Raw genomic sequence first — 118,596 nt, 5'->3', positions numbered from 1 at the left:
AAGCCGCTGCTCCTTGGTGTGTTCTAGTCTTAACAGATTCAACGTCATACAGATATCATGTACCAGGTACCATTCTAGCTGCTAGAGTTAAAGCAAAAGGACAAAGTTCCAGACCATAATGGAGCACGGCTTCTGTTACTGCTGCCTGCTCCAGGGTTCCTGACCCATGCGTCAGTACCTCCTGGCAGAAACAGCCTAGGACAGGCCTATGGCATGTCTGGATCCCTGTGAGAGTTCACACGAAGCATAGCACACCCTGCGGGAATCACAGAGGAGGCTGCTGTTGGATACAAGAGATGTATAGGTCATGGAGTTCCTCCTCATTAATTCTGCAATGTGGCTGGGGTGGACAAGAGTTTTCTGAAGGCAACAGCACAACGTCAACCCCCTCAGGCGTGAGTTGAGTCGCAAATGCTGCTGGCAGACATCCTCCCTGGATTGCAGGTGTCACTTCAGCAGTGGGGCTGCCTCGGTATGGACATGATACATGTTCTTCAAGTTTTTACATAGTGAACTTCTGAATCTATTTACTTTTGTAGTGCAGGTCCCACACACATTGAGAGTTTTGCCTTTAGGGATATGTCAACTCTTGAGAATCTTGGCCAAAATTCAGAAGGCATGGTCCTTGGTCATCTCAGCGTTTGCAGGCCCCACACTGAATTATCTTAACAGATGTCATTCTGGAGGTTGGACTGGGGAGCAAGAAGTAGCACACCTTGTTAGGATCACATTTTCTTAGATTGGAAGTACATGTATGAAAATACAGGGACCTTCATGTCACAGAGATATATGTGCATCCATGTTCATAGCAGCACAATTTGTAAAAGCTAATCGTGGAAACAACCAAAATGCCTATCAACTGCAGAGTGGTTGAAAATTGTGGTATTTTTATACAATGGAATACTACTCAGCTATAAAAAAGGATGATCTTGAGACCTTTATAAGTAAATGGAGGCAACTTGAGAATATCCTCATTAGTAAATTAATGGTAAATTAGTAAATATCACATTGTCTCTCTAGTGTAAAAAATAATAACTGACAGAATAATAGGATCCAAAAAGTATCATAGATATTGTAAAAGTGAAAGGGAAGGAAAGTGCTCTAAAAGATATAACGGTATGTATAGTGTGTAAGATAGATGACCATATTACTGAATTTCTGTTGGATCATTGAACAGAAGAGTTTGCACGGTCAATGTTTGAGTGTCCAGTCACTTTTTGTGCTTTGATTTTGTGACTATGGCAACTATTTTTAAGATGACAATGTGTAATGTAGCAACTAGCGATTTTATGATGTTAATTTTTTTGAATTTTGTATTCTATCTTTTTCTGTTTTTCAAATTTTCTTTCTTTGAAAAAAAAAGATAACAATACGCAATATAACAACCATTGTTAAATTTCTTTCATTCTGTTTTTTTTTCCTTTATTCTGTTTTGAAAACCTATATGTTATTGTTTTGAGTTTGTTTTTGTTTTGTTTTGTTTTGGGTTATTATTTTGAGTTTGGTTTTGTTTATCTCTTTTGCTTTTTGTTTTTCTTTTCTGACTTCTTTTTTTTTTAAAATAAAAAAATGAAAAGAAAATATAGGGACCTCGCATCCCAAGATAAGTACTGGTTTCAAGGGTGGGTTAGGTCTTGCAGGAAAGACTGGATTAGTTCCTGAGAGAATGGATTTTTGCACAAGGGAGCATCCGGGCACTTGGGTCTCTCATGATCTTTTTGGACCCATGACCTCTCCCTTTTTCCATTCCCTTTCTCTCTTTCTCCCTTCTTCCCTCTACCGCACATGCTCCTGCTATGGGATACTATCTGCTATGAGCCCTCACCAGAAAGTGATGCTGGAACCATGGTTTTGGGCCTTGAGAACTGCGAATAAAATTAGCCAGGCTCACATCCTTCCTTCAGCACACATGTGACCTTGGGCAAGTAACTTTACGTTTTGAGCCTCAGTCACCTCATCTCCTAAAAGAACGATAGCATGAGTTTCTGTTTCAGAGCCCTCCTGAGTTTTGCATTACTTAGTCTATGTAGTGTGCTTAGAGCAGTAACAAAAATTGACTGCCGATCAATTTTCCCATTGCTGAGACAAAGTGTCTGATGCTGCAGATTCAAGGAGAAGAGGTTTAATTTGGTTCACTTGTTCAGAGGCTTTAGGTTGTGGTGGGTTGGATCCAAGGCAATGCATCAAGGAGAACAGTGTGGTCAGAGCCAAGCCTCTCAGTGAGGTGGCCAGGACGCAGCAGGCATAGGAAGAGCACCAGGGAGAGATGTACTCCCAAAAAGCCAGCCCCCAGTGACTCACCCCTACCAGCACATTCAGTGGTGAGCACCAGTGAGTGAGTCCACTGACAAGTACAGTGCCCCCAAGACTCAATGCCCCCTTGGCAGTCTGTCTTTCCAGTCCGCTGACAGTTTAGCTCACCCGAAACACTGATGCAGATGCAAAGTTCTCAATGAACAGAAAGCATTGTTTTTGTTTCTCCTTTCCCCTTAGTCACCAGTGCTTGTGGAGATTCTGAAACCATTTTTAATGAGTATTTACTTGCTCTCATTGCTTGCCTTCTTTTAGGCTTATTTGTTCTCATAGCTCACACAATCTTTAGTAATCCTACCAGCAAGATTTGATGGATAGTAAATCTCTAAGCCCTGCTGTGTATCAGGGGACGTTCACTTCACATACATTCACACACTCTCAGCTGAAAGTTTTCTTTGAGCCCTCTGACGACATTGATGCATATGGTGAATTGAGACTCAGTGTCTTTCCCAGTCTCCTAAAGCAGTGCCCTGTCAGAGTTGAAAGTCTATTTCCTGGTAGCCCAGTACTAAGAAGTTCTGGGTGTAAATTAACACAAGAAATGGTGCCCGTCTTCCTGCTTCCCTGGTTTCTTCTGCTGTCCATTGCAGTTCTACAGCCTTCGTGTTTGCCTGCTGCAGTGCTTCTGTTCTAGTCTCCACTACATGAATGTCAAAGGTTGTGCTAGTGGCCGCAGCTTTCTGCCCCTGCATCCGAGCCACAGGAGTGTGTTGTGGAAGCTGATGACTCCAGTGTGGAGTTCCTGATTTCCTTACCACCTTGACTTAGTGCAAATGCTTTCTTCATGGTTGGGGCAGTGCTTTTGTGGAATGCTGGGTGTGTTTGCAGGACCAGCCTCACCCTCACTCCTTCAGTGCTGGAAATCATTCACCAAGCACTTGGTCTGTGCCTGAGTCTAACTTGTGTATAAAACATGTACAGCACGCAGTTGCTGCTCTAGATGTTGGAGGAGGGGAGGATGAAAAGGACAAATGCTAGGGTCAAATGGAGCTGTCCTTGTACATGGGAGGAAAGGACCTACTGAACTACTCTGGGACATTCATTTACACATTTAGCAGGATAAAGGCACGTGACACCCCTTTGCCTAGCCACTCATTGTATGGATTGCCTTGGGGCTTGGTGCTCTGAGCTGGAGATGCTCCTTTGCCAGAAGTGCTCATTGTTCTCCTGCCGGCCCCTTAGGTGACATCAGTCTTCTGCTTCAGCTGCTCCCTGCAAAGCGGTTTCTGTATCCTGCAGCTAAACTCCTATTGCTGCCTTGTCTTTCGTCACTCATTATTTGGACAGTGTTTGCTGCGTAACTGGTTGTTATTCATTTGTGGAGTGCCTTGCTTTTCCTCTCCAGTGGGTATTAGGTTATTCACTTTGTCCTGAATGTTCCTCAGGTTCATAGAAATGTGTCCAGCAGTACATTTTGTGTACTTACATATTCATATTACTCACCACCTGGATTGTTTGTCACATAGCATCTGGACTCACAATGAGCACAGGGCAGCCTGGGGATTGAGAGACTTGAATACGACTCCGTTTCAACCCATGGCTCGGGCAGGCCACTTGTTTTGAAGAGCCCCCCCCAGGTAGGCAGGTCAAGGTGCCCTGGTTCGCAGTCTTTGGCAGACAACATATTTCTGCCTCCTACATCCCCACAGAATGCCTCGGTCAGCTCCCCACCACACACAGTGCCTGCCTGGGCTTGCTGACTCCCTGGCTTGTCAGACCCGTTTCCATCCCAGCCTCCAAGTGTTGCACAGCATCAGGTCCCCTTGCTGCCCTGCATGCCCACTGCTTCTGGCCCTGATGCTTTCCTGGTGCGAGTGGCTAGTGTTTTTAAGTTCCTTTACCCATCACTAGCATGTGTTTGGAAAAGTGGGTGGGGATGGAGTGGCTCAGGGTGGTGCAGAGCGAGTCCAAGCTGACATCTGACATCCATCGTGACCTGAATAAGTCATTTCCCAACAGTCAGTGATAAAAGGCATGTCTCATTCCTTTGTGAAAAAAATCCGTATAATTAGAAGGGGAAGTAGAAATGGTCAATAGAAGTATGAAAGTATTTCATTCTGATTATGGATGCAAAATAAACCATTTTAAGGTGTCAAATTGAGAGTTTTATAAGCCTGATTAAATACAGGCAAAGGGGAGGGAAGGGAAGGTCCCAGTTCTCTGTTCTAGGAGACTGGATTGAACTTTCAATAAAGTGGAGATGATGAATGCGGAAAAGTTATAGGAAAGCAACTTAAACTAAACATTATGTTGGTCTTGAAAAGGGAGAAATGCATCCAGCTTGAGCCAACCAAAGGTAAGTCACGAAATTTTAAACATCTACTTTGACTCAGAACTGTCTCCATATATCGGAAACTCTCATTGCTGACTGAGGCGACTAGAGTAACTTGGTCTCACAGAGCTGGAGGTTATCAAGGGCACACACTGTGCCTACCCTTGGCCCAGTTCTAGGAATGTGCATGTAGGATCTGGTCATGAGTATTCTACAACATCTTTCACTGCACCATCCATCAAAGAAACATTAACCCAAACCCAGCTTCCAAAACCTTCCCAGATTCTCCAAACAACAACAAGGGTAAATAACCACAAAACAGTGGGAAATGCCCGAGGACACCTTCCTTCATACAAGGGAGCAGTAGGCAGCTTTGGATGCAGAGAAATACTTAATGACTTGGAAAGATGAACACTGGAGCTCATCCTTCCAGCCCAATTGCCTGGCCCTCCAGCAGGAGGAGCAGATTTCAGATTTCTAAGCAGTGTTTCTCTGCTTTGTTTGTCTCCACACACACACACACACACACACACACACACACACACACACACACACACACACGGGCGCGCGCGTGGCCATGTAAGATAGATACTGATTCACACAGCAGAAATTTAGCCAAAACCCAGAGGCTTCCCTTAGCCCCAGTGTGGGGTAGAAATGGATGTGACTTGGCATGTTTTGGCTCTTACTACCACAGAAACTGCCCACTTCCTGCTCTCTTGCTGTCTCCTGACTCAGTTGTTTAGATTCAACCCATCTCTGGAGGTGGGGTGGACAGGAGGAGGTAGGTGGCCCATCTTGGCACTGTCCTAGCTCCTCCCAGTGGGGAGCTGCATTGGAGAAGTTCCCAGACCTTCTCCACGGAGCCGAGATTTCCTATCCATCTCCTGGATTGAACAAGAAAGGACAGGGTCATCTTCTGCCTTTGCCACTGCACCATCCTTCCAGTCCAATTGCCTGGTCCTCCAGGGCAGAGGAATTCCTAAAAGAGCTTCTGCTCAGGGATGTGTTTCAGACTATGCTGCCACCCTCGGCTTCACTGTGATGTGGACCAAGGGATCGATGAGTGTGGGTCTCTGCTGAGAGTAGCAGCCCAATGCTCCCAGCACAGTGCGTGGCACACACTGCACCCTCCCAGGAGGTTCACAATGATCCTCCTGCCTCAGCCTCCCAGGTGCTGGGATTATAGGCATGCACCAGCGAGTCGGGTTCCTTCACTTAGCTATTTCCCCACTTCAACAAGGCTGCTCCAAGTGAGGCCTGGTGACAAATGTTTGGCACATTTCATACATTGAACTTCCATGAGCACCCATAGGGTCTTTCCTAATGTCAAGGGGTTGTGTGTGGCAAATGAGAGCTCTGCAGAAGTAAAAGAGCTGGGCTCAGGGTCTCCTGCCTGAGTGTTTTCCTTCACCACTGCATGCCTACACCTCCTGGAGCTGGTCCTCTTGTCCCCATACCTGTGAACCTGTCCTTTGTGCTCTGCTGGACAAGATGATCTCAGTGGAGACGGGGCCATCAGGGATTGGACAGGGTGATGCTGAGGAGTCTAGCAAAGCTCAGGAACCTGGGTGTGTCCCTCCAGTGGTGGAAGATGCCACACAGCACCCACAGCAGCGCTGCTGGGAGGGTTGTATTTCTCAGGATGCTGGGGGATTCTTCGGCGACAGACAATGGAGTACAATCAGGGCATCTAACCCCAGGCTGTGCTCTTCAGTGTGAGCATAATGCTGTGTGCCCGGGATACCTCCCTCCTGGGGCCCTGCAAGCCTTCCTTCCACCTGCTCAGCTTTCCCCTCCCCAGCGCTGCCCTCAGCCTCCTGGCCTGCACCCCACCCCCACCCCAGCCTCTACCTCTGCTCCCAGCCTCCTGCTCAACCCTGTTCCCCAGCTTTCAGCCCTCTTGCCAGCCATCAGCTCCCCTCAGCCCTTGGTCTCTGGCTTCTCTGAGGAGCCAGTAGAAATTTGGGTCTAAGGTAGGGGAGGGAAGTGGGCTTCCAGGTTCCTGGCCTGGTGGGTGGCTGGTCTCCTCCAAGTGTTCCCAGCAACCTGCCCACAGGGAGGCAGTGGTGACTTTATCACCTGCTGCTCCAGAGGTGACTCTGGGCTGCACACAAAGTGACCTGCAGGAAGGCAGATTCATTTCCCTTTATCCTCAAGGTTCACCTGCACTGAGTGCTTTCAATACTCAGCTCTTAGATGGACAAACAGACTTGCTTCAGGTTTGACCAAGGACGGGAACAGGAGCAACTCCCCTGTCCTGGGTCAGGCTCTGCTGCTGCCTGCTTAGGTGGGGGCAGGGATCCTACAAGTGGGGACCAGACAGGGCTTCTGAGCAGGTTGCCTGCATGCCAATGCCAGGCTCTCAGAGGTCCCTCAGCTCAAGGGCCCAGAGCGTGACTCCTCCCTCCCCTGAAGTTCCGCCGTCACACCCAGCAGAAAAAGGAGGCCTCCAGTCAGAATTGCAGTGTATTGAACTCAAGGACTTTTTTTTTTTCAGTTGGGGAGACAAGATGTGACAACACCAGAAATAAGACAAGGTTCTGAAAGGCAGTGGTGGCCAGTGCAGAATTAATCACACAGTAATGGAGTCATCAAGGCCGTGTCTACATCTGTAGAAGTTGTATCGCCTGGAACAGACTGCAAATAAATAAAGTGCATCGAGGCCCCATCACACAGCAAGGGGCCCACGGGGAGAGAAAGCAGAGCCAGAGGGGAGGCTGAGAAGCAGTTTGCCGACTACTCAAGGCCAGGCCAGTGCCAGGAACACAAGGCTGAAGCCTACTCCCTGACCTCTCCTTGAGGACCTCTTTGGACACAGACAACCAGAGGCCACGGAAGGGCTCTGGGCAGGTGTGGAGCCTCCAGCATTGGCCGCTGAGGGTGGGGTCTGGAAGCTGCATGCCGCTTCCTGCCTCTAAGGCCCAGGCCAGCCTCTGGCACAGGGGGTGCTGGGAACCTGAAGTGGCTACTCCTGCTCATCAGCTCCCCTCTCTCAAAAACATCTGCATGCCCACGCTGCTCCCATGTGCACACACATGTGCTCCCATGTGCACACATATCCACATGCACACACCCAAATGTGCACGCTCAGGGAAGGCACCTCCTTTTTCCTTCAGGTTGGCCCAAGAAGAGGCTAGAGCTGGTACTCCTGTCACTCAGGGTGGGAGCTGCGTTGGAAAGGGCCACATCTGGGTAGCAGACCCTAGCAGGCTCCAGCTCCTGCTTTCTCCTTCTCCAGCCCTGTGTGGCTCCTGCCTCTCATATGTGGCTCCCAGAGAGCACCTGTGCCTGGGGGACAGAGGCTGAAAGATCACCACAGGGGGTTCTGGGGAGACAGGAGTGGGGAAGGAGAGAGAACAACAGGATCTGTTGCAACAGGACCTGGGGAGATGTGGCACAGGGAAGAAAGTCATCAGGTCCAGGCTATGGCAAACCTCAGGGAGCAAGTGACTGCTGCCTTCCAGTTTTTGTATTTAGCGTGAGGCAGACCAAGGTCTTCATCCAGGACCTAAGCTCCAATGGGAAGCTGAGGGGAGATGGTAGGAGGCTGGGCCACTTTGTCCCTGGGCAGCCAGATTGCTGCAGGTTTCATTGCCAGGAACTGAGGAGTGCGTGGGCCTCAGGCTCCCACTGCCAAGGGAGCTGAATGGATAGGAATGCGAAAGGGTGCTCCTTGGGCGGCTCCTGGACAATTCAGTCTCCTCTCGAAGCACCTGGCTCCTCTGGGACCCCAGTTCCTCTCCAGGCCCAATCCCATCCATGGGGATGTGATTTATCCCATGTGATCCTAGGGATGGGGGTATAAATCTGGGGCCAGAGATGGAGTCATGCCATGGGTCTCAGCCCTATCTGAGCCCAGGTTTATCTCGTTACCATCCTGGTCACTTCAAGTCCCCAGAGCCACATGGCCACCATCATTCACACTCTACCACCAAACTAGGCGGCTTGTGTCACACAACTGCAGAGGGGCCTCTGGACAAGCTCAGGTAGGGTAGGGAGGGTAGGTTCTGTGGGGAGGACTTGGCTCCCCTGTAAGTCCTGGGACAAGTACCACCTCTTGTCCTCTTCAGTTTGCTGTTCTGTATTTCTGGTGACCTCTGATTTCTATTCAAGGAAAGCCAGATCCCCTGATTCTCTACCCCTGTGCCCCTCTCTCTTGGTACCCTGGAGCTCTGTGCTCCCTCCCTTCACTGTCTGGTCTGGAAGAAGCCTACAGAAGGCCTAGGCAAGTTCCAGTGCAGGGGCCAGCTCACCTTCCATCCCCTCCTGTCTATGTGACAAGATCCAATCACAGCCCCTTCCGGGAGCCCAATTTGGCTCATTAGGTGGGAGAATGTACCTCCCTCACAGTGTTGCTAGGAGATTTCCTGGCCCAGTGCACCCCACTCCTCTGAGCCTGGCCCATGTGGGTTCTCTGTCAGAAAGGCCTCTCCTGGGCAAGTCCTTCACTCTGCTGCTCCCCAGGCAGCTGTTGGACCAGCAATGTCACTCCTGATAAGTTCAAAGAAGCAGGAAACCATCCATAAATACCAGGGTCTGAAAAACAAAGAAAGAGGAGACTTTAGAGCTGCCGGATAACCAAGAACGGTCTTGTCCTCCTTGTGGCCTCCTCTGCAACCTTCCCCAACTGTCTGGGCAATACTGCCGGCTCAGAGGCCTCCTCCCACTGGCTCAAATCCTCTGGGTGTACAGTGAGCTCCCTGGACTGTCCATGGCTAGAGAACGGGCTTCTGTGTGCCTGGGAGGGCAGTGGTAGCCCCTAAAGGGACCTTGGGCTGACAGGGCCAAGGAGCAAGCCCAGGGGTAGGGAACAGCCAGTAACAACTTTTCCACTCTTTTCTGGCTCCAAGTTGTACTCAGGTGTGGCTACTGGTACAAGGGGTACAACAGGTGCAGGAGAGGCCAGTCCCCTGTCCTCAAATGCAAGGCAGGAGACAGGTTGGGGAAGGGCTGTGGACAGCTGTAGTGAGGTCCAGGGACCTCAGGACTGAGCAGCAGATGCCAACAGGGTTCAGCTGCAAAGAGAAGCAGTATTCTCCATCTGGCCTCAGAGGAACAGGGGAAGGGTGGGCACCTCTATTCTCCCCAGTCCTTCCCTGGAGTTTTTTGGCCTGTTCTTCCTTATTGCCAAGGGTTCAGGTGACATCACCCAGACCTCTGAGTAAGAGGGTGTGACTGGCAGACGGGGCTCTTGTTTCTCTGTTGGCCATGGCCTGACCCTCTGCGATGCCCATGGTGGACTCACAACAGGGGAGCAGAGAGGTGCCTGCCTATGTCTTCCGAAGCTCAGCTGGGAAGCTTTTGGGGCTGCTCTCTTGGACTTAAGTTCCTATTTCTCCCAAATTATCAGGCAGCCTCAAGGTCTAGAGGTCAAGTCAGCGGACATCGCCCAGCTCTCATTCGAAACTGTGGCCTCCTACCTTTCAGTGCAGGGCCTGGAAAATTAAGCTGCTGCAGCAGAACTCGTCCTTCCCGGTTACCTCCTTCGGCCGCTGTGAGGCAACAAGTCAGTTGGACCCGAACAATTTTCGCGAGCCCACCAGCAAGGAGTCTTTGCGTGGGTTCCTGCAGGCGGCGCGGGTGGAGTACGAGCCTGGATGTTGAGGCTGCGTAGCCGTCGCCCCACCGGGGAGGTCCAGGGCAAAGGCCTCGGGCTGTGCCGCCTCCGTCCCCCGCCGCTTACTGGTGTCCAGGGCGGCCCCGCCGTCCTTCCTGCAGCATCCCGGCCCTTTGCGGTGGGGCAGGCGAGTCTCCCTCCCGCCGGCCCGGCCGCCGCAGCCACCGCCACCGCCAGCGCCACCGTCGCGGCGCTCACTCGATCCGCACCTGCAGACGCACGTTGAGCATCACCGAGGCCACCACGTAGAAGTAGGGGAAGTTGGAGCGCAGCCGCCAGGCCAGGTCGAAGAAGGTGAGCAGCGTGCGCGTGAGTCCTTTGCAGAAGGCGCCATAGGAGCCGCGCACCGCCGCCGAGCGCGACAGTCGCACCGCCAGGCCCGACAGGGCCGCCGCCGCCGCCGCCGCCGCCGACAGAGCCGCGGACGCCGCCATAAACCCCGATCGCCGCCGGCCCCCAGACCGGGCGACCCGCAGGCGCGGGAGCCTAGAAGACGCGGGACGCGTGTCCCCGAGCGCCCCCAGCCGCCCGGAGCCCCGCCCGCCGGCTCCCCGCCCCCGCCCCCGGCCCCGCTCCCACCCCCGCAGAGCTCCTGCCTCTGCAGCAGCCACCGCCTTTGCTCCGTCTCCCGCCCTGGACCGGCGGCGGGGCGGTCAGTACAGCGCCCCCTCAGCCTCCACTGGCGACTGCCCGCAGTCTAGCCCCGCCCCCTTCCGGGAGCCGCCTAGCTCCCGGGTCCTGACAATATCCCCGCCCACTGCCCCTAGCCACGCCCATGCCGCTTCAGCCAAGGGGAGGATTCTGCGGCAAGAGCCCTGCTCAAAAGGTCCGGCCCCAGGGGATAGCCCTGGCTCCACCCCTGGCTCACCGGCACAGCCCCAGGCCAGGCCTGATTGGAAGGTGTGGCCTCCAGGGATCCTGCTGCAGAAGTCCTACAGGTGAAGTGGGAGTTGGAGGGCTGGCTGGTCTGGAGCACCGTGCTGACCTTGCACTGGAAGATCCTCCAGAAACACTCGCCCACGCACACAGGCAGCCTTCTCCCAAAAACTCCCCCAGGACAGCCGGCCAGCCAACCCGAAGGCCAACTTCGGCCTTGAGTCTCATCTCTCCTCCTTTAGTTCCCATCGCGTGGGGACGGAAGCGCGGGTGACAACACTCCCGCACCTCTGCTTCAGGCTCCTGGCTGGCTCAATTTGCTGGTGGGGAATCCATCCTTACCCAGGAATTTCCCTTTCTAAACGTGCCTCTTAACCTGCTGGGTGCCCTGCTGGCCACCCAAGTGTTCTGCCTTTCATCTGCCCTTATTTATGGCCTTTTCTGTTGACGGTTTCACAGCCATTCATTTCGCGGTTTCATAAATCGTTCATCTGTAAAAACCAATCCTGAACCAAACCTGACTGCGTTTCAAAGGGGTCTCCGCGACCCCATGACTGACCTGAGCTGGCCCTCTTGAAATGCCTCCTCACCTTCAGTCCTCAAGGTCTCTAAAGTACCCTGCACAATTGTGTTAAGAAGTGCTGCGGATTCATACACACCACACACACACACACACACACACACACACACACACACACATGCACGGGCTGTTGTCCTACCTACCTGGCTGAGTTTTTTAAAGATCCAAAAGGGGCAAAACAGAAGCATCAAGGAAACAGGAGATACAGTAGTGCAGAACACGATCTGGGCAGTCCGATTTCCCAACTGCTGCCAAACACAGATTCTACATCTATTAATACATCCTTTTAGGAATTAAAGGGAAACAAACACATCCTCAGAAAAACAAGGCAGCCCACTTCTCATGTTGTACAAATATAGTTTCAATCCATGGCTTAAATTCTTAATTTGGGAAACATAATGGTAGGCTAATACTATTCGTGTGTGTGTGTGTGTGTGTGTGTGTGTGTGTGTGTGTGTAAAGGGAATCGACCTCAGGACCTTTGTGCTTGGCATGCAGGCACTGCACCACTGAGCCTATCCCTGGCCCCAGACTACTCCTTTTCTTAAAACATAGTTGATTTTCAGGTAGTTGAAGAACACTCATGTCCCCTGACTATGTATTTCTTCTATAAACATTAACTTTTGCTTTAAATTATTCCTCATGAGATCTGTTCCTTTATCAGCTGCATTACCTCTAGGAATGCTCTACCAATGTTCCTCTGAAAATGAGGCATCTACAATGAAACACTGTAATATTACATGCAGGCTACTGGTTTTACATTTTCATTTAGACATTGCCTTCAAATATTATTCAATAATCACATACTTATGAACAAATTCATGTTTATAAATAACAGCTCTACTCAAATATAATTCACAACACATAAAAGTTATTCTTTTTAACGTGCAATTCTATAGTTTTTATTATATTTCAAAGTTGTCTACCATCACCACTAATTTTATTTTATCTTTTCAGTCTGTTATTTATACAGATGAATGGGTTTTATTGGTATACATGCATACATTGTGATCATTTTTACCGTACACATCATCTAATTTTAGAGCAGTGTTCCCACCAAAAAAGAAATGCTGTACTCCTTACCAGTGAAATACTATGTCCTACGCCAACCCTCCAGTCGTCTTACCTGGTCTCAGGCAAACACTAGTGTACTTTATGTTTTGAGACAAAGTCCCACTCTGCTGCCTCAGATTTGTGATTCTCTGTCCTCAGCCTCCCAAATAATTGATAGTCATATATATATATATATATATATATATATATATATATATATCATGGTATATATACCATTGCTACCAGGGATCAAACTCATGACCTTGCATTTGCCAGGCAGACACTTACTCTATTGTGCTAAATCCCCAGTCCAATAATTGAGATTCTAGGCATCTACCATGATACCTGACTCAGTAATGAATTCTTTGTTTTCGTTTCTTTTCTTTTATTTTCTTGTACTAGGGATCAAACTCACACCCATGTGCTTGCAAGGCAGGCACTTATGCTGTTGAGCTAAATCCCCAGACCCTATATGTTTCATTTTTAAAGCTGACTGATAATCTGTTTTATGGAGGGAATAAATTTTATTCATCCACTGACCAGTTGATAGACACTTCAGTAGTTTCACTATCTGGCAACTAGGAATAACACTTCTATTCACATTTGTGTACAAATTTTTAGTTTTCACTGGGCATGGTGGCACATGCCTGTAATCGCAGCATTTGAGAGGCTGAGCCAGGAGGATCACCATCACTTTGAGGCCAGCCTGGGCTGTATAAGTGAGTTCAAGGTCAGCTTGCACCACATAATGAGATGTTGTCTAAGAAGAATTTATCTTTATTTTCTTTTGGGGGTAGATCTAGCAGTGGAATTGCTGGGATAATATTAACAATGTTTAACTTTTTGAGGAAAAGCCAGAGGGTTGCCAAATTAGCTATGCTGTTTACCAGTCCTTCCTTCTCACGATATATTTGAAAGGTTTGGCCCAGACAGGACACTGTAGCCAGGAAAGCCACAACCGGAAGCAGGAAGCCCCATCTTGCCCTGCCCCTAGGAAGTTACCTGTGACGCCATCTTCCCGCCCCTGGGAATTTACATATGGCGCCAAACCTAGGACCAATGGGCTACCTGTGTATCCCTAATGCCCGCCTTAGGTTCCACCCCAAACCGAGGCTATTTACAGGCCCCCACGCTGCGTGTCCGCCGGAGAGATCGCCGGACGCCAGCGGTGGGGGTTGCCGGTCATCTCTCTCCGTGTTCTCAGAATAAAGGCCGCTTTTTATTTTATATTTCTCATCTTTTGTTAATATTTTTCATCTTTTGGAAATAACTCTATCAATATTAGGATAAACACTTGCTCTTCTTTGTTTTCTTTTTTATTATAAACCTCCTAGCAGAAGACAAGTAGCAGCTAATGGTGCTTTTGATTTTTATTTCCCTAATGACTAATGATACTGGTCAGGTTTTCTTGTTGGTCATCTGTGGAGAACAGTCTGTCCACATTCTTTGCTGATTTTTTATTGCAGTTATAGAGACATAACATGATACATGCCATTTTAATACCTTTAAAATGTGTAATTATCAGCATTAAGTTCATTCACATCAATGTGCATCCATCACCACCAACCAGTTCCTGAAACTCTGCAATATTCCAGTTTCAGATCCCATACCCAGTAAGGAGTCAAACTAAATCCCTTTCTTTTGCCCAGTCCACAGTAACCACTTATCGACATTATGTCCTGTAAAATAGGTATTTATATAAGTAGAATCATATATACATAACTTGTGTCATCGGTGACTGGCTTATTTCAGTTACCATAATGACTTTGAATTTCATGCATGTTGTAACATGCACGAGGCCTTTATTTCTTTATATGTGTGAATAATATTTCATTGTATGAATGCACCACATTTAGTTTTTTCATTCATCTATTGGAAAGCATTTGGAAAGACAGTAGAATAAAGGCCTCAGCACTTGCTTGCTCCTTCACATGTGTCTTACTTACTTTTCTCATTGCTGAGACAAAATACCTGATACGCAAAGTTGAAGTTGAAAGGTTTATTTGGCTTACAGTTTGTAGATGTTTCAGTCCATAATCAGCTGGCTTCAAAGCAGGTTGGAAGTAGCTGAAGCTGAAATTTGGCCACACCTGTGGGGTAAAGACAATCCAGGTCTGAGAGCAGAGACCTCCCAGGGAGAGCCACAGAAACAAGTGACTTCAGGCCCAAAAATCAACCCCTTAGGTTGCCATACACCCAGATTACTAGGCAACTGGGTGTCATGTGATATTAAGTTGCTGAATGTATAAATAAACACATTCCTTTAGGGGAGTAGCTCCTTTCCTCACATTGGGAGGGAGAAGGCACCTCCTGACATTAGTTTTCATCTTTATTTTCCTGTCCTGTCTTGGTCCTTCCCCTGGGAACATCAAGAGCCAATGATGGTCACAGCAAAGGCAGGGTGGCATGGCAGAGGGGCATCACAGAGAAAAAATAGCCCCTGATAAACGGCAAGTGAGAACATAGTGGCCCTCTTTCAGCCCCTTATATTTTCTGCCATCTACATGTCCTCAGTTGAGTGTAGTGCTTACTGCTTGAATCCCAGGTTGCATACTCTGGATCCAGCTACCTCTGAAAAAGCCCCATTTATGATGACATGAGGCTTTGGAGGGGCGCATCTAGACACAAACCACAACAATAGGACAGAACCAAAGCAAAAGTAGCAGGTATGTAGTGACACACGGAGGAGGACAGCTATGAGACAGCACTGAAATTCAACAGCAGATAGAAGGACACCTGGGGAAACCCAGAGACTATCAGCATGTAGCATAGCAAGAGAAACAGTGTCCCAGACCCTGTCACATGATGTTACACTGTGTGGGGGGACACTAAGACCACTTTGAAGTGGCACTGAGCAGGCTTTAGAGTTACTCTGGTGGCTTTTCTATATTTACTTGTGAGTGTGTCCCCCTTTGTGACTTACCATAAGAGCCAGTGGCTGGCATGCAGAAAATGTAACTCTTCACACCAGCAATCCCAGTACAGACCTTCAGAGGTCTGTGACACTGTAACATCTCCAAAGACAAGATAAGGTTGAAGCTGAGGACATTTGGCTCTCACTCCTATTCCAGGGCAACAACCACCAGCATAAGAGATAAGACAGTTCTCGCAATTAGTAAGACATTTTGCTTGGAATGTCTTTGTTCTAACTTTTCAAGGCCTTGCTGATTTTCTCACACCTTTTGCCTCAGGTATGAGGCACTCCCTGATTTGTTAAGGACCAGTAGATACTGAGAGCCCAGAGAAGTCTTTGTCTTTACTCCAAGAGAGCACTGACTTTCCTGGATCCCCACAAACCATATTACATTGTGTCTTTAATTCTTTTCTGTAAGCATGTCAGTAAGATTGGAAACTTTATCAGCTCCTAATAGAGGGGGATTCACCTCTCTCTCTGAGAGACAGTCTCAGGTCTACATTAAACCAGTACCTTACAGACACAGCCTAAATTAACAAGAGCTACAGACTTTGCAGCAGGGTAGCTTTGCGGAACAGTGTACTGCATCTCCCTGGGACATGAGGAGAGACCTATTGTCTGTATTCATAGTGATCTGATTATAAAAAAACCCTTAAGTTAACATCTTCGGTATCTCATGAGCATTCTATTGCACTGTCTCAGTGGCTGAGATTTAGCTGAGTGCAAAGGACCTGGGTTCAATCCCCAGGATCAGGAAAAAATTATTGTACATATAATGATTAATAGAGCAAGTCAATAAGCAGACTTAACAATTATAAATGTGTATGCACCAATTAGCCAAACACGAAATTTCACAAAACTAATACTTTAGACCTAAAGGGAGAGACAGGCCACAATATAATATTATTGGTGGACTTCAAACCCCTTTCTCATAGATTCTTTCAGGCAGAAAAATCAAAAAATACCAGAGCTTTATTAACATATAGGTCAAAAGAACTTAATAAATAGTTACAGATTATTACATCAAATAACAGCAAAATGTCTTTATATTAGTGATGGAACTATTTCTAGAACAAACAATATGTCAGACAATACAAGAAGTTGTTCAAAAATTCAAAGGTAGACATTGTGGTCCAAGCCTGTAATCTCAGAATTCTGGGAGCCTGAGACAAGAGGATGGAAATTTCAAACCCAGACTGGTCAATTTAGAAAGTTAGCATGACGCTGTCTCAAAGTAAAAAGTGAAAAATGCCCAGTAATGTAGCTCAGTGAAAAGGCCCTGGGTTTCATCTCCAATATGTCCCCCCAAGCGAATAATATCATGCATCTTCTCTGATCCTAATGGAAACAAAGTAGAAATAACCAGGAAGAGAAACTGTAGGACATACACGATCAAGTGGACACTAAATAACTTACATTTGAATGAACTGTGGATCATTGAAGAAGTGAAAGGGAAAATTTTAAAAATCCTGGGTCAAATAAAAATGGAAGCAAAACATATCAAAACCCAAGGATACAGCAAAAACAGAACCACAAGGGAAGATTATGGCAATGAGTGCTATATAAAAAAGTAAAGAGGTCTCAAAAAGATAGCCTAATGACAGATCTCAAGGTCAGGGAAAAACAAGAACAAACTAAACCCAAGTAGGAGGAAAGAAAAGAGAAAGCTCCTAGAGGAGCCAAATGTGCACATGCTTGTAATCTCAGCTATTTGGCAGGAAGATAGCAACTTCAGGCCAGCCTGGGAAATTTTGTGAGACCCTGTCTCAAAATTAAAAAATGAAAATGGGCTGGGATGCTGTGCCTAAGATGTGGGGCACCGTGGATTCAATTCCCAGTATCTAAAAATAAAGGCAGAAACAAAAGAAATAAAAACTATAGGAATATAATAGATAATAACACAAAAAGTTGGTTCTGGATTTTTGTTTTCTTTTTGAGACAGGATCTCACTATTTAGCTCAAGCTGGCCATGAACTACCAGCAATCCTCCTGCCTCTGCCTACTGAGTGCTGGGATTATAGGTGTAAGCCACCATACCTGGCCTAAATTTGGTTCTTTGAAAAGAGAATTAAAATTAACAAACCTTTACCCAGACTTAGAAGAGAGAAAGAGAGGATCAAGAAGCCTATCAAATATAATTAGAGATAGAAATAAGATATTAAAACTGTTCCCAGATAAAATCAAAGAACAAATATAGAGTATTTTGAAAAACAACATGGATGGTAAAAACTGGAAAGTAGAGAATGAACAGACAAATTTCTGGACACAAATGACCTATCAAAATTCAGTCAAAAAGATATAAAAAAGTTAACCAACAAATAATGGTATAGAGTCAATTGTAAATTGTCTTCTAGAAAAGAAAAACTCAATGGGATGGCTTCATTGTGGAAATTTACTAAAATTTTAAAGAAGATTCAACATCAGGGCTTCTCCAGTTGGGTCATGGAACAGCAAGACAAGGAGCCTTTCTAGTCTCATTCTATGAGGCCAGTGATGCACTGTCACCAAAATCTGCAAGCACACAGCAACATCAACCAGAAGGAAACCTATATTCCTGAGACATAGCTTGGAGCAGCCTCAACAAAGTGCTGCAAATCAAATTCAAAAGCATATTTAAGAGATCATAGATTGTGATCAAGTTGTTTTTATTTCAGGGAATTCAAGTAAATGTAATTCAGTAAATGTAATACTATCTGTGAGTAGAATCAAAGATTAAAAATCATATGAGCTTCTTAGTAAATGCCAAAAAGCATTTGATAAAATTCAACATTGCTGCATGATAGAAACCCCGAGTATACTGGCATGAAAGGAACACATTGCAACATCATAAAGGTGTAGGTGTGTTAAACCCATAGTCAGTATCCTACTGAGTGGGGAAAACCGAAAGCATTTCCTCTGGATACGGTTGTCCACTCTCATCGCTTGTGAAGTAAGCCACTGACAGAAGGACAAGTGCCTGTTTTCTCTCATAGCTGGAAATTAAACAATCAAACAAACAAAAAGACCCGAAAGGAGAAGAGGGCCTATTAGGGAGTGTCGAGGGTGCAAAGGTGCAGGGGTCTGGTGCTAGGTGGTTGGCATTAGATGGACATCACCCATCAACACACGACTTATCCATGCATGGAAATGTCACAGCGAATACCATCGCTTTTGCAATTAATAAATGCTAATAATTATGATTTTTAAAGACAAATAAAACAAGAAAACATAAATAAAACTTTGGGCTCTCCACACAGTACACCCTTCCCTCCCATTGCTAGTCAGATTTTTGCTTGTGGCAAGTATGTACAATTGGCAGCAAATAAAAAGCCTGTTGAGTACTACTTCCTCAATGTGATTATATCTTTTCCTTGTTCAGTACAGAGCTTGGCCAAACTCCTCCATTGTCTCAGTACAGATGCGTTGGAGGAGGCTTTACTGATGTGGGAGCCCTTGCTGCAGCAACTGCACCTTGACATGCCCTGCCTCTGAGAAAGCCAGTCAAATCTGCTCCCCACTTCTTTACTGCACCCTACAGCCTCCCACAACAGGTCATCACAGCTGGAGAGAGGAAAGTGCCCTGGCCTCAGGAATAAGTGTTCCTCACATCAGCCTGGCTCCCAGCAGCTGTATAAGGGGAACTTAGTACTCAGGCTCAGTCTACCTTGGTGACTCACCTGTCCCCACTACCTGGTCACTTGGAGTCCTGGACAAGCTGTGCTTTGCTAGTGGCTCTTAGACTACAACATGTAATAACTCGGACCCTGGTATAAAGTCCAAGGAAGCAAGAAATTAAAATTTGGGAAGCAAAGGCTTCATTTTCAGGCCTGGTGATGAGTCTCCAGGAGCCAATTTGGAGACTGCATACCTCACAGCTAAAAGTCAGGTCTTTTATCTTGTAAATCCACAAACAGCTGCTGGTAACACAATGTAAGGAAGGGGATGGGGGTGTGATACACTACAAAGCAGAAATGGCAATTGCAAGTCTCCCTGCATACTAGCAAGTTTAGATAAGAAGAAATCTTGTTTTTCTTAGCAAAGAATAGAGAAGCCTAACAGCAATTAACAACCTTAGTTACCCTACTTAAGCACCACAACTGTTATTTGTAGAGGGCAACAATGGCTAACATATCAATTAGGTAAGATTTTACTGTTCTTTACAGAGGAGAGCATTGATTAACATATCAATCCTTTACTCAGAGGGAAAAGGAACACACAGGTATTGCTATGATACAAACGAAGCTATTACAATCTAATGCAATTAACACAATTTGTGACGGGCTACCAGGTAGGGAAGATCCGGGTTGTCAGGAGCTATTACCTCAGGCCTTTGTTTTATGGCCTTTAGGAAGTTAAAACTTAACCTAGTTAGATTTGAAGGGAGAAGGGGAGGGGAAGCAGCAAGTGGGCTTATACAGAACAGACCTTACTGCGCGATAGTTAGGGGCCTTAGGTTATAACATAACACCCAATACAGATTCCTTTGTCCAGAAAGAGCAAAAAGAGCCTTGTTGATATACGGAGTGAAACTCCCAACCTACTATATGTCCGATATGAGTTCGTGTTCTCTAAGAATGAATTTTAGGAACAATGAAGGTTAAGAATAGAATATATGTATTAAGAGAAAGAAAGCTGTTGTGTGATACAGACAGACGGGTCCCAAGTGGGTGGCTAAAGACTCTGTCTTTTCTAGGGACTATTATAGAGTAAATTCATGGGGTGAGACAGGTTTAAGGTGGGGAAAACTGAGAACTCCCAAGGCAGATGGGCGTAAGGTGGGACAGAACTATGGTTAACCAATAAGATTAGTAGTTCAGGTAAAATCGATTACATTAGGGACAAATGGGAAAACAAGTCACATAGAAAGCAAGCATTCTTAGAGAGCAGTGACTCTTCCCTTGGGGGTTGGAATGGTGACTCCTGGCTTCCTCCAGGTCATAGGGAACTATTTAGAATATCAGTCCTTAGGATATGGGTGCATTTGTTTGATCCTTTGTCTTGAGGCCTGGCCCACAGCAGGAGGTGTCTGTATCCCCCACAGTTGCTAGGTATCTGGGCTTCTGCACTGGCTCATCGGAGGACCTAGCCCTGTCTCACTGCCTATATTTCTAACTCAGCTGCATGTAACTTTGTGAGTTTCTGATCACCACTGAGATTTAGAGGAAACTAGCCCTGCTTCCTTGTCTGGCTCTCCTGATTTTCGGTATCCTTTCTCAAAATCAAATCCCAAATTCTGACAGAATCCACTGAACTTTCATTTTCTTTCCAATACCAATGGCTTTTTTACCTTCTGGAAGTCAACTTGGGCCCCAGAAGGCAGCTACCACCTTCCCGTGAGGAGATTATGTAAATTGTGCCATCCATCTGTTTTGGAGGTGAGAGAAGGGTCCTTTCATCTTTAGAGTTTCTAAAAACACTTGTGTTTTCACAGACCAGTTCCTATGTGTAGCCAACTCTGGCAGGCGACTTGTCTGTGGGGAAATTAAGAACTGGGCCTCTCTACCAATATCCCATGGTGAGTGTAATCATTATGTACTGTGAGCACATAGTAATAAAAAAAAAGAAAAGGGTCTACTCCAAATTAGAGTAGCCTCTTCCATCTTGCTTGGGTCCCAGAATGGCTGGTACTCTAGGGCGGGAAGGGCTCTGCTGGTGGTGGTGTCAGGTTACTACTGAGTCCTGGAATGTTTCCCTTTAAGGACTCTGATCATCATATGCTTCTTGCATTCTAGTCTTTTAGTCCCTTTGTACATCTGTCAGCATCCACCCTGAAGGTAATCATTATCTGAACTCCAGGTGTTGAGAGGGGAGGGGAGGAAATAGCTTGACTGGTCCATGCCACCTGCATAATGGGGGTAGAGGGTAAGGAAGTGGAAACCGGGGCTCTGAGTCAGGTGAGATGGAGTCTGCAAACCCAGTTAATCTGTGTTCATAGTCAGCATAATTACCTAAGTGATAACCACAGGTCATATGTGGGACCCTTAGTTAAGGAAAAGGATTTTTGAATAAGGATAAAATTGACTCTATCATTATACGAAAGTGAGAAATGTCCTTTTACTAAAAAAGTAGCTGAAATTAAAAAAACATACAACAAACTGGGAATGACATCTACAACAAATACAGAAGAGAAAGGACTGACTGGTTCTTTGTATAAAGATCTCCTACATACTGGTTATACAGCGATAGTGAGCAGACCAGTGGTACTGTGTTTATACACATAAAAATATGAACATTGGTATGAAAGCAAAAAAAGTTAAGGAGACACTCTTTCTGCCTACTGTGAATAAAATAGTACAAATAAAAGTGATTGAGTGATTTGTACTCAATCTAGAGCAGCACAAATATTAAAGAGAGGAGACAAGTAGATAAGAAAAGTTTTGTAAGCTGGGAGAGCAGGGAGGGAGTCTCCACAAGGAAGGCTGGGGTGGCTCTCTGCTGTCAAAGGACAGGTTCTGCCTGATACAGGCTCTGATGGGGGAAGGGCTCTGTGGCTTGTGTGAGCTGATTTATTTTGTGAGATTGCAAGGGATTGGGTAAACCTTTACATTCCTGAGCTTTGAAAGACTTTTGAGAGGGAGAAGCCATAGGGGCTTCTGGGAAGGAGGACGTGTGCATTATCATGGCACAGCTTTGAACCACTGCCATGGTGATTGTGCTATCTCTGAGATGGGGGATCTAGCAAAAAGAATATTACAGAAATACTAATACTCAGAATATAAAAGAATGTGGCAAGTAGAGTGACTTATACACACTGTTTGTTGGAAAGTAAATTGTAGTGATCTATTGAAAATATATAATATAAAGAACTCCCTAAAATATTTATATCTTTGACCTGTAATTTTCTTTTTGGCAATGTCATGGTGTACGTATTCCCATATATGTGCTGTGTACTGAATTGTGTTTTCCTAAACTTTATGTATTGAAACCCTAACTTTTGATGTGCTAGTATTTGGAGATAAAGACTTTGGGAGGTAATAAGTTTAGATGAGATCCTGAGGGTAAGGGTCCTTATGGTAGGATTAATATCTTTCTAAGAAAAGATGCTAGAGAACTTGATCTTCTTCACCCCTGATGCAACCATGCAGTGAGGACTCATCCAGAAGGTTGCCATGTACAGTCTCTTGTAATCCACAAAGGAGCCCCCAAACAGGAGTTCAAAAAATGAGGCAAAAACTTATTTTAAAAAACAGCACTGATTTATTTTATCTTGGGCCCAGCAACACAGTGCAGTTGGAGATTGCAAAGGCTGTGTATTTTGCTTCTCTATACTTGCCACCTTTAAGTACATATCACAATTTACAAAGTAAGTGGGTCATGGGTGTGGATCAGTAAATCGGCTAATGAGAAAGATCTTTGTTTTCCTCAGCAGAGAACAGAGGAGTCTAGCAGCAATTAACAACCTTTTGTTACCTTATTTTAGAGGGCAGCAATGGTTAACATATCAATTAGTTCACCCAGAGGGAGAAGGGAGAAGAAAAACGTATACAAAGGAGTTAGGGTCATGTTATAGGTATTTTGGTATAATACAAATATAACGAAGCTCTTTTTGCTAGTGTACAACATTTCCCACTGATTTTTGTCAGTGAGTCAAATCATTGACTCATTGGTATCTGTTTATAACCTTGCATGAGCCTTTAAAATCATAAGCTCTTAAGATCTGTAATATAGTTTATCAACTTGTTTACAATACAAAGCCCAATAGGAGGATTAACAAAGGTCTTGCAGCTGTCATTATTTAAATCTGTTAACCAAAAAAAAAAAAAAAAAAAAGGAGAAAGAAAACCAACATTTAAATTTACTCTGTTCTGTCATACAAGTAACAGTTTTTTTTTTTAAGCCAGACAGAGGCCTCCTTGGGGTCTTTATAAGGGAGAACACAAGATTATCAGTTACATTTGGCAATCTGAAGCTTTAAAGAGTCCTTGGAGGGAACGACAGTCCACTTATCTGTAGGTTGATCGCCTTTGGAAGCTGGGCCCTTTTTGAAGTGGGAATGATGAATCCAGGCAGGCTTTTCGGCTACCTTGATAGTCCATTGCAGCTCAAGAGATTTACGGTGACACCTCTTGATAAGGACCGGTGTCTAGGCTCCACAGCAGGGTGTTGGCAGCAGTGAAATAACCAGTGGATAGAAGTCAGAACTGGCTGAAAAGTCTGGGGGGAGGGACTTAATAAGATCTTGATTAGCTAAATCAGCTAATTTTTCTTTAGAAACCTTAAGGACAAGAGGAAGTGGTCTCCCATACAAAGCCTCGAAAGGGGAAATACCTACAACATAGGGGGTACATTGCTCACGCAAAAGAGCAAAAGGAAAGACTCACCCATTTTTCGCCAGTTTAAAGGCCATCTAAGTTATTACTGTCTTTAAATTCTGATTTAACCTTTTTTCTTGTCGTGAACTTTGAGACTGGTAAGCACATTGGAGTTTCCAATTGATCTGCAAAGCTTAGGTTAAGTTTTGAGTTATCTGAGCTATAAAAGCTGGGCTATCGTCAGATCCCATGGATAAAAGGGAGGCCAAATTGGGGAAACTGTTATCAGGGCTGACTCAGTCTTAGTAGGCAATGCTTTAACCCATCTAGTAAAAAATATCTATCATTATTAGTAAGTACTTATTTTTTTGAAGTCCAGGCTTTTTTATTTTTGTAAGGTCTATTTTTCAGTGTTTTTTAGGCATAGTCCCATGTAGTGAGTGGTTTCTACTTGTTGCAGTTGTTTTGGATTCACCATTTGGCACTGAGCGCATCTGAGGCTCTCAGACTGGGCTAGCTTTGATATTAGCCCCCAGGGATCACTCAGAAGTTGAGCTGCCAGATGCAAGTCTTCTCAAGTGCAAATAGGCTCTAAACAAAGTAGGTAGGATCAGCAGTAATGTCAGGGCTATCTCAATCCCCACTGATTTTGTGGCTGCCTTTTGGGCGGTGACGTCTGCCAAATTATTTTTTTATAACAAGGCCATCTCTTGCCCAGTGGGCTCTACAGCGGATAATAGCCACTCTCCTTGGCATCCAGAGGGCAGTCAACAAGTCCAAAATTTGGGGAGCATTTCTCATTTTCTGACCCCAGTAGTCAATAAGCACCATTCTTGATAAATGGCCCCATGAACATGGGCAGTAACAAATGCATACTTTGACAACTTGAGGCCTCAGTGAGGACAATGAGTTTAGCCCATTGGGCCAGTGTTTCTGGCTCCAGTGTTGGTTCCCATAGAATCTGAGAGTCTGTGGTAATGGCAGCTGCCGCGACTCACTTACCTTGATAGATGTAACTGCTTTCATCGGAGAAATACAAAGGAACTCTGAATAGTGGCACATCTGTCAAGTCTGGTCCCCAATACAGTCATGGAGGGGCAAGGAAGGGCATCATCAGACAGCAGAGTAGCAGAGTTTGAAGCTGCTGTCCCCTTGAAACTGATGGTAGTCAGATCTAGAAGTAATGCCTGATAATGCATGACTTGGGAGTTGGGCAGCCATTAGCCTGGCAGAGCCTTGATGAGCATCTCCAGTGAATAGGACAGGACAATTAACTTTTTTTGTCCAAAAGTCAATTTTTAAGCCTCCTTTACTAGGAGGGCCACCGAGGAAATCACCCGCAGACAAGGTGGCCATCCAACTGCTACATAATCAAGTCTCTTGGAAAGATAGGCAATAGGCCTCTGCCAGGGTCTCAAACTCTGGATCAGTCCTGTGGCTCCTAGAAATTTTTGCACTTGCCTTTAGTCACAGGGACTGGAATCTGTTGGATGGCTTGTATCCACTGGGAGGAAAGAGTCTTATTTTTTTATGGAGAGTCCAACAACCAATGTAGTCTTTCTGCCAAGTAGGAAACTCTTAAGCCTGGTCTTTAGGGTCTTTTTTGGTTGTTAAATATCTTTTAAGCAACCTCTAATAACTGACTGAAGGGCATTTCCTCAAATCTCACAAACCTTTGCAATTTTTGTCTAATGTCTGGGCCCAACTGAGTTACAAAGACAATATTAATGGCCCTTGCATTTTTAGGTGCTACTAGTGTGTAAATGTGATAGGCCTTTTGCAATCTTTTCAGAAAACCCCCAGGGAGACTTATTAGCCAATTGTCTCATCTCTGCTATCTTGGGCAAATTGGTGGGTTTTCTGGGGTGCCCTAATGGCTACCGAGAACAACTGGCGATACTGATCAGGAACCTTCTTACCTCTGGTTGTCCAATTGGGGTGGAAAAAGGAAAACACGGTTCTGGCATTCCGGATCAGAGGGCAGGGTTTATCTGGATGGCATACTGCTTTTATGTCCCAGGGTGCCACATAGCAAGCCATTGTTTTACTGAAATTACATACTTAACAAATAGAGCTTTTTCATAGGACAAAATTAATTGTGCCGCATAATCTCCCAGATGTCCACAGCACATGCAAAAACTTGTATTTTATCTGTATAATCACCAATCACATTAGGCACAATAGTTATTTCTTTTAAATTTAGATAGGCTTTTTCCAGTATAAGATGAATTTTTTTTCTCTTTTTTAGTAATCAAAATCTCAACTCTGTCTTTACAATCTATAGCATTTTTGGGAATTTCCCTCCCCCAAACTCACAGTATTGCAAATTATCTTGTCGGGCTCTTTGCTCTTGATAGCCATGCCACAGAAAGAAAGCATTTTCTCTTTTACATTTTTACTTTAAGACAAAATCACTTTTTTAAAACTTATTACTAGTCAATTATTTTTTCTCTTGCTTTTTAGATAACATTAAAATCTTTAAAAAAATCCTTGATGTGACCTTTTTAGTAGTCTAAAACATATTTAAACATTTTATGTCTTTTTACCACATTAAAATGCTACATTTTAAAAAACTGTAACCTTTTTAACTGGCTCAATTACAGTATGACCTGGTTTTTACTTCATAAAGTTAATATGATTTTTAAAAACCATAAATATACATATGTATGTGCACATATATTTATATTTTAACCAGAAAGAAAAGAAAAATAATTTTTAAAAAGGCATGCTGAGGTTGCAAGTAAACAATTGAGGACTTTTAGTCCATTAAACAAGGCATCACAAAAGACATGATCAACATTAAAGACACAAAGAAAGGTTGTTTTGTGCACAGTTTGGTGAGCTAAAGGAAATAATTTTTATTATGAACCTTGAGTCCAATGAGCCACAAGGATTCGGCAATAGAAATGGACAACAAGCCCCTAAGTTAGTAGCAAATTCAACAAGATCAAATGGGCAAAACCCCCCCCAAAGTTAGTAACAGATTCAAACAGGCAGACAATTCCAAAGTACAAAAACACTGAACATAAATACACATGGGCAAAGGCCCCAAAGTTATGGACAGGCCGAAGCCCCAAATGGGCCGAAAACCCACACATATGGGCTGAAGCCCCAAACGAGCTGAAGCCACACACACAGGCTGAAGCCCCACACAGGCCAAAGCTCCAAATGGGCCGAAGCCCCAAATTGGCTAAAGCCCCAAATGATATGATATGTTAACCATTGCTGCCCTCTACAAAAACAGATGTGGTGCTAAAATAAGGCAACAAAAGGTTGTTAATTGCTGCTAGACACAAACAAAGGTCGAAGCCACACATATGGGCCAAAGCCCCACATTACAAACGGGCAATAGCCCCCAGATTCTGGTGCAGAAGGAGCTCTAGCGTGTCTGCAGTCATTGTGCGCATCCAATTACAAACGGGCAAAAAACCCCACATGGGCCGAAGCCCAAACAAAGTTACGAATGGGCCCCAAAATCCCTAAAATACAAAAGGGGGAAGAAAGCCCCCAGAAGTTGTCTCATTTTATCTGCAGTTACAAATGTGTGTACTCAGATCACAAACAGGCACAAAAAATCAAATACTTACAGATGTTTAGCAGATTGATCAATGAAAAAAAACATTTGGGGAGGTCCCCCATTAATCCCGAGTGAGTCCCCAAATCTTGTAATCCACAAAGGAACCCCCAAACAGGAGTTCAAAAAATGAGGCAAAAACATATTTTAAAAAGCAGTGCTGATTTATTTTATCTTGGGCCCCGCAGCACAGTGCAGTTGGAAATTGCAAAGGCTGTGTGTTTTGCTTCTCTATACTTGCCACCTTTAAGTACATATCACAATTTACAAAGTAAGTGTGTCATGGGTGTGGATCAGTAAATCGGCTAATGAGGAAGATCTTTGTTTTCCTCAGCAGAGAACAGAGGAGTCTAGCAGCAATTAACAACCCTTTGTTGCCTTATTTTAGCACCACATCTGTTTTTGTAGAGGGCAGCAATGGTTAACATATCAATTAGGTCACCCAGAGGGAGAAGGGAGAAGAAAAACGTATACAGAACAGTTAGAGTTGCATTACGGGTATTTTGGTATAATACAAATATAATGAAGCTCTTTTTGCTAGTGTACAACACAATCTAGGAAGATAATACTCAGTAGGAACTAACCATGCTGGCCTCTTGCTCTTGGACTTGCAATCTTCAGGATAGTACAAAAACATTTCTACTGGGGAAACAACTAATCTGTGCTATTGTCTAAGACCTTCTCACATTTAATTTTTCTGCAAATGTTAAGTAAGGATGGATTATCTACCAGGTGTTTTACTAGGTGCTGAAGGTGCAGAAACAAACAAACTTCAACAACAAAAGTCTTTCTCTTCAAAAACTCATGGTGAAGAAATTGTCATGGAAAAGTTAGAGGAAGTTCTGCCTCAGGGAACAACAATAGCAGAGGCATTGAGGTTGATTCTCAGTTGATGAGGCCTTTGTTTAAGCTCTCTTTGAAGGTAATAAATACTTATCCTGCAAACAAAGATGCAGAGTCACATGGGAAGGGGGAAGCCTGAAGCAGGAGGGTTCCAAGTTTGAGTCCTGGTTTAACAATTTAGGAAGATCCTATCTCAAAAATTAAAAAATAAGTAGGGGTCTGGGATTATAGCTCTGTGTGAATGTGTTCAATTCAATCCCCAGTGCTGAGGGAGAGACAGAGAGAGATAGAGGAGGGGAAGAAAAGAGGGGGAAGAAGAAGGAGGAGAGGGGAGAGGAGGAGGAGGAAGAGGAGGAGGAGGAAAACAGGCAGGTAAGTAAAACAGATTGGTATGTATATGAGGCAATACTATGCAGCTGAGCAGTAGCTGAAAGTAAGAAACTAGCCACACACACAGCACCATGGAACGTGCTAAAAACTGTGTAAATAGGAAAAGGATGGCAGGATGAGATCTATAATAAAAGCAGGAGGGCAGGTTGAGCTCTATAATAAAGCTGACACTGGCACAATGAAAATGTACTCACACGTATTGGAATACAGGCTCCCCACTTTTACAAACAGAAGTTATGGAGAAGCAAGAAAGAACTAGGTGATACTGGGCCACACAGTAGAAAGCTTGATGTGTGCTGTGTTATAATTGAACAAATACAGGAATGAATAAGTCGACTGAAGGCATGTCATCCCAGTTCGTTTTTGTTGCTATAACAAAATGCAGCAAATGAAATATCTTCAGTGAGAATGGTTTTAAGAATGAGTTTTGTAGGGCTTGATGGCTCAGTCCTGTAATCCCACTATTCAGGAGTCTGAGGTAGGAGAATCACAAACTGGAGACCAGCCTGGTCAATTTAGTGAGCTCGTGTCTCAAATATAACAAACATGAAGAAATGTGCATGGATGTAGCTCACTGAAAGGCCCTGGATTTACTCTCTACCGCGCGCACACACACACACACACACACACACACACACATTTTTTTAAAGGGAGGATTCTTTTAAGCCAGGCATGGTGGCACATGGTGCTGTGTATTTCACCTTAGGTAGTTCCTACCCAAAACATTTATCTCACAGAACTCTTAACTTCCTTCAAGTTCTTGCTCAGTGCTTTTTTTGGTAAAGAGGTAGACCTCAAATCACTATCCCATTCCAAAATACAACCATCGACTCTATTCATCACTCCAGCACCTACTTATCCTGCTATAATTTTTGATCACATTTATTACTACCCAGCGTACTGTAACAGAAAATGCCCTCCTCCCCCCACCAGTCTACTTCAGTTTCTGAGTTGCCCAGGTAATAGTTTCTGTTCTAGTTCCAGTTGTTTCTGTCTCTTTGAAATGACTGGCCACTGTGATGTATAGATGGTCACTATGATGCACATTGTATAAAGCCATTCTGCTTGTGTACTTTCTGCTTGCATATGCCATATAAGCAATAATCCATCAGAGATCAAGGTCTGATATTCTGGGAATGATCCTGACCAGTGCCAGTCGATGTAAATAAACCTGCCTCCAAATCCTGGGTGTTGCTTCTGTGTTTCTGTTTGCCATTGCAACATTACATAATTTACTTGGTTTTATCTTCTACCCTCTGATGACCCCATGAAAATGTTAGCTGCACACAGACAAAGCATTTTTCTCTCTGTCCAATGATTCATTCCAATTTCTTTCTTTCTTTTTCTTTTTTTTTTTTTGTCTTTTTCCTTTTTATCGGTACTGGGGATCGAACTCACAACCACCTGCTTGCAAGGCAGGTGCTTATGCCGCTGAGCTAAATCCCCAGCACCTTCCAGTTTCAAAGTACACTATCTGACTCATAGTTCACACTCAACGAATATTAATCAAATGAATAAATTAATGGAAAGTGTTTGTACCTGGCTGTCTTAGTGAGGTAAACACTGAGTAAATGGCAGTGATGATTATGAAATGATTCCACGAGTAGTTATGAATCAAACCAAACCCAGAGACATGTAGAAAGATCACATGCAATGATGATATTAGTTTCCATAACAACTTTCCACAGAGGTTAGATGTCTGAGATTAAGGTACCAACATGACTGTTTTCTTCTGATGCCTCTCTCCTTGGCTCGCAGATGACCTCAAAAGAAATTCTGTCTCCACGTGCTCTTCCCTGCATTTATTTGTGATATAAGCTAAGATGCCTTCTCTGAGCCAGCAGTTACTTTCAGTATTTCAATTCTAGATGGAGCTCATGTTCAGGTTTGTCAGGAGTCTGTATTGGTGCACTGGCTCCATCTCAGCACTAGAGTGCAATGCAAGCCCAGGTTTGTCCCAAATACTGTGTTGGTGCATTGCTGAGAATGAAGTGGGAAAGCACAGACAACATTTTGTCTTTAGGAGCCTCTCCCTGTGGCCAAGGTAGGCCTGGAATTCTCGTCCATTGTTACTGATCTGTGGTCAGACACTACAAGATTTTGTCTGCCTGTAGGTCATGTTTCTGTGGATGCACCCACCTGGCCTCCATGTCATCACTGTGGCCACCGGTGCCATGAAGCTGTATCCCACTGAGCCCATTGCCCATGGAATTTAGAACAACATGGATAGGATCAAGGTGCACTCTATTGTGGGCTTCTTACTGCTGAGACGGGTTCTTGGCTCAAGACCACTGCAACCAGCCAGAGGTGATATGAGCTGACATACAAATCAGTAGACTGGGGGTCATGTGTCCTCCCCTGCTCCTGGAGTTCTTCCAGAGGCCTCATTCACAAGTAGGACTAGGAACAGGCCATTAGGAGTTGGCCAGTGTTAGGTTTCATTGGCCCAGCACTAGATCCAGGGCAAAATACTGCCCTGTTCTACTCCCAGGGTATGGGGTCTTGCACCATGTGGTGTTGCTGGTGAAGGCAGTTACCTCGGTCACTGAGCCAAGCTGGATTGTGTGTGAGTCTCACAGTCACAGGTTCCTGCACAATCTCAGAGGTACATCAAGGGCCATGCTACTTTCAGCAGTGAGTCAGCTAAAATGCAAGTCCATCTTCCTGCCGCACAGGTGTCTCCCTAATTCCAAGTCAGTTCTAAGCCTCTAGGTGAGCACTGATCTTCCTCATCTCAGACCCACCTGAGGACGTTAAGCCACCAAATGTGTCCCAGGAGCACAATGAACAATGAGTGCTTTGTTACAAAGCCGCAGTGAGCCCCAGCTCCGAAGCACTTGTGGTGCACAGCCATGTTTTAAAGCCCGCTTGGATGTGAAGTTCGGGTGTTCCATGATATCTACAGTGCGCAGTATTAATGCTGCTCAGAGAGCTGCTGCTCACAGCTCATCACCGAAGCCTCTGGGAGGGGTGGATGCAGGGAAATGGGGCTGTGGAGGGAGCTCTAGGGAACACTCTGGGGTGGGAAGAGGAATTCCCACCCCAGCAGTCTGGGGTGACAGAGCAGAGCCTGGAAGCTCATCCCATTAGCTAGGACAGTCTGCTGCCCCTCCTCCCAAGCCAGGGCACACCTTCCCCTCAAAACTGCACAGAGAGGAGCCCATGCCTTACAAAGTGCACACAGTGTCCCTTAGGCAGCATCTCCATAGCTCTGCCCTATCCTGCGGTGGCAGGAGCCATGAGGTCCTGCCCATGTTTCAGTGACCTCTCTGGCTGAGGAGAGGAAGCCTGTGCACAGAGCTCCTCAGGGGACAGTGATGACCTGCAGGTGGCAGTGAGGGCTTCTCAGGGAGGGCAGCACCTGCTGATTTCCAGGTTCCCACGTACACTCAGGAGGAGAAGGGTCTCAGGGCTGAGAGGAACAGTGTCTGAGGCTCTCGGGATGTGCCCCACTGATGCTACCCCAAGGGACCGGCCCCTGGTGGTGTGCCCATCCCTGCTCTCAGCCTCAGGGTCTCAGTACTTCTCTGCATGCTCAGGGTGGCTTCACCTTAGGGGACAAGTTGTTAGTGGGTCCTACAGTGGGATTATCCTCGAGGGGTGTCCTTGCGTGGATTCAGACACTGAATTCTCCTGTACAAAGTGAGGACTGTGTTCCTCAGGGCTCTTCCATACCCGTGTATGTCCCAAGACGCCTTTAGTACTGGGAGATACCACGTGAATGCGAAACAGATTCCTTTCTGCATGTACGGAGTTGTGTATCTTCCCACTTGAGCATGAGTTTGCTTTTGCTTCCCAAAGAGGCCCATGTTTGAAGCCAAATGAAAGAGTCATATATCTGTCACCAGGCAGGGGCCGTGATTAATTTATTTACTTTTGTATCTTAAAAACCTGCCTTGCTTCTGGCAGTAAATTCATGTGTACTGGATTATTTTTAAAAACAAGGTCTCACCTTGTAGTTTGGGCTGCCCTGGAACTGACTTTGCAGCCCAGGCCAGCCTTGAACTCGCGGAGACCCTTTTGCCTCAGCCTCCTGAGTGCAGAATTACAGTGCTGAAACACCACAATTAGCTGGGCAATGGATTCTTTAAGGGCTTGCATTTTGTTAGTGAGAATCCAGCAGAATGTGGGGAGGTTTGTGGGTGGCCAGCATCCCTGCTCTCTGTATCACATGAACCCTAATTTTCCTGCAGCATTTATATGTGCCAAGTACTACACTTGGGGCTCTGGAGGATGTGCGTGAGTAATATCCACAAAAGTTCAAGGAAAGAATCCAAGTATTGGTATGTTCATTCAGCAGCCACATCAGGGGCACAGACAGGAAAGGGCAGGCAGACAGCCAGGTTACAGTCCAGCAGAGATCATGCTCCACACTCCCATCCAACAGCCTCTTCTTCGTGCCATGCTCCTGCTCTGAGGGTACTTCTTCCTCAAGGTCCATGGGGGTTCCTCAGCAGGGGCTGGGAAGATACCCTCTGTGCTCAGCACTGCTCTCCTGGCAGGACCTTGCTGGTGTCTCCTGAGAATTATTTTGTCTGGAGACTGTCAATCCCCAGGGACTCTGTGTGTATGTGTGCGTGTGTGCCTGTGTGTGATCCCTGCAAAATTTACCAGAAAGGATGTTGCCTTCATTCCAGGGTTCTTTTGCTGGATTCAGATGGAAATTGTGAGTTTTCATCTGTCACCTCCTGATGCCAGCTTGCACTGGACATAATAGGTCGGCTCTGCCCAGTGCTGGTCTCTGCTGCTGGTCTTCATTGGCTGCTGGACTCTGCAGCGCTTTGGTGTGAACTGCTCTGTTTATTTTTCTTTCATTGGCAGCCAGCTGCTGGGCCCAAAGTACTCAGCATAAAAATCTCAAGTAGATTTACAGGATTTTGGGAACCCATTCTCTTTTGGGGTAGTTCGTTCAGAAATGGCTCACCAATTAGAAAAGTATTCCTTCTTGTCTCCAACCAGAAATTCCACCTAACAAGCCAAAGACACTGTCAAATGTTTATTTAAAGGTGTAGGTGGAAGCCATGAGGGAAAAAGCAGTTCTGTAGAGTGAACAAACAGAATGATGGTTAAAAGCAAAACTAAAACCGCACTACCAAGAGGAGTCACAGTAGTGAGCGCTTTGTGGCATCTTCCTATGCCATCCACATCTTGAGGAAGCCTGCAAGAAGTTCCACATACGGGGCCCCGGGAAGTACTTATTTGGCACTGTTCCTGGATCTCATAATTGACAGGTCTCACTTATTTTCCCAGCCAGCCGTACCACACCTTATCTCCTATATTGACACTGCCCACAGAATAAACCTGAGGCGGATTTATAGGAATAGCAAACGGGGTCCTTGCAGTAACAGGGTGTGTGCTAGCTCAGAGGGGACCAATGTACAGGAGGGAGCCCTCCCTGACTAAAGCCAAGTGAGGGGCATTGCTGAAACCAGGGGATCTTCTGGAAGGCACGCTGTGAATGTTGGGTATGCAGATAAGGGGCATACGCTGGCTTCCTGATCTTAGTCAGTCCAGTTGTCCTCTCTGTTCTTCAGTATGCCACAGTATCCCCTGCAGTGCTGGGGTGGCCGAGGGGCACCACACTGCCTGTCCTCCTGTGCTCATGTTGGAGTGGAGAGTGTTGGGGGACACTGCTAGATAGCCACCGAGAACACTGCTACCCAGGGAGGACACCCCTAGAGAGCCAGAGAGGGCTCTGGAATAGAGTGTCTCAGGGTGCCAGGGGGAAGCAAGGGGGCGTGGCAGACAGCTGTGGGCTAAGCGCACCGCAGTCCTGCTGGCGGGGGAGAAAGCAGTCAAGGGCTTCTCTGGGAGGCAAGGCAGTTTCTGTTTAGCTGAACTCTTTCACGGCAGCATACATTACTTTTGCCAAGTAGAGTCTCTGACACAGTTTCATGGGGCTGCTCGCAGTTGTCTCCTTTGCCCTCCTTTCTTTCTTCTCTAATATAACATGACTAAGCAATTCAACCAGCGATTTTCAATCTGTCAGCGTTTTGTTGGCATCTGACTGGGGACCTGCTACAAGAAGATTCCTCCCAGTCCTCCTGCTGACTCACCCGTCTCAGTTCACCACGAGCTCTGCAAGCTGAATGTCTGGGTTCAGATCGCAATCTGCAGCTTGCTGGCTGTGGGCAAATAATCCTGAGTGACCTGATGCGCACTGGGGCTGTGGGTCCGTGTCCGCATCTCTTCACGACCTTTGCCGAGACGAGTTTAAGAATCTCCAGTTATTGATCAGATGTGGTTGGGGATAATGACAAAATTGGGTAGCAACCGGGTTGCCTAAGGCTCACCTAATGCAGATAAGATAGCCGCTGTCATTTAGTCCCAACCTGCAGGAAGCATTCACAGTTCACCCCTCACATGACAGTTGGATGTCGCTGATGTCATGCTTTGACAGATGAGAATACAGTCAGAGAGGTGAGAAAATGTGCTGCTTTTTAGTCAGATGATACAGGGATGGGATACAGAGGATTCCAGGCCTGGCAGTCTGGCCCCAGAGCCAGAGTTTTCCTGTGGCATCCACCTGCCTCGGGCACGGAGCCACTGTGCCTTGCAGAGAAATGGTGTAGCTGCCTTTCAGCCAGGCCCTCTGCCTCCAGAATCCTGCACACTTAGACCTTAAGGCCAACAGTTACTGCCATCAGTGTCCCAAATCCAGATCACTATTTCAGTTTGGCATTTAGCTAATTGTCTGCCACAGCTTCCTCTGCATGAGCTCCTTTGTGTGGTATATCTGCATTTCCGAGTAATTAACGTAACTGGTTGTGGGGTTCCAGGCATTTCCCACATTGGCTGCCTGTAAGCAGTGTAGGGGTATGGGAAGGGACCTGCGTTTCTCTAATTCCAGATTTACAGGGAGGTATTAGAGTGTGGAGCAGGCTTCTCCAGAGCTATGCAGCTACTCTGTGGCTTTGCTGATGATCAGGGATGCATGGAGGTGGGGCTGCTTCTCTCAGCCTATGTGTCTGCACTGCGACTCCCATGATGGTGGTAGATACATAGGGGTGTGTTTGATTCTGCTAGTGGATGATGGCTGTCTGAGGGAACCAAGGTCCTCAAATGGTGGCCAACAGAAGCACAGGGCCTCCCTGGCTGTGTGTCCCTGTTCCTGCTGGCTGCCTGCAGGAAGGAGCTTTCCTGTGGCAGCTCTCTGAAGGTGAAGGTGGATCTTCTGGTTCTCTGTGCCCACAATGACAACCTGTAGGACATGGCCTTTCGTGACAGCACACAGCGGGCAGAGATGCACCTGCTGTCTCCTTTGGCCTGCTCTGGGTGTGTGGAGGAAAGGGCCTTCTGGAGGGGGTGCCTGGCAAGCAAGAGGTGGGTCTCCTCCTGGTTCTGTCTGCTCGTGCTGTGTGTGGACTAGGACAGTACTACTCTTGATGCTTGTCGTTTTATACCTGAAGAACTGAGGCCCAGAGAGTTTAAGCACTGGGAAAAGGTGGTTAACTAAGTACATATATCAAGATTTGAAAGCTTGTTAAAGCCAAATTCCATCTTGTGGTCTCTCCAATGCCTAGACTACTGCTCATCAAGGACTTGGGAATGAAACCAACTAATTATTACGTCTTGTACTAGATTGGCTAGACGCACAGTGAAGTCTTTTCCTCATTTAACTGTATTAAACTAATAAATGGAAATGAAGAGCTACTGGATTATAAACTTTTGGATAGATGATTTATAAGTTAACCAATTTAAAATGTTGAAATTTCACCTAGTGTGTGTATACACTATTTCGTGGTATTTCAATATCAGAGCAAATTGAAAAATGTACCATACCAAACTTCTAGCTTTTTCAACTGAAATTCTTTGTACGACTATTGTAGACTTGGGACCTTACAGGATCGTGAAGTAGAAGGACAGTTTTTCATAAAGCCAGGCATACAGAGCAGACAGGCCCTTTTGGCGACGCCTCTGAGACATAATCATGTGAATGAGGTATTTTATGTGCTTGGCAGACTCTGCTTCTGCTTCTGTTCATCCTTCTTTTAGTGAGAATTTCTACTGCTCAGGATTCTGTTGAGTGTTTTAGAAAATCTAACATACAATATGCTCTTTGCCAAAGAAGAAACTATTTTCTCATAGCAAAGGCTGTATTTCTGAAAGAAAATAGCTAGAGAATAATGTGGAACACACATAGAATTAAGATGTAAGTTAAGTGGTTTACTGTGAGATATTAAAAAGTTCTGAGAGAACAAAAGTAGAAAACAAGTTGACTTTCAGGGAATTGTTTGGGGAATAGTGAGTGAAACGGGACTTCAGTTTCCTGGTAGCAGCTTGGCACAATACGGGTAGCAGACACTGCAATGACTTATATCTAGATGTCCCCCCAAAGCCCTATTGGGGTACATTTGGGAGCTGACTGCATCATGAGTGTCTGACATTGGATTAGTCCATGGGTAAGTTTATAGCTGTGTGTGACATCGGGAGGTAAAGCCTGACGAGAAGTAGGCCAATGTGTGGCCTGAGAGGGTGTATAAATACACGTTCCTCCTCCCTTGAAAGGCTTCCTGTCTATGCCACCCTGCTTTGGAGTCCCACAACTATGGCCTGAAATCTCTACAAAACATGAGCCAAAATATTTTTTTTCCTGTTTTACTTAGTGTGTGTCAGGTATTTTGTCCCAGCAATTAAAAAGTGACTAAAACAGACACAGAACATAAGTAGGTGACTTACACTGCTTTTACACCATGGTAGAATTGAAGAAATGTACTCAGAACATAACCAACAAGTAGGGAAAACTCAAAGTATACCTCTCACCACATTTCCTCCTCATTCAGTCCTTTGCATTATCTGAACCTTAACTGCAGAGATCAACAAGAACTGTAGGTGAAATTCTGAGTAACAGAGACCCAGGACCCATCACCAGGTACTCTTCCCTGGAGTGACGTGTGATCTGGGGACAGGCGTGTGTCGAAACCCTGGGTGTCGCCAATGCACCCAGCAGGTTGGGAATCACTGGTACAGGTGCACTGACCTGCAGGTTATGTCCAGGGTGAGGTGGTGTGGAGTTGGTTACCATGTAGTATGCTTTTCCCCACTCATCTCCATCATTTCTCGTCACAGGTCAAAATTAGTAGTGTCCACAGAAGACATGGAGTGATAGACAGCAGTATCTTTTCAGCTTAGATTCACTGAAGTTCCCTGCTGGTTATGTACCTCAGCCATGTGACATCGTCAATGTGGTCATAGTGCAGTGATCTCTTTGACCCCAGTTTATAGGTGTTAATATCCAAACCTTTCGTCACCTATCCATCCTTCCTTCTATGGGCAGTAAAGGCCTTGGCTTAATTGAAAAGCTTCTATTGATCAGTCTAAATGATAGAATCAATATACAATTTCTTGTAAATATACTCAATAGTTTCCATTGGTACAGGAACTCACTTTGGGAAACTGTCAATTAAATCTGGTCCTCATTTGTATAACAAGAATAATATCATCATTCATCACAAAGAAGGCCACTGCTGATTAGGGGAGATTCATGGGACATGGAAGAGGCCAACAGTGGATGAGAGCGATGCCCAGGCCCTGGAGTCCTCAACTCCCACTTAATTCTCCATTGCTGCTGAAGAGTAAGCATATTCTTTGAGAAGAGCTCTGCAAATTTTCATCCCACTTGGGTGGGATTCAGTCATAGCTGCTGGTTGCCAGACGTCCATGCTGGACTAAGGAAATCACTTCAGAACCTGGGCTGCAGCAGGTGTTGGGGTGAATACATTTTTTGATAAACCTTTACAACCAGCCCCAAACATCCCCTTTATTTCCCAGCACAGGCCCAGAAGAGGTACCCTTGGAGCATGTTGCACAGGGAAGTGTTAGACTCTTTGCCCTCATTTGGAAGGTGAGGGGCTTGGTAACTTTGCATTCATTGGTGCACACAAAGGTCTCTCTGAAGAACATTGGGAGCTGCAGCAACTGGGCTGGGTCAGGTATGTGCTTCTTCTAGGTGGGACACAAATAGCATGAAGGTCAAGACTTGCTGTCATCAGTCCCTGGGGTGCCAGGGCTTTGAGGTACAGCTTCCACAAGTGGCACTGTGGAAATGACGTGTACATGTGTGATGATGCATGCCTCTGAGATCATTTTTAGATATTGGTAATACAGGCACAAGACAGTAATATTCACTAGGAATTGGTAAACTAGAAGCCTTGAGCCATCCTTGGATCTTGGTGCGACTGTTCTGTGAGCTTCAATGAAAAAAAATTTGACATAACATATAATTTACCCATATAAACACACAGTTTATTTTGTTAATTCTGGTGAATGAACTGAGTGGTTTTGCACTGATGTACATTTTTAGACCTGTTTGCTTATTCTTACTTTCAGATAGAGTCTCACTAATTTCCCCGGTGGCCTGGCTAGCCTCAATATTGTAATGCTGCTGTCTCAGCCTCCCGGATGGTAAGTCTACAGACATGTGCAACCATGCTTAGTTCAATGGTTTTTAAAGTATGTTTTCAATTTCATGGAGTGACTACAACAATCTCAATTTGAAAAGATTTTCATCCCTACTTACAAACACTCAGAGACATGAGTCTGAGTGAGATTATGCATTTAGCCTATTTATACACTCAGAAACAGCTTCATGCCTTCACCTTCAGAGATAATTAAAATCTTAGCTGAGCTGGTATCCTACAGCTGTAATCCCAGCACTCTGGAGGTTGAGGCAGGAGGATTGCCATGAGTTCCAGGTCACCGTAGGCTACAGAAACAGTTCAAAGCCATCCTCAAACATATAGTGGAACCTTGCCTCCAAAAAGTCCAAAATATAAAAGATAAAGGTAAAGTTCATGTTCGAATGTGGTTGTGAAGCTCTTCATGCATTCAGAACATCTGGAGACAACTCTCACACATATGGCATTACAAGTCGCTTTTTGGTAATCGTAAATCTCCATTCTTACCCAGATCTGCCGCTAAACACCCTTTTATACCCAACTGTTTGTTGATTGCAGTTTGTCTTTGGTCAAACTCAAGTATGCTGAAATAAGTTTCACTTTGTATCTTTGGAACCTCAGTTTCCATTTACTGTGTTCCGTATTCTATCGAGTAGCACCCCTAACAGTCTAAAATGGCCTTAGAACAGTGTTGAAACATTGCAGATGGTGAATGATTTCTTACTGTTTTATTCTTAGATTTATTTATGTTTTTGTTAATGGGAATCGAAGACACAACCTTGTGCTTGCCAGGTAGGCGCTTATGCCTCTGAGATAAATCCCCAGCCTATTGCTTTTTTCTTGAGGATGCTCATTTTTTCCGGAATTTCATCTGTGCTTCTTTCATGATGCACCCTTCTCTGTAAGGGTGTTTCTGGTAAAAGTCCACATATTTCTGGTAAAAGTATTACCACGTATTACCACATATTTCTGGTAAAAGTCAAATGCACATCTGACACAGAGACTTAAATTAGTAACAGAACACGTCCCTCCAAGATCTTGCAGAAGTGGGAGTCCACTCAAAGATATATGGGGAAAAGTCATACTCAACTTTTTCCCTTATAGAGGCTGTACTTTTTTTTTGGTACTGGGGATCAAGCTCATGACCTTGCACTTTCCAGGCAGGCACTTATGCCACTGAGCTAAATCTCTGGCTAGACGCTGTACATTTTTTTGTATGTCTTATACTCATCTGTCTTTTGCCATAGAACATGTCTCATAGTGATTCTGAGCCATAGTCACTCAGGTACATTCACCTACAACCTGAACCATGATAATATCCTATATAACATTTGTCCTTTATTGAGGGATCTACTGTAATGCTGTTACTAATGATCATTGGTAAAGTGTCTATGTGAGCAGGTACTTGTAGCAAACATTCCAGGTAGGGGTATTAATGTTCAACTGAGTAAGTGCTGGCAGATGCTTCACCTTAGTGGCTACACATGGCCCTTGACAAACTTGAGATGGCTGAGCAGTACTGAAACACCATCTGGCACAGATGATGCTTGCAAAGCCCAGCTTCACTGCCCCCTTCCTAGATGGCGTCTGCACTCAGTGCTATATGATACAAGGCTGTTTTGGACTGAGGGTGGTCATCGGGTCAAAAACCTGGAAATTCTGTCTATTGTTGCCCTCCTATGTTGAGCATATTTAGGGCCAGTGCATCCTCTCCCCATAACTCCCCCAGAAGATTTTAGTGGCAATGAGAGGTGCCCACTTTAGATGGAGGACACCAGGACCTGGGTAAGGGTAAGAAAAGTTGTGCTAAGCACCATCAATTGGTGGATGAGAAGTACATTGCCTTATATGCTGTCTCTATTCAGAGGACAGATTCTAAAGTTTGCTACATTCAGTCCCATCTCCTGGCGATCACATCTTCATAAAATCCCTATTATCATCATTGTGGATGCCACCTATGACTTCCTTCTAAACAAAAGAACATGACAAAGGTGATGAGATGCCATAAATAAGATTGTGACTATGTTGAATTTCATGATAGCCCATCATGCTAACAGACATGAGGCTGTGTTGACTGTTTTGAAGAAATAAGTGACATGTTAAGAAAGCCCGTCTTGCTTAGAATAAAAGTGACTTGCAGAAACTTTGGGCATCCTCTAAGAGAAAAGTTCAATATCCTGCCACCAGCCAATAAGAAGTCATAGATCTAAGCTGTAAATGTCTGGGCAAGTGAATTCTTTGGATGCCCCCAGTGATGATAGAGCTGGACCTTTTATCAGTTTAAGGCTCTGATAAGGACACATGATTTCTTAATTTTGACCAATGTCTTGAGTTCAAGATTGCTAGATCCAGAGCAGAGGACACTTTTAAGCCATGCCCCAATTCCAGACTCACAGAAACTGTGTGATAACAAATCTGTGATGACTCGGGGCAAAAGAACCTAGAACCTTGCTAGTGGTATGATCTGAAGCATTAGACTAAACTTAAGTTTGGACGGGCTGAGACAAGGTACAAGGAGGTCTTTTTCACAAGAACTTCATGCAGTTTATAAGTCAAGTTTTTGATATACAATGTACCTTCAATAAAACTGACATGACTGAAATGTCAAATTCAATGCTTTTTGTGTGGTACTAGGAAGTGAACTCAAGACCTTGTGTGCAAGATTGTCATTCTAGTTCTGGGCTCACATCCAGCCCAAATCCAACAATTTTGACAAATATATACAGACCGGTAGCAACACCATGATCAAAATACTCAATTTTTTTTTCTTTTTCCAGTGAGTACTTTCATGTACACTTTCTGTCAGACTCTCGCCCATAGCCCCAGCCATACACTGATATGATTTTTGTTGTAGCTTTGTCGTTTCATAAAAGCTGATAAGTAAAATCATGTATTATGTACCCTTTACTATTTGTCACTTTTCAGTCAATGTACTGTGTTTGAAATCCATTTGAGTTGTTGCAGTGAGCAATAATTTGCTCCTTTTTTATTCCTGAAGTTCTTCCCCAGAGAAACTCAAGAAGATGGGAATCTTGGTGCTCTCAACTTGGGTATTTTTGCTCTCAGAAACCGAACAGGCTTGCTAGGTTCATTCTACTACTGCTACTATCATTACTCCTCCTCTTCCTTCTTCCTTTTCTTCTTCTTGTTCTTCTGTCTCTTCTTCTCCTTCTTCTCTTTCCCCTGCTCCTTCCCCTTCCCCTTCTCCTTCCTCTTTCCTCTCTCTCTCTCTCTCTCTCTCTCTCTCTCTCTCTCTCTCTCTCTCTCTCTCTCTCATATATATAGTCTTGCTATGCGGTTGAGGCTGGCCAAGCTCATTTTATTGCCCAGGCTGGTATCAAACTTCCAATGATCCTCCTGCTTCAGCCTCGCAAGGGCTGGGATTCCAGGGTTTCACCACCTTGCAGGGCACCTCTGCCTACTTTTAAGAATCTCACCACTTCCCATCTGTACCTATGTCCAGATAGCATGTTATGCCATTTTAATTTATATGACCTTGTTTCCCAAACTGCTTCAGAGAATACTACATCTAGGTGAGATTGATAACTGTGGTATTAAAAAGTACTGTGTTGTGGTTTAAATTTCTCCCCCAAACACCACACATTGGAACTTTAAGCCCTGATTCCACAATGTGGAGAGATGGAATATTTGAGACTGGATAGGGTTAGGAGTCCTCAAGCTTCATGTAGATTAATGTTATTCTCTTGGAATTGGGTCCTTAATAAAAAGGATGAGTCCACTTGCCCCTTTGTATGCACGTGCATGAATAACAAGAGTAACGTCGGATAACGGTTCAGAACAATATGCTAGCCAAATAGAAAATGATTTTAAAAATATAATTTTTTTTCTGAGGACAGTTTTCTAATAGTTTCCTAAATTCTGGCTAGAACAGGGAAGACCAAGCCTAGAGTGTTGAGGCAGCTCTGAGCTGATCTTATGACCTCTACCCTTCCAGTGACCTTGGTTAGAAATGGCCACTTTTTGACGGCAAGCCAGGAGGGACAATGTGGACTTGGAATGCTCTGAAAATCTTGCCTAGAGGATCTTCATACTAGGAGCCATTAGGCTACAAGTCTTCCTAGTGACCAGGTTAGCGGGGCTTTCTCCAGGCTTCCAGCAGATTGGCAGATTTGGTGGCATTTGGTGTTGCTTGTACCCAGGGCCAAACTGTAGCAGGAGGCTGGATTCTCCGTGATGGAAAAGACTCGCAAGATTTTTCCACTCGAGACCTGGGCAGGGCTGGTGATGCCTGGGCGTGGCTTTTTTCCTGGAAACTTGTGTCTTTCGGTTTCCTGTAGGAGTTCCACTCACAGCCCTCGACCCAACATTGGCCCGCTGGGTGTTCCGGAGTGGAATGTTCAGGTGGGGGACTGACCTTCTGAGGCCTTGAGTTCGCAAATTCGCGACTCTACATTGGGTAAGTGTGGCGCGCTTTTCCTGAAGTCTCCTAGGCTAATGGTTCAGGAGCGGTGTTTAGTAGCAGAGAACTGTGGAAACTTTATAATGGAGTTGAGGAAAAGAGAAGGGGCCTCCAAAGACGTCAGAATTGACTGGAGGCACCTGCGAAGCTGATTTCCCTGGGGTCCTTTGGGGAGGCTCTGAATGATACCTGTTGCTCTGCCTACTTGAAGCCTTTGGATCTGAGGTTGGGTGGTGAGTGGGGCCGGGGCGCTGGGCACTGCTCTTCCTAGCTGGCAGAGGCATTCTTCCAAGGCAGCAGGTTGACAGGCCAACAGGCGGCCTGTCCTCTATGAGGCTCAGATGCCCGCTGCGACCTTCAGAAGCAGCCTGTTTGTATGTTTTTGTGCACATGGAGAAGGAGGTGCATACTGTTGTTTTGTGGGCATGATGTGGCCTAGGAGTTGCAAATTTGTAGTTCCGCCTGGGCAGTAGCACCCACCAGTGCACCCAGCTAAATGTGGTACTATCCATGACTTTTAACACCGGAGAACAGGTCACCCCCTTACTCTGGCCTTTCTTTTCTATAAGAACCGTAATCATCCCCATTTCTTGTTTCTGAACAAACTGACGTTTGGATTTATTGTAAACCAAGGCGAGCTATAAGTTTTTCCCGTTAAAGTAAACAAAGAATTTAATATGCAGGGAGAAATGTGTAGAGTGCCTCCTTATCAGTGTTCCAGAAGTGCCCTCACCACCAAATCTCAATGATTTTATTGATTAGTGATAAGAAATTTGCTGAGAGGAATGCTGTTTTATTTTTTCCTTAATTATGTCTCTGATCTTGCTGTCCAAGTTTTCCTATTAATCAAATGGAAATGAGAATATCAGATGGCTCTAATTTTCATGAGAACGTGAAGAAACATAGAAGTTATTTTTGTACTCAGTAAAGGCAAAAGATATGTATGATGTGAGAAATTCATGTGTGCCCTCTTTGTGAAGATCACATAGGAAACACAAAGATTAAGTACTGAGGACTCTCTACTTTCATTTGACCAGTGATATCTATCATTTCACCAGTCTTTCCTAAACTCCTAAAAAAGCCAGGCTGGTTTGAATGATATAAGAGTTGGTTTGATATTTGTGTTCTATGAATTGCACTGTGTTTCAAAGTTGGGTAAGAAAAGGACAACAACACCCATCTTTGTGTTTAAAATATTTATTAATTTATTTTTGGCCTTTTGAGCAAGTCTCGCTAAGCAGTTCAGGCCAACCTTGAACGCACTATGTAATCCAGTGTAGCCCTGTAGTGATCCTCCTGCCTCAGCTTCCCAAGTGCTGGCAGTTAATTTTAAAGGCAGGAGAAGTGAGGCAGGAACTTCTCATATAATATGTGCCATATGATTTTGTCCTTGACATGTCCTTTCTTATTCTCCTCTCCCTCAGTGCTCTTGAAAAGAAGACCTGTTCATTGGTTTTGAGGGAAAGCTAATTGGGCTTCAGTTGTCACAGGTGGCACCAGTGTGGTGTGGGTGTCACACACAGGAGTAAAAGTGTTGCTAGACAAAATGCTGACCAGGGAGTTGAAGGAGGATGTGTGTTTGTCCCCCCAGATTGGGACTGTTGATGGGTCTAAAAGATCTGTGAAAGGGAGCTGCAGTCAGAGTAAGAAATAGAGCCTACAAATAAAGCATTTTGTCCTGAGTGGGATCACAAGCACTTCCGAAGGTTCTGTTTTCCTGAAGCACCTGGATTGCTAAGGTCTGTCAGTAAACTTAAGAAATTATGCCATCAGTGGCTGAAGCCAAATATCCACCCCAAAGAGCAGATGTTGGAGCTGCTGGTGCTGGAGCAGTTCCTGGCCATGCTGCCCAGGGCAGTGCAGATTGGGTGCAGAGACATCATCCACAGAACATCAGACAGGCTGTGATCCTAGTAAAATGCTTGCAGAGAGCATCAGGTGGAACAAAGAATGCAGTTAGAAGACAGATTCCTTGGACAGTAAGTAAGATGAAACAGGGTAGAATAAACATAACTGGGTGGGGCTTATCACAGAATGAGAGCCATGAAATCACATTTCTCCTGTTCTGTTAGCATAGCCAGCAGGATCTGAAATCACAGTCATGCAGTAGACTGTCCACAGATTTCAGAATTCCTCGTGAATTCTCTCCTAGCCTTAGAGAACAAAAAGACATGTTTACCGCTTCAGGGCCAAGATGAATTGACAGTAGTGCGCTTAGTCTGTCATGGATAAGGAGACAAGACCCGAGTTGTTGGAACAGAGATAAAAGACAGGAAGGAACTGGAAAATGGAAGAAAATTTCCAAAGCTAGAAAGCACTTCCCGAGACCAGAGGAAAGTGAGGGTAGCAAACAGAAGTATATATGAAAAATGTCTGGGTAGACTGCAAAGGAAGAGAGGAAATGGAAAGTAAAACGTGGATGGCAATATGCACAAAGGAAAAGACCAAGGGATAAGTGGAGGGGGTCAGGATGCTGGGGGCTTGTGTCCCCTGTAGTAGTAGGAGCACTGGCCTCTGGGCTTGGGGTAAACGTCCTCCTGCAGAAGGCCTTCTGCAGAAGGAGCTCCTGTTGTTGGTACTGCTAGCGCCTGGGGAGCCAAGGTAGGCCCTTAGAACATGACAGCACCCCACCTCACCACAGGAGCCCACCTTGCACCTTGGAGGTAAGGCAGAGCATATTTATGGTGTCTTCCTACAACCAAGTTATGGGCAGGGAGATTGGAACCCATCCCTTCCCTCGTTTTTCTTTCCATTCCATTCTCTTTCCCCATAGCATCCCTCCTTGGCTACACGAAGGTTGAAAAATCTGGCTAACAGGAAAATTTAAATTTCATTCCCTCTCTTTTAGTGAAAATGCAAAGATAGAAATCCACTAAGACAGGGATGCAAGTCAAGAAACAAGCCCCCAAAAGTAGTGTGAGAATAGACATCCTATCCAAACCTGCTAGTGAACTGTGGTTGTGTACTCAGGGGTAGAGGTGGAGGCTGTTGAGGTGGAGGAGCTGAGAGTAACTGTCATGTTTTAATTTTTAATTTTCCCATATTTCTGTGTATAATGCTTAGGGGAATGTAGTTATGCAATGTTTCCTTAGTCTTTTCATTATTTTTCAAGTCTCGGCCCTACTCCGTCTGCAATCTCCGCTACACCAAAAGTAATTTCTATGCTAATGAGGATGGAGATTATTTATAGGTCACAACCTAAGAACTGGGAAACATGGCACTGAAATTTGGAGGAGCAGCAGTGGCATCAGGCTTGAAGTGCAAGCCAGAAGAACCCCAGCCAATGGGTTTGCTTCCATCAGAACAAAAGAATACATACTCAGTACTACAAGAGTTGTTGGAGTCGCATACTTACAAAGAAATCTAGCCTGTATATGAAAAAGGTGAGGAGTTTCATAATAATTCTCCTAAGAGCTGTGCTAGCAATTACTTTGGGTCGAATGATGTACAGTGATCGGGAACTTTCTAGAGCTTTCAGTGATCACAAACAGCCTACTGTGGCACATGTGCCATGGTGTGGCCATCACTTGTGTAGGAGATTTTCAGGTATCCAATCATACAGACCATTATGTTTCCCAGTAGGAATGTAGCAGGTGGAGGAAGGTTGAAGTTGGTCTGGGTCACAACAACTATCCAAGGCACAGGTAGTCACACCATGATAGTCGCCCCGTGGACTTTGCTCCTTAGAAACTTGAGAGGAAAGAAAATGGAACATGGTCAGGCAGGACCCCCATACCATTGTAAGTGACAGGAAGAATTTAGGTCAGGAATGTGCTGGTCAAGTGGTAGGATGTGAAGAACATTGTGTACCAGCAAAAAAAGTAAGACAAGACAAAAATCTCCTATCTTTCTTACAGTACACCAGAGGACCTGAGTCCTTCATTTTCATGCACCAGCTCTTGCCCAGCTCAATGAATAATTTATTTTATGCATTTGAATCCATTTTATAGCTTTTTTTTGGTACCAAGAATTGAACTCAGGACCTTCTTCCTGCCAGGCTGGTGCTGTTGCTCTGAGATACATGTCCAGCCCTAGATGTTTCTGTATTAATTTATGTCCTGCAATCTGGAGAAAGGGTTATCTGGGGAACTGACTTTAGAAGTGATGGCTGTATGTTTATTTGCCATGAGAGAACTACTTCCGGACACCGAACATGCTTGTCCCAGTGATCTATCTTTATCTAAAGTTTTCCTGACATTCTGTAGTTCTGATTTAAGATTAGGATGTTCATGAATAGAAGAGAGAAATTTTGTCTGGCTCTTTTCCACATACAGCTGTGCACACTCCACTGATTTTAGGCTTTTGTGGGCAGAAAACACACACCAGAAGATGGCATCTGAGGTCATCTTACCTGAGTCCCAGGTGAGCTTTCCTGTCTAGCTTTCTCAGGTGGCCTTGTTTCTGCTCTTCCCTGCTGCCTATGACTCCTTGTGCCTCACAGGAGTTCTACAGTATCTCAGCTCCTCATATTCTCCAGAAAAGTGGGGATTCGGAACCTCCCAGGCTGTTTTCTGATCTGCTTTGCTCCTTCCTTTCTGCTATCTTATTTTCGCCCCTAAATCGTGTTCTGTTAATTTCTTCACCAGCAGTCCTACCATGACATTCAGAGATGGGGTGATTCGAAGACTTTTTTTTTTTTTTTTGTCTATTTCGTTTTTATCGGTACCAGGGATCGAACTCACGACTGCCAGCTTGCAAGGCAGGCACTTATGCCGCTGAGCTAAATCCCCAGCCCCAATTTGAAGACTTTTGGAGTGGCACATACTAAACTAAACCCATTACCTTCGTTAGAGTCTGTTGACCTTTGAAGATGTGGTCGTGTACTTTTCTAAGGAAGAATGACAGTTATTGGACTTTAATTAGCAGACGCTCTACTGTGATGTAATGCAGGATATCTATGAGATGTTCTTCTTTCTATGTAACTATTTTTTGCTTCTTTGTGTAGAAGTTGAGTAATACATTGTGTTCTCAGGTTATGGAAATTCTAGCCCTATGTGGCAGCTGCTTTTTGTTGTCCACCTGATAATGTGGGGAAAAGGAAAGGTATATCCATGTCATTTTAATATATATATATATATATATATATGGTATTTCCTCATTCTAAATAGCATTATTGCGATGGGTAGTGCCCTGTCTCTGACCCTGCAAACCTGCTTTGCCTTGTCTTTCCCGTGTCAGTACAGGGTACCACCATTAATTCAACCCTCAGGCGAGAAACCTTAGTCACCCTGTACTACAGTCTCTCTGTTGTGCTCCACAGCTGCTCTATCAGATCTTCTTCATGCTGTCTGCACACTCTATCCTGAATCCAACTGTATCCCAGCCTCTTTCAGTTTCACTGTCCTAGTGTAAGCACCCTCATCTGTAACCAGGGCTGTCTTCCAGAACTCTAGATTCCCAATCCTCACATCATTTACGCCTGACTTCTGCAGGCTTACTCCCTAGCTTCCTCACTGCATATGCACCCACATCCACAGCGGAGCATAAAGAAATGACTGCAACCAAGATTTTGCCCACGCCAACATTTGCAAACTTCAAAAGTATGGAAGAGTCACTTATTTTTCCTGAAAGTAATGGGGAAATAAGATAGCAGTTCATGCCTTCAAAATTTGATTCTCAGAGCATTATTGATGTACTTTAAAGTTAAAGTTATCTAATTGGAAGAAGGAAAAGTACCATAAATCCAAATTCTGAGAGAATTCAAAGACAGTCTTGGAGATTTCCCTTAGGTAAATATATGCATGAGAAAAGGAGAAAAGTCGTTTAATAGGAATCTTTACTTGGCTTTAGGATTCTATTCCTATATTTTTATTTTAATTTTTTCCAGGTTTTTAAAGACTTGGTTTTGCTAGTGTTCTTGTAATTTTAATTCATAGTTTCATTGAGATGTTCTTAGATTCCCAGGCAGATTTAAAATGTAATAGTCTGTCTTAGCATGGTTGTACATATCTGTAAGCCTGGCGTGGGAGGCTGAGGCAAGGAGATTGCTACAATTTGGAGGCCAGCTTGGGCTACAAAGTGAGCTCAAGTTGATAAGCCTGAACTTCATACCCAAACTCCATACCCAAAAAAGGGCCAAAAACTGTCATATCCAGAGAATCTATATACTCATCACCCAGTCTCTGTAGTAACTTTTAAAAGTATTGTATTACAACCACATACTGATACTTATATAACCTACTGATTTTACTTGTATTTCTCCAGTTCACTTAAATTAATTTCTTGTGTGTATCTTAGTTCCATATTCTTTTGTCACATATGTAAATGTGTATACACGCCAGTCAAAATATTGGACTGTGCCTTTATGCTATGAATCTCTGTATTCCCTTTTTATAATCTCATCTACTGCTGTCTCATACACACACCATTAATCTGTTTAACATCTCTAAAATTTTGCTATTTGGAAAGATTTATGTGGACATAATCATAAAATATGTAGCTTTTTAGGATTAGTTTTTGAATATGTAGTATACTTCAGTGTATAGTCCTGTAAGTTACTACATACCTCAATACCTCATTTCTTTCTAATTGCTGTACTCAGCAACCTTGTCACTGTTCAGACATTTACACACTGAAAAATATTTGTTGCCTCCATCTTTTGGCCATTTGAGTACAGTTGCTACGAACATTCATGTGGAGTTTTTGCTATAGAGTTTTCATTTCTGTGGGATATAAACTTCAAGGATACAATTGCTGGCTCATGATAATTACATGTTTGATTTATAGGAAACTGTCAAACATTATTTTCCATATGGCTGTACCATTTTACATTCCTTTTGAGAATGAACGAACAATTCAGTGTGTTTTGAATCTTTGCTGGTATTTAGTATCAGTATTTCTTCTGCTTTTACTCATTCTGATAGATGTGTAGTAATATCATATTCTGGTTTTGATTTGCATTTCCTTAGTATCTAGAGATGTTTTATATCTTTTTCTTTGTTTGCCCTCTCTGTATCCTCCTTGGTGTAATGCCTTTTGCCCATGTTTTAATTAGAATTGTTAACTCTTGACTTTGAGTATTCTTTGTATTCCAGAAATCCTTTGTCTATTTTATGGTTTTCTGTCAGTTTCTTCTTGTCTGTTTACTGTCTTTATTGTCTTGCCAGGGGTTTCCATAGTGGAAAGTTATCATTTCATGTGAAGCAATTTCTTTCTATTATCCCTTGTAGTTTTGGGTTCAAGTTCAGAACTCTGATCAGCTTAGCCTTTGATGCCTATAGTTTTCTTCTAATAGTTTTATAATTTTACGTTTGGTGTTAATGTCCATGATCCATTTTGAGTTAACTTTAGGTAAGATATGAATTTTAGGTTGAGACTTTTTTTTCATGTGCAAGTCCAACTGCTTTAATGTCAGTTGTCATTTGTTGAATTGGTCCATTGAATTGATTTTGTAGATTTTGTCAAGGATAAGTTGCGAATAGTATTTTTTGGTTTTCGAAACTGGGAGTTGAACACAGGACCTCCCAGTTGCCAGGCAGGTGCTGGCCACTGAGCTAAATTCCTAGCCTTAAGGGACTAGTATTTTTACACTAGTCCATTGAGCTAGGAGTTTCCCTGTGTGAATATTGCACTCTCTTGATTATTGTGGTTGAGAGGTAAGCCCTAGTGTCTATTGGGCAGCGTGATTCTCTCCCCACACTGTATTCTCCTTTGTCAAGAACTTTTTAGCTATCATAGTGCCGGTGCCTTTCCACACAAATTTCAAAGTAGGCTTATATGTGTCTAAATATATTTTGTTTAGATTTTGCCAGAAATTATATTCAACTGATACACATTATTTTAAAGATTGATGCCTGCGTCTTCTTTTATTTCTTTCATCAACATTTTATAATTTTCAAAGTATTTATACTCTACACTTTTAAAGAATATCCCTAAGCTTTTAATTTTCATTGGAATAATTGTAAATGATACTATTTTTAGTTTTCCTTTATGTATGTTTATTGTGTTTTCTATGGGAATGCCATGCATCTTGGATCCTGTGACTGTCCTGAATTAACTTATTACTTCGAAGAGTAACTTTAGTTATAGATTTCATGGAATTTTCTGCATTGGCAATTTTAAAATCTAGAATGACTTTTCGTGTTTTATTACACTAAAATCTAACCGCTAGTACTGTGTTGAGTTAAAGTAGGAAGAGAAGACATCCTTGCCTTGTTCTAAGTTTTCGCATGAAGACATTCAGTATTTCATCATTACCTAGGATGTTAGCACTGTGTTTTTGTTGACATTAGTTACTAAATTGATGTGATTCCTAACTGTGAATTTTTTATCATGAATTGATGTAGGACTTTGTGAAATGATTTTTCTATATCAGTTGATAGCAGTATATCATGTTCCTTCTTTAGATCACTGAAATGGTGCATAAGGTTTATTTTGAAATGATGAACAACACTTATATACCTGTAATAAATTCTGTTTTATCATGACATATTATTCAATTGTATTAAGTTACTGAATATTTTTGACAGTTTCTTGTTTTTGAGGCATGGCTTCACTATGTAGTGTAGTGCAGGCTGGCCTTGAACTCACTGTGTAGCCTAGGCTGGCTTCAAATTGACAGCAATCCTCCTGCCTTAGCCTCCCAAGTGCTAGGATTACAGGCATGCACCAGCACACTTGGCTATGTTGACAAAATTTTTATCTGATTTTGTAGGAGATGTTAGCCTATAATTGTCTTTTTTATTACTGTCTATGGATTTCCGGTCAGCATAATACTTGTCTTAAAAATGAGTAGTATTTCCTCCTCTTCTCTGGAAGAGATTGCAATTGTTAATTCTTTACATATTTGGTAAAATATTCCAGTGACACAATGGAGGCCCGGCGTGTTTTCATCAGGGGGAGTTTTAAAATTATGAATTCTTTTAGTGGTGTTAGTGTTCTTCAGTTTATGTGTTTCATATTAGTTGCATTCTGGTAGTTGTCAAGGAATTGGTCCACTAACTTTTTAAATTCATGAACATCAAATGCACAGTACAGTGGTACCTTGGTCTATGAACTTAATTTATTTTATAATTTGGGGGCAGGTGGCTGTGGTCGTGTTTGTCACCTAATGCAGTGCTTGCAAATGGAAGCAAGATTTTCCAAATGCTTTTGTTTAGGAACAGAAGCATTTGCAAAGAGAAGCATTCGTGAACTAGGTATTACTACACTAACATCTTCTATATTAATGGCTGCAGAGTATGTAGTGCTTTACTCCTCTACCTTCCTCCCTGTCTTTCTTTCTGGTTTCCCTCTTGCTTTATGGTCTGCTCTTGCAGTTTTACCCAGGTGGCCTTGAACTGGTGATTCTCCATGGTTATCCTCTCTGGTAGTTACATTCTTGAGATCGGTGATCTGTACCTTTATTTTTGCTAGTCTACATAAAAGTTTAGCTGTTCATTAATTTTTTAACCTGAAGCTTTCAGTTTCACTGCAGCTTCTGCTCTTATTTTTGTTATTTCCCCTTTTTAGCCTGTTTTGGATTTATTTTCCTTTTTGTATAGTTTCTTGAGGTAGGAACACAGATGACTGAGTTGAAACTTTTCTATTCTTCTATTGTAAGCACTTAGGCCTACAGCTTTTCCTCTGATCATATTCTTTAATTGCATTTTAGATATTTTGTTGTGCTTTTATTTCATTGAATCTATGATAACTTTTGCTTTGAAACTATCTTTGAATTAAGGGATTATTTAGAAATTGGTTGTTCCATTTCAATATGTATTCATATTTTCCTATTTTTTATTTAAAGAGAAAAACAAAACAAAACAGTAAAAGGGTACAAGTAATACAGAATTTCAAGAGAAAAAATATACAGTAAGAAATCACTAGTTAATAGGTTACATATTGTCATCTATTGTCATCTCAGAAACAGTTGTCCAGATTACAAAATTAAAGCATACAAAGTGGACATTAATATAGTGAGATTGTAGACAGTTCTGTTCAATGATCCAACAAAAACTCAGTAATATGGTTTTCTGTCCTACACACTTAAATATACATGCAGTTATATCATTTAGATCACTTTCTTTCTTCTCTTTTTTACGATAACAATTACACATTTTGGGTTTTATTTCTCCCACAGTTCTTATAACTTTTTCTTTGAAGAGGAAACAAACAAAGAAAATAAAACAAAAACCCAATGTGACAAAGTAAAACAGAGTCAGTGAGAATAGGATGGACATAGTATATAATGCAAAAATAGAATACCAAGTGATCAACAATGGTTACAATTATGCCTCTTGCTTACAATTATGCCTCTTGCTGTCTTAAAAAAAGTTGCCTGTATTATCTGGTATAATAGAATTGAACAAAACTGTACAGAACAAGACCAATAAAACCCACATTGGAGACCTTACAGGACTTCCAAAGAAGATAATAGTCAAACCATAGTGGGTATCGTAGAATATCTTGTTGCCTTCAAAGTGGTTGTCTACACCCTCAAACTTGATACTATTAAACAAAACAGAATATAGTAAAATCAGTCAGAACAAGAGTGGGAGAACAATACAGGGGTTTAAATCAGGTTAATAGGAAAACAAAAAAGTTACTATAGTATATCCCGCTATTTTTAATTTAGTTTTCCCTTAATTAAAAAAATAGTAAGAAGAAATAAATTAATTTTTTAAAAAAGAAAAAAGGGGGAGATTGAGATAAAAGAGGACATATCAATAGAACAACACAGGTCAGAACCCAACAATTTAAGCATCATTGTGTTGCACCACCAGATAGCCTGATGTAATAGTAGTTACCATAGTGTCTTTTTCCTTGAAATATTTGAGTATAACTTCGTATACTATAGCATCAAATTTATCAATACAGTGTGAAACCATTCAAGAGAATGAAAGTATTGCAGGGTATTTAGAACCAGCTAAAAGAAACCGAACAACGGTTTCTAAATTATCTCTTTGCCTATAAAAAATTTTGTTTATACTATCACATATATTAAAATATAATAAGATACAACATGTTAAAACCAATGGAAACAGATGAACAACAACTTGATGGTACTTCAAAACAGGATGATATTAAATCAGTACTAGCTATTACGCTGTCTTATTTTCTTCAAAATAGCTATTCTTACTGTCACAGACAATAAAATCAAACAACCCAGATTGAAACCATTCCAATTAATGAGTGAAAACATTATATGGCTTCAAACCAGTATGACTGGGAATCATGATTACCATGTACTTTTATGTATTCTTCTCATTTCTTACACTGGGGAAACTATTCGGTATTTATACATGTGAGTTTGATTTATTTCACTTATGAGTATGGTCTCAAGTTGCGTCCATGTATTTATAAATGTCTCAATGTGATCATTCTCTATAGCTGAGTAGTACTCTATTGTATAAAAATACCACAACTTTTTTAGCCATTCCTCAGTTGATGGACACTTACATAGTTTCCAAGATCTGGCTATTACAAATTGTGCTGCTATAAACATGGGTGCACATATATCACTGTGGTATGATGCTTTCAGTTCTTCTTGGAATATGCCTAGAAGTGGAACAGCTGGGTCAAATGGGGCTTCCAATCCCAGCTTTCTGAGAAGTCTCCAGACTGACCTCCACAATGGTTGCACCAGTCTACAGTCCCACCAACAGTGCAGTAGAGTTCCTTTTTCCCCACAGCCTCTCCAGCATTTGTTGTTGGTGGTTTTCTTGATCTTGGCCATTCTTTCAGGAGTGAGATGAAATCTCAGTGTGCTTTTAATTGGCATTTCTCTAATGACTAATGATGATGAACATTTTTTTCATGTATTTATTTGCCATTTGTATTTCTTCATCTGAGAATTGTGTATTCATTTCAGATGCCCATTTTTGGATTGGGTCTTTGAATATTGGGGGTCTGATTTTTAAAAATTCTTTCTATGTTTTAGACAGAAGTCCTTTGTCTGAGCGGCAGTTCACTAAGATTTTTTCCCAGTTTGTGGGTTTTCTTTTAGCCAAGTTAGAGATTTCTTTTGACGTGCAGAAACGTTTTAATAAGAGGTGATCCCATTTATTGACTCTGAGAAGTATATCCCGTGCGGTTTGAATCTTGTTCATGAATTCTCTACTTACCCCTATGTATTCAAGGTTTTTACCCAATTTGTCTTCCAATAGATTTAAAGTTTCTGTTTCAATATTTAGATCTTTGATCCATTTAGATATTATTTTCGTATATGGTGATAGTCATGGGTCTAGTTTTTAGTTTTCGGCATATGGAGAGCCAGTTTTTCCAATACCATTTATTAAAGAGACTGTCGTTCTTCTAGTGAACATGTTTGGCCCCTTTATCAAAGATAAGGTGGTTGAGTGTGTTTGTAGTTGTGGTTGTATCTTCTAATATATTCCACTGATCTTCGGCTCTGTTTTGACTCCAATACCATGTTAATTTTACTACAGTTGCTTTACTACAGTATATCTTCAAGTCAGGGATTGTGATGCCTCCTGCCTTGCCTTTGCTGCTTAGAACTGTCTTTGCTATTCTAGGTCTCTTCTCGCTCCAGATGAATTTTAGGATTGATTTCTCGAGATCTATGAGATATGTTGATAGTATTTTTATTGGGATTGCATTGAATCTGTATAACAGTTTTGGGAGAATCGCCATTTTCACAATATTTATTCTTGCTATCCATGAGCAAGGGATGTCTTTGCATTTTCTGAGATCATCTTCAGTTTCATTTTTCAGTATATTATAATTTTCCCTATATAGGTCTTTCACTTCTTTCGTGAGATTAATTCCAAAATATTTCATTTTTTTGGTTGCTAGTGTGAAGGGTGTGGCTTCTCTTATTTCTCTCTCTGTGATTTTGTTGTTAGTGTATAGGAATGCTTTCGATTTTTGAGTATTGATTTTGTATTCAGCCACATTGATGAATTTATCTATTATATTTTGGAGTCTTTAAATGGAGTTTTGGGGGTCTTCTATGTAGAGTATCATATCATCTGCAAATAATGACAATTTAACTTCTTCTTTTCCTGTCTTTATGCCTTTTATTTCTCTCTCTTGTCTAATTGCTCTGGATAATATTTCCAGCACTATATTAAATAGTAGCAATGATAAGGGACATTCTTGTCTTGTGCCTGATTTTAAAGTAAAGACCTTCAATTTTTGGCCATTTAGTATGATACTGGCTGTTGCTTTGTCATAAATAGCCTTTATTATGTTGAGTTAAAGATCATCTATTTCAATTTTCTGCAAGGTTCTTATCATAAATGAATGTTGGACCTTATCCAAAGCCTTTTCTGCATCTATAGGAATGATCATGTGATTCTTACCTTTGACTCTATTGATATGGTGGATTACATTGATTGATTTACGTATGTTGAACCATCCCTGCATGTCTGGGATGAATCTGACTTGGTCATGATGCATAATCTTCTTGATGATTTGCTGCATCCTATTTGCCAATATTTTATTGAGGATTTTTGCATCCGTGATCATTAGGGAGATTGGTCTGTAGTTCTCTTTTTTAGTTGGGTCTTTTCTCAGGTTTTGGTACTAGAGTAATATTTGCTTCCAGGAATGACTTAGGAAGGATTGCTTCCCTTTCAATTTCATTGAATAGTTTGAGGAGTGTCGACATTAGGTCTTCTTTGTATTTCTTGTAGAATTCTGTAGTGAATCCGACTGGGCCTGGGCTCTTCTTTGTAGATAAGGACTTAATTATGTTTTTAATTTCATTAATAGAAATTGGGTTATTCAGCAGTTTTACATCTTCTTGACCTAGCTTTGGTACTTTGTATGCTTCTAGGAATCTGTCTATTTCTTCTGTGTTATCAAATCTTTGAAAGTAGAGGTTTTCGAAATAGGTGTTGATGATCTTCTGTATTTCTATTGGGTCTGTAGTGATTTTGCCTTTTCTATTCCTCGTTGAATGAATTTCAGCTTTTTCTTCCCTTTTTAAAATAAGGTTGACTAGGGGCTTATTGATTTTATTTATTCTTTCAAAGAACCAATCTTTGATTCATTGATTCCTTGGATTGTTTTCTTAGTCTTTATTGCATTGATTTCTGCTCTGATTTTTATTATTTTTTGTCTTCTTTTGGCTTTGGGCTTGACTTGCTCTTCTTTTTCTAGATGTTTGAAATGTAGCATCAGGTTATTTATTTGTATTCATTCTGTTTTCCTGATGTGGGAACTCAGTGCAATAAATTTTCCTCTGAGAACAGCTTTCATTGCATCCCACAGATTCTGGTACGTTGTATTTGTGTTTTCATTTGTTTGTAGACATTGTTTAATTTCTTCTTTAATTTCCTCTGTGACCCACTGATTACTCAAGAGGGTATTATTCAGTTTGCATGTGTTTGTGGGATTTTGGCAGCATCTTTTATCATTAATATCTAATTTCAAAGCGCTATGATCTGATAACATGCAAGGGATAATTTGAACTCTTTTGCATTTATTTAAATATGTTCTGTGAGCTAATATATGGTCTGTTTTAGAGAATGAGCCATGTACTGCTGAGAAGAATGTGTATTCTGATGTTGTTGGATGGAACACTCTGTATATGTCTATCAAGTCCATTTGTTCACATGTGTAATTCAGTTCTGTTATTTCTTTGCTGATTTTCTGTCTGGTTCATCTGTGCCTTGGTGTCAATTGTGTGTTAAGGTGTCCTGTTACAATTGTGTTACTGATAATTTGATTTTTCATTTCTGTTAATACTTGTTTTATATAACTGGGTGCTCTGGAGTTTGGTGCATATATGTTTAAGATAGTTATCTCTTCCTCTTGAAGTTTTCCCCTAGTGAGTATGTAGTGTCCTTCTTTGTCTCTTCTGATCATTATTGGTTTAAAGTTCACATTTTCTGCAAACAGAATGGCTATTCCTGCTTTTTTTGGGGTTCTAGTTTCATGAAGTATTGTTTTCCATCCTTTACTTTCAGTCTGTGAGTATCCTTTTGAGTTAGATGGGTTTCTTGTAGACAGCATATGGTTGGATTTTGTGTCTTGATCCATTCTGCCAGTCTGTTTCTTTTAATTGGTGCATTGAGACCATTTACATTAATGGTTATAACTGTTATATGTTGGTTGATTGTTGATCTGTTATCTTTCTGCTGTTGCATCTTTATTTTTCTGTTCTACTTAATTATTTGCTTTGCTTAGTGGTTTTTTCCTAAGTGTATCTAAAGTGTTTTTCAATATTTTTTGCAGGGTTGGCTTGGTGATCATGAAGTTCTTCAGCTGTTCTTTGTCATGGAAGTATATTATTTTACCATCGATTGTGAAGGATAATTTTTCAGGATACATCAGTCTAGGTTGGAAATCATTTTCCTTTAGGATCTGGAATAATTCATTTCATGCTCTTCTTGACTTTATTGTTTGTGCTGAGAAGTCTGCCGTGATTCTGATAGATTTTCCTTTATAAGTGATCTGTCTTTTCTCTCTGACAGCTTTTAATAATCTATTCTTGTGTTGGATTTCTGGGATGTTGTATATTTATGTCTGGGTGTAGTTTTATTTTGGTTATGACTATTTGGAGTTCCACAGGCTTCACTAATCCATATGTCTGTTTCCATTTTCATGTTTTGTAAATTTTCAGCTATTACTTCTCTAAATATCCTCTTGACGTCCATTATGTTGTCCTCTTCTTTTCCTTAATCCTTATCAATCTTATGTTGTTTTTCTTTGCATCATCTTGCAGTTTTTGAATTGTTATTTCCTGATTCATTTTTTTTTATCAGTACCGGGGATCGAACTCACGACTGCCTGCTTGCAAGGCAGGTGCTTATGCCGCTGAGCTAAATCCCCAGCCCCCAATTCTTTGTTATTTTTAAAAGATCTTTCCTTTTCACTAGCTCAATCTTGCCTTAAAGGTCTGAAATTCTATCTTCACTTTCATTGAGGCAGCTTTTACAGCTTTCAGTGGAGTTTTTGATTTCCTGTATATCTCTGTGCATCTGCTTTATATATTCTATTTGTTTCTTATATTGCTTATCTAGGGATTCTATCTTTTTGTTTAGTTCCTCCGATTTTTTAACTATGTTTTCTTTAGACATGTTCAGCATCTCTTTCACTTCTTTTATCATTTCTTCTTTTACCCGGGAGATTATTTCTAGTTTGAATTCCTTTAAAGGTACCTGGACTTGCTTGTTTATTTCAGTTGCTATTATGTTCGATATTTGAGGTATATGGCACATATTTTCTTCTATATACATTGCTTCTAAGGTTTCTTGGGATGGGCTAGAGGTTTGAGATTGTAGTTTGGTCTTTCGTTTTGTCATTTTCCTATATTTCTGTGTTTCAAGTATTTCAAGTGTTATTCGAAAGCTTTCTCAGGGTCTGTTGGAAATCCATTTCTATGCCCTCAGCTCCTGGGACTGTGTCACCCAGTTCCCCCAGGCTGCGGGGCTTCTGGAACCAGTGACGCTCTCCTGCTTGCTTAGAACTCCACAGTCCCAAACAAGCTGGACTCCAGGGAAAGTGGATGCCCACCTGCTTGCTTAGAACTCTACAGTTCTCCAAACACAGCCAGACTGGGGAGGCAGATGCAGGCACCTCAGACCCGCCTACCTCTTCCAATGCACCCAGAAGGCTCGAGGGTCCCAAACAAGCTGGGCTTGGGGAAAAGTGTGTGGGGCACTTACCCCAGGACACTGGGCCTCTGGAACTGGTAAAGCTCGCTTGCTTGCATAGAACTCCACAGTCCTCCAAACACACAGGGAGGTGGATGTCAGTGCCCCAGACACGCCTAGCTGTTCCACTGCACCAAGATGGTTCGAGGGTCCCAAACAAGCTGGGCTCCAGGGAATCTGCGCACCCGCCTGCTTGCTTAGAACTCCACAGTTCTCCAAACACAGCTGGAACGGGGAGGTGGATACAGGCGACTCCTGCCTCATTATTTTTGATAAAGGAGAGTTTAAAGTTTTCTACATGAGATCCCTGCCCCACTTAGCTTGTCAAGTTTACATGGAGTCTTAGATTTTCCTGGCAGTTCCTTTATCTTGTATTTGCCCTTATCCAGTGCTTTTGCCCCTGTCCTTTCCCCTTCAACAGCCCCTGATCCATTTATCACATGAAATCTTTCTCCCCTTCCAGAGCCCAGGTCAAAATCACTTCCTCTAACTGAACCTAATAAACTTCTTAAAACCAAGCTTTTGGTCTTCATCTTGGTTTTTATGTGTATGTGTGTTGACTTGTTTCAATTTATGTTATTTTTACCATTTCTCCTTTTTCATTCTTAATCACTGGTGTGGCAAAAATGTGATAACGTTTATGTTTGAATCTATCCTATCTCTGTGTTAAATCTGGTGGCCATGCAAAGAAGGGTATAGACACATTTGTAAAAATGGGGGAGCCTGGCATGATGGGGCACTCATGTAACTCCAGCACTCAGGAGGCTGAGGCAGGAGGATCCTAGTGAGTTCGAAGCTGAGCTCAGCCTGGGCTACAAAGTGAGTTCAAGTTCAGTAAGAACTCCATAGCGAGACCTTGTCTCAAAAAGGCAGGACTAGATAAATAAAACATAAACAAAATAAACCTGGGAGGGGCGCCTCTGTAGCCAGCGCTGTGGACAGTGGGCCCTCAGGAGGGGTCGCCCTGGGCTGCAGCCTGGCAGCAGTATGAGAGCCTCTTCTCTCAGGCACCACAGCAGGGTAGCAGGCTGCTGTGCAGCTAGGGAGGCTGAGCCAGCCCGCCGGTGTTGCTGCTGCCCCCTCCTGGCAGCGGGAACCACTGTGTATGTGGCAGGCCACCTTGATGTGGCTTTGCTGAAGCAGAGCTTGTGCTTCTCAGCTGGCAGCTGCTGAGCCACCTGAGCTTCACGCTGGACAGGGTGGCAGGGCTCGCTCGAGTGGTCCCTGCACGCGGGTCCGTGCTGGTGTCCGCGGCTCGTCTTTCACACCGTGTTCACCCGAGCCGTGGTCACCACGTTGTTATTGAGCTGAGCTTATTGTATTCAGATGAAGGTCAAGTTTGTCCAGAAGCAGTTATGACCACTGCGTGTGCTGCTAAGAAATGGCTGCTGTCCCAGCCTCAGAAGTACACTGTGTGGATTTCGCACCAAACATCTTGGAGCAGATATTGCCTTGATGTTGCTTACTCAGGCTCGATTATCTGATGAAGCACGGCTCGCGTATCAGTGTCTGTCTCCACAGCATGGACAAAAGCACCTTGGATTCAATCTGAGCAGAAGGGCTCACTGATAATCATGTCGACAGGCTCTGTGCGCTTCTAGAAAGAGACACACTTAGCATTCCAGAAAGTCAGCACTTTGGGAAGCAGAAGCAGAATGTCAGAGACGACAATTGCCGTTAGTTTTGGAAACCAACATAAAGTTCTCTGGAAAGCACTTTCTTTAATCCGGTTCGCATTGATAGCAAGTGAGGAGTGTGCAGCAGGTGCTGTCAGTTTGGCATTTGTCAGAAGGTGAAGCAGTGAACCTTTGTCTCCACCTCACTGTCACCCCTAAACCCAGCGGAGCTCATGGATCCTGAAGCGCCACCTGCCGGAAGGAAGGAGAAGTGCGGCCTCCACAGCTTCCAGCAGGCCAAGAGCCACTGGGGGTACAGAGGCACCAGAGATGGGATCCTGCAAGTATAAATGATCAAACACGGCAGAAGAGGAGAGCCCGAATAGGCCAGTTACCATGGAAGCAGTTAGAAGTTGTCAAAGAACCGTCCCTTTATCTAGGGGTCCTCACAGGTTCACAGTTACTGGAAGAATGGCCACAGTGGAATTTGCCTTATGCGGATCTCTCCATGGACTCATGCATTACCAAGTAAATTTAGAGCTCACTGAGTGTGAGAAAAGGAGACTCAGGAAAAAGCGATACTGGATTTAGTTGTGACAGAACTTTTAACACACTCAGAGCCATGTTCAAAGGGCATGTAGAGACCCCGCCCAACCTGTGCTACCCAGCTGTGCGACACTCCAAGATCCCGATTCCCAATGTGGCACAAAACGGCTGACGAGAGTCATGCGTGAGACGCCTGCTGTCAGCAAGTTCATTTTCTTCTTCTTTGGTTCCCCTGGTAGTAATGACGGCACTGGAATAACCCTGGGCAAATACCAGCAATGGCATTTTATTCAGAACTGAGCATTAAAATGTAGCTTGCTTAAACAGTACCGATGACACAATCTAGACTGAAACATGCAAATAAATGGCCACAAAAGATACTTTGAGTGTCATGAATATTTATGATTTTAAGGTAAGAAACATTCTAGTTTCTCAGAAGAAATAGAAAAATGTTTATTTAAATCTCCGCAAAATTTATAAGCAATTTTCCCAGTTTTTTTTTTTTTAATTGCCTTGATGGAAAAGAGAGCTGGACTTAGTTGTATATAAATGTGACTGTTTCACTTACTTCTTGTATCATTTTTTTAGATCAGATGACTCATACTCTTTGAGTATTTCTGAAACAGAATGATTCTTGTTATATGTAGCTAGTCTGGCTTCTTTAATTTTAATTTTTGAAGGTTAGATTAGACGGGTCACTATTTCTATAGACTTCTGTTAATTTCACACAAACAATTGGCTTTAAGATTTAAAAATGTCTTTTCTATCCAGACATGGTGAAATACACCAGCAATCTCAGCAATTGGAAGACTGAGGCAGGAGGATCTTTGAGAGTCTGAGACCATGCTGGGCTACCGTGTTAGGCCAAGGTCAACCTCTACTATACGACGAGACTCTGTCTCAAAAACAAATCTGCTTGCTAACATTTGGACTAATGTCAAACTGAGCCTCATAAATGCCCAAGAAAAATTTCAATGAGTTTACAGAAAAAGATATTGTATAGTAGTATAGTAATGCATTCCACAGTACAGTTTTTCAACTGTAAGTAGATTTTGTATGAATTCATAATAATTTGATATAAATGACATCTCCAAGTGCAAAAAACCCCACTGAATTATTTCTTACTCAGCAGTATCACCACATCTGCCTGTGTATGTGGGTTCTGCTGCTGAGCCTCAAGATTGAGCGAGCTCCTTGCTGTGTTTGATGATTATCTAAACAAACACCACTTGAACATTGTGATCATCCTACACAGCAAGTAACAGAGCACAGTTACTAACATTGCGAACAGCTAGGGAGAAAATATAAAGGTATGCACCAAGCAGTCACTCCTGCTTTCTGTCACACAGTTCTATTTGAGAGATAAATATGTTTAATATTTGGGATTCATAATGTGAGTGACATCTATATTTGAAGGAAGAAGGAAGTAGTGTATACGATAGAGTGACATTTATATACAGCAATTAATATTTAAAAATACAAGTTTTTCATCTAAAGTACTATTTCATTAAGTATTTTCAAGATGGTAGTGAGATGTGTTAATGACTGAGGTCTCTTGAAATTGAAGAAAAGGGAAATTTTTCAGTCTCAGGTGCCACGTCCTTATGGGTATAACTCTCAGTTTAGGGGAATGCCTGTGGAATGTGTAGCTCTGGTAAACTAAAGATTACCTGGCAAACACTCAGTAGTTGTCATACAGAAAAGTACTTCTGTCTTTAAAGGCATAGTATGCTGGAGACAAATTATTGAGGGAGTTTGGTGCTTGAGGCATTTTGCATGCCTTCTGTGCTGTGCCAGCTGTAACCAAATGCAACCATAGAGGGTAGGTACAAAAATAAACTCTACTGACATGAGGAGATCACCTAGAGACTTAAAGAAATCAATGTAGGTAACCAGCCCGAGTCTGGGAGGCAGAAGCTGGCTCTGACCCTGTGTGCACTCCAGCCAGAGTCAGGGACGTTTCCCGCCCCAGGTGGTCAGCACTGGCTGGGAAAAATAGCTGCTGGCCCTGCACCAGCACATCCAGTGGCCACTGACTCCTTTAGTTTCTTATGCTAGGGTGACAACACGACATTCTCCCACGTGACTCTGAGCCATTTCACCCATGAGCATGGTCTCAAGTGGTACCCATTTACCTACAAGAGCCTTGAGGTTATGTTTCTTCATATCTAACTAGCTTTCCATTGTGTAAATACGCCACGTCTTTCTTATACCTTCTGCAGTCGATGGGCAAGATGCCCCTACTTTTCTCTAGTTCCTTGTCACATAGATCATTGTTTTTTATCCTTTGACTTGAGTCCATGAATTTCCTTTTGAGTTACACGTGTTTCCTGAATAAAGCATATTGAAGGGTCCTGTCTCCCGATCCGTTCTGCGTGTGCTTGTTTTTATTGCTGAATTGAGGCCATCTGCATTAGTGGTCATAGTCAGCATGCTCTTGCTCGTTTCTGCCATGCTATTTTCCTGCCACGGCTGCCTGCTTTCCCCCAGCATTCAGTTATCTGGTCCACTCAGTGGTCCCCTCTGCCACTGTTTGTGGAAGTGGGGTCTTTTTTAATTTCTCTCTAGAATGTCCTTCTGTATTTTTTGTTGGATTTTTTTTTGCTGGTTATGAATTCCTTCAGTTTTTCTTTGCCATGGAAGTATTTTGTTTGCCCATTAATTTTGAAAGATAGTTTTGTAGGGTACATCAATCTATATTGCAAGATGTTTTCTCTCAGGACTTGAAATACTTGACTCCAAGCTCTCTTTGATTTGAAGGTTTGTGTTGAGAAGTCTGTTGTGATTCTGATGGGTTTTCCTTTATAGGTGATCAGTTTCTTTTTTCTAACAGCTTTTAATATTCTGTTCTTGTGCTGAATTTCTGGGATCTTGATTATTATATGTCTAGGTGTAGATTGATCTTGGTTATGGCTAGCTAGAGTTCAATGTACCTCAATTATCTGTATGTTATGTCTTTTTCCCATACTTGGGAAATTTTCTGTAATCATTTCCATAGATAGAATTTTATTTTCCTTTGTGTTGACCCCTGCCTTATCGCTGATACTCATTATTCTTAAATTATTTTTACTTGCGTCATCTGACAGCTGTTTAGTCGTTATCTCCTGGTTCCTTATATTTTTGTTTCTTCTTATTTTTAACAGATCTTTAATTCATGATTGCAAGCTGCACGTCTTTCTTCAAGGTCTGAAAGTCTGTCTTCAGCTTCTTTCAAGCACATTTGCCAGCTTTCAGTGGATTTTTGAATTTCTTGGATATCCCTTTGAATCTGTTCTAAATGCATTCTAAATCTCTGTTCATTCACGATTTCCCTCATTTTCCTATGCTCCTTTATTATGGTACGGCAAGTTTTTTTGACGATAACGAGAGGTATTATGGTAGCTTCTTCCGATTTCCTTTTATCTTGTCTGGAAGTCTTGTATCATGTTCATTATTTTGTTTTGATTGGCTAGTCTATTCTGTTTTGTTTGATTTTATTTTGTCTCAGGGTACAAGCAGGTACTTTGAAAGTAACAAGATGCATTATGGCAGCCACTGTTGTACTCCTATTATCTTGTTTTGAAGTCCTGTATTGCTTTCATTGTTTTGTTTTGATTGTTTTTATTCTGTTCTGTTTTGTTTTATTTTATTGTGCCCGATGATATAGGAAGCTATTTCGAAGATAACAAGAGGCATTATGTTAGCCACCGTTGATTTCCTTTTCTCTTGTCCTGAAGTCTTATATCATGTTCACTGTTGTATTTTGAATGACTTTATTCTATTTTTTGTTTTATAATATTAAAAAAAGAAATAAATATATATTATTGTTTATTCAATGAAATAAAATAAATAAACTTAAAAATCACCTTGTATGATTGTTCAACACAAGGAGGGGCAACCCTAATATAAGATAGAGACTTTTGAATGTTGTTTTATAAACCCACTTTTAAACTTGCTTTTCAGACACCAGTTTCTCATTAGAATCAATGTAGCATATCAATACAGGATGTCAGTGAAGAGTACAAAAGTACATGGAGACTATTGCTTTTGCTCAGTTATCCTAAATTGCTTTAAAAATCACACTAGAAAATACAGGGAGCTTAGGCATTATTCTACTGACTTGTGTGCAGGGCACATGTCCTTGGTCATATTCTCTATTTCCTACAGTTTTTGAACTATTTCTTGAGCTGGGTGAGATTGTGCATATCTGTAATCCCAGCACTCAGTAGGCTGAAGCAGGAGGATGGCTGTGAGTTTGTGGCTAGCCTGTGCTACTGACTAGTTACTTGTTACTCATTGTTGAGACAAATACCTGGTGCCTAAAGTTAAGGAAGAAAAGGTTTATTTATCTCACAGTTTGTGGAGGTTTCAGTCCATAGTCAGCTGGCTCCAAGGCAGAGTGGCAAGGCACAAGGGCAATAGTACTTGGCTGCATGGCAGCAGACACAGCAAAACTAACAACAAAAAAAGTTAAAGGGGAGCAGCAAGCCTCTTTCCCTCCTTTATATCTTATGCAGGCTTCCTAGGGTGGTGGAGCACTCACACTGCCACTCCCCACACTGGACAGTGAACCAATCACAAACTCTAATTTATCTACCTCCGAAAAGGCCCAGGCCCCATGAACATATGAGGCACTGGGAAGAAATCCAGACACAATTGAAAACAGCTACAGTGATTGGAAGGTCTTCCTGAACTGCAGAGGAAAATTCTGCCCCCTCCAAAAAAAAAAAAAAAAAAAAAAAAAGAACAAAAACAAAAGCAAAAATAAAGTCCCCCCAAATTTCTTGAACATCATCTATTTCAGCATATCACTGGAATTTAAACTCTTGTTCTGCTTGAAGTAACTGTTTCTCTACCTGCAGGTGGAGCTTTTCCTTTTTGTCTGTCTTGGTGATGAACTGTGAGATGCCAGCAGGACAGATTGATGTGGCAGTCACCTCTGTGACCTGTGGCACTGACTGTGTTAATTATATATACAACATTCTCCTCTCCTCATGTCATTTGCAATGGTACAATTTTCAGTTTTTAAATTTAAAATTAGAGTTTGCCTATTTTTACAAAAATTTTCCAATTAGACTTGAGACCATTAGAGGCACTATTGCTGGGTTTCCAGATGGAGCAGGCTTACTTGGTGTGAGGACTGCAAGACATGGCACATCTTCTCCAAAACACTTGTCTCCTGTCAGTAACACTACAGTGTTTGAGGCAGACCCATTACGTCTGCCAGTATCGTGTGCAGCAGGCGACAGATGCAAAATATCTGAAAGCTCATGCTCTCGGTTGTTGCACTTTCATGTTTTGGGTGCACTTGCTAATATTTGTGAAAGTGTTGTTCATGTAAGTATTGAATTTCTAGTCTGACTAGAAATATAGCCAGTATATTGGGACACAGTTTTTAATACTTCCAAAATTTGAATATATATAGATAGCCTTGTATTCTCTCTCTCTCTCTCTCTCTCTCTCTCTCTCTCTCTGTATTTGTTTTTTATCTCTCCTGTTGAATTCCATGAATTATTATTCAATAGAGTGTTTTACTATGTCTCAAGCAACAGTTGTCTCATTTTTGCTGCCTCCTGAATTTTATTCAGGTCAATAGAGTTTTCTAGATGGTCAGGGACCCAGACACAGTCAGTTTTATGTTTCTTAGCTGTAAAGAGCTCACCATGTAATTGGGAGAGACTGACATGTGAGCACATAGCTATGATGTGAACACTCTCGCTGAGCAGAGGCAGGGAGTGTGGCTGTTTAGGGGAGACCCATGGAGGTGCTTGCTCTGAATGCTGTTCATTATGTGTGTGATTTCTTCTTTCACCTGAGACATTATTTCTGATTTAGTTACTTTTATAGCCTCATGAAGTTTCTTTACTTCAGTTGTTATCCTCTCAGAGCTTTCAGGTGTGCGATTCCATTTTCTTCCATGACTGTATCTTCCAGACTTGTTCTATGTGAGCTGGAAGTCTGAAACTGTTGTTTGCTCTTTCGTTTTGACATTCTCCTGAGTGCCTCCCAACAAGCTGGTTGTGGAGCCTCAGGGACTTCCCATGTTGGCTGCCCCTCCGTGGTGCAGGAAAATAGGACAGGCACCTAGCCAGGTTACTCAGACCCCAGGTTTCCAAGGAGGTAGCAGGGCATAGGGTGGGATTCTTCAAACTTGTGCAGCTACACTGGGGCTTCCCCATGGCCAGAGGTGATTGGGGGGCCTGCTTTTCTCAGCCTGCATGTCTATACCGGCACTTCTGTGCGATGGTGGCTGGCACACAGGGGTGTGTTTGTCTGATTCTCCCAGTGGGTGATGGCTGCCCAAAGAAAGCAAAGGTCTGCCATGATGGCCTATAGGTGCACGGGGCTTACATAGCTGCATGTCCCTGGCCTGCTGACTGCCAAGAGAAAGCAAAACTTTTGGTCGTGATGGCCAGCAGGTGGAGGTGGATCTGTGGTTTACTCTGGCCATGCTGTCTCCATGTTAGTTACTTTGTGTCTGAGAAGAATAAAGAAATGAGAGAGAGATTATTGCTGATTTTATTTTAAAATTTTACTTGGTCAGTGATAATTCAGTTCTATGAAAAGTAATTATGAATGGGAATTTTACTCTACTTGTAAATTTGTTTTTAATTAAGAAAGTGTTTAAACATACAATAAATTTAAAAGAATTTTGCAGTGCAAAACCATAAAAGTACCACCTGGATCTACCATTGATGCTTTACTTACCTGTTTTATTATATATTCACACAGGTGTTCTTTGTTTCTTGTGTCCAACAGTCCATATTTTTTCATGCATTTCTCAGTAAAATTATGACACTTATAGTGGTTCCTGAACATTCTAACATGTGTGTCAGCAATTGAAATTGAGGGGTTTTTGTCTGTCTTTTTGAGACAGGATCTCTCTATGCAATTCGGTCAGATCTTGAGCTCACTTTGTAGCCCAGGATGGTCTTGAAATCACAGTCCTCGTGCCTCAGCCTCCCAAATGCTGGGATTACAAGCATGAGCTACCACGCCCACCTTTTTATTTTCCTTTGAGTCTTTGAATTTTTACAGCCCATGTACTGAAAAATTTCTACCATTTCCTTCCCTAGTCAGTCTTTCTCTTCACCTGCAGATCAATGACTTTGTTTCTGTACCACAGACTTAATTTTCCAGTTTAGGAATTTTATTTAACAGAACCCAACATACAGAATCTTTTGTGTGAGACATTTTTAATTCAGAAGTTTTTGTTTCTTGATGGTAGGGTATGGCGGTGGTGAATTTAGAGCCTTTGTACTGAGTTCTATCTCCTTCTGCAGCCCTTTTCCATTTTTTATTTTAACACAGAATCTCACTCAGTCACAAAATTGCTCAGGCTGGGTTCGGAACGGCAGAGTGCTAGGACTGCAGGTGTGCACCACCACACCGAGTTGAGCTTTCTTATGTGGATGCCACAGCCCATAGCTGTAATCCCAGCTACTTGGGAGGCTGAGGCAGGAGACTTGAAAGTTTGAGGACAGCCTGGACAACTTAATGAAAAACTGTTGTAAAATAAAAAAGGTCCAGGAAGTAGCACAGTGGCAGAGTGCTTGCCTAGCAAACACAAGGCACTGTCACTGAACTTTAGTATTTTTTAAAAAAACATATTAGACTTATCAATTTTTGGATGTGTCTGTAGTGTACAGCCTTATAGCAGATGTATAACTTTTTATCAACTGTACTATCAAAGGTCATGTTGGCTCTTCCTACTTTTGTTATTAATGAAAGCAGCTGCCAAGAAGTTTTTGTACAAAAATATTTGTGAATCTACAGTTTCGTTTGTCATAGTTAATGTGTTGCAGTAGGACTGAAAATCCTGACTCACAGCTTTAGGAAAACTATAAATCTAAGAATCCATAGGATAAAATTGTACATAGAGTGCTCACTGAAAAGGTGCCATGTCAGTAGATATCTAAAAGATTTTCATCTGATAATACTGATTTTCTAAATACCCTCACATTCAAGAGGAAGAACCAACAATTATAAATATATACACCAAACACAGGAGCACCCAACTATATAAGTCAAATACTAATGGACATGAAAAACCAAATACACAGGAACACAGTTATAACAGGGGACCTTAACACCCCATTGTAACAAAGAGATACATCAGCTTGACACAAAGTCAGCAAACAAATACTAGATCTGAATCATGTCTGTGAGCAATTGGACTTAGTAGATGTTTACAGAATCTTCCACCTGACCACATCAGAATATACATTCTTCTCAGCTGCGCATAAGACATTCTCTAAAGTAAACCATATGTTACTCCATAAAGCATTCTTAAGTAACTACAAAGGTATCGAAACTATCCCATGAGTAATATCGGACCATAGCACACTGAAGTGGGAAATAAATGGCAAAAGAAATTGCAAAACCAACATAAACACATGGTAATTAAATAACAACCTTCTGAGCAATCAGTGGGCTACAGATGAAATTAAAGAACAAATAAAGAAATACCTACAATTCAATGAAAATGCGGAAACAACATACTGTAATCTACAGGATTCAATGAAAATGGACTTAAGAGGGAAATATGTAGCAATAAATTGTCATATCAAGAAAACAGAAGGAGCACAAATAAACAACCTCCTGCTTCATCTCAAACTTTTAGAAAAGGAAGAACAAGTAAAACCCAAAGTTCATAGAGGAGAGGAAATTGAAAAGATCAGAGCAGAAGTTAATGCATTTGAAACTAAAAAAAGAATTATGCAAAGAATTAATGAATCAAAAAGCTGTTTTTTTTTCAGAGAATAAAACAGTTTGACAAACTTTTACCTAACCTAATCAAGAAAAAGAAAGAAAAAACTCAAATTCGTGCAATAAGGACTGAACAGAGGAAAATTACTACAGATCCCATGGAAATTCAAAAGATTATGAATACCTATTTTGAAAATCTCTACTTGCATAGGGTGGAAAACTCAGAGGAAATGGAAAGATTTCGACAAATGTATAAGTTACCAAAGGTCAACCAAGAAGATATAGCAATTTTGAATAACCCAATATGAACAATTAAAATTGAAAACATAATTAAAAAGTTAGCAACAAAGAAAAGCCCAGGTGCCGATGGATTCATGGCTGAATTCTACAAGAAATTTAGAGAAAATGTGATGCCCATACTCCTTAAACTCTTCAATGAAATTGAAAAAAGCAATCCTCCCTAAATCATTCCTGAGGCAAATATTACTCTGATATCAAAACCAGAGAAAGTCCCACCCAAAAGGAGAACCATAGGCCAATCTCACTAGTGAACATTGATGCAAAGACTCTCAATCAAACACTGGCAAATAGAATGCAGCAAATCATTAAGATTATACATCACAACCAAGTGGGATTCGTTCCGAGAATGCAGGGATGGTTTAACATCAGCACATCAATAAACGTAATACAACACATTAACAGAGCCCAAAACAAAAAACACATGGTCAGCTCAATAAAACAAACGGTCAACTCAGCAGAAAAAGCTTTTGATAAAGTCTAACACATGTTCATGATAAAAACCCTTCAGAAACTTGGAATACATGGTGTCTTCTTCAATCTCATAAAGACCATCTATGACAAACCAACAGCCGACATTATACTAAATAGACAAAAATTGAAAGCTTTCACTCTAAAATCAGGAACAAGACAAGCATGCCACTGTCACTACTCCTACTCAATAGAGTTCTGGAGATATTAGCCAGGGCAATCAGACAAGAGAGCAAACAAAAGGAATAAAGGTAAGAAAGGAAGAAAAATTATCATTATTTGCAGATGACATGATACTCTACATAGAAGACCCAAAAAACTCCATTAAAAGACTACTAGAGATAATAAACAAATTCAGCAGTGCAGTTGGATACAAAGTCAGTGTTAAAAAATTAATAGCATTCCTGCATACAAACAAAAAACTCACCGAGAGAGAAATGATGGAAATATCACCTTTCACAATAGCATCTAAAAAAATTAAATATGTAGGAATCAACCTAAGAATGTAAAAGACCTATATGCTGAAAATTATACTATGCTAAAAAAGGAGATGAAAAAGCATATTAGAAAATGGAAAGATATTCTTGCTCTTGGCTAGGAAGAACCAACATTTCGAAAATGGGCATACTCCAAAAACTGTTTTTTTTTTTTTTTTTTTTTTTGTCTTTTTTCTTTTTTATTGGCACCGGGGATCAAACTCGCGACCACACACTTGCAAGGCAGGTGCTTATGCCGCTGAGCTAAATCCATATTCTAACTCCCAGAACTGTTATACAGATTCAATGCAATTCCAATCAAAATATCATTAACACACATTGCAGATCTAGAGTAAACACTCCTAAAATTCGTTTGGAAACAGAAAAAACCTAAAATAACAAAGGCAATTCTGGTCAATCAAGGGAAAGCAGGAGGAATCTCAAGTCCTCCCTTGAAAGTATACTACAAAGTTACAGTAATAAAATCAGAATGGTACTCACAAAGAAATAGACCTGCGGATCAATGAAACAGATTAGAAGATGCAAATGCAGCTACAGAGACACTCAGCCACCTGATATTTAATAAAGGGGCTAAATGTTCACTGAAAGGAGGATAGCATCTTTCCTAAATGGTGTTGGAAAAAACTGGCTCTCCACATGCTGAAGACTGAACTAGACCCATGTCTATCACCATGCTCTAAACTAAAGTCAAAATAGATCAATATTAAATATTATTGATATTAAATAATAAAAACAGAAAAACTTAATCTACTGGAAGACAAGTTAGGTAGAAATCTTGGAGACATAGGGGTAGGCGGAGAATTCATGAACAAAATGCAAACCACACAGAAAATACCTCAAAGAATCAACAACTGGGATCTTATGTTATTGAAAGTTTCTGCACTTCAAAAAGAATCACCAACAGATTGAAATGAAAACACACAGGATGGGAAAAAATTTTAGCCAGCAACCCCTCAGATAAAAGCCTTATATCAAGAACATATAAAGAATTGGAAAACATCAAGCCCGCATTTTGAAAGACCCTCTCCAAAATTGGACATGTGAGATGAACACACAGTTCTCAGATGAAGATATACAAATGGCAAATAAATACATGAAGAAATGTTCACCATCATTGGTCATTCAAGCAATGCAAATTAAAACAGCATACACATTTCATCTCACTCCAGAAAGAATACTTGCCATCTAGAAATCAACTGATAACAAATGTTGGTGAGGCTGTGGGGAAAAAGAACACTGCTACTCCCCTCCTGGGTATTTTCCCAGAAAAACTGAAAAGTTCATGTCACACTGACATATGTCCACCCATGTTCATAGCAGCACAATTTGCAATAGCTAAATCATGAAAATATCTAAGATGCCCTTCAACCGAAGAGTGGATTAAAGAGATGTGGTATTTTTAGACAATGGAATATTACTTAGCTATAAAAAATGATGATCTTGAGACCTTTAGAGGAAAATGGAGGCAACCTGAGACTATCCTCATTAGTGAAATGAAAAAGAATCATATTCATAAATATCACATTGTGTCTCTAGTGTAAAAAGTAATAAGAACTGCAGGAGTGATAAAACCCAAAATGTGTAATAGCTGTTGTAAAAAAGAGAGGGAAGGAAAGTGTTCTAATTTACATAACTGCATGTATGCGTCAGCATGTGAGATAGATTAACATATTATTAAGTTTTTGTTAGATCATTGAACAGAACGGTTTGCACACCCACTGCTTGAATGTCCACTTTTTATGGTTTAATTGTGTAACATGAACAACTATTTCTATGATGGCTAATATGTAATTTATAAACTAGTGATTTCTTAGTGTTTATTTTTTTTGAAATTATCTATTATTTCTCTTTTTTTCTGTTTTGCTTTTCTTTCTCTTTAAATAAAATTTAACAAAAAAAGACGTGCTGTCATCAGTCTATGGACTTCCAGGGTTTTGAGGTAGAACTACCCTGTGGCATTGTAGAAATGGGGTATATGTGTGTGATGACCCATGCCTCTGAGGTCAGATAATAAAGGAAACAAGACAATAATATTCACTAGAAGTTGACAAACTTTGCGTCATCTTGCAGTGGTTGAATTGTTATTTCCTGATTCTTTATCAGTTTTAAAAGATCTGTTCTTTCCTGTTCACTAGCTGCGATCCTGTCTTCAAGGTCTGAAATTCTATGTTCACTTTCATTGAGGCGGTTTTTACAGCTTTCAGTGGAATTTTTGATTTCTTGTATATCTCTGTGCATCTGCTTTATGTATTCTGTGAAGCTGACAAACTAGAGCCCATGAGCGAAACCTGGATCGTGGTGACTCTTTTCGGGAGCTTCAATGAAAATATTTACATACCATATAAATTACCCATACAAAAACACAGTTTATTTATTTTTGATATCGCGGATGGAACTGGGTTGTTTTGCACTGATGGACATTATTAGACCTGTTTGCTTACTCTTCCTTTCAGATAGAGTCTCACTCAATTGCTCAGTGGCCTGGCCGGTCTCGAAATTGTAATGTTGCTTTCTCATTCTCCCGGAATACTGGGACTGCAGACAGTGCAACCATGCTTAGTTCAATGGATTTTAAAGTATATTTTCAGTCTCATGGAGTGACTACAACAATCTTAACTTGAAAATATTTTTATCCCTACTTAGAAGCACTCAGTGACGTGACTCTGAGTCAGACTGTGCATTTAGAATTTTCTTATAGATTCAGAAACACTCTCATGCCCTCACCTACATATAAAATTCAAGTCTTAGCTGGGTTGGTGTCGCACACCTGTATGCCCAGCACTGGGGAGGCTGAGGCAGGAGGACGGCCATAAGTTCGAGGCTAGCATGGTCTACAGAATGAGTTATAAGCCAGCCTCAACAATATAGGGAAACCTTTCCTCAAGAAAAGATCAAAATATAAAAATAAAAATGAAGTTCAAGTCTTCATGTAGTTCTGAAGCTCTTTATGCATAGAGATCATCTGTAGTTAACCGTCACACCTACGGCATTACAAAGCACTTTACTCAAATACTAAAACTCAGTTCTTAGACAGCCGTGTTGCTGAACTTCCTTTGATACACAACCAGCTGTTGATTTCAGGTTGTCTTTTTCAAACTCAAGTGTCCTGAAATACTTTTCTACTTTCCTTCTTTGGAACCTCAGTTTCCATTTACTGTGGTCCATACTCTATTGACTAGCACCCCTAAATTCGATCTAATTGGCCTTAGAGGGTTGTTGAAAGATTGCAAATTTTGAATGCTTTCCTATTGGTTTACTCTTGACCTTGATCGTTCTTTACCAGAATTTCATCTGTGTTGCTTTCACGATGCACCCTTCTCTATAAGAATCCCATGTATAGGGGCTGGGGATTTAGCTCAGTGGCATAAGCGCCTGTCTTGCAAGCAGGCAGTCGTGAGTTCGATCCCTGGTACCGATAAAAAGGAAAAAGACAAAAAAAAAAAAAAAAAAAAAAAAGAATCTCATGTATTTCAGGTAACAGACAAACATACCTTTGACCCAGAGACTTAACATAGTAATGGAACATGTGCCTGTAAGAGCTTGCAGAAGTGGCAGTCCACTGAAAGATTTATGAGGGAAAGAGTCATACTCATCTTTTTCTCCTGTACAGGCTGTACATTTATTTGTATCTGTTTTAGTCCTCTGTATTTTGTTAGAGAACGTGTCTCATACTGACTCCAAGCCATAGTCACTCAGGTAGTTTCATGTGTACCATGAACCAGCATAATGATCTATATAACATCTACCTCTCTAGATAGGAATTTGCTGCAATGCTATTTTTAATGACTAGCACTTTTTGAGGGGTAAAGTATGTGAGCAGGTACTATCAATACACATTCACATTCGGTGTATTAATGTTTACCTGAGTCCATTCCAGCTCTTGCTTCAACGTGGGTGGCTACAGATGGCCCTTCTCAAACTCGAGATGGCTCAGCAGTCATCAAAAACCATCTGACACGGATGGGTCTTGCACAGCCCAGCTCTACTGCCCCTTCCTAGATGGTGTCTGCCCTCAGCACTATACGACACAAGGCTGTTCTGGACTGAGTGTGGTCATAGAGTCAAAAAGCTGGAAATTCTGTCTATTGTTGCCCTGCAATGTTGTTTGTAGTCAGGGCCAGGGCATTCTCGCCCCATAACTCCCCCAGAAGATTTTTAAGTGGCAATGAGAGGTGCCCAGATGGAGATGGAGATGGAGTACACCAGGACCTGGTTAAGGATAAGAAAACTTGTGCTAAGCACCCTCAAAAGGTGGATGGGAAGTACATTGCCTTATATTCTGTCTCTGTTAGGAGGACAATTTCTAAAGTTTGCCCCATTCAGTCCCATCTGCTGGTGTTCACATCTTCATGAAATCGCTATTATCAGGGACGTGCAAGGCACATATGACTTCTTTGTACCCAAAAGAACATGGAAAAGGTGATTCTATAACTAAGGAGATTCTATAACTAAGGTTGTGTGTACGTTCAGTTTCATGACAGTCCATCTTGCTAACAGATGTGAGGCTGTGTTAACCGGCTTGACAAAATAAGTGACATGTTAGGAAAGCCCATCTTGCTGGGAATACAAGTGGCTTTGAAGTACTTTGGGCAGCTTCTAAAAGAAAAGTGCAATTTCCTGCCAATAGCATATAAGAAGCCATGGCCCCCAGCCTTTCATGTGTGGGCAAGTGAATTCTTTCAGTGCTGACAGAAGTGGACTCTTTTTCAGTTGAGGTTCATGATGTCTTCATTTTGAATAACGTCTTGACTTCAGGATTCTTAGGCCCAGAGCAGAGGGCCCTTTAGAGCCATGTGCAAATTCCAGACTCACAGAAACTGTGATAAGAAATCTAAGATGACTCAGGCTCAACAAAAATAGAGGCTTCTGAAACAGTAGACTAAACCAAGGTTTGGAAGGCCTGAGAATAGGAACAGGGAGGTCTTTCTTCCATTATGAGCTTCACGCAGTTTTTAAGTCAAATTATTGATGTAAAACATACAGTGAATAACATTCACACTACAGAAATGTGAAATTCAGTACATTTTGTAATACCAGAGGGTGAACCCAGGTTACCATTCTAGTCCTGAGCCACATATCCTGCCCATGTTCAAGAATTTTGACAAATGTGTACAGGTCAGTAGCACCACCATGATCAAAATACTGAAAATCTCTCTCTTCCCGGTGAGTACCTTCATGTACACCTTTTGTCAGACTCATGCTTATACCCCCAGGAATACACCTCATGCTTATACCCCCAGGAATACACTAAAACAGATACAAATAAATGTACAGCCTGTACATTTCGCCTGCAGTTTTGTGTTTTCATAAAAGCACATAAATGAAATAATATATTATGTAGCCTTTACTGTCTGTCTGTTTTCAGTCAGTATAATGTGTTTAAGTCCACTTGAGTTGTTGCAAACATCAATAATTTGCTCCTTTTTATTTCTGAAGTTGTTTGTCTGGGAAACAGCTAACCCCAGATGGTGGGAATGTTGGGCTCCCAACATGGGTCCTTTTCCCCTTAGGAACAGAGCAAGCTGGCCAGGTGCATTCTACTACTATTGCTTTCACTACCACTACTATTGCTAGTAGTAGTATTCGTAGTTCCTCTGCTTCTTCTGCTTCTGCTTCTGCTGCATCTTTTGGTTTTTGGAGAAAGCTTGGCACTGTTCAGTTCCGGCTGGCCTTCAGCTCCCTTCGTAACCCAGGCTGGTCTAGAACTTGGCATGATCCTCTTGTCTCAGCCTCCCCAGTTCTGAGATTACCAGGTCCATCCTTCTTTTGATAGACACAAGTATAGTAATATTCTTGGAAAACAATCCCACTTTGCTGTACTCAAGTTTGTTCACCAATGGGAGAATACAGTGATTCCCTTACTTGAGAACATTCTAGATGCAAACTTTCCCAAAAAAGGAAGGATCTCACATTATGTGTACTGATAGATATGAACAAAATGGTGGAAATAGCTCACGTGTCTGCAAGAGCTTCTCACAGTTGTTGTCCTGTGTGAAAATTGTACACTGTGATAGTATATGGTACTGCAGTGCTCAATGAAAGCCCAATAATTCAGTTGTATTATTTTTTGAGACAGAGTCTCACTGTGTAGTGCAGGCTGATCTTGAACTCACTTATATAGGCCAGGCTGGCCTCAAACTCACATCAGTGCTGTACCTCAGGCTCCCAAGTGCAGGGACTAGAGGTTTAAAGTCACCAAGCGCAGCTAGCCCAGGAATCTGGAAGGAAGCCGAAACGCAGTGGCAATGTGGAGGGGACTGCTAGGAAGTGCAAAGCAATAAGCATGGGGCGAAAAGTAAAAATACTTGCGAGATTTCACCAAGGCAAAAAGATGGTAGATTTTGCCTGTTCTTTACTGTTGTAGTGTACTGTACCACCACTTACAGTTGTACTGCATTGCATCATGATTTTCATGTAATTATAAATGTAGTTTATTTACAGTATTTTTTTTTTTACTGTGATAGGTATTCAAGCTTTATGTGGTACATTTGTGTCAACAATCTAAAAGACTCACTTTGTCACAGTGAACCAATGAATACAACGTACAAACATTCTGCATTGCCACAAATCCTTGATCACTGATGAAAAGCCTAGGATGCATGACCACTTCCAGCAGCAATTTTTGTGAATCATGTAAGTCCCGGTGTTTTCTCTTTAGTTGAAAGACTCCAGCTACTTGTTCACTGGATAGACTAAGATGAGTTGGCTTATTCCAGGCCTAATCCCTATTTACAGCAAGCCAGGCTAAGGCAATACTGTGGAGGCTAATGCTCAGTGGGGCACTCTCCTCAGAGAGAACACCCAAGGGTGAGACTCAACGCATTATCAGCTGAGTGTTGGTCAAAACACAGTTGATAAAGTATCTCTGGGGTTCTTCTACCTACTTTTTTTTGTCTTTGTGAAACAGAGAATTATGAGGCAGTTGAGGCTGGCCTGGAGCTTACTTGGTTGCCCAGCTGGTCTCTGATTCCCAGTGATCCTCTTGCCTCAGCCTCCTGAGTGCCGGGATTCCAGGCTTTCACCAACTTGTGGGGCACCTCTGCCTACTTTTAAGAATCTCACCAGTTCCCATCTGTGACTAAGTCCAGATATCATGCTATGTAATCTTAATTTATATGACCTTATTTCCCAAATTGCTTCAGAGAATACTACATCCAGGTGAGACTGATAACTGTTATATAAAAAGTGCTGTGCTGTGGTTTAATTTTCTCCCCCAAACTTCACACACTGGAACGTTAGGCCCCGATTCCACAATGTGGTGAGATGGAATATTTGAGACTGGATAAGGTCAGAAGGTCTCTGACTTCATGCACAGTAATGCTCTTCTCTTGGAAATGGGTCCGTAATAAAAACAGTGAGTCCACTTGTCTCTTTGTATGCACATATATGAACAACAAGAATAACGTTGGATAACGGTTCAGAACGACATGCCAGCCAAATAGAAAATGATTTTAAAATATAAAGGAATGTTGTTTTTCTAAGGACTTGTCAAATTCTGACTAGAACTGGGAAGACTGAGACCAGAGTGTTGAGGTGGCTCTGACCTGACCTTATGACCTCTACACTTCCAGTGACCTTGGGTAGAAGTGGCCGCTTATTGACAGGAAGCAAAGAGGGACAATCTGTATGTGCAATGCTTCGCAAGTCTCTTGTGATGTTAATATTAGGAATTACTAGGCTACAACTCCCCCTGGTGACCAAGTTTTGAGGGCTTTCTCTAGGCTTTCAGCAGGATTGTTGCTCGTACTCAGTACCAAACTGTAGCAGGAGGTAGGACTCTCTGGGATGAAATTCTCGCGAGACTTTTGGAGGTCAGATGGGTGGAGGGAGGTCGATGCCTGGGCGTGACCTTCTGGAAGCTTCTGGAGAGATATCTTTCTCTTTCCGGTAGGAGTTCCACTCACAGCCCTCGGCCCACCATTGGCCAGTTGGGTGTTGGGAGTGGAAGGTTCAGGTTGGGGCCTGACCTTCTGAGGCCCTGAGTTCGCGAATTCTCCCATCTCCGCTGGGTAAGCCTCAAAGGTTTTCCTGACATCCCCACATTAGTGGTTCAGGAGCAGAGTTTAGTAGCCAGGAGGCATGGTGACTTTCTAATGGAGTTGAGGAAGGGAAAACGGTCTCCAAAATGTCAGAATCGACTGGAGGCAAAGGGCAAGCTGGTTTCCCTTTGGATTCTGTGGGGAGGCTCTGAGTGATCCCTGCTGCTCCTGCTTCTGGAAGCCTTTGGAGCTGCGGTTGGGTGGTGAGTGCGGGTGGGGCGCAGGCACGGCTGTTCCTCAGCTGGCAGAGGCATCTGTCAAGGCAGCAGGTTGACAGTGGATTGGCGGGACCTGTCCTCTGCGAGGCTCAAATGCGCACTGCAACCCTCAGAAACAGCTTCTTTGTACATTTTTGTGCACATGTAGACAGCGGTGCATACTCTTGGGCTGTGGCCATGATGTGCCTAGAAGCTATAGCACATCCGTAATTCTGCTGGGGCAGCAACAACCACCACTGCACCCAGCTCAGTGTGTTGATATCTAAGGCTTTTAGCCCTGCAGAAAGCTTTACACTCAGGCCTTTCTTGTCTTTAAGAACTTAAGTCATCCCCAGTTCTTGTTTCTGAACAAATTGGCATTTTTATTTATTGTAAACCAAGGCCAGTTCTAAATTTTTCCAGTTACACAAAGAAAGAATTTAATATTGAGGAAGAAATCTGTAGAGGGCCCCCTTATCAGTCTTCCAGAAGTGCACCCACCACCATATATTGATGATTTTATTGATTAGTGATAAAAACTTTTATGACAGAAATTCTGTTAGATTTTTTCCTTAATTATGTCTGTGATCTTGATGTCCAAGTTTTCCTACCAGTATTAGTCAAATGGAAATGAGAATGTCAAATGGCTCTAATCTTCGCAAGAGGGTAAAGAGACATAGAAGTTATTTTTCTACTGACTAAAGGCAAAAGATATGGCTGATGTGAGAAACTGATGTATGCACTATTTGTGAAGTTCACATAGGAAACACATAGATTAAGTACTGAGGACTCCCAACTTTCATTTGAGCAGTGATACCTAATTTCCCAACAATCTTTCCTAAACTGCTGAATGAAAAGTTGGCTGGGGGGATTCAAGACTTGGTTTGACGTTTATCTTGTACGAATTGCACTTTATTTCAAAGATGGGAAACAAAGAAAAGGAAAGCAACATCCCTCTTTAGTTTTCTAAATATTGATTAATTTACTTTTGATTGTTTGCCAGAATCTGCCTCAGTTCAGGCTGGCTTCAAACTCACTAACGCATTGTGGCCCCGTAGTGGTCCTCCTGCCTCAGCTTCCCAAGTGCTGGCAGTTAATTTTAAAGGCAGGAGAAGCAAGTCAGGAACTTCTCATTTGATTTAATACGTGCCATATGATTTTGTCCTTGACATGTCCTTTCTTTTTCTCCTCTCCCTCAGTGCTCTTGGAACGAAGATCTGTTCACTGAATTTGTAGCAAAGCTAATAGGGCTTCAGTTGTCACAGGTGGCACCAGTGTGGTGTGGGTGTCACACACAGGAGTAAAAGTCTTGCTAGACAAAATGCAGTCCAGTGAGTTGAAGGAGGAACCATGTTTGCACCCCCAGGATGGGGCTGTTGGGGGTCCTACAGCATCTGTGAAAGAGAGCCTCAGTCCGAGTAAGGAATCCAGCCTACAAATAAAGGATCTTGGTCCTGAGTCTGCTCACAGGCTCTTCCGGAGCTGCCGTTATCCTGAAGCACCCGGACTGCTAAGGTCTGTCAGGAAACTTAAGGATTTATGCCGTCAGTGGCTGAGGCCAGACATCCACTCCACAGAGGAGATGTTGGAGCTGCTGACGGTGGAGCAGTTCTTGGCCATGCTGCCCAAGGCAGTGCGGGTCTGGGTGCATGGACATCATCCACAGAACATCAGACAGGCTGTATTCCTGGTAGAAACCTTGAAGAGAGCAACCAGTTCATCAAATAATGCAGTGAAAACAGAGATGCCTTCCACGGTATGTAGGATGAAACAGGGTGGAGTAAGTATATCTGGCTGGGGTTTATCAGGGAATGAGAGGGATGAAATCACATTTCTTCTGTCCTGTTAGGATAGCTGTGCAGCATTTGAAATCTCCATCATGCAGCAGAGCATCCAAAGATTTCCTAAAGGCTGGTGAAACCTCTCCTAACCTTAGAAAACGAAAACGGCTTTTTCCCTCGTTAGGGCAAGATGCGTTGACTGAGGTGGGGTGATAGTCTGTGTTTTAGAATTACGATCAGGATGTTCATGAAGAGAAAAGAGAATGTTTGTCTGGCTCTTTCCCACACACAGCTAGGCACACTGCACTGAATTTAGGTCTTTGTGGGCAGAAAAGCAGCACACACTGGAAGATGGCATGAGGTCCTCTTGCCTGAGCCCCAGGTGAACCTTCCTGTCTAGTTGCCTCAGGTGGCCTTGTTTCTGCACTTCCCTGCTGCCTGTGACTTGTTGTGCCCCCCCTCCCCCCGCCACGTGGTCTACAGTGTCTCAGCTCCATATATTCTCCAGGAAAGGAGGGAGTGGGAATTGGGAACCTCCCAGGCTGTTTCCTGGTCTGCTTTGCTCCTTCCTTTCTGCATCTCACTTTCTCCCCTAAATCGTGTACTGCTAATTTCTTCAGCAGGAGTCTTATCACATCATTCAGAGATGGGGTGGTTCGAAGTCTTGTGGAGTGGCACGTACTAAACTAAACCTATTCCGTTCTTTAGGATCTGTCGACACTTAAAGACGTGGACATATGCTTTTCTGATGAAGAATGGCAGTTATTGGACCCTAATCAGAAGACTCTCTACTATGACGTCATGTCGGATATCTTTGAGACTGTCTCCTCCCTAAGGTAGTGATTTTTCCTCCTCTTTGTGTAGAAATTGAATAATACATTGTGTTCTTAGGTTATGGAAATTTTAGCCCTCTGTTCCAGCTGCTGTTCTCAACATGATAATGTGGTGGAAAGGAAAGGTGTATGCATGTCATTTTTGATAAATACATGTGTGTTACTTCCTTATTCAAAGTAAAGTTATTTAGAACATTCTTTTTAGAATGGTTCTAAATAGCACTATTGAGATGGGTAGTGCCCTGGCTCTGACCCTGCAAACCTGCTTTGCCTTGTCTTTCCCGTGTTGGTACAGGGTACCACCATTAATTCAACCCTCAGGCGAGAAACCTTAGTCACCCTGTACTACAGTCTCTCTGTTAGCTCCACAGCTGCTCTATCAGATCTTCTTCATGCTGTCTGCACACTCTATCCTGAATCCAACTGTATCCCAGCCTCTTTCAGTTTAACTGTGCTAGTCTAAGCACCCTCATCTGTAACCAAGGCTGTCTTCCAGAACTCTAGATTCCCAATCCTCACATCATTTATGCCTGACTTCTGCAGGCTTACTCCTTAGCTTCCTCACTGCATATGCACCCACATCCACAGCGGAGCATAAAGACATGACTGCACCCATGATTTTGCACATGCCAAGATTTGGAAATTTCAAAACTGTGGAAGAGTCACTTATTCTTCCTGAAAATAATGTGGAATTAGGAGAGCAGTTCATGCCTTCAAAGTTTGATTCTCAGAGCATTATTGATGTACTTTAAGGGAAAAGTGATCTATTGGAAGGAGGAGAAATACAATAAATTCAGACTCCAAGAATTCAAGGGCAGTCTTAGAGATTTCCCTTAGGTAAATATATACATGAGAAAAGGAGAAATGTTGTTTAAGAGGAATCTTTTCTTTAACATTTTAAGATTGTATTCCTGTGTTTCTGTTTTAATTTGTTTCATTTTTTTTTCAGACAGGGTTTTTCTATCTGTTCTTGTAAGTTTAATTGTGGATTTTATTGAGACAATTCTAGATTGCCATGGAGATTTAAAATGTAGTATACTGGCTGGAAACGGTGGTGCCCATTAAAATGCAATATACTGGCTGAGAATGGCTGTGCACCCCCAGCACTCGGAAAGCTGAGGCAGGAACATTTCTACAAGTTGGAGGCCCACTTGGGCTACAAAGTGAGTTCAAGTTTATATACCTGACTGCACATCAGAGCCTTCTCTCCAAAGAAATGGCTGAAAATATGTAGTATCCAGAGACTCTATGTACTCATCGCCTAGTTTCCCAGTAACTTTTCAAAAGTACTGTGTTATAACCAGATACTGATACTGATATAACCTACTGATTACATTCATATTTATCCAGTTTATTTGAACTAATTATCTATGTGTTTCTGTGCATATGTTAGTTCTATATGCTTTTGTCCCATGTGCAGATGGGTGCATTCACCACTGCTGTAAGAATAGTGGACTGTTCCATTACGATATGGATCCCTGTAGTGTCTTTTTATAATCACACCTACTTCCTTCTCCCACCCTATCAATCTGGTTTACACTTCAAAAATTTTGCCATTTGAAAAGTTTTATGGGGAGGGAATTTTAAAACATGTAGCTTTTCTGGAATAGTTTTTGAAAATGTAGTATACTTCAGTGTGTATTCATGTAAGGGGTTGCACACCTCAATAGCTCATTTCTTTCTAATTGCTGTACTCAGCATCCCTGTCACTGTTCAGAAATTTACCCACTGGAAAATATTTTTGCTGCCTTCATCTTTTGACTATTTGAATAGAGCTGCTAAAATCAGTCATGTAGAGGTTTTCCTATAGAATTTTCATTTCTCTGGGATAAATACTTTAAAACTACAGTTGCTGGTTCTGCTGATAAGTACATGTTTAATTTATGGGAAACTGTCAAACTGTTTCCCATATGGGTGTATCATTTTGCATTCTCTTTGAGAATGTATGAACAATTCAGTGTTTTTTGTATATTTGCCATTGTATCAATATTTCTTAAACTTTTACCCACTCTAATATGTGTGTAGCAATATTATGGTTTTGGTTTCCATTTCCTTAATGGCTAGTGATGTTTATAGCTTTTCCTGTGTTTATTTGCCATCTCTGTATCCTACTTGGTGAAATGCCTTTTGCCCATATTTTAATAGGATTTCTTAACTATTTAGTTTCAGTTTTCTTTGTATTCTGGAATCCTTTGTCCATTTTATGGTTTGATGTCAGTTTCTTCCAGTCTGTTTATTGTCTTTATCATCTTGCCATGGATTTCCTTAGAGTAATATTACCATTTTGATAAGAATCACTTTTTTGCTGTTACACATCGTTATTTTGGTATCAAGTGTAGAACTCTGGTCAACTTTGCCTTTGATGCCTATAGTTTTCTTCTAGAACTTTTATAGTTTTAAATTTGGTGTTAAGGTCCACGATCCATTTTGAGTTAATTTTATGGAAAGTATGAAGTTTCGTTGAGACGTTTTTTGCCTGTGCAAGTTTAGTTGCTTTAACATCATTTGTCATTTGTTGAATTGATCCATTACATTGCTTTTGTGGATTTTGTCAAGGGCAAGTTGGAAAAAGTATTTTTTTTTATACTGGGACTGGAACACAGGACCTCCCAGTAGCCAGGCAGGCATTGGGCCGCTGAGCTAAATCCCCTGCACCAAGGAATTAGTATTTCTAAACTAGTCCACTGAGCTAGGAGATTCCCTCTGTGAATGCTGCACTTTCTTGATTGTTGTGGTTGTGAGTTAAGCCTTAGTATATGGTAGACAGAATGATTCTCCCACACACACACACTTTATTCTCCTTTGTCAAGATCTTTTTAGCTATCATAGGGCCTGTGCCTTTCCACAAAACTAGGCTTATCTATGTGTATAACCTTTGTTGAGATTTTGCCAGAAATTACATTCAAGCAATACACATCAGTTTGAAGATGGATGACTATTTATGTCTTCTTTGATTTCTTTTATCAATATCTTATACTTTCAGTGTATTTATACCCTACATTGCTAAAGGATATACCTAAGCTTTTAATTTCCATTAGAATTACTGTAACAATTATTTTTAATATTCCCTTTCTGCATGTTTATTGTGTTTTATACAGCAATGCCATGGTTCTTGGATCTTGTGACACTCCTGAATTCACTTTTTAGTTCTAAGTATTTCTTTAGTTATAGATTTCATGAGATTTTGTATATGGGCAATAAGAAAATCTAAAATGCTTTTAATTTCTTGTTCTTGCTTATTACACTAGATCTACCTTCTAGTACCATATTGAATGAAACTGATAAGATAAGTTCCCCTTGCCTTGTTGTCAGTTTTAGCTTGAGGACATTTAGTCTTTCATGAATACCTACGGTGTTAGCACTGGAGTTTTGTTCATATTATTTATTAACTTGAGATAATTACTAACTTTATGAATTTTTAATGATGAATGGATGTAGGACTTTGTGAAATGATTTTTTGGTGTCAGTTGATAACATATCATGTTCCTTTTTTAGTTTATTGAAATGATGGATTCCATTTATTTCAAGTGATGAACAACCTTATACACCTGTAATAAATTCTATTTTATTCTGATATATTATTTAACTGCATTAACTTAATGAAAGATTTTGACAGTGTTTTTTTTTTATTTTTTTGAGACAGGATCTCACTATGTAGTCCATGCTGGCCTTGAACTCACTATGTGGCCTAGACTGGCCTGAAATTCTTAGCAATCTTTATGCCTCATCCTCTGGAGTGCTAGGATAACAGACAGGCCCCAGCACACCTGGCTATTTGACAATTTTTTGATTATGTAGATGTTAGCCAATAATTCTCTTTTGTTGTACTGTCTGTATGGTTTTGTTATAAGCATAATAGTGGTCTTAAAATGAGTACAATTTCCTCCTTGTTTGGAAGAGATTATAAAGAATTGTAATTCTTTCCACATTTGGTGGTATCTTCCAGTGACACCATTGCAACTAGGAGTGTGTGTTTCAGTGGGAGTCTTAAAATTACGAATTATTTTAGTGGTATTAGTGTTCTTCAAGCTATATGTTTTATACTGGTTGATTGCATTCTAGTACTTTTCAAGTAGTTGGTCCAGTAAGTTTAAATTCATGAATATTAAGTACACTGTATAGTGATACCTTGGTTTAGGAACTTTATTTTATGATTTGGGGCAGGTGGCTGTGGTCATGTTTGTCACCTAATGCATTGTTTACATACATAAGCAAAATTTTACCAAATGCTTTTGCTTGGGAATGAATGACTTGCAAACAGAAGCATTCGTGACCTGAGTTATTACTGCACGTACTTCTTATAGTTTCATGGCTGCAGAGTATGTATTGATATACTCCTCTCCCTTCCTTCCTATCTTTCTTTTTGGTTTTCATCTTTATTTATGATCTGCTCTTGCAGATTTACCCAGGTGGCTTTGAACTGATGATTCTCTTTGCTTAGCCTCTCTGGTAGTTGGGAGTATCGGCTATTACATTCTTGAGCTTGATGATCTGTATCTTTATTTTGGGTAGTCTAGATAAAAGTTTAGGTGTTTTATGAGGTTTTTTATCCTGAAACCTTCAGTTTAACTGCAATTTCTGCTCTCATTTTCTCTTTTCAGGCTGTTTTTGATTTATTTTCCTTTTTGTATGTCTTCTTGAGTTAGGACCTCAGATAACTGAGATGAAAGCTTTCTTCTATTGTAAGCACTTAGATATACAAACTTTTCATCTGATCACGTTCTTTAACTGTATTTTATGCATTTTGTTATGCTTTTATTTCTTTTTATTTTAAAGAGAACAAAGCAAAAGAAAGTAAATCAAAACAGAACAGAACATATCAGTGCAAACACTGCCAATAGCACAGGATTTCAGAACAAGACAAAAGAAATTAAACACTGGCTACCATAATGGCTCTTGTTTTCTTCAAAATAGTTGTGTACACATTCACAGACAATCAGTTAATACGAATCAAAATAGTATAAAACCAATCAAAACACAAAAAGGAGAGTCTTAAGGGCTTTCAACACCAGTTACTAGGGAACCAATAATGTCTACCATAATATCTCCTGTATTCTTCAAAATAGCTGTCCATACCTTTATACATATGGAAATCAAATAATTGATACCGACTTACATCAGTCAAAACCAGGAATAAAACTGTTAATGGACTTCAAAACAGAGTGACAAGAAATCGTCAATCGTAAACATGAGTCCTGTACATTGATTTCATTGAACTCCATTTTAATTTTGCTTAGAAAATATCTTTCAACTGTGAATTAGTTAGAAATCAGATGTTTTGTTTCTACATGTATTTAGATTTTTCTGTCTTTGCATTTTAATTTTGAAGCATTTTCTGTCAGAAAGCCTTTGTTATAGAAGATGTCATTTTCTTGGTTCTTCATCTGAGGAGGAATTTGTTTTTTACTGCATCCTTATTCTTGTGTATATTACATTAAAAGTGTCTGGGTCCTATAAAAATATTTTATTACAAGGACTTAAACTTTGGCTTATAAAATCTAAATGATATCATGCAAGGTCTTCTGACTTTTATAGAATATGCTTCCATTGGCATTTTTAATTTTCATAACCTTTATGATATTAACATTGGTTTATATGGTACTGTGGAGTGTCCCATGGGTGCCAACTGGTGTTACCTGAAGCTGTGTATGGCATTTCCCTCAATGAGGGTGTCTCTCAGAGGAAATAAGCAATTAAGACCCACATAGATGAAGAAGCTACCTAAGACAGGTCCCTGCTGTCTGTTTCACTCATAATGACTGTGCTCCTTCACTTTGGGGTCTTCTGTTCAAGAAAGGAAATCTCATATCTGTGTAGTAAAGAGGCTTCTTTTCAAGTGTCATTGATTTGACTGGGTGTTTCTTGCCAGTTCTGCTTGTCTATCTTGATGTGTTTCAACTAGAGATGGGGAAAATCTCTAGCCCAGTGCAGAAGCAAGACTGGATCCTGGCCACAAGATTGCTTTTCCTTTTAGCCTCCTCTTCTCCTTTATTGGCAGGCAGGGACACCTGAGTTTTGCACCTCCTTTCCTTCTCTTTCTTTCATGCGTCATCCTTTTTAGGTCTCAATTTCTCATCCAGCTTCTATCCGTGAACACAATTGTCCTCCACTTGCATTCAGACAGTGCTTTTTCAGAAGGTCACAGATGATTTTCAAGCCATACCTTCTTGTATGGGTCATTCCTCCAATATTTTCTGCTGGGGGAAAGACCAAAGAAGTTAGCCTGCATGGGAAATGAGATCCAGGGAGGCTGTTAAATATTGTATTGTCTTTAAAACTAAATAGTCTGGAATATGCTGTTTTGCTGATTCCTCAGAAGGGAAACTGTTAGTGTAGGAGGAAAAGTAGAACAGAGGAAGAGGGATATCCTCTTGCAGGGTGGGATAAGGACACATGCACAGAGGGGCTGCCTCTGCTAAGCACTTGGGGGTTTCCGCATTGTCACAGCAGGGAATGGAGAGACAGCCAGCTCTGAGGTGTTCTGAAGTTGATACAGCAAATGCTGTCCTAGGGCCCTCATTTTTCCACAATTATAGAACACAAGGCCTTCTTTGTGCATGTTTGTTAACTTTTCATCAGTGAACGTAGAATGCTTCTGTCACTAAAAACAAAAATTGTGATGCTATAGTTCTAAACCATAGGTTGTGCTGTTTTGCGGAAATTCATAATAATTAAGGATAATTATTAGAGTCAGTTTTTGAGGTTAGCACTGAAAGTTCACGTGAGATTTCTGTTCCTCGTGGTGAATAGATAGTTAAACTGGTGTTTTTGTTTTCACAGTAACCCACTAAAGGAAGAGATCTCCTAGATGCCTGGCCCTTTCTGGTTGGAGGTTTTGCTAGTTGTGGAAAACAAAATGATTTTTGAAGAAGATGAAGAATTGATAGTATTCGAAAGAGTAAGAATGAGAAGAGGGAGATTGGAGAACTTGGTTCACAATTAAGAAGAGGTATTACCATGCCAGACGGCTGCGGTGAGTGTGGGGAGGCGGGGAGATGTGATGGATCCACAGCTGGGATGCTGGGAGAAGCAGAGGGGCACAGCCAGACACAAGCCTGCGGGTGCTTTCCTCAGTGAGAGTGAATCTGGGGAAAGACCCGTGAGCTTGGTTCTTAGGGCTGGAAGGCATGTAGGGAGGATGGAAATAGGCTATGAACCGCAGTACTCAAGAAGGAAACCTCAAGATGAATTTACACCTCCGTGAGTCAAGTTTTCCTCAGACACCTCTGAGCATGTGGTCACTATACCATCCCGGACATGCCCAGTCTCCGTGATACTGAAAGACAAACAGCTGCCCTCGTCTACACCAAGAGGACAGAAGACTTTGAGCAGATAGTTTGGTGCTATACTTTCCTTCTAAAGCACGGTTTAGCAGTCTATTGACATATGTTTGATTGTTTAACGATATAGTCTTGATATTTATCTTATGAAATTTCCTTGAAATGGTAGACAGATACTTATTTAAGCACAGTGAGAACACCTGTAACAGGGTTAAGTATCAGAGCGTAGGCAGTGGGTAGATGGAGGCAGAGCGTGAATTAATAGAGTAAGCAGTTTTTGCATGGTTTTCTCAATTCTTTTCCCATTTTGCATAGTGGACATGTGTCATTTGTGTAACTCAAAACACAAAATATAAAATAAAATAACTACAATTGCAACTAAAAATATTTGAAGGCCTCATTATTTTTGCTAAAGGAGAGTTTAAAGTTGTCTACATTAGACCCCTTCCCTAGTTATCCTCTCAAGTTTATAAGGAGCCCTGGATTTTCCTGGCTGTTCCTTTGTCTTGTATTTGCCCTTGTCCCTTGTTTTTTCCCCTGTCCTTTCCCCTTCTACAGCCCCAGATCCATTTATCACATGAAATTTTGTCCTCTTTCAGAGCCCGTGTCAAAATCATTTTTTCTAAGTGAAGTTAGTATACTTCTTAGAATCAAGCTTTTTTGATCACCTTAGGTTTTTTTTTTTTTCTATGTGTATGTTTTGACTTGTGTTTCAGTTTAGGATACTTTTGTTTTTTGCCGTCTTTGATTCCTGACCTGAGGAAATGTGATAATTTTTATATAAGAATCTAATCCTATCTCTGTTTTAATTCTGGTGGCCATGCAAACAAGGGTTCGGGCATATTTTTAGCAATGGGGAGCTGGGAGTGGTGATGTACTTCTATAACTTGAGGACTCAGGAGGCTGAGACAGAAGGATCCCTGTGTGTTTCTGGCTAAGAATGAGTTCAAATTCTGCCCAAACTGTGAGACCTGGTAAAAACAAATGCAATTATAAATCAATAAATACAAAAATGAGGGGGCGTCTCCCCAGCTCTCTTCGTGGACAGTGTGCCCTCAGAATGATCATCCTAAACTGCGGCCAGGGAGCAGGGTGAAGGCCTCTTCTCTCATGGCCCACAGCAGGATACCAGACTGCTCTGAAGTTAAGGGGGGAAGCCTGTGTGCTGGTGGTGCTGTACCTTCTGCTGGCAGCAGGAGTCACTGCACAAGTGGCAGGCGATCCTGATGTGGCTTTGCTAAAGGAGACCTTGCCTTTCTCAGCTGACAGCTGCTGAGGGAAGTGAGCTTCATTCTGGACAGGGGACTTTGCCGTTGTGTAATTTTCATACAGAAAAGTACATGTGCCTTTAAAAGTATAGTATGCCAGGGATAATTCAGTGGGTAATTTTGGGTTTTGAAGCATTCCGCATGTATTTTCTACTGTACTAACTCTAACTGAATGTATTTATACAAGGTATGTACAAGAAATAGAATTGTACTACATGCATAAATCACCTAGGCACTTAAACAAGTAAATATATATCATCTTTTATTCAATGACATAAAATAATTTAAAATAAAAACTGTATGGTTGTTCAACACAAGGGGCAACCCTCATGTAAGGTAGGGACTTGTAAAAGCTGGTTTATAAAGCAGCATTTCAACTTGCATTTGGGATACTGGTTTCTCATTATCATTGATGTAGCATATCAACACAGGATGTCAGTGAACAAAGAAACTAAAGATAGAATACAAGAATATATAGGAGCTACTATTTCTGCTCAGTTATCGTAAACTGCTCTAAGAATCACCCTAGAAAATAAATGGAGCTCAGGCATTATTTTCCTAACTTGTATGCAGGGGATGTGCCCGTGGTCATATTCTAAAATATTTACTATAGTTTTGCAAACCATTTCTTGAGCTGGGTGTAGTGGTGCATGCCTGTAATTTTAACCCTCAAGAGGCTGAGGCATGATAATGGCCCTGAGTTCAAGGCTAGCCTGGGCTACTCTGTTGTTGTTTATTTCTGTACTATTATGTTCCATTGCAAATTCTAGTACTAATAACAATCAACATTTATTGTTGCTGATTAGGTGTCCAATACTATTGTATTAGTTCAATATGCACTGATTTGTTGTTCTTGTTACTATAAGGCAGATACCACTATCAATGCTTCTCATTTTTTTACTGTGGAACTGAGTCCCAGACAGGCTAAGTACTGGATAAAGGTGGGAAACTAAGTAGAGATAACAAGATTTGGAACTTTTTAAATTAAATTCCATCCTGTACTCTGTCCTATGCCCAGATCAGGTCTCACGAAGGAGTTGGGAATGAGCCCCACTAATGAATACATCCTGTACTAGATTGGCTAAGTGCACACTGGACCCTTTTCCTCATTTGACTGTGTTAAATCAGTGCATGAGAATGAAGGTCTCATGGGTGATAAACTTGTTTCTCAACATATGATTTACACATTAATCATTTAAAATACTCGAATTTCACTTTATATGTATGGAGACTATTTTATGGTATTTCAACAGCAGAGTAATTGCAAAGTGTACTGTCACCAAACAAACAGCTATTTCAACTTAATTTCTCTGCATGATTATTGTAGACTTTGAGACTTATCAGGATCTTGAGGTAGAAATAGTTCGCAATGGAGCCAGATGAACAGAGAAAATACACGGGACTTGAGAGTGCTGGTAGCAGCTTGGGATGGTAGGGGTTATGGACACTGTTATGTTTCATCTCTAGATGTTCTCTCAAAGCCTTTATGGGAGGCCCTGGGGGGAGCTAACTGGATGATGAGTGTGTAATGCTGTATCTTAAGTGCGTGATACTGGATCAAGGGTGTGTGATACTGGATCACGGGTATGTGCACTGGGTAATTTCAAAGGTGAATTTATAGCTGGATGTGATTTTGGAAGGTGAAGCTTGGTGAGAAGAGTTGAGTCATTGTGTGGTCTGAGAGTGACTGTAATATTGTCACTCCTCCCTGGTTGGCACTGCTACTTTCCTATGCCACTCTGCCTTGGAGTCTTCCGACTATGGAATGAAACTTCTACAGAATTTGAGCCAAAATAAATCTTTACTGCTTTAACTAGTGGGTGTCAGGTATTTTGTCCCAGCAATGAGAAACTAAGACACAGAACATAAGTTGGTAACTGAACTTCTTTTGCTGCACAGTACAATTGAAGAAATGCACTTAGAGTGTGACCAAGCAGAGAGAAAAAAGTGTGTTTCACAGTCATTGCCCTTTCCCTTAGTCCTTTACCATTTTGAACGTACTGTGTGATAGCTCGGACCCCAGAGTAAAATCCAAGGAAGCAAGAAATTAAAATTTAGTGAGGAAAGGCTTTATTTTAGGTCAGGCCTGGCGATGCAGCCTCTGGGAGCCAATATGGAGACTGCGCGCCTAACAGCTAAAGGGCAGGGTTTTTATCTTGTAAAACCACAAACAGCTACTGGTCTCACAATGCAAGGAGGGGGGTGGGTTTGTGGCGCACTACAGAACAGGAACATGGTGATTACATTTCTTGGGAAAAGCAAGGTTCAGGTAAGGGTTGGGCTAACAAGCAAGTTTAGATTAGGCAAACATCCTCTGGGGGAAGGCACATCCTGCAAACAAACAAGTTACCCTGCAAACAAGCAAGTTTCCCTGCAAACAAGCAAGTTTCCCTGCAAACAAGTAAGTTTCCCTGCAAACAAGCAAGTTTAGATTAGGAAGACATCCTGTAATTTCCTTGTAGTTAAACTTTTCTTAAGGAACAGCACATTTTATTACAGATAGGCAGAAGGGGGTGGGAAGGAGGTTACAAGAAACTGAAACTTAAGGCTTTTACGGGAAACAGAGATGTAACCTAAAAAGAATGGGGTTGTGTGTTGCATATAGAACAAGGTTGAGGTGCATTGGTTAGAGCTAGGTTACAACATTCCCCTCTGATGTTGTGACTGAGGCCAAATCTTTGGCCAATTACTTAGGGATTTTGGGGAACAAGCTTGTAGGTGTGCTGGCATAACATCATCAGCTTTATGCCTTGCATTTGTTGTCCGCCATTAGGAGGTCTAGTCCCCTTCTGTTTTGGAGAACTACTTCAATGAGTCTTTTTGGTATTGAATGACCTGAATGGTACTAGATAATCCCTGCACATCACTAATGATCTGGTTGGAAAGTTAGATAGAAATGTCTACTACTGTTGCCCCCATACCTAAGGCTTCTGATATTCCTAGGCCTACCAATAAAGGAATAAATTGAACTGCCCTCTTTGAGCGGCCTGTAATGTAATCTGAACTAGGAATGGGGACACGCTCATCCCTGGGTAGGATCTCTATATCAGGCAATAGGACAGCTGTTATACATATCCCTGTGCAATTAGTTGGTAGGAATGTATAGGCCATATTTCCTCCACAAATAAATACTTGTCCTTTGGTGGGATAAAGGGATGTAGTCTCGTTAACTATGGAACTACAATTAGTAAATGCAATGAACCCCACGTTAATGTCGGAGGTATCATTATGAAAACCTTCTTGGAGACATAGGGAGTCCTTAAAGCCTACTGGTTGTACTCTAAAGGGGGGACCAGCACTACAATTGAAGTAATCTTGTTCCTCCAGCATGGTCAGAGAAACATTGGAGGGGATCGCAAGCGGCATGGGGGAGCCCTGTGCCATGCATAACCAGCAGTCTTCAGCCAAAGTTGGGTTGGAAGCATTAAGGCTTTATGAGTGGCTTCTAGAACATCAGAAGTTTGAGCATCCAGATCAACTACCCGCAATTTAGGCAGCATCAAGGGGTGGTAATGTATCTGAGGAAACATTACTTTTAATAGCTGCTTGACTCGTTCCTCAACCATGAGTTCTCTGATCTTATCTTGTGGGCCATCCCCATCAGACACATGTATTGGGGGCCACCTTGCTCCAGCACACTGATTCACCAACCGTGCTGACAGTAAAATTTAGAATCCATAGCCTACAGTATCCAACCGCCCCCAGAAACTCCCGTAGTTTTTTTTTTTTTTTTTTAGTTTTTCTCAGAGCAATTCTAATCACCTTGGTTATCTTCTTGTTGGTAGCTTCTTGCAAATTCTCTCTTATCAAACACCTTTTGTGCTATCTCTATTAACTGGCTGAGGTGCATTTTCTCAAATCTCTCAAACCTTCGCAATTTTTGTCTAACATGTGGGGCCGACTGAGTTGCAAAGAAAACAACTGGTGATACTGGGGGAACCTCCTTACCTCTGGTTGTCCAGTCGTGGTGGGACAAAAGTAAAACATGGTTTTGGCATTCCAGATCAGAGAGCAGGTTTCATCTGGATGATACACTGCTTTTTGTCCCAGGGTGCCACATGGCAGGCCATTGTTTTACTGAAATTACATACTTAACAAAAAGGGCTTCAGTCTGCCCTCCCCCTTTTGGAGTATAATCCCAATTTAATGGAATTTTGCAGTAAAAGTTCACCAATCTTATGAATAAATCTTCCAAAACTTATCTAATATTGTCAAATTCTGAACACATTTACTTCTTTTCAAACCTGTTATTTTCAGGTACTATAAACCAAGACAAATAAAATTCACATCCCCTTGAGCTTTCTACAACTTACTATACACCCTTAAGTTGAGTTTTTCCTATCTTCTTTCACTTTCTGGCACAGCCAGACATTTTTACTTAAAACCACTTTTTTTGTCCCTCTTTTTTTTAACTTATTACCAGTCAATTACCTTTCCTCTCACTTTTCAAACAACAGTAAAACTTTCAATAAAACCCTTTAAGTGATTTTCTTTCAGTACTCTAAAATACATTGAATCATTTCATGTGTTTTCACCACCTTAAAATGCTACACTTTAAAAACTGTAATTTTCTTAACTGGTTCAAAAACAGTATGGCTTGGTTTCACTTGGTAAAGTTAATATGATTTTTTTTTGGTCTTTTTCATTTTTTATCGGCATCAGGGATCGAACTCACGACTGCCTGCTTGCAAGGCAGGCGCTTATGCCTCTGAGCTAAATCCCCAGCCCCATGATTTTTAAAAACCATAAATATACATATATATGTGCACATATGTTTACATTTTAACCAGAAAGAAAAATACTTTTTTAAAAAGGCATGCTGGGGTTGCAAGTAATCAAATGAAGACTAGAACGTTAAACAAGGCACCACAAAAGACAAGACCAACATGAAAGACACAAACAAAAGTTGTTTTGTGCACAGTTTGGTGAGCTAAGGGAAATAATTTTTTATTATGAACCTTGAGGCTAATAAGCCATATGGATCCTGCAACAGAAATGGGCAACGAGCCCCTAAGTTACTAACAAATTCAAACAGGCAGACAATTCTAAAGTACAAAAGCACTGAACATAAATATACATGAGCAAAAAGTCCCAAAGTTATGAACAGGCCGAAGCCCCAAACAGGCCAAAGCCCAAAGTTATGAATGGGCCCCAAATCCCTAAAATACAAAAAGGGGAAAAAGGCCCCCAGAAGCTGTCTCATTTTATCTGCAGTTACAAATGTGTGCACTCAGATTATAAACAGGCAAATAAAACCCAAATACTTACAGATGTTAGACAAAAATCAAGTCACCTGGTTCCCAGGGATCAGGAACCTCCAAAAGGGGGCAGAGTACTGATGCCACCATGGTGGAGTCAGGTGAATTTGGCTGCGATCTGCTTTGGGTCCAGATCAGACTGGGAGGGTGGGGGAAGGTGTCGTGTGAGGGGTCTCTAAGAGGGGAGTATGGGGAAGGGAGGAGGATGTCTTTCAGGGGGTCCTCCACTGATGGTAAAACTGGTGCAGAGGATTGGGAGTTGGGCACAGGTGATTTTGGTTTTGTTTTTAATGTTGTTATCACCTCCGCCCGCAGGGAACAGTGAATCCATGGTGGAGAATCATAGATGAGATCTATTCAAATCTGAATGTAAACAATTTGGTCTGGGTGAGAAGGAGGCCCAAATACCAATGGACAGCCTGGGCAGTGCCCATGTCAAAGGATGCAGTCGAGGGGCCAGATGCCATTTGTCCCTATCAACTACTCCAGAGAAGCAAAAATCGTTAGTCTTCGTTTGAAAACAGGCTCCCCATAACCCTCAGCCCACCTCTCAAATTCTTTGAAGTGATCAAGCACAAGGCTAAGGGTTGTGCTGAATTTAGATTCAGTTTGCCCCATGGCTGGCAGAGATGTCAGTTCTTTTCTCCTGTGGGAGAATCTAAGAGACAGAGATAAGATTAGGAGGAAGATACAGAATAACAATGAGACGAAAATAATGGTCTAAATCCCTTTGTCCATTTTGGGCTCATAGAAGGGGTTCCTAGGAAAGAATGTTCTGTTAGATTGGGGGTAACCAAAAGGAGAACAATCAGACCAAATGGACACACAGACAGACATATAAGACAAGACAAGGTGCAGCAAAAATGGCCTTTGCTCAAAAATTGGTCAAATTTTGGGATCTGGAGGAACTAACAAAATAACCAACAGAGCAGATCCCCTCCCAGGGCAGTCACAAATGGACGAGATTTGTCCCAAAAAAACCAAGTGACTCTGTCCTCAGGAGGTCGTCGCTCCCTAAATTGGGGGTGTCCCCTCCCAACGGAGCAGTTTCCCACCCAGGGCTGAATCACAAATGGCTGAAATTCATGCAAAAAAACCAATTGACTCGGTCCTTGGAGGTCCCCACTCCCCAAATTGAGGGCGTTCCCTCCCAAAGTGGGAATTGACTGTGGTCTAAATAAACCCTCCACAGTACTTATTTTAGGTGTTCAGAATTGAGTTGGGGGTCTTGCTTCCATCCTGGATGAGCCCCCAAATGTGATAGCTCAGACCCTGGAATAAAATCCAAGGAAGCAAGAAATTAAAATTTAGGGAGCAAAGGCTTTATTTTAGGCCAGGCCTGGCGATGCAGCCTGTAGGAGCCAATATGGAGACTGTGCATCTAACAGCTAAAGGGCAGCTACTGGCCTCACAATGCAAGGAGGGGGGTGGGTTTGTGGCACACTACAGAACAGGAACACGGCAATTACATTTCTTGGGAAGAGCAAGGTTCAGTTAAGGTTTGGGCTAACAAGCAAGTTTAGATTAGGCAAACCTCCTCTGGGGGAAGGCACATCCTACAAACAAGCAAGTTACCCTGCAAACAAGCAAGTTTCCCTGCAAACAAGCAAGTTTCCCTGCAAACAAGCAAGTTTAGTTTAGGAAGACATTCTGTAATTTCCATGTAGTTAAACATTTCTTAAGGAACAGCACATTTCATTACAGATAGGCAGAAGTGCGTGGGGAGGGGGGTGTTACAAGAAACTGAAACTTAAGGTTTTCACAGAAAATGGAGACTTAACCTAAAAGAATGGGGAGGGGAGGGGGTTGTGCAGCACATACAGAGCAAGATGGAGGCTCATTGTTTAGAGCTAGGCTACAACAACTGCTGTAGAGATTAATGTGCTACATGGATAAAAATCTCTGTAAATGTTTCCATCAGAGACCCAGGATCAGTCCCCAGGTGCACATCATACTGCAGTGAAGTGTGTTTATAGATACCCTCGGTAATGGGAATGGACTAGGTAGGTTGGCACTCAGTGATAGGGGTCAACTGACCTACAAGTTATGGCCAGAGTGAGGAAGTACACAATTCATTACCATGCACTATGCTTTTCCTCAGTTGTGTCCATCATTCTCTTCACAGGTCAGCAGAGAGTAGTGTCCAAGGAAGACATAGGGTAATAAACAATGATACCTTTTCACCTGGATTTACCCAATGTTTTCACCTAGTGGCATACCTCAACCATGTGATATTGCCAGCATAGTCATATCAGGGAGCACTTAGCCCTACTATTTTTTGAGGACAGCTTCTGTGATGACAGGTCACAGTGGTTAATAACCAAAAGTCTCATTCCCTGTTCCTTCTTATTTCAGCGGCCAGTAAAGAGTCTAGTTTAATGGAAAAGCTTCTCTTAGTAAACATCAACCATATGTTAAATACAGATTTTCTTGTAAACACACTGAGTAGTTACTTTGGAGCATAAGCTCACTGATGGGAAATACCCTATCATTTAAAAAGTACGCTCAATCTGTTCCTCATTTGTTTTCTTTTTCTTTTTTTTTAAACTAAACGAAGCAAGACAGTAAAAGGCTAGAAGCAACACAGAATTTCAAGAGAAAAAACATACAGTAAGAGTTCAACAGTTAATAGATCACACATTGTCATCTTACAAACAGCTGTCCAGATTACAAAATTAAAGCATACAAAGTGGAGATTAATAAGTGAGATTGCAGGCAGTTCTGTTCAATGATCCAAGAAAAACTCAGCAATATGGTTCTCTATCCTACACACTTAAATAAACTTGCAGTTATATCCTTGAGATCACTTTCCTTCCTCTCTTTTTTACACTAACAATCGCGCATTTTAGTTTCCATTACTTCCACAGTTTTTTTTTAACTTTTTCTTTGAAGAGGAAAAGAAAAAAAGATTGAAAAAAAAGTCCAAAAAACAAAAAACAAAACAAGACGGACCAAAGAAAAACCCAATATGACAAAGCAAAACAGAGTCATTTAGATCAGGAGGATGGACATAGCATAAAATGAAAAAAAAAAAAAAAAACAAAACGGATTACTAGGTGATCAACAATGGTTACCATTATGCCTCTTGTTATCCTAAAAAGAGTAGCCTATATCAGCTAGTATAAAAGAATTGAACAAAACTGTACATAAGACCAATAAAACCACATTGGAGAGCTTACAGGATTCCAAAGAAGATAATAGTCAAATAATAACGGGCATCATAGAATATCTGGTTGCCTTCCAAATAGTTGCCTATATCCTCAAACTTGATACTATTAAGCAAAACAGAATATAATAAAATCAGTCAGAACAAGATGTGGAGAACAATACAGGGGTTCAAATCAGGTTAATAGGGGAACAAAAAAGTTACTATAATCTATCACACTATTTTTAATTTAGTTTTCCCATAGTTAAAAGATACTAAGAAATAAATTACTTTTTTTAAAAAGGAAAGAACAGGGGGGGGGCGGAGACTGAGATTAAAAAAAAGAACATATCAATAGAACAACACCGGTCAGAACCGAAAAATTTAAACATCATTGTGTTTCACCCCCAGATAGCCTGACATTAATAGTAGTTACCATAGTGACTCTTTCCTTGAAATATTTGAGTCTAACTTCGTATACTATAGCAACAAACTTATCAAGACAGTGTGAAACCGTTCAAGAGAATGAAATTATTGCAGAGTATTTAGAACCAGCTAGCAGAAACCAAACATCAATGTCTATATTATCTGTCTATAAAAAATTTGCTTATACTATTGCATACATTAAGATATGATAAGATACAACATGTTAGAACCAATGGAAACAAATGAACAACAACTTGATGGGGCTTCAAAACAGGATGAAACCAAATCAGCGCTAACTATTACACTCTTATTTTCTTCAAAATAGTTATTTGTAGTATCACAGACAATAAAATAAAACAACTCAGATTAAAGCCATTCCAATTAATGAGTGAAAACATTATATAGCTTCAAACCAGTGTGACTGGGAATCATGATTACCACGTACTTTCATGTATTCTTATCATTTCTTACACTAGGGAAACTATTCAGTATTTATACATGTGAGTTTGATTTATTTCACTTATGAGTATGGTCTTGAGCTGCGTCCATTTATTTATCAATGTCTCAATGTGATCATTATTTATAGCTGAGTAGTACTCCATTGTATAAAAATACCACAACTATTTTTATCCATTCCTCAGTTGATGGACACTTGGGTTGTTTCCAAGATCTGGCGATTACAAATTGTGCTGCTATAAACATAGGTGCACATATATCACTGTGGTATGATGCTCTCAGTTCTTCTGGGAATATGCCTAGAAGTGGAATAGCTGGAATAAATGGGACTTCCAATTCTAGCTTTTTGAGAAATCTCCAGACTGACCTCCACAAAGGCTTCACCAGTCTACACTCCCACCAGCATTGTAGGAGAGTTCTTTTTCCCTACAGCCTCTCCAGCATTTGTTGTTGTTGGTTTTCTTGATCCTGGCCATTCTTTCAGGAGTGAGATGGTATCTCAGTGTGGTTTTAATTTGCATTTCTCTAATGACCAATGATGATGAACATTTTTTCATGTATTTATTTGCCATTTGCATTTCTTCATCTGAGAAGTGCGTATTCATCTCAGATGCCCATTTTTCGACTGGATCTTTGAATTTTGGGTGTCTTAGTTTTTTAAATTCTTTATATGTTTTAGACAAGAGTCCCTTGTCTGAGAGAGAGTTCACTAAAATCTTTTCCCAGTTTGTGGGTTTTCTTTTCACTATGCTGGAGATTTCTTTTGACATGCAGAAACTTTTTAATAAGAGGTGGTCCCAGTTATTGATTCTGGGAAGTATTTCACGTGCAGTTTGAGTCCTGTTCATGAATTCTCTACCTACTCCTGTGTCTTCAAGGTTTCTACCCAATTTGTCTTCCAATAGATTTAGTGTTTCTCTTTTAATATTCAGATCTTTGACTCATTTAGATTTTAATTTAGTACATGGTGATAGACATGGGTCTAGCTTTAGTTTTTGGCAAATGGAGAGCCAGTTTTTCCTGCACCATTTATTAAAGAGACTGTAGTTCTTCCTGTGAACCTGCTTGGCTCCTTTATCAAAGATAAGGTGGTTGAGTGTGTTTGTAGTTGTGGTTGTATCTTCTAATCTATTCCATTGATCTTGGGCTCTGTTTTGATTCCAATACCATGTTGATTTTACTACTGTTGCTTTGTAGTATAACTTCAAGTCAGGGATTGTGATGCCTCCTGCTTTGTCTTTGCTGCTTAGAATTGCCTTTGCTATTCTAGGTCTCTTCTGGTTCCAGAAGAAATTTAGGAGTGATTTCTCTAGATCTATAAGGTATGTTGATGGTATTTTTATTGGGATTGCATTGAATCTGTATAACAGTTTTGGGAAAGTGGCCATTTTCACAATGTTTGTTCTTCCTTTCCATGGGCAAGGGATGTCTTTCCATTTTCTGAGATCATCTTCAATTTCTTTTTTCAGTGTATTATAATTTTCACTGTATAAATCTTTCACATCTTTCGTAAGAGTAATTCCTAAATATTTCATTTTTTTGCTTGCTAATTTGAAGAGTGTAGTTTCTCTTATTTCCCTCTCTGTGATTTTGTTGTTCCTGTATAGGAATGCTATTGATTTCTGAGTATTGATTTCGTATCCAGCCACATTACTGAATTCATTTATTGTATATAAGAGTCTTTCAATGGAGTTTAGGGTTTCTTCTATGTAGAGTACCATGTCATCTGCAAACAATGATAATTTAACTTCTTCTTTTCCTATCTTTACCCCTTTTATTTCTCTTTCTTGCCTAATTGCTCTGGCTAGTACTTCCAGTACTATATTAAATAGGAGTGGTGATAAAGGACATCCTTGTCTTGTGCCTAATTTTAAACTAAAGGCTTTCAATTTTTGGCCATTTAGTATGATGCTGGCTGTTGGTTTGTCATAAATGGCCTTTATTATATTGAGGTAAAGACAATCTATTCCAATTTTCTGTAAATCTCTTATCATGAATGAATGGCATACAGCCATGGAATCTGTGCTGGCAATGTTACAGCAATGCCATGACCAAGAACCCTTTTTTACTAAAATTTGGAGGCAAGAATCAATTTTATTAAGCCAGTGGACCTGATGGGGATGGTTTCCAAAGAAGTAGGCCCCACATGGCTCCAGAAGTGAACTTTTTTTCTGGGGAAGCAGATGTGGAAGTACAGAAGCAGAGGAACTTGTCGTTTGGGGATTGTTGGCAGAAGCTCAAGTCCAGCCTTTTCTGGGAAACAGGAATTAAATTGAGTAACAGAAACTTAGGTAAATTGGAAGTTTAAACCCATACTTTCTTATGTCCCTGGGGTGTTATTTTGTGTTATAGCAGTGGCTGGGTGAGGCCCTTAAGTATCCTGTAGAGTCAAAGCACTTAACTCAAGGGGCACCATGAGGAACATGGCAGTGGCAGGATTTAAATTCACATTTGAGTCTTCCTTGTGCTCTCTGTTAGATCAATTGCTCACCGATCAATTGCTTAGATCAATTGCTCATTTCGTGTAGTTGGGGCACAATTATATGGTAAGTAAAGGCACAGTTATAGAATAGTAAGCTTGGAGGTATTTCATCATAAAAGCTAGAGATCAGTTGGAGACCTGGGATGATGTTCTTGCTCCTTGTCACATAGCTAGCCTGCTAACTTCAGTCAGCCTTCACTGTCTGGGTTCTGCTGCTTTTCTTCTGAGAGTGCTCTGGGCCAATTTGAGTATTCTCAGCTTGTTTCCCTTAATGAAGAAAATACATTGCCTCTAATTGGCTTGAAGGACCTTGGTTGGGGTGAAGGAACTCAGTCAAAGATACCTTTTAGCTCTGCTAGCTCAACTTGAATCCCCTCCCCTGGTCTCCAGAATCTTCCTAGGCTGTGATAAACAATTCCCTTAAATGAAATATATTTAGAGTTAGTTTTCCTGATTGAATTCAATCATTGTAACGAATCATGTAACACCTTGCATTTTGTGTTTCTAACCTGTATTTAAACCGAACCCAAAACTGCTCCAGTGCTGATAATTTGGAACTGACATTCCCATCAGTGCACTAGAGAACTACATAGTTGCATTCTGGATTCCTTGGAGGAGAGTCTTGCATTCTTTTTGATATTAGCTTTTTTGTAACATTATTACCTGATGAATTATATAAATTTAGCGTTTGCTTATGTTTCTTTTTCTTCATGCTAGAATATAAGCTCCCTATCAATAGAATATTTTTGGCATGTGGTTTTATAATTCATGAAGTCACCACCAAGTACTGCTCCTGCCTATTATATACCAAGAACAGAGTAATTGTTCATTTCAAAAAACAAATTACCGAATAGTGAATAATGCTCACCTGTGCTTAATCTATCACTTGTTTTCTAGAAATAGGATTGTTGAGCAGCTCACGTATACTTCACTTGATTTGTTCCCAAATTATTGCCCCATGTCTAATGCCATAATCCTCAAAATGAGTAAAGGTCTACTTAGGTAGAGAGGTACAGCCCAGCTCCACACAAGAATCAGGGAGTGAATTTACAGACCTCTGAAAGAAGGGAAGACTACCTCAGCATGGACTCTAATGAAATCTAAAAGCCAAATATTGCATTGCATGAAAACTTTACTTTCCTTTAACAACACAGATAAGCAGCCACATGAGACCTAGTGGTCAGGTTATCATCAGGCTTGTGGGCATCACTGGAAGGTGGCTGCGAGCTCACCTCCAATCAAGGGATGTATAATTCCACTAGAACCACCTGATGCCTGAATAAGCACAGTTTGTTTTTGCATTTTCCTTACAGTTCTACTGGGATCTTGTAACCTTCAGTAGGAAATATCTCATGGAGTCTTTCTATAGTTGTCCATTTTGTAATGAAGGAACATTGTAGGAATGAATATTTTGTATTTTACACTTTTGCTCATTCGTCTACTTCACAAAGTCTTACTGATTTCATTACAGGTGCTAGGCACTGTTCTATGCACTGAAATTAAATCAAAATACCTACATTCTAGGCTCTCATGGATCATGACTTCTGTGACAGCTCCCATGGGTTTTATGCATAGTAAGCAGTAGTAATTCCTAGGAAAGAATGTGCCCGGGGCACCTGTAGCAACTCCGGATCCCAAAGAAGCCCCACACCATGTGGGAATCATAGTCTAGGTGCAAGTGATATACAGGCTGTGGAGTCCCCACCTCCCGGTTAATTCTCCATTGCTCCTGAAGTGGAAGCATATTCTCTGAGAGCAGTCCTGCACACACTGTCAGCCCACTCAGGTGGGATTCAGTCACAGCTGCTGTTTGCCAGACGTCTTCATTGGGCTGAGGGAATCAATTCAGAACCCTGTCTGCAGTAGGTATTTGGGTGTTGGGGTGAATACATTTTTTTATTTTAAAGAGAATAAAACAAAAGAGGACAGAACGAAGCAGATCGGAACAGAACAATATAAGCAACACAGCACTTCACAAGCAACACAGCACTTCACAACAAGGCAACCGGATATTAGTTGGGCATACCTTCACATACAATAATATCAAACATAGCAATATAGTATAAAACCATTCAAGAGAATGAAAGTATTACAGGACATACAGAACCAAACAACAGAAGATGTCCAATGGCTACTATAATATCTCGTTTTCCATAAAAAAATTTGTTTACACTATCACACATATTAAAATCCAATAAGACAAAACATGATAGAACCAAGGGAAACAGAAGAACAAAAGCATTGTAGGACTTCAAAGCAAGATGATATCAAATTAGAAATGGCTGGCTGCTATAATCTCTTGTTTTCTTCAAAGTAGCTGTTCATGCCATCACACATAATAAAATCAAACAAAACAGAATAAACCCATTCCAGGTAATGAATGAAAACATTATAAGGCTTCAAAGCAATGTAACAGGGAGTCATGATTTCCATAAAATCTTATATACTCTTACCATTTCTTACACTAGGGAGACTATACAGTATTTAAACATGTGAGTTTGATTTATTTTGCTTATGAGTATGGTCTCAAGTTGCATCCATTTATTTATAAATATCTCAATGTGTTCATTCTTTATAGCTGAGTAGTAGTCCATTGTATAAAAATACCACAAATTTTTTATACATTCCTCAATTGATGGGCACTTAGGTTGTTTCCAAGATCTGGCTATTACAAATTGTGCTGCTATAAACATGGGTGCACATATATCACTATGGTATGATGTTTTCAGTTCTTCTGGGAATATGCCCAGAAGTGGAATAGATGGGTCAAATGGGACTTCCAATCCCACCATTTAGAGGAGTATCCAGACTGACCTCCACAGTGGTTGCACCAGTCTACACTCCCACCAACAGTGCAGGAGAGTTCCCCTTTTCCCCCACAGCCTCTCCAGCATTTATTGTTGGTAGTTTTCTTGATCCTGGCCATTCTTTCTGGAATCTCAGTGTGGTTTTAATTTGCATTTCTCTAATGATAAATGATGATGAACATTTTTCGTATGTTTATTTGCCTTTTGTATTTCTTTATCTGAGAACTGTGTATTTATCTCAGATGCTGATTTTTGGACTGGGACTTTGAATTTTGGGGGTTTAATTTTTTAATTCTTTATAAGTTCTAGACAGAAGTCCTTTGTCTGAGGGACAGTTCACTAAGGTTTTTTTTTTTCCCAATTTGAGGTTTTCTTTTCACTATGCTGGACATTTCTTGTGATATGCAGAAACTCTTTAATAAGACGTGATCCCAGTTATTCATTCTGGGAAGTACTTCCCATGTGGTTTGATACTTGTTCAGGAATTGTCTACCTACCCCTATGTCTTCAAAATTTTTATGTACTTTGTCTTCTAACAGATTTAGTGTTTCTGTTTTAATATTATATCTTTTATTCATTTTGACTTTTATTTAGTACATGGTAATAGGCATGGGTCTAGTTTTAGTTTTCATCATGTGGAGAGCAAATTTTTCCAGCACCATTTGTTAAAGAGATTATTGTTCTTCCAGTGAACATTTTTGGCCCCTTTATCAAAGATAAGGTGGTTTGGTTTGTTTGTAGTTGTGGTTGTATCTTCTAATCTATTCCACTGGTTTTCAGATCTGTTTTTATTCCAGTACTGTGTTGATTTTATTACAGTTGCTTTGTAGTATAACTTCAAGTCAGGGATTGTGATACCTCCTGCCTTGCCTTTGCTGCTTAGGATTGACTTTGCTATTCAAGGTCTCTTCTGGCTCCAGATAAACTTTAGGAGTGATTTCTGTAGATCTATGGGGTATGTTAGTGGTACTTTCATTGGGATTGCATTGAATCTGTAAAGCAGTTTTGGGAAAATGGCCAATTTTACAATATTTATTCTTCCTATCCATGAGCAAGGAATGTCTTTTTGTTTTCTAAGATCATCTTCAATTTCTTTTTCAGGGTATTATAATTTTCTCTGAATAGATCTTTTACTTCGTCCATTAGATTAATTCCTAAGTATTTCATTTTTTTGGATACTAGTATGAAGGGTGTGGCTTCTCTTATTTCTCTCTCAGTGACTTTGTTGTTAAGGTTCAGGAATGGTACTGATTTTTAAGTATCGACTGTGTAGCCAGCTACATTGCTGAACTTAATTATATCTTGGAGTCTTTTTTGTTTTTTTTTTATTTATTTAAAGAAAGACTAAACAAAACAGTAAATGGGTAGATATAACACATACTTTCAAAGAAAACAACGAACAGTAATAAATCACTAGTTGATGTTTACATATTGTCCTCTTACAAATAATTGTTCAAGGTACAAAAGTCGGACATATAATTTGGAATTCAAACAGTGAGATTGCAAATAGTTCTATTCAATTATCCAACAAAAACATAGTAATACAGTTATCTATCCTATACACTTAAACATATATGCAGTTATCCATATCTTCTTTTATATAGAGATTAAACAAACCAAAGCAGACTAAAATCACTCTGGACAAAGAATAATAGTATTGCTGGATTTCACATAATGACACTGTGGGATTAGCACTGGGTACTGTAGTGTCTTTCTTTCTTCAAAGTATTTTTCCATTTCATCATGTGTTGTAAGATCATTTCTCTTACACTGTTCATAGGTTCTACACATGCATGAGTCCTAACATGAATCTCTATCCTTTCTATATTAGAGGGGAAAACAAAACAAAGTAAGGCAGAACAGAACATACATAAAATGAAAAAATTTATATAAAACCACTGTACAAGGAGTTCTACCATGGTTACTGTGTTATCTCTTATTATTTTCAGTAAATTGACTATATCATCAGGTATAGTTTAAATGAATGTATCAGTATATAACTGTATTGATAGAAGCACAACTTTTAGTGTTAAATTGAAAAAAACAGGTAGTAATCAAATTAGAATTGGTAACATAGTGAATCTCTTCATTTTCAGTATAGTTCTCTGTACTCTCAGACGATACTATCAATTATAACAGTATTGAATAAAATCTGTTGATAACAAACAGCAATCAAACAAACCAGGTTTAAGATCAGTCATGATATAACAGTATAAGTTATACAAGGCTCCAGATTAAGTTAATAGGAAATTAAAGATGATTACTATGCTATATCCTGACATTTTTGGGATGGCTGTCTGTGCCCTCAGATCTAGTGCTTGCAGACAAACTGGGACAGAATAAGCAGCAAGAGCGGTGCGAGTAATATGGGTTTTGATTCCTGATACACTATTAACAATATCTTCTGCTGTCTTTTTAAAAGACTATTCTTCCCGTTTCACTCCCCCAGGGAATACTGTGCATTTTGGGTTCTCACCAACACCCTCGGTTTTAAATTGTGTGTGGGGGCAACCTGCTATTTACCTAAGTGGTTCCTAATCTTCTCCCTCCTGGAGTTGAACTCTAGTTGTGTTCTTTACCTATTAACACCTGTCTTTCCTACCTATCCTCAATTACTAGCCCAGTTGCCCCTAATACTCTCTGGTTCCCTGTCACAGAGAGCATTGTTTTCTCATGTTTGATTTTCTGTCCATGTAACCTTTCCTATATTTCCTATAAAGAGCATCTCGGTGGACCCTACCTCCTGATCTACTCTGCCTGTGATTCTCTCTTTTTTTTTTTAATTCAGTGTATCAAGGCCATCTGCATTAGAGATTATAACCAATCTTCTCTGCCTCATTTCTGTTGTGCTCTTTTTTTGCCATTAGTTGTTTTTTTTATCTTCTTCATTTCACTTTCTGCTCCATTCATTAGGCCTCTTTGCCACTGTTCCTGGAATCCTGGTGCTTTCCTCTCTCGAATGTCCTGCAGTGTTCTCTGTAGAGTTGGATTGGTGGTTGTGAATTGCCCCCATTGCCTTTGGCTTGGAAGCATCTTGTTTCTTCATTATTTTCTAGAGATAGTTTTTCAGGCTACATCAATCTGGGCTGGAGGTTATTTTCTTTCAGGGCCTGAAATACTTCACTCCAGGCTTGTCTTGATTTGATGGTTTGTGTCAAGAAGTCTGCCATAATTCTAATGGGTTTTCCTTTGTAAGTAATCTGTTTCTTGTGTCTGGCTGCTTTGAATATTCTGTTTTTGTATTGGATTTCTGGGATCTTGATTGTTACATGCCTGGGTGTAGTTCTGTTTTGGTTGTAGGTGGCCAGAGTTTTGTATGCCTCAGACATTTGAATACCATTTCCCTTTCCCATGTTTGGGAAGTTTTCCTTAATTATTTCTGTGAATAGCCTTTGTAGGTCCTTTGTTTGTACCCCTGCTTCTTCCTTCAAAATCTTTATTCTTAAGTTGCAGATCCTCTTGTCATCTTTGAGGCTTTGTATTGTTACTGCTTGTTTTCTTGTAATTTTTAAGATATTTTTACTTTCATGATCCCACATTGCAAACCTGTCCTCCAGTTTGGATAATCTATCCTTAGTTTCTTTCCAGCATTTTTTCCAGATTTCAATGGATTTTTAAAATTTCCTCATAATCCCTTTGAACCTGCTTCAGGTATTCTATATTTTATTTATATTCTTCATCAAACAATTCTCCCTTTTGTTGTGTTCCTCCATTCTTCCAAATGCGTCTTCTTGAGAGGTGCTTAGCATTTCTTTTATTAATCTATTTACATCTTGCTTTACTTGGTTAAATATTTCAATTTTGAACTTGTCTATGAGGTCCTGATGTATCGCTTTATGTCCACTGGTGCCGTGCCTGATATTGTATGTTTGCTTTCCTCAATCTCCTTTGTGTTTACCTTTCTTGAATCAGTGTTCTCAGGGTTGGGGGCTGGGGAATTTTTCTTTTTGCTTTGTCTTCTCATATTTTCTGTTTCTTCCATACAGGTGTATATAGAAGGCCCCAGTTTATTTGTTTGTTTATTATGATTGTTCTTCTGAAGCACACTGGCTAGATGGTCCTGCCTACTGTAGGGTCCTATTGAGGTGCAAACAGGGGCAGTGTATTCTGGCCCCTCCTCTCCGGGTCAATTAACCTGCTGAGGTCTTCACTGCATTAGTGTATGCCGGGCATAGGGAATTGGTTTGGGACAACCTATTGGATCTCAATCAGGCGCGTGACCCAGGCCAAACACAACCCACAATTCCCATTTGAGAAGGGAGCAACTGACTGAAGACACTGCTTCACCTTGTCCTTCCCAGTCTTCCCGGTCCCAGAATGTCGTTTTTTGGAGCCCCTTTTTCTATGGAATGGTTTTATTCCAGGCATTCATTGCACACCAATGTAGACTCCCTGCCAGCTCAGCTCTCCTCTCAGTTTGCCGACCCCCAACCTCAGTGTGACTGCATTTCCAGTGGTTCCAAGCAATGGGATTTCGGTAGGCTCCGTAAGTCGCAGACGCGGGCTCCATAAGTTGCAGTGGCACAAGTCCGGGCAGTGCAGTGGGGGCACCAAGCCTTTAGCTGTTCCCTCTAGTAGCACCAGGACTGTATGTTTGATTGCTTCTTCTCATCTTAGTTTCTTTCTGGATCGAGAATATTCATCTCTCTCTTTTCGGGAATCCCTACATTGTGTTATTTTGAAATCTAAGTTGATTATATCAGGGAGCCTCTGTAGCCTGCTGTTATCTATTTGCCATCTTTACTGGAAATATATCTAGGCGTCTTTCAATGGAGTTTTGGGGGTCTTCTATGTAGAGTATCATGTCATCTGAAAATAATGATAATTAAACTTCCTTTTCCTATCTTTATGTCATTTGTTTCTCTCTTGTCTAATTGCTCTGGCTAGTACTTCTGGTACTAGGTTGAATAAGAGCAGTGATAAAGGACATCCTTGTCTTGTGCTTGATTGTAAGGTAAAGGCTTTCAGTTTTTGGCCATTTAATGTGTTGCTGGCTGTTGGTTTGTCATAGATGGCCTTTATCATATTGAGATAAAAGCCATCATTCCAACTCTCTGTAAGGTTGTTATCATGAATGAGTGTTGGACCTTATCAAAAGCTTTTTCTGCTCTATAGAAATGATCATGTGATTCTTACATTTGAATCTAAAGATATAGTGGATGCATTTGATCATTTACATATGTTTGAACCATCTCTGCATGCATGGGATGAATCCCACTTGGTCTTGGTGTATAATCGTTCTGATGATTTGCTGCATCCTGTTTGCCAATATGTTATTGAGAATTTTTTCATCTATGTTCAGTAGGGAGATTAGCCTGTAGTTCACATTTTTAGTTGGGTCTTTCTCAGGTTTTGGTACTAGAGTAATATTTACTTCCAGGAATGAACTAGGAAGAATTGTTTCCCTTTTGATTTCATTCAAGAGTTTGAGGAATGTCGGCATTAAGTCTTCTTTGTGTTTCTTGTAGAATACCACAGTGAATCCATCTGGTCCTGGGCTCTTCTTTGTTGGTAAGGACTTAATTACATTTTCAATTTTGTTAATAGAAATTAGGTTATTCACCAGATTCACATCTTATGTGTTGGGAGCCGCGGCCAACACCGGTCGCCTTACTTGGCGGACGTAGGGCCTGTGGGTGGGAGCGGAGCCTGAGCTAGATTGCCCCTCCCATCGAGTGAGCCAAGTTGGCGCCTGCTTCCTGCCCCCTGATTGCGCTGGCGACTTAAACAACCCGCTCTGTAAGATAGTCTGCCTAGCAACAGCTGATGTTAGCCAGTCAGCCCGCATCGTGCGCTTTGAACTGATTGGCTACTGTTGCCCTATAAAAGTAAATGCCTCTCCCGCCACGAGGAGGAAGCACGAGAGAGATAGAGAAAGTCCACTGGCGAGAAAGGGCTGGTGACAGAGCGGAGGCCTCGCGGGGCCCACGCGGAGACAAATAAAGGCAAGATTGCACACCGTCAAAATCTGTCGCGTGTTCTTCCTGCCGGCCGGGAGCGACACCGACAGTGGTTCGGTTCACAAAAGCCTGGCCCTGCGAAAAAATGAACCACTCACCTTGAGCATGGTCCTGGCGCAAGGATATGCACAAAACAGGGTGATGCACAGCAGGGTATAGACCTCTACATTCTCTCATGCCTCGGCCTACAAGGTAGGCCCACTCCTAGGTGTCTAACAGCAACAAGGTCATAGACACCTTGGAGGGACCCACAGACCATCCTATTTTAATAAATAAAAAAGGGGGAGAGTAATAAATAAAAAAGGGGGAGATGTGGGAAGCCGCCTGAGATGGCGCCCATTTCCTGCTTCCGGGTTCTTCCCGGCCTGAACAAGCCCGCCAAATTGTCATGTCTGCCCAGTTACCCGTGACGCTAGCCTATCAGCTTGTTAGACGCGCTTCTCTGTGATTGGATACTGCTTCCCCTTATAAGAGGTTGTTCCTGCCCCCAACGGGCGGAAGAGGAACCAACGTTGAGGGTGGCGGACCTTGTTAGGTCCGGTTCGCTGTACGTAATAAAGTTTGAGAGCTGATCCTGCTCGAGTTTGGTCTCCTGTCTCCCGCGGCTCCGGTCATTTGGTGACCCACACGGGGACTGATCAACCCCGAGACACGGCGGTGGTGTGCAACGCTCCAGCGTGGTGCTGCCGGACAGGTGAGTTGGGGATAAGCCTGGGCTCTGGGTGGCGCGCACCTACAGGGCTTTTAGACTCCCCTCAGGCTCACGCTTAGGTGATGGGTTCTTTAAGTCACACGCGGTGAGTTACAGCCCTTAGAGGTTAGAGATGGGTAATTTACCGAGCGCGGAGGCGCGGCCCTTGGTAAAGGCCCTTAGGAAGCTTTTAAAAGCTAGAGACCTCAGGGTAGGTCAAAAAACACTGGAACTATTCATAGCAGAGGTAGATAGGGTGGCTCCCTGGTTTTTACCCACAGGGCATTTAAACCTGCCGTCATGGGAGAAGTTAGGCGGGGACCTCGCCTCGGCGGAATTGGGAGGCCATATTTCACCGGCTATTCGCCCCCTGTGGGAAATGATACATGCGTGCCTTGACTCCTATGCCGAGTTGCGCCGCGAATTGTGTGCGTGCGCCGCTCAAAAAAAGGAGAGAGAGGAAAAAGGACCCCCAAGAGCCCTCTGGCGGGGAGGAGATAGAGAGCCATCCGCTCCGCCCTGGAGCTCTTCTCCAGAAGCGGCTCCCCGCCGAGAGGCCGCTACAGGGAACCCTCCCTTCTCTCAGCCGGCACAGGAAGTGACGCCCCGTTCCACTCTGTCGCGACCGCCGTCCTATGACGTTGTGCCGCGGGGCGGACGGTATTTTCATGGGCGGCTACTCTGCCGAGCAGGCTGAGAAAAACGCCGGTCGAGGAAACGGGGGCTGGGGATTTAGCTCAGCGGCATAAGCGCCTGCCTTGCAAGCAGGCAGTCGTGAGTTCGATCCCCGGTACCGGTAAAAACGAAAAAGACAAAAAAAAAAAAAAAAAAAAAAAAAAAAAATTAAAAAATAAAAATAAAAAACAAAAAGGGGGAGTAAGCCAAGGCCTGCCTCCAAAGGCGCGGTTATCTATGGCATGACAATGGATGGGCCCGGATCCGGTGGTTAGCTGGAACCGAGGCGCGGTTTGTGTTTTTCCGCAGGAACCGGGACGAAAACCACTGTGGGTCCCAGAGAGGTTGACGCGACAAGTCCCTCGACTGAAGATCAGGCCTGTTCCACCAGAGGCCAACCGCAGACCCAACAACAAGATGAGCCCTAAAAGAACTGCAGGACAATCCCTTTTTGGGGGCCTGGAACGGCTTGCTCCCCTATGTGCTACCCTTGTTAGGCCCTCTATGCTCCTTGTTCTTGCCCCTGCTTATAGGACCATGCTTGCTCCGATGGGTCACATCATTTATTAATGGGCGCCTTGCGGCGGCCCGGCGTCAAGTACGCCTGGTTGCCCATGCGGCCCTGGCAGCAGCCCGTGATGGGCACAATGACCCCCAGGCCTACGCATGGCTCGCTCGACTGGCCTACGACTGGGTCTAGGTGTGGCGGGTCTTCTGCATTCCTTCCCTAATGACACCACACAGCAGGGTAGGTGAGTCAATGACGGGTAAGAGCGTGCCTCCCCAGCACGACTCGACCTAAGCCAGGCCCTACCCCACGGCGCACGAAAGCCGCTGGATTACTAGAATCTAACCAGATCTAGATGCCTCTCCGAGGGGATCACACGGAGGGGCATGAGTGCATGCCTATGTGCATCCAGGTTCCGTCCAGTTCACTCCTGGCCCTGGAAAAAGGACGAGGGTCTCAAGGCCTTGGCGGACCCGGGGGCGGCCGACCAGGGTCCAAGCCAAGGGCCTACGGTGGGCCTCAACACAGGGCATAAGCCTCTGCACTCGATCCAGGGCGGGCTGCAATGCATACATTCATTCAAAGTAAATAAAATAGGGGGAGATGTTGGGAGCCGCAGCCGACACCGGTCGCCTTACTTGGCGGACGTAGGGCCTGTGGGTGGGAGCGGAGCCTGAGCTAGATTGCTCCTCCCATCGAGTGAGCCAAGTTGGCGCCTGCTTCCTGCCCCCTGATTGCGCTGGCGACTTAAACAACCCACTCTGTAAGATAGTCTGCCTAGCAACAGCTGATGTTAGCCAGTCAGCCCGCATCGTGCGCTTTGAACTGATTGGCTACTGTTGCCCTATAAAAGTAAATGCCTCTCCTGCCACGAGGAGGAAGCACGAGAGAGATAGAGAAAGTCCACCGGCGAGAAAGGGCTGGTGACAGAGCGGAGGCCTCGCGGGGCCCACGTGGAGACAAATAAAGGCAAGATTGCACACCGTCAAAATCTGTCGCATGTTCTTCCTGCCGGCCGGGAGCGACACCGACACTTATGGACACAGTTTTGTTAGTTCATATGTTTCTAGGAAATCTGTTCATTTCTTCTGTGTTATTGAACCTATCACAGTACAGGTTTTTGAAATAGATGTTAATGATATTCTGTATTTCCATAGAGTCTGTAGTGATTTCACCTTTTTCAACCCTTATTGCATGAATTTGAGTTTTTTCTTTCCTTTTTTAAATAAGTTTGGCTAAGGGCTTATCAATTTTATTTATCCTTTTAAAGAACCAACTCCTTGATTCATTGATTCTTTGGATTGTTTGCTTAGTCTCTATTGCCTTAGTTTATGTTCTGACCATTATAATTTCCTCCCTTCTTTTGGCTTTGGGTTTGACTTGCTATACTTTTTCTAGATGTTTGAGGTTAGCATCAGGTTATTTGTGTTCGTTCTGTTTTCCTGACATGGGAACTCAGTGCAATAAATTTTCCTCTGACGACTGCTTTCATTGCATCCCACAGATTTGGTTAGTTGTATTTGAATTTTTATTTGCTTGTAGATATTGTTTAATTTCTCCTTTAATTTCCTCAGTGACCCGCTGATTGCTCAAGGTGGTTTTATTCAACTCATGTGTTTGTTGGATTTTTGAAGTTTGTTTTATCATTATTTTCTAATTTCATGGTACTATGATCTTATAATTTGCATGGGAAAATTTAAATTCTTTTGCATTGCCTTAAGTGTGTTCTGTGGGCTAATATATGGTCTGTTTTAGAGAATGTTCCATGTACTGCTGAGAAGAATGTATATTCTGATGTTGCTGGATGGAACACTATAAAAGTCTATCAAGTCCATTTGTTCACAGGTGTGATTCAGTTCTGTTATTTCTTTGCTGATTTTCTGTCTAGTTGATTTGTCCCTTTATGTCAATGGCATGTTAAGTTCTCCTGTTATAATTGTGTTATTGCTTATTTGATTTTTCATTTCTGTTAATACTTGTTTTGTATAGCTGGGTCCTCTGGAATTTGGTACATAAATATTTCAGGTTTCTATCTCTTCCCCTTGAAGTTTTGCCCTAACTATATGTAGTGGTCTTCTTTATCTCTTCAGATCATTTTTAGTTTGAAGTTCATGTTTTCTGCTAACGGAATAGTTAACCCCACTTTTTTGGGAGACTCCTGTTGCATAAAGTATTGTTTTCCATTATTTCACTTTCAGCCTGTGTTTTTCCATTTGGGTTAGATGGGTTTCTTGTAGACAGCATATGGTTGGATGTTGTTTCTGGATTCATCCTGCCAGTCTGTTTCCTTCCATTGGTGAATTGAAGCCTTCTACATTAATGATTATAACAGTTATGTATTGGTTTATTGTTGACCTGTTATCTTTCTGCTATTGTGTCTTTACCTTTCCATTCTGTTTACTTTTGTGCCTTTCTCTTTCCTATGTGTGTCTAGAATGTCTTTCAGTATTCTTTGCAGGGTTGTTTTAGTGATAATGTAGTTCTTCAGCTGTTCTTTGTCATGGAAGTATGTTATTTCTCCATCCATTTTGAAGGAGAGTTTTGCAGGGTACATCAGTCTGGGTTGGAAGTCCTTTTTACTTTAGGATCTGAAATGCTTCACTCCATGTTCTTCTTCACTTCATTATTTGTGTTGAGAAGTCTGCTGTGATTCTGATAGTTTTTCCATTATAGGTGATCTGCCTTTTCCCTCTAACAGCTTTTAATAGTCTGTTCTTATGTTGGATTTCTGGGATGGTGATTATTATATGTTTGGGTGTAGTTTTATTTTGATTATGGATATTAGGAGTCCTCTATGCTTCACTAATCCATATATCAGTTGTCATTCTCATGTTTGGGAAATATTCAGCTATTATTTCTGTAAATAGCCTCTTGATATCATTTCTGTTGTCCCCTTCTTTTTCATTTATCCCTATCAATCTATGTTGGTTTCTTTGCATCATCTTGCAGCTGTTGAATTGTTATTTCCTGATTCATTGTTATTTTTAAAAGATCTTTCCTTTGCTGTTCACTATCTTCAATCTTGTCTTCGAGGTCTGAAAATCTATATTTGCTTTCATTGAGTCAGATTTGGCAACTTTCAATGAAAATTTTGATTTCCTGTGTATCTGTTGAACCCAGTTCATGCATTCTGTTTGTTTCTTATACTGTTGTTTCAGGGTTTCCATCTTTTTGCATTGTTCCTCTAACTTTTTAATTGAGTCTTCTTTAGATGTGGTCAATATTTCTTTCGTTACTTTATCATTTCTTCTTTTACTTGGGAGTTTTTTTCTGATTTGAGTTCTTTTGTAGCTTCCTGGAGTTGCTTCTGTATTTCAGTTGATATCATTTCAGTATTTCAAGTTTATGGCTTATATTTTCTTCTATGTACATGGCTCCTGTGCTTTCTTGGGATAGGCTGGAGTTTGGAGATTGCAATTTGGTCTTTCATCTTGTCACTTTCCTACATTTCCATGCTTCAAGTGACATTCCAAGCTTTCCCCAGGCATGTTGGAAATAACCTCCTGTGCCCCCAGCTCCTGGAACTGAATGGAGGTTGCTGTGCATGGCCCAGACAGGCCCACAACTGAAACTAACCTCACTCGGCTTCAGCCTCCCAGATTGAAATAAGATCTCTTGACATGGTTCAGTCAGGTCCCCTAAACCTCCTTGGCTTAGTCCAGTGTTTCAGAAAGCTGGGAGGTAACCTAACTGTTGGGATTGAAGGTATTACACTCTCCTTCATCCAGCACCCGTGTGCTGGAGCACACTTCCTATGGCCTCAGCTTCCTGGATTGAAAGGTGAATACATTATTTCACAAACCCTTTCAGTCAGCCTCAAACATCCCCTTTGTTTCCCAGCACAGGCCCAGAAGAGGCACCCTTGGAGCACACTGCTCAGAGGAGTTTTAGACTCTTTGCCCTCATTTGGAAGGTGAGTGCCTTGGGAACCATGTACTCGTTGGTACACCACACAGGTCTTTCCGAAGAACATTGGGAACTGGAGCAATTGGGCTAGGTAGGTTACATGCTTCGTGCAGGTGGGACATAAATAGCATAAAGCATAAGACCTGCTTTCATCAGTCCCTGGGATGCCAGGGCTTTGAGGTGCAGCTTCCAAGTAGCATTGTGGAAATGGAATGTACATCTGTGATGATGTATGCTTCTGAGATCATTTTTAGAATTTGGTAATACAGGCACAAGACAGTAATATTCACTAGTAATTGGTAAACTAGAGCCCTTGAGCCATCCCTGGATCTTGTTGACTCTGTTTTGAGAGCTTCAATGAAAAAAATTGACATATCCCATAATTTAGCCATATAAATACACAGTTCATTTATTTTTAATTCCAGTGATGGAACTGAGTGGTTTTGTACTGATGTCCATTTTTAGACCTGTTTGCTTTCTCTTACTTTCAGATAGTGTCTCACTAATTTCCTCAGCAGCCTGGCTAGTCTCAATATTGTAATGCTGCTGTCTCAGCCACCCAGAGTGGTAGGTATACAGACATATGCAGCCATGCTTATTCAATAGGTTTTATAGTATGTTTTCAGTGTCATGGAGTGCCTATAACAATCTCAATTTGAAAAGATATTCATCACTACTTAGAAACACTCAGTGACATGAATCAGAGTGAAATTATGCATTTAGCCATTTTTGTAGAGAGAAA

The 118,596-nt window shown here is 41.7% G+C and overlaps 1 protein-coding gene and 1 pseudogene across 1 annotated transcript; one reads left to right on the top strand and one right to left on the bottom strand.

The window, feature by feature from the left end:
- Positions 1 to 10,219: 10,219 nt before the first annotated feature.
- Positions 10,220 to 10,761, bottom strand: Smim10l2a (small integral membrane protein 10 like 2A). The gene has a single exon (XM_005001367.4). The coding sequence runs from the start codon at positions 10,637 to 10,639 to the stop codon at positions 10,400 to 10,402; it is 240 nt and encodes a 79-aa protein (XP_005001424.1). The 5' UTR covers positions 10,640 to 10,761; the 3' UTR covers positions 10,220 to 10,399.
- Positions 10,762 to 10,980: 219 nt separating this feature from the next.
- On the top strand, positions 10,981 to 62,503 carry LOC100721491 (BTB/POZ domain-containing protein 1-like; annotated as a pseudogene).
- The last annotated feature ends 56,093 nt before the right edge of the window (positions 62,504 to 118,596 follow it).

The sequence above is a fragment of the Cavia porcellus genome, unplaced genomic scaffold (assembly GCF_034190915.1).
Source record: "Cavia porcellus strain 051 isolate PalLab524CR breed Dunkin Hartley unplaced genomic scaffold, mCavPor4.1 scaffold_3, whole genome shotgun sequence".
NCBI lineage: Eukaryota > Metazoa > Chordata > Mammalia > Rodentia > Caviidae > Cavia > Cavia porcellus.
This window is presented reverse-complemented; position numbering and strand designations above follow the sequence as displayed.

Excerpts from the sequence above, each read along its gene's own strand:
- Smim10l2a (XM_005001367.4), bottom strand. The coding sequence starts at position 10,639 with ATGGCGGCGTCCGCGGCTCTGTCGGCGGCGGCGGCGGCGGCGGCGGCC.